This window comes from Mesoplodon densirostris, chromosome 6 (genome assembly GCF_025265405.1).
Source record: "Mesoplodon densirostris isolate mMesDen1 chromosome 6, mMesDen1 primary haplotype, whole genome shotgun sequence".
In the NCBI taxonomy this organism is placed as follows: domain Eukaryota; kingdom Metazoa; phylum Chordata; class Mammalia; order Artiodactyla; family Ziphiidae; genus Mesoplodon; species Mesoplodon densirostris.
This window is the reverse complement of record NC_082666.1, coordinates 75,148,081-75,291,832: the sequence shown is the minus strand read 5'-3', so window position 1 is coordinate 75,291,832 and position 143,752 is coordinate 75,148,081. Positions and strand designations below refer to the sequence as shown.

At 45.5% G+C, this 143,752-nt stretch overlaps 2 protein-coding genes across 2 annotated transcripts in view; both read left to right on the top strand.

Moving 5' to 3' along the window:
* The first annotated feature begins 23,478 nt into the window (after positions 1 to 23,478).
* On the top strand, positions 23,479 to 126,095 carry DMRT1 (doublesex and mab-3 related transcription factor 1). The gene is made up of 6 exons (XM_060100491.1): positions 23,479 to 23,817; positions 26,914 to 27,103; positions 63,680 to 63,963; positions 84,245 to 84,389; positions 124,406 to 124,558; positions 125,968 to 126,095. Exons 1-6 carry the CDS (start codon positions 23,479 to 23,481, stop codon positions 126,093 to 126,095), a joined length of 1,239 nt encoding a protein of 412 aa, XP_059956474.1.
* A 6,983-nt stretch (positions 126,096 to 133,078) lies between these two features.
* DMRT3 (doublesex and mab-3 related transcription factor 3) overlaps positions 133,079 to 143,752 on the top strand; it is a 13,597-nt gene continuing 2,923 nt past the window's right edge. The window contains exon 1 of the mRNA XM_060102079.1: positions 133,079 to 133,544. Within this exon, the coding sequence (XP_059958062.1) occupies positions 133,079 to 133,544 (466 nt within the window). The remainder of the gene's footprint in view (positions 133,545 to 143,752) is intronic.

The window sequence follows — 143,752 nt, the reverse complement described above, 5'->3', positions numbered from 1 at the left end:
TTGTGTTGTAAGGGCAGGTGTGTCTGTCTCCCCCTAGCGTGTGGTCCCTGGGGGCGCACTGTTTCTTCCCACCTGGAGTGCGATAAGCATAGTGCTAACTGAGGCAGAGTTTGTTCAGTGATATACTCATGTAATCCTCACAACCCTGGGAGTAGATACTATTATCTCTATTTCATAGATAAGGAAACTAAGGCGAGGAAAGGTTAAGTAACTTGTCCAAGGCCACCAAGGGAAGAAGTGGCAGGCAATCAGCTCCATGGCCTGTCTTTGCTATTCTATCAGCCACTCCGTGGACACTGAAGTGTCTTGTCCACTTCATTTGTGAAACTGGCCCTGTGTTGACCTGTGCTGGGGTTCGCACTGCCCTCCAGGCCCCCGTCCTCTGTTCCCCACTCCACTCTGTGCCTGGGATTCTGGCCTCTATGGACTTTCCTCTACATCTCTTCAGAGATGACATTGCCCCAGAGTAGCTTTCCCCAAACACCCTGTGCAACATAACACTGCTCCATTTTCTAGATTCTTCCCTCCTTTCGTTTTCTTCTTAACATGACTTCCTGAAATTATCTCATGTATGTAGTTTTATTGTCTCCTGCTGGCCTCCTCAGTAGAAGCTACCTCTTCTACCCTCTGCCTCCAGTTTGGGTGTGGTCAATGGAAAGCACTCCCACAAGCTGGGAGAGCAGGAGAAGGCCGAGGAGTATTTCTTCCCTCGGTTTTCGCCCTGTTGGGTGGAGGCGCTGGCTTTGGGTCTCTGCCAGGAGGCCCTCTCCAAAGCTGCAGCAAGGCTCTTTGGTTCCCAGGACCATTCCTCTCTGTGCCCCTTCAGGCCAAGGTGTCAATGGCTCCCTGCTGATGCCAGCCCTGCGGTGCTACACCATCCCATATTGGCTTCTCTTAACCCTCCTCACACGTCTGTAAACTGTCCTTTTCTTCAGTCCTCCATTCCCCACCTGAGGGTGCCATCCACTTCCTGTCAGTACCTTGACTAATTCAGCCGCCTCCGTCACCTCCTCCACCCACTGAAATTCTTCCCACCCTCAGAATCCACCATTCAGTCTTGTGAGTTAAGGTTTTATGTCTCCAGGTGTCCTTGTTAACAGGCAAATGCTAGGAACCCCAACCAATAATGATTGTTTATCAGACTGCTTCCCAGCCCTGACCTAGGATAAATAAGTTTTGAAGTGAGGAAGAGGAACAAGGGAGTTGGGAAGAGGAGGGGGAGAGATGGGGAGATGACATGGTCTCAAGGACAAGCTCTGCCCAGGTCCTAAGGACAAATTCAGAGAAGGCTGTCCACTGCAGTGGTTAAAGCCAGGCGCTGGAGGAGACGAAGATGGGTAGGAGTCACAGCTCTCTACTTAAAAGCTAGGAGACTTAACCTTCCAGAGCCCCTTTATTTATAAAAGGTGAGTAGTAGTAGTATATGCTTCATAAGGTTGTTATGAGGATAAGATGAATAATTCAAGGAAAACACTGCAGCATCAGCCAAGTGTTCTGTAAACATTAGCAGTTATGGACTCTATTACGGAAGCATTTGGTGTTCCCAGTGGTTTGTGAGGCTTGGCTGAAACCATTTACTTAGTGATTAGTGAGCTACAGGAAGTCCACTGAGGGGAGGTAAGTGCTGTCTGGAAAGCAGAGAGCTCTGAAGTCAGGAAGTCCTGGATTCAAATCTTGGTCTTGTCAATTCACAGTTACTTGACCTTGGGCAAGTTTTACTTAAACTTTCTGTGTCTCAGTTTCCTCATCCGTGAAATGGAGGCGATTATACCTACCTCACAGCGTTACTATTAGGGTTAAATGATAGCAGAATGACTATCACATGAGATACTCAATTTCGTTTTCCTCCTTTTAAAGCAAGATAATTTTGGAGATTTAAATATAGATGTCACCGAGAGAGAGAGAGAGAGAGAGAGAGAGAGAGAGAAATAGATTTGTTTTTGTTTTGTTTTTGGCTACACAGCTTGTGGGATCTTAGTTCCCCAACCAGGGATTGAACTCGGGCCCTCAGCAGTGAAAGCACAGAGTCATAACCACTGGACCCCTGGGTAATTCCAGGAGAAATAGATTTATTTTAAGGAAGTGGCTAAGGCAACTATGAGGGTTGGTGAGTCTGAAATCTGTAGGGCAGGCCAGCAGACTAGCACTTCCACAGGATTTCTTTTTTTTTTTTTAATTAATTAATTAATTAATTTTTATTTTTGGCTGTGTTGGGTCTTCGTTTCTGTGCGAGGGCTTTCTCTAGTTGCAGCGAGCGGAGGCCACTCTTCATTGTGGTGCGCAGGCCTCTCACTGTCGTGGCCTCTCTCGTTGCGGAGCAAAGGCTCCAGACGCACAGGCTCAGTCAGTAGTTGTGGCTCACAGGCCCAGTTGCTCCGCAGCATGTGGGATCTTCCCAGACCAGGGCTCGAACCCGTGTCCCCTGCATTGGCAGGCAGATTCTCAATCACTGCGCCACCAGGGAAGCCCCCACAGGATTTCTATGTTACAAACTTCAGGCAGAATGCCTTTTTTAAAATATTTATTTCTTTTTAATTAATTTTTTTGGCTGCGTTGGGTCTTTTTTGCTGTGCGTGGGCTTTCTCTAGCTGCGGCAAACATGAGCTACTCTTCGTTGCAGTGCGTGGGCTTCTTATTGTGGTGGCTTCTCTTGTTGCGGAGCATGGGCTCTAGGTATGTGGACTTCAGTAGCTGCAGCATGCGTGCTCAGTAGTTGCAGCACGTGGGCTCAGTAGTTGTGGTGCGCGGGCTTTAGGGCACATGGGCTTCAGTAGTTGTGGGACAGGGGCTCAGTAGTTGTGGCACACGGGCTTAGTTGCTCCGTGGCTTGTGGGATCTTCTCGGACCAGGGCTAGAACCCGTGTCCCCTGCATTGGCAGGCAGATTCTTAACCACTGCGCCACCAGGGGAGTCCCTTTAATATTTATTTAATTATTTTATTTATTTGGCTGTGCCGGGTCTCATTTGCAGCACCGGGAATCTTCAGTTGCAGCACACGGGCTCTAGTTCCCTTACCAGGGATTGAACCCTGGCCCCCTGCATTGGGACCATGGAGTCTTAACCACTGGACCACAAGGGAAGTCCCAGAATGCCTTCTGAGGGAAACCTGTTTGCTTTTATGGCCCTCAACTGACTGGGTGAGTCCCATCTACGTTAAGGAGAATAATCTCAAATTTACAATCAGTTGTGATTATAATTAATCCCAGCTACAAAATACTTTCATAGCAACATATAGGCTAGTGTTTGACCAAGCAACTGGGCACCGTAGGCTAGCCAAGTTGACACAAAATTAACCAGCACAATGACCATTTCAGTTCCATTCAGTACAAGCCTTTAAAGACCATAGGATGACATATCTCTATGGTATGTGTGTGTGTGTGTGTGTGTGTGTGTGTGTGTTTTCTCTGCTTCTCATTCAGATCATGAATTCTCAATAGGAGGAGAGATGAAAATTGGTCCTTGGGGGACAAAATTATTGTAGATATTACAATGGCCTGTGGCCCTCCAAAGTCAAAGCCTATCTGACGAAATCTTATCCCTTAGGATTTAATTTCTTTCATTAGGAAGAAATTAAATTAAATTATGTATTATACATTTCATATTATAGAATTTAACTTTATTTAGGCTTAATTAACTGGTTTAAATATATTAAAATATTTTTCTGAGGGGGTGACAATGAACAAAAAAGGTGAACACTGTTGTAGATCATTCTGCAGAACATGTTTAAACAACTCTAGCAAGGAAAGGAAGGGCATAAGAACAGTGCTTTTTTTTTTTTTTTTTTTTAGTTTCTGCTTTATAACAAAGTGAATCAGTCATACATATACATCTGTTCCCATATCCCTTCCCTCTTGCATCTCCCTCCCTCCCACCCTCCCTATCCTACCCCTCCAGGCGGTCACAGAGCACCGAGCTGATCTCCCTGTGCTATGTGGCTGCTTCCCACTAGCTATCTACCTTACGTTTGGTAGTGTATATATGTCCATGCCACTCTCTCACTTTGTCACAGCTTACCCTTACCCCTCCCCATATCCTCAAGAACGGTGCTTTTTGTTGCTGTTCCATCTTTAATTTTATGAGTGATAAGAGGAGTTCCTGTTCTTTGATTTAGCCAATCTTTAAAAAAATGTGGCCATTAAGTTGTAGTTACTCAATATTAAAAGTAATTTCCAGGGCTTCCCTGGTGGCGCAGTGGTTGAGAGTCCGCCTGCCAATGCAGGGGACACGGGTTCGTGCCCCGGTCCGGGAAGATCCCACATGCCGTGGAACGCCTGGGTCCGTGAGCCATGGCCGCTGAGCCTGCACGTCCGGAGCCTGTGCTCCGCAATGGGAGAGGCCACAGAAGTGAGAGGCCCGCATACCGCAAAAAAAAAAAAAAAAAAAAAAAAAAAAAAAAGTAATTTCCATAGAAATTTGTCCTGTTGTCAATAGCTGGGGCACTAAGGCAGCATTACTCAATATCTGACAGCAGAACCTGCACATTCCACAGCGGTGCCTTTGTTTACGTTGCACAGAAGAACCTTATTACAGGCCTGATGAAACAAGTTATATTTATGATGATGACTTACAGTTAAATCTACAGCCAGGACCTCTTCCTCCTGAGCCTCTGTCCTGTTCAAAACGCCATTTATTTTGAGAAACCACTGGTTATTTTTGGTTTTTTTACGGTACGCGGGCCTCTCACTGTTGTGGCCTCTCCCGTTGCGGAGCACAGGCTCCAGACGCGCAGGCTCAGCGGCCATGGCTCATGGGCTTCGCCGCTCCACGGTATGTGGGGTTTTCCCGGACCGGGGCACGAACCCGTGTCCCCTGCATCGGCAGGCAGACTCCCAATCACTGCGCCACCAGGGAAGCCCCCACTAGTTATTTCTGTTGAGTATCAGATGAGCTGCCAGGCTGCTGCCTAAAAGAGAAGTGCTTGTTTCTGGGGACCTTTCAAAGTTTCCTTTAAATGTGAGCTACTTAAACAACCAGAGCACAGCGTGCAGCTCCATCCCTCTTTAAACTGTGTGACTTGGGCAGGTAACTTGACAACTCAGAGACTTGGTTCCTTTATTGTTTCATATATACTTGTATATATGTATCTATATAGTGTTTATATAGTGTGTGTATATATAGTTGATATATAACATATTAGTTTCAGGTGTATAACATAATGATTTGATATTTCTATTTATAGCAATGTATATTCCTATATGTTGCAATATCAGTACAATAAGTCTAGTAACATCCATCACCAAACATATTCACACAATTTTTTTCTTGTGATGAAAACTTTTAAGATCTGTTCTCTTAGCAACTTTCAAATAAACAATACAGTATTGTTAACTATAGTCTCCATGCTGTACATTACCTCCCCATGACTTATTTATAGCTGGTAGCTTGTACTTTTTAACCCCCTTCCCCTCTTTTTCCCAGCCCGCCAACCCCTGCCTTTGGCATCCACGAGCTTGGGTTTTTTTGTTTGCTTGCCTGGTTGGTTAGTTTGGTATTTTGTTGTTGTTTAGATTCCACATAGAAGTGAGATCATGTGGTATTTGTCTTTCTCTGTCTGACGTATTTCACTTAGCATAATGTCCTCAAGATCCATCCACGTTGTTGCAGATAGCAAGGTTTCCTTCTTTTTTATGGCTTAATATTCCCCTGAATGTATGTACCACGTTTTCCTTATCCATTCATGTATTAATGGACACTCAGGTTGCTTCCATGGTTCCTTCATCTTGAAAGTGGAAATAATGATGCCAGCCTGCCCCACTCCAGGAAATAGTCAGTAAACAACAAAGTGCTACCAAATGTCAGGTCTTATCATGATGAAGCAAAAGCTCCAGTATTTTTTATAAATAGGTTTATTACTAATGAGAAGCTGCACACAAGCTGTTCCCTCCAGTTGTCTGTTCTTCTGCACACACTCAGCCTGACTACTTGGGCCCATCCTTCAGATCTCTGCAGAAAGTTACCTCCTCAGAGAAATCCTCCTTGATCCCCAGCCACATCAGCCCCTGGTTATCATCTGTCACAGCACCTTTCAATGCACTTCCATTTATAACACTCCTCACCATCTGTACATATACATTTATTTCTGTGATTATGTGTAAAATGTCTGTCTCCGCTCCTGGAACAGAAGTTGCTGAGAGCACGGTCTTCATCTGCCATGTTCACAGCCATCGCTCTAGTGTTCTGCACAGGGCCCGGCCCTCAGTGGGCATTCTACAAATATTTATTAAAAGTGAATAAACATGGCTATCCCTCTGAAGACTCTCTTTCTCAAAATTTGAAGAAAAAAATTGAAGGGAAAAGCTGGAGTTTATTTTCTCTTCCTCACTTTCCCCAAAGAACCCTTTTTTCTTAAAAAAAAAAAAAATAGAGGAAAGAGAGCTTAACTTGTATTCAGGCATTGTTAAATCTTCTTATCAAACCTTTAGAGACTTCATCAGTGGAAAAGTAATACTCAAGGAACTGCCCTCCATATAATAATTTGCAAAAGTTGGGGAAGGGTTGACAGAAGCCCCTCTCTTAAACTACAGTGACCTTGCACTTGGTGACCTGTCTCCTGACAACCCTATCCCTTACCCAGGGCAGGGTGTAGTTTTCCTGAATATCTCCCCTTGTTCGTGAGTCTTGCTGCTCCTCCTTTTCTTCCCTATTCCCTATTACAACTCCCCTGTCAGGCACTGATCCCTTAGGAGAATGAATTTGGCATCAGTTCAAAACTAAAATATGATACACAAATCCATTTTCATGGGATGATATGTTTTCCCTTGGGAATAGCGTGGACAATCACACAACCATTACCTATGATTAAGCCTTCAGTCTCTGTACAGTACTGTGTTGGGTATTGAGGAAAATGCAGAGGCTGATTAAAAACATGGTTCTTTTTTTGTGTGTGTGGTACACGGGCCTCTCACTGTTGTGGCCTCTTCCATTGCAGAGCACAGGCTCCGTATGCGCAGGCTCAGCAGCCATGGCTCACGGGCCCAGCCGCTCCGCAGCATGTGGGATCTTCCCGGACCGGGGCACGAACCCGTGTCCCCTGCATCGGCAGGCGGACTCTCAACCACTGCACCACCAGGGAAGCCCAAAAACATGGTTCTTGGCTGACTTCCACTTCCAAAAAATATGGCGGGATAGATACTTTGAACAACTTCCCACAACAAAAGACTTACAAATTCTGGATCAAAATAATATGAATGTCCTATAAATTAATAGGTGACAAGAAAATATGGGAAGTCCCCAAAGGTCAAAAAGAAGAAGCTAAAAAACTGAGGGGAAGAGAACAGACTCTGTAGGTGCCCTGGTGTGGGCTCCAGTGTATTTTAGAGGGTCTTGACTTTTAAGACCCTCACAGGGCCAGGAGACAAGACCTATGGCTCCCCCTAAAACTGAATTGGAATTGATACCCCAATACAAAGCTGGGGCTTTCAAAGGGATACACCTTGGATGAAAGAGTGGACTAGAAAATCACACACCTTGGCCAAGATGACAAGGAAGCTTGTCTGCCTGGGCCTTGGTTCTGGGTGCAGGGGTAGAGTGTGGGGAGGAGATCATCCATGAGAATTTGTAACCACAAGCCTGTCCTCACAGCGTTTCAGAGTTTACACTACCTGTGAGGGCTGGGAACCCCTCTGCAGAGTTATTCATATCAAAAGTGGTTCTGGGCTGGTAACACCCTTGGGGGTGTCCAGCAGAAGCAAAGGCAAACATTTCTGGAAGAACATATTCTCAACCCAGGTTGCCTTTCCCACAGAGAGAGCCCCACAAACCTTGAGCCCAGAAACCCAAATTCTAAAACACATGCAAAAACAAAACACGATTTCAGCCATCTTGGAGTTTACAATCATTTAGAAAGACAAGGCACACATTCAACAAAATATTATGCTGAGATCCATTTCACCATGGACTTTGCAGAGCTGTTGCTTCAGAATTTCTCAAAGGCAAAACTCTCAGATACCATAGAAGCTAGAGAAGAAAACTTTTGTATTGGCAAGATGTTTTCCATGCCCCTAAAAATCACTTAGAACTTGTAGATCCCACCGCTAGCTCCCAGCAAGCACCTGAGAACCAGGAGGCTTGTACTTGCACAATCAGACAAGGCTTGGTGGAATTCCAGAACCAGATGTTTAAGTATTGCCCACCATGGAGCGATTGAGTGTGGGCTCTCAACCAGACTACCAGGGTTACAACCACTGCTTTACCATTTCCCTTACCCACTCAGTGCCTCAGTTTCCCCATTTTAAAAACCATGAGAGTAACAGGGCTGACTTCACAGGTGTGATGTGAGGATTAAGTGAGATTCATTCATTTAAAGAATTTAGCCAAGTGCCTGGCACTGAGTGTTCAATTAATGTTAGCTATTATTATTCTCATTATAAACTGATTACCAAATCTAAATGATTTCTCATCAGATTATTTGAATAGATATTTCATCAAAGATGGTTAGGCATCATTAATAAACACATTAAGAGATGCTTAACGTCATTAGTCATAGGGAAATGCAAATTAAAATCACAATGAGATACACTTCACACCCACTAGTGTTGATTTAAAGGAAAGGCTTTTTTGTATTCCCTGGGCAATTCTGTCCCATTCCTTCTAACTGTTTACTTACCTTGCTTTTTTTTTTTAATAGACATGTAATTGACATATAACATTAGTTTCATGTATACAATGATCTAATATATGTATATATTGCAAAATAATCACATTAGGTCTAGTTAATATCCATCACCACACATGGTTACACACTTGTGTGTGTGTGTTTTATTGAAATGAAAAATTCCCTTAAGGTTTATTTCCTTCTTTTCCCACATACCTACACTGGGACGCACCAGCACTAGTACGTGTCACTCTGAATAGGTGATCATTTCCCTCGTGACCCTTCCTCCTTGCCTCCCACTCTCCCTGCCGTGACCATCTTCTCCAGTTAGAAAAGGGCCTTTCTAGCTGGTTCCTCTGTCCTTTGCTTCCTGGTTCTTGACTGTTTACCACATGCCAGGCATCTGTGTTGAGCTTTGGAGAGACAGTGGTGAACAAAACACGTGGGCTTTTGCAGGGCTTCGGTTAAGGTAAAAATTATAGAGAACCAAATTTGCAGGTAATAATGTTGGAGTTGGGCTTCCCTGGTGGCGCAGTGGTTGAGAGTCCGCCTGCCGATGCAGAAGAAACAGGTTCGTGCCCCGGTCTGGGAAGATCCCACATGCTGCGGAGCGGCTGGGCCCGTGAGCCATGGCCGCTGAGTCTGCGCGTCCGGAGCCTGTGCTCCGCAACGGGAGAGGCCACAACAGTGAGAGGCCCACATACCGCAAAAAATAAATAAATAAATAAATAAATAATGTTGGAGTTGAAGATCAGCAGGGGTTTTTTGTTTGTTTTTGCCGCCTTCTGGATTTCCCGATCACAACAGTGAAATCTCTTTCTCTCTCTGGGGTTGATTTGATCCTTTTCCAATTCTTCCTTCTTCAAGTTTCCTTCATTATCTCTTTTCCTTAGTTTCCCATTGGCTTCTTTCTTAGTTCTTAGTCTGATAAATTATATTCTAATTTCCTGCTTCTTACATCACCCACACCAGTCCAGATTTAAATACTGAAAAAAAATATGTGTGAAGGTGGTCAAAAGAGACAAACTTCCACTTAGAAAATAAATAAGTCCTGGGTATGTAATATACAGCATGGGGACTATAGTTAACAATACTGTATCGTATATTTGAAAGTTGCCAAGAGAGTAGATCTTGAAAGTTCTCATCACAAGAAAAAAAAATTGTGGCTATGAATGTTAGCTAGATTTATTATAGTGATCATTTTGCAATATACAATACATATAACAGATCATTATGTTGTACACCTGAAACTAATATAATGTTATTTGTTAATTATATCTCAAAAATTTTAAATTAAATTAGTTTTTAATTCCGAAGGAAAAAAATCATAGGCTAATCTACAGAATGAAAAAGTGGGCTAGGCTATGTCACTTTTAGTTCAGCTACAGAACCAGCAAGCTTGACGTCATTGATGGGACATAGGTTTGGATGCTTTAACCAACAAATTACCTGGCAGCAAGTAGAAAATATCTCCTTATTATGTTTAACAGAAAGGTGGTCACCTTTGTCCCGTCTGCAGTGAGAATTTAGAGCACGTACCAATGAGAACTTTTCAATCCATGAACAGGCCCTGGGCTGTGAGACAAAGGGATTCCGGCCACTGGAGGAGAGGGGACCTTTTGTGGAGCAACGTGTTCACGGTCCTAGCACAGTGCCTTCCCGCCCCAGTACACTGAGACTTGAACCTCTAGGAATGAAACACTGAGATACTGACTATGCAATATGCAAAACCACCTAAGTTGTTTGCAAAAGACTTTTTTTTTTCTTTTCCCCAAGCAAAGAGATAAATTTAGCCAAAACAAATTTAAAATACAATTGATGGGAGGGGGCAAGAGGGAGCCCTCTGGAGTGCTATAAATGGTCTGTATCTTGATCTGGATGGCAGTTATATGGATCTATACAAACTTAAAAAAATCACGGACGGGAGCGCTTAGGATTCTTGCACTTTCTATTTTTTATACTTCAATATAAACATTTAAAAATAGAGGTGGGGGCTTCCCTGGTGGCGCAGTGGTTGGGAGTCCGCCTGCCGATGCAGCGGGTGTGGGTTCGTGTCCCGGTCCGGGAGGTCCCGCGTGCTGCGGAGCGGCTGGGCCCCGTGAGCCATGGCCGCTGCGCCTGCGCGTCCGGAGCCTGTGCTCCGCAACTGGTGGGGCCACAGCAGTGAGAGGCCCGCGTACCGCAAAAAAAAAAAAAAAAAATAGAGGTGGGTGGTGGTGATGGTTGAACAACACTGTGAAGGTACTTAATGCCACTGAGCTGTACACTTAAAAACGGTTAAAATGGTCCATTTTATGTACATTTTACCACAATTAAAAATGCACATATTTACTTCAATGCAGCTCACCATAGTATCTTAAAGGATGATAATTAACCTTAGTGATAGCAAAGTTATCCTTGTAAGTAGCTGGAAAACCACCTCTCTGCTTGGAGAATTTGCCTTGGCTCTATGTTCATCTTTCCAAATTGCTTCCTTCCCGAGGAGTATAATCTCAAGTAGAAAATGGGGTGATATCTGTGAGTGTGGCTCCTGTCCGGGCCTCCTCGTGACCCTGACCGGACCCCACCCTCATACTCTCCCCTGCACGCATGAACTTCCAGGGTTGGGGAAGCTGAACAAAGGCCTCGGGTTCAAGGGGAGGGCAGGGTACAGAGCAGGGCGAAGAGGCAAGGGAGAAGCCCGCCAGTATCTCTGCTGTCTTTATATCTCTGGCTTCCCCTCACCTCTCCTCCCCCAGCCCGAGGCAAGAGTACAACTGTAGACTTTTAGATGGGAAAGAGACCCTAGGTCATCAAGTTCCACCTCCTTATTTTTATTCATTTTATTTTAATTTTTAATGAGACAAAGCACAGAGAGGTGAAGGGGCTTCTCTAAGGTCACACAGCAGGTTGGAGGCTGCGCCAGGACTAAAGTTGAGGCCCTTTGGTGCCCATTGCTGTACTAGAACTGCGCCTCGAATGCAGTTCTCTCTCTCTGCTGCTCGGGAGCCCCTCTATCCCTTCTTCCTCCTCTACCTCGCCTTCCCGCCAAGGCTTTTTTTTTTTTTTGCGGTACGCGGGCCTCTGGCCTCTCCCGTTGCGGAGCACAGGCTCCGGACGCGCAGGCCCAGCGGCCATGGCTCACGGGCCCAGCCGCTCTGCGGCATGTGGGATCTTCCCGGACCGGGGCACGAACCCGTGTCCCCTGCATCGGCAGGTGGACTCTCAACCACTGTGCCACCAGGGAAGCCCCCGCCAAGGCCTTTTTTTTTTTTTTTTTTTTTTGCAATACGCGGGCCTCTCACTGTTGCGGCCCCTCCCGTTGTGGAGCACAGGCTCTGGACGCGCAGGCTCCGCGGCCATGGCTCACGGGCCCAGCCGCTCCGCGGCATGTGGGATCTTCCCGGACCGGGGCACGAACCCGTGTCCCCTGCATCGGCAGGCGGACTCCCAACCACTGCGCCACCAGGGAAGCCCTTTTTTTTTTTTTTTTTGCGGTGCACGGGCCTCTCTCTGCTGTGGCCTCTACCGTTGCAGAGCACAGGCTCCGGACGCGCAGGCTCAGCAGCCATGGCTCACGGGCCCAGCCGCTCCGCGGCATGTGGGATCCTCCCAGACCGGGGCACGAACTTGTGTCCCTTGCACCAGCAGGCAGACTCTCAACAACTGTGCCACCAGGGAAGCCCAAGGCATTTTTTAAATAACAATTTTATTGAGCTATAGTTCACATATCAAAACATTTGCCCATTTAAAGTATAGAACGTTTTTGGTATACTGAGTTGTGCAGCTACAGCAATTTCAAAACAATTTCATCACCCCAAAAAGAAACCCTGTACCCAGTAGCAGCCATTCCCCATTTCCCCCCAATCCCCCAGCCCTAGGAAACCATCAGCCTAGATCTGCTTTTTCTGCATATTTCATATAAATGGAATCATACAATAGATGGTCCTTTGTGACTGGCTTCTTTCACTTAGCATAATGTTTTCAAGGCCCATCCATGTTCTAGCCCTAGAGATCACTGAGCTGTTCTGGTCACAGTAGGTGGAAAAAAGAGGCAGAAGGAAGGATGGGAAAGAGAATTTGGAGGGTCACAGCACAGCAGCACAACGAAATGAAGGTGAGAATCCCTCCCATGTACCACACATCCAGGCAGGCTGCATCTACTCATTACTTCATCTCATTTTAGCCTGGGAGCATCACTATCCCCAGTTCAGATGTGAAAACTGAAGAGGATTTCAGTAGCTTTTCCAAGGGAATGCAAGTCATAAGGGGCAGAACCAGACCATTGTCTTTCATTCCACCAGATTCCATCTGGAGCTGTCATATTCTGAAGGTGGGGATTTTATAACCATTGTGGTGGGTGACTTCTGGCCAATCTTTAAAAGGTGGTGGTCACTTTCTAAAGTCATTTAAAAAGTGCTCTTGGGCTTCCCTGGTGGTGCAGTGGTTGAGAGTCTGCCTGCCAATGCAGGGGACATGGGTTTGTGCCCTGGTCTGGGAAGATCCCACATGCCGCGGAGCGGCTGGGCCCGTGAGCCATGGCCGCTGAACCTGTGCGTCCGGAGCCTGTGCTCCGCAACGGGAGAGGCCACAACAGGGGGAGGCCCGCGTACCGCAGAAAAAAAAAAAAAAAAAAAAAAGTGCTCTTAAATCATTTCACTTCCTTATCCCCGAGCTTCCTCATTCAACACCCACACATTCCTCACTGCCGTGCTACCTGTAAGAGCAAAGGAAGAAAAAGACCTACATGTCCAGTAGAGGGGACTGGATAAAGTGTGGCACGTCAATGCCTTGGCTATGGCTGGAAAATAAACTATCAGGGGATAATTTCAAGATACATGCAGTGAACAAAAACCATGTACAGGAGAGTGTGTATGCTATGCTACCATTTGTCTGAAAAGTAGGTGTGTGGGGAGGGAGTGGAGAATAAACACACACACACACACACACACGTATTTGCCAGAAATCTCAAAAAATCATAAAACCTGGTTGCCTGTGTAGAGGGGAACTGCGTGACTGAGGCCAGTCGTGGGAAGAAACTTCCTTCTTCAGCTTTTTGAATCTTTTAACTTCTGAACCATGTAACCGTATTACCTATTCAAACACACATAAATATCTTAAAACCCACTCCTGCATTCAACAAGTATTAATGAGCCACTAGAGCATAGCACGTGGTAGTCTAGGTGCTGGAAATACAGCTATGAACAAGACCAAACAAAAAAATGGAAAAGGCTCTTGTAGATTCACACCCCCTTGTTTCTGAGTGTCTCAAGGACCAGCGCAAAGGCCAGCTTCTCTGACACCAGTCATAACTCCTTTGTGAGAAGGAATCTTCCTCTCCTCTGCTCTGATTATTTTCAGCATTTATAGTCTGAATCACACTTAACAATGAATTACCTGCCCCTTTGTTTTGCTTGCTGTTGCTTCAGGAGTGCTCAACGTAGATCACCCTAATTCAGTTGCTATCACCATTCACATAATTATCCAAGATAGTCCCGGAACCCGAGAAATATCCCACCTCTCTATTCCCATCACCCACTTGTTCCCACTGCCACTATCTGGGGGACAAGAGAAGAGCAACCCCACCTGTCTTAGCATGGTTAAGAAAATGAGCCTGGGTCTACCTCCTGCTGTTTTTTTTTTTTTTTTTTTCCAGATTGGGCAAATCACTTAACCTGGGTGTGTACCTCAAATTTCTCATCTATAAAGTGGGGAAATGACAGGACTATGTCAAGGGCAGTTGTGATAATTAAATGAATTAGTATAGAAAGCACTTCTAACAGTGTTAGGCACATAGAAAGCTCTGCGTGAATTTTGTTAAATGTTGCTATTATCTTGAGTCATTCCTTCCCCACCTGCCATCCCCTGCCCCTCAGGTTCAGCCAAACTTAACTCCTTCATTTCTGGAATACGTCATATACTTGCAAGCATCTGTACCTTTATCCTCAGGCTGGTCTGAAATACATGCTCTTGCCTTTCCTGCCTGCTTGGTAAGCCTGGGCTGTCCACATAACTCTCCTCTCCTCCCCAGGCTTAATACACTTCCAGCAAAACACTTTATTTACATAGCTGTCTCCCCTGGTAATCATGAGCTCTGCCAAGAGAGGGCCTATGTCACCTTCATTCTTTAACCCATCAGCCAGAGGGAGGGGGAGTCTGAAGGGGAAAGACAGGACCACAATTTAATTTATTTTTTAAATTAATTAATTAATTAATTGATTATATTTTGGCTCTGTTGGGTCTTTGTTGCTGCGCATGGGCTTTCTCTAGCTGTGGTGAGTGGGGGCTACCTTCGTTGCAGTGTGCAGGCTTCTCATTGCACGGGCTCTAGGCATGCAGGCTTCAGTAGTTGCAGCATGTGGGCTCAGTAGCTGTGGCTCGCGGGCTCTAGAGTGCAGGCTCAGTTGTGGTGCAGGGGCTTAGTTGCTCCGAGGCATGTGGGATCTTCCTGGAACAGGGCTCATACCCATGTGCCCTGCATTGGTAGGCGGATTCTTAACCACTGCACCACCAGGGTAGTCGGGACCACCATTTTAGAACAAGCCTGCCATTCACAAATGACCTTGGACATACCTCCAAGTGCATTATCCCATTCTGACATATTTTTGTTTAAAAAAAAATAAATACTGGGGGCCTCAAAAAAATGGAAGTCTACAGCAGGGATCCACATACTTTTTTTTAAAAATTGAAGTATAGTTGCTTTATAATATTGTGTTAGTTTCAGATGTACAGTAAAGTGAGTCAGCTGTACATATATATTTTTTTTCAGATTCTTTTCCACTAGAGTTTATCACAAGATATTATTTCCCTGTGCTATACAGAAAATCCTTGTGGTTTATTTTATATATAGTGGTGTATATCTGTTAATCCCATACTCCTAATTTATTCCTCCTCCCCCCCTTCCCCTTTGGTAACCATAAGTTTGTTTTCTACATACTTTTTAGGTAAAGGACCATATAGTAACTATTTTAGGCTGTGTGGGCCTTATGGCCTCTGTTGCAGCTCCTGAACTCTGCCCTTGTATCTCCAATGCAGCTACAAACAGTGCGTAAAGGACTGGTGTCTCCAGCCAAAGCGGCCAGGTAGGAATCAGGGGACTGTGAAGTCACAAACGGCGACTGAGCCAATTGTAGAAGATCAAACCCCTCGGGTTATTGCACTCAGTACACTCCGATTAATCACACACAATACTAAAGGGAAGAAAGGACTTCACGAACAGCTCCGAGGAGAGACGCAGGAAGGTAGGTGTCCTCCAGGCAGGCGGCAGGCACTGGTTCTGGACCTTGGATTCAGCAAGGATCGTGGGGCCGGCTCTCTCAGCAATCACATTCTGCTCTGCCAGCCCCCAGGGAAGCTTCCGACACCAGCAGAGTCTGGAGCACAGGGTGCGCTCCGAAGAGACCCCTCTCGAGCAAGTGCGCTCTGACCCCATCTCTGATGAGGTACAGTCCCTAGGGGGTAGCGGTTACACCCCAAGAACGTGCCTCACTGGCCAGGTGCACCGTCTGAACCCTAAGTCTTTCCACGGACCTTTCAAACCAACTTACCTACCTAATTTCACACTCAGTATCTTAAATTACAGATTCCAAGTCTTACATCAGACATTTAGAAACAACCAAGATGGGCGCCACGTTGGCCACTGTGACTCCGTCTTGCCTTTCCTATTTCTAACAAATCATACGTTCTATTATAAACTCTATGAGCACGAATCATAATATCACATCACAACAAGTGGGGGTAGATGTGCTCCAATAAAACTTCATTTATGGACACCGAAATTTGCATTTCATGAAAATTTCATATGTCACAAAAATTCTGCTTTTGACTTTTGATTCACTTTCAATCATGTAAAACCCATTCTTAGCTCACAGGCCATACAAAAACATATGGTCGGCTGAGTTTGACCTACAGGCCTGTAGCTGAAGGACTTCTGGTGCAAAGGGTTCCTCCTGCTTCTAAGAGGACTTGGGGAAATGGTGTTTCCAAGGACCCATAAAATTAGGGTAACCCTTTTTAGCAAGTAAAAGTACAAAACACCTAGTTAAATTTGAATTTCAGATAAACAAGGAATAATCTTTTTTTTTTTTTTTTTTTTTTTTTGCCGTACGCGGGCCTCTCACCGCTGTGGCCTCTCCCGCTGTGGAGCACAGGCTCTGGCTCTGGACGCGCAGACTCAGCGGCCATGGCTCACGGGCCCAGCCGCTCCGCGGCACGTGGGATCCTCCCGGACCAGGGCACGAACCCGTGTCCCCTGCATCGGCAGGCGGACTCCCAACCACTGTGCCACCAGGGAAGCCCAGGAATAATCTTTTTAAATGAATGTTCTATGTGTATTTTATCTGGCATTCCTACTTCAAAGAGCATAGTACAGTTGTCCCCGGGTATCCCCAGGGAACTGGTTCCAGGAGCCCCCGTGGATACCGACATCCCAGGATGCTCAAGTTCCTTACATAAAATGGTGCAGTCCAGTGAATACAGAGAGCCCTCCGAATATCTGGATGCCAAACCCACAGGTACAGGGGCCCGACTATACTTTCTAGGTGTAAGAATACCAATCTCACCCTCTACCCCCGCCCCCTCCAGCCTACGGAAGCCAGCCATAAGAGTACGCATATTCCCACCTGGCGATCCCTTTGAGCTCGCTGAATGCATGGGAGAGCGCAGACACTACGTCAATCACTGAGGAAGGGGGCGGGTTTTCTGGGTAGGAAATGGGGCTTGAAAGGGGGAAGGGAGGACTCCTTGCCCGGCCCAGGGCCCCTCCCACCGGTGCAAAAGGTCAGGATGGCGCCAGTCACGTGGGGCAAAACTACTGGCTGGCCGGAAAGGGGAGGCGCTGCGTAAGGATGGCGTCTACGGTGGTGGGGCAAGCCTGTCTGTGGGATGGGTGGGCCCCAGGCAAGCGCCGTTTTCCCTGAGGTATCTAGGAAGAGCAATAGGTGATTACACTTTGTAAGCCAGGGCGTGTAGATTCGTGGCACTCTGATTATTTCCTCGTTAGTTTCCCCAGCTTTTATTAGTGTTTGTAAATAATAATAAAAATACCCCAGCCTTGTCTCATTAAGGTTCCTGGAAGCAAAGAAGGGCTTCGTATTCCTCCTGAGCCCATGAAAGCAGGAGGAACGCTTCCACTAAGGACAGTGTAGGGCAGCAAGCAATGATGGGGATGGAGGAAATGGGCACCCCAGGGATGAACATTTAAGGACAGAATCAAGGCTGCATTAGTGTCCCCATAATGAGACAGTTCCAGTCCCCCCTTGGGAGATTTAATTCTAGTTTGTATCAGTTTATCACCCCTTCGTGATTTGGTTCATTATTCTGAAAGCTTGCTTCTTCCAGGAAGCTTCCCTCCCCACTCTCTTCTAAACTCTTGATGTCACTTTTTTTTTTTTTTTGAAGTACGCGGGCCTCCCACTGTTGTGGCCTCTCCCGCTGCGGAGCACAGGCTCCGGACACGCAGGCTCAGCGGCCATGGCTCACGGGCCCAGCTGCTCCACGGCATGTGGGATCTTCCCGGACCGGGGCACGAACCCGCGTCCCTTGCATCGGCAGGTGGACTCTCAACCACTGCGCCACCAGGGAAGCCCAATCATTGCATCTTTACAACACTTCTCAGGTTATTTACAATTTCCAGGTGAAGAAAGGGAGGCACAGAGAGGGTAAGTGACTTGCCCAGGGCACACAGCTGGTTAGTGACCAAGCTAGGACTCTATACAGGCAGCCTGACTGCAAGGCCTGCATTCCTTTATACCACACTTTCCAGGATTCTGACTGCCTTTGTGCGTCTGTGTGGATGTTGGTGGGAACTGGAATGCGTAGAGGAAGGCCGTCTTGTAATGCAGTTTCACTGCCGCAGCCTCAGGCACAGCCATCTTCCTGAACAACTAGGTCCCTGCCAGCATTATCTGCTTTCGGATTTCTCCCTCTCTGCCTATCCAAACTGTAGTTAGAATCAGCTACGAACAATGATCCAGTTATTTTCTGTGTGGCAGGCCTGGTTCTAGGCCTCTTACAAACAGCTCTGATGCCTATGATATTGTCATCTCACAAAGACGGAAGGCTCAGAGACGTTAAGCAGCTTGTTCAAATCCCACAGTGAATGGCACGCCTGCCACTTTCATTCTTCCAACACCTCAAGGACAAAAGCCTCCATCATTCTCCATTTGCCTGTAGGATAGAAGCCAAATTCCTCACTAGCAGGCAAGGTGCCATGCTATCTTTCCAACCTTATCTCCCACTGGGCTCCAGCTTGACTCCTCTGTTCCAGAAAGGCATGTCTGTGCCCTCTCCCCCAACTCACAACCTCACTCCCTGTACCCCCGCCATCCATCCTTTGTTCCCACGACTTAGAATGTCTTATTTTCTCTTTGTGCCTACTCAAGTCCTGTTCAGTCTTCCCTCTCACTGAGGGTCCTCCTATCATGAAATGCTTCAGGCCCTACGAGTCTCACTTCTCCCTGATTCCTGCTGTTCAGACCAGCCCCCGGGGGCCCAGATCGTTCATTCAGGCCAGCTGACTCTCGGCTGCACACTTGGCAGGCACCTGAGCTAAATATTTTGACTCTATAGTGTCTCGCTTCGTATATATAGTTAGAAGCCCCATAGGGAATTTTCCCCGTGACCTGTTGTACCAAGAACTGGGGCAAAAACTGCTTTGCATGGACAAAATACAAACTAGATGAAATTTTTTTTTTTTTTTTTTTTTTTTTTTTTTTTGCGGTAAGCAGGCCTCTCACTGTTGTGGCCTCTCCCGTTGCGGAGCACAGGCTCTGGACGCACAGGCTCAGTGGCCATGGCTCACGGGCCTAGCCGCTCCGCGGCATGTGGGGTCTTCCCGGACCGGGGTACGAACCTGTGTCCCCTGCATCGGCAGGCGGACTCTCAACCACTGCACCACCAGGGAAGCCCAAGATGAAATTTATCATTAGTGTTTTCTAGTATAGGTTCCCCTCCCTGTAAGTTATTCTAGTAGGTGGAAGGTTATATGTATATGTACCCTGCTTTCTCACTACTCTTAAAATTCCAAATATGTAAATAATAAAAATGACATACATATTACTGTGTGCTAGATACTTTTCTAAGCACATCATGAGTATTAACTAAGTTAGTTTTCCTAACAATCCTTTGAGGTGGTTATTATTATTACCCTCCTTTTACAGATGAACTGAGTCACAGAGAGGTTAAGAAACTTGCCTAAGATCATGTGGCTGGCATTCAAAGCCAGGCATTTAATTATGGTGCTATACTGCCTCACCAAGAAAATAATGTATTATTTATTTCTGGTGACAGTAATGCCTAAGTGTTTTTAAAAACTCAGATAATAAAGTATATATGCACCACAGAGCTATGGTAACTGGAAAGCAAAATACGTAATAATTTGTTGTGAAACCAGCTTGGGTTCCAATTCTAATGCTAAGAATGCCGGTGATCTGGGGTTGATCACAGGGCTGACACTGAGTCTGCTAGGCCCAAACTCAGATGTCATTTCTTACTACCCGGCTACAGGGGACGAAACAGGAGGGAGGACACCAGAACATGGGCCTGCTCCCAAACACACATACACACAAAGTATAAGGAGAAGGGCTTCCCTGGTGGCACAGTGGTTGAGAGTCCGCCTGCCGATGCAGAGGACGCGGGTTCGTGCCCCGGTCCGGGAAAATCCCACATGCCGCAGAGCGGCTGGGCCCGTGAGCCATGGCCGCTGAGCCTGCGCGTCCGGAGCCTGTGCTCCGCAACGGGAGAGGCCACAACAGTGTACCACACACACACACACACAAAGTATAAGGAGAAGATCACCCATAATCCTATAACTCATAGAGAATTAAATAACCTACTCAAGCAGATATTAATGCACAGTAGTTCCTATTTCAGAAATGGAACCACGTTGTACATCCTGAGTTTCTTTTTCTTTTAGTTCAAAATTTCAAGTAGCTTCACTGAGGTATAATATATAAACTATAAGATTCTCTTGTTTTAATCATACAAATAATTTTAGTAAATTTACAGAGTTTTGCAACCATTACCATGATCCAATTTTAGACCATTGCATCACCCCTCCCAAAGGTCCCTTAAGCACATTTGTACTTACTCTGTATTCCCACCCCAACCCTGGCAACTGCTGTTTTCTCTCTATATTAATTTGCCTATTCTGAACATTTCATATAAATGGGAACATAGAAAAGAATCTGGCTTCTTTTACTTAGTATAATGTTTTCAAGTTTCATCCTTACTGTAGCATGTGTCAGTACATCATCCCTTTAATGACTGAATAATATTCCATTTTATGAATATACCATTTTTGTTTATTCATTCAACCATCGCTTGTGCTTTTGGTGTCATATCAAAGAAGTCTTTGCCTAACCTTGCTGTGTTCTAGAACTGAACTCCCTTCCTCCTCCCTTATCAGTATGCCCTGAACATCTTTCTACCTCAGTAAATACAGATCTGCATCATCATCCTTCATGGCTTTGTTTTGGAAAGAAGGGAGGGAAGAAAGGAGACAATAGAGCCAAACTACTCAAAATATCCGGGACCACTCTGTTCACCCTGGAGGTCTTCCCACTTTCCTTTTGGATTGTCTCGTGTCTGGTACTTCCTCTGTGGTTTGTGAATAAAAACTTGGTTAGGCTATTAACTTCATTACAACATTTTATGTTTTAATATCTTGGTCACACAGATTCCTAGCCTCAAATTTTCTGTAGGCTTAAGTCCCTCCATCACAGATTCTAGTGAGGGGATGCTCATAAGAAACATGTGTTCCCCTGTAATTTGGGATTTGACAGCTGCTGCTTCTGGCATTGACTTCATTCTCTGAAACTGGACTTGGCTTTGGGAATGATGCAGATTTAGTTAATGTATTAAAATGTAAATATGGAAAAAGAAAAGTAAATAGTAGATAACAGCAATTGGTATGTGTGTTTTAATGAAAGTCTTATGGATATTCCTGAACAAAATAGTGGTTATCATTTAACAAGCTCCAGATTGAGATGAATCGTTGCATCCTGGCCTCTGTCCTAAGTAAAGCTTCGCTGGCTTGATGGGTAGGATATGAGGTACCGTGAAAAGCTAGAAGCTTCTTTAAGAAATAATTTTCAGACTGAGAACACTAATGGAGAAAATCCAGGCTGAGGGAAGAGCCTGTGAGAGGGGCCTCAGAATAAGAATGGGAAAGGCAGGTTAGGGGATTTTCAGTGCTGAAAATGCTAATCTGCTGAAAGAGAGGGTCAACGGGCAACCATTTTGTTGAGAAGCCAAGTGGGGTGGCCAGGATCCTTTGGGGACCTAACCCCTAGGGTTGGGGCCAAGAATTTGGAACCAGAGTACACTGGGGAAAAGCAAGGAGAGTGAGGGAGAGATGTGAGGGCGGCCCCCTTGGCTGGACAATGGCCATTGCAAGGTTAGGGACGTGGCACCGAGCAAAGAGGTTATGTAAAAGGTCAACAAAGAGGTCCTCCAAGCTGGTAAGTAACTATATGAGGCTGAGAAATGCAGAGGGAGATCATTCAAAGTCCTTTTAAGATGCAGCCTCGGGTCTTTAACTTTTGTTTTTCACAACAAAAACAACATGGAATGGAAACTATGTATGGAAAACGATACCAATCCACTGCAGGGGACAAGCTGCTGTGTGCATGGAATATGGAATATACTGGAAGACTAAGAGTCAGTGAGACCAGCTGGACGCTACTGCAGAGATTCAGATGTGAGAAGCGTTGGCCTTAGAGGCACACTTGGGTGTGTAGGAAGAGATGATCAGCAGGCCTTAGGGCTGGATTGGCCGTGCAAGTGCAAAGAGAGAAGACAAACATGGTTGGGGGTGGAGGTGCAGGGAAGGCTGTAAGAGGATTTGGGGTTTTGGAGGAATAATTAAAATGCACAGATCTGAAGTATGGAATGAATTCTGATAAATGTCTACATCCCACCCCCACCCCCACCCCCACCCCCACCCCCACCCCCACCCGAGGTTTTTAGAAGACCGAGTTTCCAGTGCCTGCAGGTCCTAAGCGAAGTTGCCTCAAAGGCAAGAAGCTGCGTGCCCCTGAAGTAAGAAGCAAGAAGGACTGGAACTCCAGATTTGAAAGTTATCTGGAGCCAGCGGGTGGAAATCTTGTGAGCAAACGAGCACAGGTGCAGGAAGAGGTAACTGGAGAACAGAAAGGCCCAGTGTGGGGCGCGCTTAACCCCGCACACTGAGGAGCTTATTTGCTGATATAAGCGCAGAGACTATTCTCAGGCCTTCCACCTCATACTTAATTCTCTTAAATGAGAAAGAAACCACTTTCTGGCGGGCTTCTTTCAAAGTCTGCCCTATCGAGCTTGGAAAATGGCGTCACTGGGGGGAAGGGAGCTGGAGGATCCCACAGGGTGGTCTGCCCCTCCTCCAAGCAGCCCTCACGACTACGATGCACAGCAACCTTCTTGAGCTGGGAAGCCCAGCTTCTTCCGTGCAGCGTGCTAGGGCGGCCCGGCCTGGACACCTCTGAGCGTACAGGGATCACACAATCCCCGAGCACCTCTGCTCCGGGTGTGCGCTTGCAGCGGCTCTGCAGCAGTGCCCTCGGTGTTTGCAGCCCGTGCAAGCTTGCACGCAGCGAGAGCTCGGTGCCTAGAATTGGGGGTTGGTGGGCGTGGCCGCGCTCCCTCGCGCCTTCTCCCGCCCAGGCAATCCCGGGAACTTTCTGAAAAGTATCCAAAAGTTCTGCGCCGCGCGCGCGCAAAAAGGGAAAGAAAAAAAAAACGGGCACAACCCCCCACCACTCTGGGCGTTGCGAGTCCCGACCTCGCCACTCCAGCTGCACCTCCGGCTACAGCGCGTACGCCTCCTGCGCCTCCTTCACGGGAGCCTTGCCGTCGGCTGGGTTCTTCCCTTGCAGCCACTAGAGAGTCCCTGCGCATCTCCTTGGGGCACCATGCCCAACGACGACGCACACAGCAAGCCTTCGCCACCGTCGGAGGCCCCGCACGCCCCTGGGGCACCACCGCAGGGCAAGGCCGGGGGCTTCAGCAAAGTGGTCGGGGCGCTGCTCGGGACCGCGGGCGGCGGGGGCAGCGGCGGCTCAGGCTCGGGGGCGTCGGGCGTGGGCGCCGCCGTGAGCAATAAGTCCCCGCGGCTGCCCAAGTGCGCGCGGTGCAGGAACCACGGCTACGCGTCGCCGCTCAAGGGCCACAAACGCTTCTGCATGTGGCGGGACTGCGAGTGCAAGAAATGCAACCTGATCGCAGAGAGACAGCGCGTGATGGCCGCGCAGGTGAGTGCGGGCGCCCTGGAACCGGGGTTCAGCCCGAACTTTTTGGGTAAAGCCCCTCGGACCAGGCGGACGCCATGCGGGGCGCGGGTTCGGGAAGAAGGCGGCGGTGCTTCCCGACAGCCGCGGCGCGCTCGGGGCCCGGGCTCCGAGCCACGTGCGGACTCCGCTCTCGGAGGGCCGGACTCCTCTCCGATCCCGCAGATGGAGCAGGGAGGTGCGGGTTTACTCTGCTCCGGCGGCTCCGGATCCTTGACCCCTCCCTCCAGCAGGAGTTGTGGGGTTCGCCTCCTCGTGGGTCTCGGCGGTCCCGAGGGTCCCGAGGATCCTCAGGATGTCTGATTTCCCTTTAAGAGCTGAGAGTTGCGGGGTTCGCACTGCTGGGGAAGGCTCCCCGGGATCTTCGACCCCGCTTCTGGCAGAGAGTTTCGCGGTTTGCGCCTTCGGGGGTCCCCGGGATCTCTGACCTCGCTCTCTGATCAGAGTTGGGGGGGGGGGTTGCCCCCTCGTGGTTCAGTGGGATCCCTGACTCCGCCTCGAGCAGGGAGGTGCGCTTATATTAGGGAGGGTGCCCGCCCTGGCTACTGGTTAGGGCGAAGCGGAGACCCAGCTGGCTGCTGCTTATCCGCAAAACGCGTCGAGAGGCTTTGTTTTTCTGGAAAAGGCGCTGTAACGGACGCCAGCGTGGCGTGGTCTTCGTTGTGCTCTTGACGCACTTTTCGTATTCGCCCCGGTGGATCCAGGTTGAGTGTCTCAGCCATTTTGAGCACTACGGAAATTTCATTAGCCTTTTAAAATTTGCTGTCTCCACCGAAGTTATTAAAGTACAAATTACTTTGAGTGTGTTTTAAAACACACCTAAGAATTTTTTAAAATCTACGCAGAGGAGTAGATGCAAGAGTTTGAGGTTTTGTCTACCGTTCATGGAGTGTGTTAGTTTTTAAAAGCGTCCTAAGCTGGGCAGTAATTTAGCACCTTCACGGAAATAGTTAGCGTCGTTGGTATCCTAAAATGATTTTAAGAAGAGAATAATATACATTCTTTCCCGTTAGAGGTTGTTTCATCCTTTTAAAACAGGTTATTTAAAATGAAAAGTTACCAAAGAAATGTTTACTGGGTGCTACTTTCGGTTAGGAATGGGTAAATACCCCCCATTGGAAATGATTTAGGTAAGATCCTTGAACAGGAGTGCACAAATGCTTAGAGATTATACTTTTTATGTACATCCAATTTTGAAATGGTTTAAACTAGATATATTTTGGCGTCACAGATTGCGAGTGCACTCATGGAAATATAGGTTGTTTTACTGAGTTTCTTTATAGACTTTTATCTTAATCTGTAATGAATGAAAAGAATACACTGAGTGTAGCATTAAAATGCATCACAATGAGTTTACTGAAAAAAAACTTACGGACATTTAAATTGTATTTGTAGGTAGAAAAGTTTTCTGAACATTTAGCTGTTGGCTTTAATATTTAGTATGGAGAGTATGCTTGGGAGGGGAATTGTCCTCAAAATGTAATAAAAATATATATCCAAGTAGGGCCATTAATTTTGAATAAGCTGTATTAGTAGGCATAGTAACTTGTTAAAAACAAAAGCAACTCAAGATTACTTTTATAGTATGAAACTTCACTATTTTCCACACCAGAAGGCTTGTGCTGTGCTGAATGAAATCCTTTAACATTCATGTAACAGGCATTTTTAGTCATTCTAAAATAGTTTGAAATTGATCTTAGATCTGACTCTAAAACAATTGCATTTTAAATCAATTGCCCCACCTTCCCCATTTAAATAACATTTCCTAAGAACGCTTGAAAGGTCTTTGTAAAAGTGTTTTAAGTTTATGGACTATGTACTACCCTGTATGTTTTGTGCATGCATGGGATTCGTGTAAACCAGGGTATAAGTTTGCATTGACGTACTTCACAAGTTCATGGGTATTCTTTTAAAAAATTTGTGGTCAAATCTTTAATATTCTGTTCCTAAACTTCTTGGTTAATAAGAGAAAATTCAAGAATTAAGCTTAATTATTTAATCTTAATTGATTATTCAAGGATATTTTTAAAGTTGAAGACTCCTCTTGTTATGAGTAAAATTACTTCCAAATTAATCATTTTTCTAAATTTGGACTACGGTATTCCTAAGACAATGTGTAAATTGTAGTTGTGTTTCTGGTTTACCATTTTGACGTCAACTTTTGGCTTGTATTTGGGCCTCTGAAGTACAGGTGCTTCCCTTTCTCATTTCATTATTACCAATGGTCAGTTTCAACAGAAAGTCTCCATTTTTGTTATTTGTAGTAAGCCATAATACAATTTATTTTCTTGACACCTCTTTTTTTCAACCTTAAACAATGTTATTTAAAAGAAGAGGGACCATGAGGAGTGTCTTAGGTATGCTGCGTCCTTTCCAGCCCCCACTTGCATCTCCTTCCCTCCTGCCTGAAATATGGCACGTGTCCTCTCCCTTTCTCTCCACCTCCAGCCTCTCTCTCCTGAGACTTCAGCGCCGTATTCCAGCCCCCTTTTCCCCATCACTTCTGTATGTGCTCCCTCCCCCACAGAGAACAGGATCCGTGTATGCCTGTCCTGTGGTGTTTACCACGTTTTGTCTTGAGTTGCAGTTGCATGTTTGCCTGTTTCCTGCTTCTCCTTTTAAGCAGTGAGTGCCTTGGGATCTAATCTAACCTTACTGTATCTTGCTGGTCGCTGTTCCCAGTACAGCAGCCTTGGACACATCTGTGGAAGGAAAGAGTGAGTGACCCCATTCTCCTTCCTTCCTAGTCTCTCAGTGCTGGCTTCTCACGTTGAATGCCTCTGCTGACTCCGCAGCTTCTCCTCATCCAGCCTTTCCCACTGCTCTACATACTCACTTGTTTAAGGGACATTTTTGGAGTGCTTTACTGTGGGCCAGGGACTCTGGATGGAAACCATTTCTCAGCTTTGGCTGCATCTCAGAGTTACCTGGGTAGCTTTAAAAAGCAAGGAGGGATTCTCAGGCCTCACCCTGGGGTGGGTGGGGCTTCTGTGGCTTTGGCAAAGCTGCACTGAGTGACTCTGGAGTGCTGGAGGGTGACCCACTGCCCTGTGCTTCCAGGTGGCCCTGAGACGGCAGCAGGCCCAGGAGGAGGAATTGGGCATCAGCTACCCCATCCCGCTGCCCAGAGCGGCCGAGCTGCTCGTCAAGAGGGAGAATGACGGCAGCACCCCATGCCTGATGACTGAGGGCAGCAGCCCCTCGCAGCCCCCGCCGGCCAGCACCCCGACCGCGACCGCGGCAGCGGCAGGTAAGCCTGTGGCTGGGATGGAGGGATGAAAGGCGTGGCCACAGAAACAGAGTCTCGGGAAGGTCCTGAGCCCCAGAGCACATTCAGAGCTTAGAGGTTTCTTAAAAGATCCTCCCTTCTGAAGGTCTGTTTTTGACGGCCTCACAAAGGAGGTGGGCCTGAATTCTAAAACCAGAAGTTTGACGGCTTCACTTTTCTGTTGGTTATTTGTCAAGGCTGAATCTGGGCAGAGTCAGAATCCCAGAATCCCAGAGACGTGAGAGTCCAGATTTCATCTCAGTCAGCCCCTTCCATTTGTGGGTCCTCTTGGTGGGAGCTAAAGATCCTTGTTTCCTAGAATGAAAGTCCATTTCTCTGGAAGGGACTGAAGTCCATTTGGGGAGAGTGTCTAAAAAAGCCAAATCCTATGTGTCAGCTATCAGTGGCTACTGGAATTGAGGCAAGGCGTGTCCATTGGCTTAAATTCTCTCCCAGGTACTAAGATTATACCAGGGGCTGCATGTATGCTGATTCATTTCATTTCATTCTTAGAAGAAGGAAGTACTAATCCTATTTTATACCATGGGAAAATTGAGGTATAAAAATTTTCAGTGACTGGCTACATCTGAAGAACTAGAAAGTATCTGAATTGGTTCATCTGTCTTCAAAACTCACTATGCTTACTGCACTGGGTCTCCAAATTACCTCAAGGATTATGGTATTCTAGAGCTGCACTTTCCAGTATGGAAATCCTTAGCCACATTTGGCTATTTAAGTTGATTACAGTGAAATAAAATTAAAATATTAATCGAAAGAAGATATACAAATGGTCAAAAGCCCAAGGAAAGATGCTTGATATCATTAGTCATTAGAGAAATGCAAATCAAAACTATAATGAGATATCACCTCACACCCATTAGGATGACTACTATCAAAAAAAAAAACAGACAATAACAATATTGGTGAGGGTGTGGAGAAATTGGTGAGGGTGTGGAGAAATTGGAACTTTTGTGCATGGTTGGTGGGAATGTAAAATGGTACAGCTGCTATGGAAAACAGTATGGTGGTTTCTCAAAAATTGAAAATAGAATTATCACATGATCCAGCCATTCCACTTCTGAGTACATACCCAAAAGAATTGAAAACAGCGTCTTAAAGAGATATTTGTATATCCATGTTCATAGCAGCATTATTCACAATGGCTAAAATGTGGAAGCAACTCAAGTGTCCACTGACAGATGAATGGTAAGCAAAATGTGGTAAAAAATTACTTAGCCTTGAAAAGGAGGGAAATTTTGACACATGCTACAGTGTGGATGAACCTTGAGGACATTATGCTAAGTGAAACAAGCCAGTCACAGAAACACAAATACTGTATGATTCCACTCATACTTAGAGTAGTCAAAATCAGAGAGACAGAAGGTAGAATGGTGATTGTCAGGGGCTGGGGGCAGGGGGGAATAGAGAGTTATTGTTTAATGAGTATAGGGTTTCAGTTTTACAAGAGGGAAAGTGCTATGGAGATGGATGGTGGTGATGGTTGCACAACATTACGAATGTAGTTCATGCCACTGAGCTGTGCACTTAAAGATGGTTAAGATGGTAAATTTCATGTTGTGTGTATTTTAAACACAATAAAACATAAAATTAAAAAATTTAGGGCTTCCCTGGTGGCGCAGTGGTTGAAAGTCCGCCTGCCGATGCAGGAGACACGGGTTCGTGCCCCGGTCCGGGAAGATCCCACATGCCGCGGAGCGGCTGGGCCCGTGAGCCGTGGCCGCTGAGCCTGCGCGTCCGGAGCCTGTGCTCCACAACGGGAGAGGCCACAGCGGTGAAAGGCCCGTGTACTGAAAAAAAAAATTAAACATTTAATTCCTCAGTTGCACTAACCGTATTTCAGGTGCTCAACAGGCACATATATAGCTAAGGCCTGCCATATTGGCAAGTGCGCATTTCCATTTCTCACAAAGTTCTATTTAATGGCACTGGTCTAGAATGCAGGGGCTCTAAGAAATCCACCAGACAAAGATCTGTGACATCCTTTTGGCAAATAAAGACATATATTTCATATTAAACACATGTGCCGAGGTTCACAGAATCTTTTGAGCTTTCTAAGCCTCCATGAAATGGAGCCTTGCAGTGCGGTTCCTCTTAAGTAAGCTTTTCATGAGTTACTCACTTTGCTGGGCTTAACCACCAGGCTAAAGTTGTCAGCTGCCTAGCTGTCATTTAACTAGCTGTGCAACTTTAGACAAGTCACTTTAGCTCTCTGGTCCTATTGTTTCCTCTTCTCAAAAATGAGGGATAAGGTCTTTGAGGCTTTTGAAGATTCTAGGAGCCTTGACCATTATAAAAAAGAAGGTTAGCGGGCACCAAAGAAGGCAGGTGAGAGATAGGCTTGTAATCTCTGCTGCAGGTCGGTGTGTCTGTGTATCTGTCCCTGTGTGTGTTACTGGGGCTACAGATTCTGTAGCTAACAAAGGGAATGGTATTATTTTCTTTTTTTTTTTTAGCTCAGTTGCTCATAATATATATTTACAGCAGTTTCTAAACTTTCCTTTTCTTAAGAAGGAAGGAGTATATCTGTCAGAAGCTGTGTGTAAGGTTAATTACCAAATACTACCAGGTCAGGGCAGACCTGGTGGATTCAGCTGGAGGGACTGATAGGGGATGTTCCAGAGGAGTAAAGAGGGGAGTAACTCATTTGATGTTCACACACATCTTATAAAGTAGGAATTATTATTCCTGTTTACAGATAAGGAAGCCAGTGGTAAGGAAACTGCCCCAGAATAAAGCTGAATTAAGCTGGGATTCAGCCTAGGTCTGTCTGGTCCCAAAGCCCATGAATTTCTTCACCTGCCTGTGAAGTGAGGCTGTGGGAATAGTTGCCGTGTTTCCTTGGAAAATGGACAGTTACAATTAGAGGTTATGGTTTAATCCTCAGAAGGGATTTAGGGCTGATGGGCAAATAGGAACACTGTTAGGGGCAGCGCCATTCTTGGCTGGCATGGCAGGTTGCAGCCACTGGTCTTCACGGGGAGAAATGCAGGGACAGGCCCGTGATGGATAAATGTCAATGCTGGTCATTTGGTAGGGAACCGCAGGTGAACTTGGTGTAGCCTGCTGTCCCGCATTGCACCTCAGTGGAAGGGGTGTCAGAGTTTGATAGCAGACCCCAAGATAGCGAAGCCTTAGAGAAGGATATCAGGCTAGATGGAGTTCAGAATGACAAAGAAGTTCTCACAGGGCATTTCGGAGTGGTGATAGGGAAAGTTACAAAGGGAAGCATGATAGAAAGTTCAGGGTCAAGGAGGATGTGACCAGATTCCCTTCTTTGCTTCTGGAGCTGATAGACCTTGGAGTCATTTTGGAGTCTTGAACCAACACTCCAAGGGAGCGGAGTGTGGAAGCCAGCAGTATGTGTCGCTCCTGTGCTCACGTATGGGCGGGGAGGCTCCACCTGCCCAAGAAAGATGGGCCAGCTCATCTTGGTGGGGCAGGAGCCTCATCCATCATCATTACTCAGGACTTCCACCAAAGCTCTTGAGTTGGGATCATTAACTTCCGGAGTGGGCTGGGACTTGAACACGAGAAAAACAGAAATGCCAGTAGAATTAAACTGTGTAATGTAAAGAGGGAGAAAAACAGAAAGGGCAGTGAAAGGGAGGGAGGGAGGGGGGAAGAGAAGGGGAGAGAGAGAGAAGCAGTGACAAGACAGATTGACTAAGGAGTGTTCCTCAGGGGCTTCCCAGGTGGCGCAGTGGTTGAGAGTCCGCCTGCCGATGCAGGGGACACGGGTTCGTGCCCCGGTCCAGGAAGATCCCACGTGCCGCGGAGCGGCTGGACCCGTGAGCCATGGCCACCGCGCCTGCGCGTCTGGAGCCGCCCGAGAGCCATGGCCGCCGCGCCTGCGCGTCCGGAGCCGCCCGTGAGCCATGACCGCTGCGCCTGCGCGTCCGGAGCCTGTGCTCCACAACGGGAGAGGCCACAACAGTGAGAGGCCCGCGTACCGCAAAAAAAAAAAAAAAGAGTATTGCTCACATTTTATGCAGCACAGTGGACCCAACTTCCTGCATAGTGTGCTGCTAACAAATATGTAGCTTGTATTAAATTTCCAGAGATAAGGATTTCTTTAAAATAAAATTGAACTTTATGCAGGTAAACGGTAAACATTTATAGAGTACAAAACATATTCAACGAATATATTCCAATCCCAACCTGTAGGGTCTTCTCTTTGTTATGCCAGGATTGATTACAAGCTGCATGTGCAAGCTTGTGTGTCTGTTTTATCGTTTTCATACGTGTGTCTGTGTATATATAATTTATATATTTAACATAACGGGAGTGTATTATTCCCACTCGTGTGTAATTTTTAATTTTTTCATTTAAAACTGAAATTTTTTAATGGCCTAGTGTTCCATTATATCGATGTGGAAGGCTTGGATTTGCAGTTACCTCGTGAGAGGTGAACGTTGTAGCAGTTGTCATGGGATCGTGCAGCCCACCCACTTGGCTTCCACGGGGGGCGGGTTGCTCACCTTCTCTTTCACATACCTGATGTGGAGTGTCTGCAAGGGCAGTGGTTTAGTGAAATCCAGCAGATGTTTATGGGCTTGAGGCTTCTTCGTTATCTCCTTTTGGCTCCTGAAAGTGCCAGAAGTGAGAGTGAGAAATGCCTGGGAATTATTGCTGAGCTCACTGGCTGAGTTCTAAGGCCACTGTGAAGGAACTTGGGTTTACCAAGCTGTTGTCTGATCTCTTGGAGAGCTGGTCCCTCTGAGTAGGATAACACCTTAGAAGAAAGTCTCTACGATCCTTAGCCAAAGATTGGCCAAGATGGATCGAAACACTGCCTGACGATTCCTCCCACCATGGGTATAAAATATTTTTGTTGTTATTTTCATCTCGGATTGAGGGTGTTACTGTGAAGGAACAACCTTTTGAAGAAATGCCCTATTCATTGCTGTCTCTTATACTGGCAGGATCAGATATGCTAACAGGTGCTCTATCGATTAGCAAATGGTTTCTTCCCAGCCATTTTGGGTCACCTCGAAAAAAGGGTGAGCACTTTCGGTTATAAATGACAGTGAATTAATAGCAACTTCAGCATTACTTCTGTGGTTTTACTTTTTAAATTTTAGCTTCCTAGATATATATTTTTTATTTTGAAAGTTATCAACTGACTTAAAAAATCTCACAGGCATTCCTCTTTGAAATTTGGGCTCCTCGTTTTATTTTTATATTCTGCTTTTCCTTCAGCCTCCTATGCAGCAAGTAGAATGCCATTTTATCCAGTGCTTGCGCTGAGGTCCGCATAGTTCTCTGCCTCTCCTTTTCTGTGCAGGGCTGTCAGATGAAGGGCTGCATTGTAGAGAATTCGGTTCTGCATACGTATCCTTTGTAAGTAAGGACCTGAATGTTCTCCTGGGGCCTCCCTTCTGGAGCACCCTGGGCTTCCACACACACTCACGTTCGCACTCCTCCACATCAAGCCGCCTCCTGCCATCTCAGGCCTCCCCCCAGCGCCCACGGCCTGCTTTCACTCACCTTTCCCCCGTTGGAAGGGTCAGCCAGGTCTGCATCTGATAATGGCGGGACCCCCTCCTTCACTTCTCTCCTTTAGCAGTAATTCCACTTCAGCACAGAGAGAGAGCTCATGCCGGTAGGGCACACACGCCATCCTGGTTATATGCCTTCGAAGGGCTTAAGTGCTTTACAAACATGCAGTGTGGTAGTTTGAAAATGGAATAATGTCCCCATGCAGTTTTTACCAGTAAGAAATGTGACTGAGGAGCTAACAATTGAATATGTTGAATTAAGTTTCTTAAAAATAAACTTTATTCATTGGAGAAGTTACAGATTTACAGCAAAATTGAGAGGAAGGTATGGAGATTTCCCATACACCCCTGCTCGCACACATGCACACCTCAACCATTATCAGCATCCCCCACCAGAGGTACATTTGTTACAATTGATGACCCACATGGACACAGCGTAATCACCCAGAGTCCATAGTTTACATTAGGGTTCACTGTTGGCGTTGTACATTCTGTGAGTTTAGAGAAATTAATGATGACGTGTGTCCATCATTATAGTAGCACACAGAGTAGTTTTGCTGCCCTAGCATCTTCTGTGGAGTTATTTAAATTTGGAATATTTCAGTTTTTATCTTTGCAGTTTTCCATGTTGTACAGAAAGAAGCGTTTTAAATGAAACACCAAAACATTTTATCCAGGTTAGTTTGAGAATTGATATTTGGAGGATTCTGGCTACTTACATGAGATGAGCTCCATTTGATTTTAGACAGAGCTCTCAATTTCAAGTAGAATAGAGGATGTGGAGATTAGGTTTAAAAAGGCCTTCAGATAAAAACATTCCCCAATTTTACGTTCAGAGTCAAAGAAATTTCCAGGATGTTTAACAAAACAAATCTCCTTAAACTGAAGCAAGAGTTGGAGGCTTGAATGAAAGGAAACGCTTAAGATTAATAGTACTGACCATTTTGATAGCTTAGTGTTTTAAATAGTGTCTCAGTCAATTTTATTTATTCCAAGGGAAGTCTCTGCTTATGTTTCAAATATAGCAGTTAACCGACCTGATAGAAATTCTCTGTAGACAGTATTTCTGTAAAGAAGTTAAAACAACAAAGTACATAGGAAGTAGCCTACTGGTCTACCTTGGCTAGAAAGGAAATTTGGAAAACATTCAGACCTACCAAAAAAGGTAAATACAGGGTTTAAAGTCACAAATTAGTTTTTTTTAATTGAAGTATAGTTGACTTACAATATATGTATGTATGTATGTATGTATGTATGTATGTATTTATTTATTTTGGCTGCTTTGGGCCTTCGTTGCTGTGCGTGGGCTTTCTACTTGTGGTGAGCGGGGGCTACTCTTCGTTGTGGTGCGCGGGCTTCTCATTGCAGTGGCTTCTCTTGTTGTGGAGCACAGGCTCTAGGCGCATGGGCTTCAGTAGTTGTGGCTCACAGGCTCCATAGCACAGGCTCAGTAGTTGTGGCGCATGGGCCCAGTTGCTCCGCGGCATGTGGGATCTTCCAGACCAGGACTTGAACCTGTGTCCCCTGCATTGGCAGGCGGTTTCCTAAGCACTGCACCACCAGGGAAGCCCTTGACTTACAATATTATTAATTTCAGGTGTACAACATGTTTTTATAGATTATACTCCATATAAAGTTATTACAAAATAATGGCTATATTTTCCTGTGCTGTACAATAACAAGTTAGTTTTATAACAGCATATGTAAAAGACAAAGAAACATTTGATTGGTTTACACTGCTGTCTGCTTTGTGAAAGTGTAATCTTAAGGGCAGGGTTTGCATTTTTTTTTTTTTTTTTTTTCTTTTTGTGGTATGCGGGCCTCTCACTGTTGTGGCCTCTCCCGTTGCGGAGCACAGGCTCCGGATGCGCAGGCTCCGGATGCGCAGGCCCAGCGGCCATGGCTCACGGGCCCAGCCGCTCCGCGGCATATGGGATCCTCCCAGACCGGGGCACGAACCCGTATCCCCTGCATCGGCAGGCGGACTCTCAACCACTGCGCCACCAGGGAGGCCCGGGTTTGCATTTTTTATTCATCATGTACTCATGTGCATAGTACAGTACCTGGCTTTGTAGCATGTGGTCAGTAAACCTTTGCTGAATAAATGAATAGTGATGGTTAAATTTGAAGTTGTGTTTTAAAACACTTGTTAGTGATCATGAACCCACTTGCAGATATCAGAGTAAAATCATTGATGTTCAATATGCATTTTTTGTGATATTTTAAAAATGTATCTGAATTTTTTAAATGACTAAAAATTCAAACGTAGTTTAACAGCCTAGGCTGAAATTCATATACTACACACTTCATCTACTTAAAGTGTACAATTCAGTGTTTTCTGGTAAATTCACAGAGCTGTGCCACCGTCCCTGGAATCTAGTTGTGGAACATTTTTATCTCCTCCTAGAAGAAACTCTGTACCATTAGTAGTCACCCTCCATCTGCTCCCACACTGGGGTCATAGGCGACCTCTTTAACTTAGCCTCAGGTTTGCAAGGTTTACCCCTGTTGTAGTATGTATTTATTAGTCCTTTCTTAAAACTAAATAATACTCCATTATATGGATAAATCATATTTTGGTTTTTTTCAGATGATGGACTTTTGGGTTACTTATGCTTTTTGGCTATTATGAGTAATGCTTCCATCACATTTTTGTACCAGTTTTTATATCAATATATGTTTTATTCTCTTGGGTATATATTAAAGAGTGGAATTGCTGAGTCATACAGTAACACTATGTTTAACCTTTTGAGGAACTGTCACAGTATTTTCCAAAGAGGCTGCGCTATTTTACTACATTCCCACCAGCAGTGTGTGAGGGCTCCAGAAGATTGCTACTGAAATTTTTTAGAATTAAAAGGTAAGGTGCCTTCATGCTGTGAAGTTTTTTAAAATTGAACAATAAGATGCCTTCATCCTGGCAAACACTAAAGATATAAAACCCAATCAGTGTCTCTTTGATGACCAGAAGTTTAGATCATGGAGGATTTTCTAGGTTTGCATTTTATTATCACTAGAAATATGATAATATTCAGTCTTTTAAAAATTTCCTCTTTTCCCTCATTATCACCTATACTTTGTAGTGAAAGGAATAGTGTTTGAGGAATTAAACCATAGAGGGACCTGGTGACAGATTTTCTTTGTTGTGTTTTTGGCCCATAGAAACATTGGTTTGTTTCTCAAGGGCTTAAGCAACTTTTTAGACCTTGGGTGACAAGCATTTCCTCAGAACAAGGGAGAAAGAATTCTCTTGCCCTAGAAACTTGGCAAGAATAATTTTTATCTTTGGATTTCTGAAAATGGAAAATCGCCGTCACTCCCGTGGAAAGTAGAAGAGAACACCCGCGAGCTGATGAGAATAGACAGCTGTTCTTCACGTTGCCAGTTGGAAGAGGGTAGTTCATAGACTGTCTCAGAATTTACTGCCATAGTTATTCATAGCATTGGAACACTTTTTTTTTTTTTTTTTTGCAGTACGCGGGCCTCTCACTGTTGTGGCCTCTCCCATTGCGGAGCACAGGCTCCGGACGCGCAGGCTCAGCGGCCATGGCTCACGGGCCCAGCCGCTCCGCGGCACGTGGGATCTTCCCGGACCGGGTCACGAACCCGTGTCCCCTGCATCGGCAGGCAGACTCTCAACCACTGCGCCACCAGGGAAGCCCTGGAAAACTTTTATAGGTGGTGGGTGACACTAGGTGTCATTGTAGTGCTGTACAGCCTTGTGTTTGCTGCCGCTGGAGACTTTTGCAATGTCAGAAGGCTCATGTGTGTCACCAGTTTCTCTTGCCTGCTGCACTGTGTGCCCCTGGAGTCCTTGACCCTTGGGTTCCTGGTTATCTGCTGGCTCAGGGATCCTGTCCATCGACGACCCCCTCAGCCACCCACTACTCTTTGAATCTCGTGGATGCCCTTCTGTCCTATCTGTTGTTTTATTAACTATCTTATTTTTAAAAGATTTTATTGTGGTAAAATATACCTAACATCAAATGGACCATGTTCACCGTTTTTCAGTGTACAGCTCAGTGGCATTAAGTACCTTCACAGTGTTGTGCAGCCATCACCACCATCCATCTCCGGGACTTGTTTCATCTTCCCAAACTGAAACACTGAACCCACTGAGTGAGAACTCCCCACTCTCTCCCTCTCATTAACTTTTGGCTAAGGACAGCCTCTTCTGCTAACCCGCCTTTCTTGGCCTTCGGAATCACCTGTAGACTCACACGAGATGATTCCTTTTACCTCGTCAACATCTGTTTTTTTCCTCTTACTTCTTCCCCCAGGCCCGCAATTTTTGCTTCATTGCTGACTTCTCTCTTTGTTCTATAGGCTAGTCGAATGTGTGCCTCTGGGGTAATGAGGACTCTGAAGTTGTTTAAAGGGCTGAGGTTAGTAGGGAAGGGGGCCCAGGGTAAGGCCAGCTGCCACCTGACGTGGGATACTGTGAATTCTGTACCTCTGCCAGGTGACCTGGACTCCGAGCCTAGGAGTGCTCTGTGTTGTGCCATGAAGCCAAGGGAGCGGCGTGAGGGTACCTCTGGGCCCCCTGGGGCTCTGGCTGCTCTCTCACTGGTTCTTGACTTGTCAGCGTTCCTTTTTTTTTTTTCCTTGGTCACAAGCCACTCTGTAAGTGCAGGTCTGAATTTCTGTCTCAGCCTCAAGGTGTCTTACTCTTCAACTTATAAAAAAACTCCCCTAAGAAAATTCACATAAATATTGTGCCCTGTTGCTGAACCAGATTACATTGCAAACCCAGTTTCATCTGGTCTCTTATGTCTGTTCGTAGACTTCACAATCACTAACCCAGTCTTAGTGTACGGTACCACTGAGCATGCATTTCAGAAAAAATGCACAAGAAACTCTTAAAGTAGACTATAAACAGCTGGTTTGTAGTCAGAAGAAGGTACTGATTCAGTATTCTAGTAATAGCACATTTTCTGATGTTTATTGCCAGTGAGAGTTCTCGGGTATTGCTTCAGCCACCCAGTGTCAGCTCCGTCCAGTGTATACTAACAGCTGAGTCTTCGGTATTGATCTCAGCACTTATAAAACTACTCCCTATTTTTACATCACCCTTTATCTCTGATCCTGAGGTTGGGGAGTTTATCTGAAATACAGTATATACATTAATTCAGGGAAGCAGATTGGATTCATCAAACACTAATAACTGTTTGCTGAACTGAGTTGAATTCATCTTTGCTGGTGAGTCTGCTGTCTGGGCCAGAGTCCCTCCCTCCCTTTTTCCCTTTCTTCTATCTGTGTTTCTATTTTATTTTTCATGTATTCAACAAATATTCGTTGTGTGACTGCACTGGGTCAGACCCTTTTCCAGGCATGAGGTATACAGCAGTGCCTAAAACGTCTGTCTCGTGGATCTTACATGTCCAACAGGGGAGGCAGTGGATAATCAGGTACACCAGTGAGTGAGCAAGATGCTTTCAGAAAGTGATGAGCACTGTGGAGACAGAGTGATAAGATACATGTTCTGGAGGGGTCGCGGCTGTTGACATGGTGGTTAGGGAAAGAGGGCCTCTCAAAGGAGATTAAATCCGAGCTAGTTCCAAGGGACAATGAACCATTTTAGTCAAGGTCTGGGGGAAGAGCCTTCCAGGCAGGAGGCGCAGCAAGGTGAGACAGTGCTTAGAGCAGGAAGCAGACCAGTGTGATCGGTGCTGTGAGCAAGGGTGACATCACTGGGGGCTGCGACTTGCTGCCTTGCAGGCCAGGGAAGGAGTTGGAATTTTATGGTGAGGGCGACGGGAAGTCATTGGAGTGTTGAAGCAGTGAATACTGTGATCTGATTTACTCTCTTCCAATGTCTCTGCTGCTGTGTGGAGTGTAGTTTCAAGGGGGAGCAAAGCAAAGACCATGCAGTTGCCCAGGCAGAGGGGTGCTGCTTGCACTGGGGTGGTGACAGTAGAGACGGAAAGAAATGGTAGGACAGGAGGTCGATTTTAAGGTTATTTTGGTAGATGGTGTCCACGGCACTTCCTTCAGAGAGCTGCTGCCACGGCATTGCCAGTGCCAGGTTACCATGGGGGCTTTACCAGTCTGAAAGGTAAAGCGCTGTACGTGGGTGCGGTCAGCAGAACAATGGCCCCCAGAGAGGGCTACACCCTGGCTCCTGGGGCCTGTGAAGGTGTTACCTTCGTGGCAAAAGGGACTTTGCAGATGTGATGAAGTCAGGGATCTGGAGGTGGGGAGGTGATCCTGGATTCCACGTGGGCCCATTCTAATGACCTGAATCCTTGGACGTGGAGAACCTTCCCCAGAGATGTCACAACAGAAGATGCTGGGAAGTTTCAAAGCTGGAAAAAGACTTGAGCGCTGTTGCTGGCTTCGAAGATGGAGGAAGGGGGTGCTGAGGCAAAGATTTCAGGAGTTCTCTAGAAGCTTGGAACAGCCCTCTGCCCAGTTAGCACCTTGATTTTAGCCTGGAGAGACCTGGGTCAGACGATGGGCCAACAAAACTGTAAGATAATAAATTTGCATTGTTTCAAGCTGCTAGATTTATGGCAATTTGTCATACAGCAATAGAAAACAAATATGGTTGATATAGTTTGTAATCCCCTTTTCCTTTGTTAGTGAGACAGAAATCTTTTAATACGTTAAAGGACCATTTATGTTTTTTCTGTGAGCCATCTGTGTGTGTCCTTTGCTCATTTTTTTATTGAATCCCCTCCCCCTATCTTGAAGTCCCTTATTTACTGTGGAGATTGGCCCTTTGTGATATGATCTGCAGTTTCCCCCCACTATTTGGTATTTCAAGCCAGGAGTCTAGCTGAGACTAGCTGGGGACAGACTGCAGAGGCCAGGAGCCCGAGGACTGGCCCTGGTCACTGTCCTCTGTGGACAGGCGGAGGAGCCTGTGGCTTGTCTGGTCCCCCACCAGCAGACCAGAGCCAAGTGGACCTGACATGTTCTTCACACTCTTCCAACCTCTGTCCTCATTCCAGTATAACCATGGGCAGAGCTCAGGTTAAGCTAATGGCCTCAGTGATTGAACCATTTCACACTCATGTCTGGTGCTGTGGTCTAGAAGTTCCAGTATTACTGTTTGGTGTATGATAAGCCAGCTGAGGAATGGGATACACTCTCCATTCAGATATTCTGGTTACCAGAGACTAACCTTATTCTCACCAGTGTTACATGAAATTATCGATAGAATGCACGTTACCCGTCAACCCTTTCAAAATGATTTTACTGCTTCTTTGGTTGATGTTGAACACGTTTGGGGTTGTGCTTCCGCCAGGGTGAGGGTTAGTTGTTAGCGATTTCCAGATTGGTGCCAGATTAGCTAACAGATCAGCCAGTCTTATTAGTGCCAAATTTCCCCCTGAGAGAATGGTACGTGACAATAGAAGCTTGATCAAAGGTCTTGAAGATCGAAGACACCTGGAAACAGTTTTTCTTTTATCTGGTTAACTTCATGCCCGGGGAGGAAGCTCCATGTCACTGAAAGAACCTAAGATCTAGAGTCCAAAGACCTGCCTGTTACTCATCACCTCTCCGATTTTGAGCAGTTCACTTAATTTCTGTGTGTCTGTTTCCTCATTTGTGAAATGGATAAAATAATATTGCCTGCTCAGTTTATCTTACAGAATCAGTGTGGTGCTCAACTAAGATTTTAACGTGAAAATTCTTTGTAAACCATGACGAAGTACAGAAACGTGCCATCAAACTCAAGTGTCAGATACTAAAATGAGGAGCAGAGGAATGAGTCTGGATATGATCTACCCTATAGCCATAAACTAGGTTTTTTTTGTTTCTTTCCTTTTTTTTTTTTTTTCACCTCAAAAATCAAGCTACCTGACATAAGAATTGTGTCTCTGGGTACGGAGTACATAACCCATCACAGTTCCCCTACCCCAGGCCACACTCCAGCAGCCAGGAATCTCCAAGACGCATCTTAACACTCACACATCAGAGTATGAGTAAGCTTTCCCCTTCTTTTCTTGGCCTTGCTTTTCTTTTTGCTTTATTAATTGTACTGACTTGTGTCTTTAGTGTTAGCCATCTCTTATCCTTTCTAAAGGGAGTAGGGAGTGTTGGATAATCACACAGATACCCAGGACTCCGAGATGAGGAAGTTACCTTCAGCAAAACAGGTAACACACTGTCTGTATCTTGTTGCCCCTCACAGTTCGGACAGAAGGCACACGATTTAGAGACCTTGGGCCCGGCGTGTTGGATGAAGAAGCAGGCGCGTCAGCCCAGACCTGGTCCGGGAGGGGAGGTGAGTCACAAGGACACAGTTCTAATACCTTCATATCGAATGCAGTGGATGGGGAAGGAATGAATGAGCAGGAGCAATGTGCATGGTGCAGAATTCCTCATTAGCGAGTTGGAGCGTGTCAGTGGCTGTCCCGTGTCATCCTACCCCAGAAGCTGCTGCCTCGTGGAGCCCCGGCCTCCACTGGGAGAGGCTGGTGGTCACCTCCCTTATCCCTCTCTCCCTCGGTTTTATCTGAGAGATGGAATTATTGAGTTACAGGGGAAGAGGAGGAAGAAGCAACATCAAAGAATTTCCTGGTGGCTTTTGAATAAGGGGCCTTATTGGCTTAGGGCTGTTAGCTTTGGGTGTGCTGTTTTCATCATGAAGCACCTGGGGTTTGTTTTTCTCCAAAAGACGTAGATAAACTAGAGAGAATCTAGGGGAAGGGCAACAAAAATGATGTATGGCCTGGAGAGAAGGAGAATAACAGTCTATAAATATGTGAAAGGTAATATACAAAGAGGGAGAGAGATTATTTACAGCAATGGAGCAGAGTTTGACAGGGAACAAAAGCTTGCATCTAGGAGCAGGGAGAATTGGGAAGAATTGAAGAAACAGAGCATATCGTAAGGGTGATGAAGCAAAGAAATGTAATTCTCACATTAGTTGGCGTTGCCAGGAGCTAGTGTGGCAGGAATAAGGGGTGCTTCTCAAACTGAGGATCCATGCACGATTGTGAATAATGTTCTCTAATTCCCGTGTGTGAAGGGAGAGAGTGGGCAGTGCTTTCTCCTTTGCCATCTGTGTGTGTAGCTTGTTTAATCCCCAGTTCTTTGGCATCTGTTTTCAGAGGAGGTAATGATTGCAGTACTGCTAGCTGTCATTTACTGAGTGTCTGCCTCGTGCCAGGTATTGCCTTAGCTGTTTTGTTATTTATATTCTCATTTAATCTCTACAACAACTCTGTAAAATAGGAACTATTTTCCCACTTACAAGGAAGCAGGTTTAATAACATGCTTAAGATCACACGTATTTTAAGTGGCAGAGTTGGGATTCCAACCCGAGTCTGTGACTCACAGCCCACGCTCATGCCCTGTATTGGGCTCCATGACTCTGGTCATGATAGTAAGTTGGGACCCACTAGGTAGCCAGGTTACTAAGCTAGGTGAGCAGTTTGTATCCAGTTTCAGAGGTAAGTAAAATAGTTGATGTCCAGAGTTCCTCTTTTGTTTCTTTCCTTGAGATAGATTTTCTCAGTATCAGTAAGTGCTATGTTATTAATATACTACATTTTGTCATTCTGTATTTTCAGTTATACCGTAGGCTTTAACCAGCTTCACAGTTACATAGTGATCTGTTGAATCTCTTGTAAGAAAGAAAATGTGGTAAGTCAGGCATTACCCTTGATCTTAAATGCTAGTTGTAGCGGGGTTTCCTTGGCAGGGTTGTGCCCTTCCCTTGGCTTTCTGACTCTGATATTTTATAGCGTCCAATGTATTGATGATGACTAAAAAACAAAACAAAATACACAGAATTAGCTACTCAGAGTCTAGGTGAAGTGCTAGGTGTCTGGGTTCTTCCTGTCATTGCAAGAAGACACCAGACCTGGACTGAGAAGACCTGGGTTTACTCGGGACTCCAGCTCCTACCGTGTTCCTCTGTGTTCAGGGCACCTTTCTAAGCCACAGCCAGCTCCCCCTTCTGGGTCTCAGCCTCGTAGAGTTATTATTGGTAGCCACTGAAAAGTCTATGTAAACTGCAGAATAAATGAGACATTACAGTGAAAAGTGAGCCTCATTTGCATTCACAGCTCTTTTCTTGGCTCCACTCCCCTTGGTTAAAATCTGGGACAGTTAGTGACAGTTAGGACTTTTCAGGAGGTTGACCTTATGCAAAGGGGGCAGTCTCAGATTGTTTTGGAGGGTGAAACAGAAAGTGTCAAGTGAGTTTCTACTAATTCCACAACTGTTGCCTCTCCCTTTTGCCCACGGTGCCATGGAATGGAGACCACACTGAGGTTCCTAGCCAGAGGTGGACAGTGTGGGATCCAAAATGTGGCTCAAGCCACTAGCATGTTTCGTTTGCACTCTTTGCCTCACCCATCCTAGTCCTTGTTCTCTGCAGCAAGCACCTTCCCTCCAGAGTTGTGTGCCTTCTGGAAATAAAGAGCTTTTTGCTCTCTGTGCCTGTGCTGTTCTCCCAGGAGTGGTCCCTAGTGAATTTCTCTCTGGAGTCATCCCTAGATTACTTTCACTGTAAACTGTAATGATTTTACCCTGGTCATATTTCTCCCAAGGTCTCCTATCTCACTTACTTGTAAGGCTACTCCTCCCCTCTCTTGTTCTCTTTGATCTTTTATAATTGGCTTAAAACTCTCCATATTTAATCTGCAGTGACTTTGTTTCTCCTCCCTATTTTTGTGTTTTCAGTCCCTGAGAATTTAATAATCTGTTGCTTATTATTTTCTTAGTTTTTCTTAGGGTGTCATATTTCCAGTTGCACCATTTAATTGTCTTTTCCCCGTGTCTACATATTTGTTTGATTTTAGCTAGTAATGCAAGTCTGCATGCTGTCTGTATGTTGACTTGCAGTAAATAAAGTCCTACACATTCTGGGGCGTTGGTTGGCTTCCTAGTTTCCGACTCAGCTAAACCTGAAGGCACCTCTGTATGGTAATGTCATGAAAAAATGACTGTTCCTACCTTGGAATTAAACAGTTGAGCACCCAGTTAATATAGAATGAATGAATGAATTTGTCGAGTTTTTGAGAGCTTTCCCTCACAAGTTGGCCTCCTAGGACAAATGGCTGTGACTGCTCAGCACGTATGAAAGAATAGCTCTGTCACCTGCTCCGTGGTTGACTCTTTGGTGAGTCCTTCCTGTGACAGCATCCGCAGTTATCTTTCCAGTAAGCTCAGTTCTTCAGCTCTGAAATCCTTTTAGTCACAGCACTGTAGTCTCTGCTCAGAAGGTCAACTTTACTACCACTTCTGGGCTGGGTCTAGTCCAGATATGACAGAGAACCCCCAGGTGAGTCTCCAGGCTCTGCCTATGTTGTTGTTTCCTTTCTGGGTGTGCGGAGTGGGGACAGACAACTTCATCTTAAAACTTGTGCGTTCGTGGGAGTATATGCTTTTTTGTTGGTGGTGTTCAGATAATTACTCTTTTTTTTTTTTTTCTTTTTTTTTGTGGTACGCGGGCCTCTCACTGTTGTGGCCTCTCCCGTTGTGGAGCACAGGCTCCGGACGCGCAGGCTCAGCGGCCATGGCTCACGGGCCCAGCCGCTCTGCGGCATGTGGGATCTGCGCCACCAGGGAAGCCCCCAGATAATTACTCTTGCTTTATTGTTGATTTAAAAAAAATCTTTATTCTCTGACTTGTCAGTCCAGTATTGTTTCTGTGATGGAAGAAACCTAGAGAAGCACGGGTGAGGCTGGCGGTTGATGCAGCCACAGATGATACCCAGTGCTGCCCACAGAGTTGGCCGGCTCCTTTGTCACAGATACAGGCCCCGTGTTTTAGAGTTTATGTAGTCCCCCCTCTGTGCCACAGGCTGTACCCACGCAGGGATTTCCTAGGTTCTGTGTTTACTTGGAGAATTGCCAAACAGTTCTTAATACCGGTGACCTTTCTGTGAAATGGAGTTTCTGAGAGCATGTTAGATTTCCAGAGACCCGATGGACAAAATCTTCATGACACAGGCCACTGGATGAGGAAAATAAAGATGCACACAATGCAGCTGTGATTGTAGTTGTAAGAAGTTGGCCACTCATATAGCTTCTGTCATGCTGTTTCTTAGTCACCATGATAACATTTTGGTTGACAGGCCCAGACTGACTCTTGGTAATCATTTCTTTCAGTTAAGATACAGCTTTCTTTGTGGTTAGGGTGTTGATTGATATGTAGATACAGATATATCTGTGTGTGTGTGTATGTATGTATATGCATGTGTGTCTTCATGTACATGTGTGTATCCCAAGTTGTCAGAGCCTTCAGGGCCTTGCACCTGTTGTTTCTGCCACTATCAAAAGCCACAGGTTTCTTGGGACTTCCCTGGTGGTCCAGTGGGTAAGGCTCTGCACATCCAGTGCAGGGGGCCTGGGTTTGATCCCTGGTCAGGGAACTAGATCCTGCAAGCATGCCACAACTAAGAAGAAGTCTGCATGCTGCAACCAAAAGATCCCATATGCTGCAACGAAGATCCTGTGTGCTGCAACTAAGACCCGGCGCAGCCAAAATAAATAAATAATCAATCAATCAATCAGTCCATCCATCTTTTTTTTAAAAAAGCCACAGGTTTCTGGCTCTAGCCCCCACCAGAAAGAAAGGGCATTGTTGCAGTTGAAGTCTAACTTGGGAGACCTTATGGGCAGCACTTTTTTCACATGCCTAGGCCTTGACTGCACAGAGGCTGGGAATTCGGGTTCTGGCCCTACATTGGGAGGCAGGAATCATCGCAAGTGTGACATTTTCTGCTCTGCCTTCCTGTCCCTGCGGTTAGTGACATGTTTGGTGGAGCAGTTAGCTATGAAGAGAAAACCAAGCTTGGAGGCGATCACCTCACCTGGTATGTAGTGAGTTGTGTACACACTTTGAGAACAGCACAACACGGTTGTTTTGGCAGCAGCTGGCAATGAGGCCACAGTTGCAGAGCTAAACCAGGACCCAGGGTTGGAGCGAGCTGCTTCAAGGATGAGTCAGAAGAGCCACAAGTTAGGGGCTTTGGGACAGTATGGTGTGCCTTTGGACCAAATCACAACTCACAGCCCCTGCCCTGCCTGACATCTCCCAATGGAAATGTCATCTCCTGTTCTGGTCTCTGTTGTTGGAGTCTGAGAACTGTCTTGACCTTGGTGTTTGATTCATCTCCACGCCAGCATGTGCATGGTTAGTAGTCATTTATATTCTTCTCCAGGAAATCATCAGTAGGAACAGATGTCTTTTAACTTAAGCTGTTCATTGGCCACATTTAAGCAGCTTCCTTTACCCTTAATGACACAGCTTGGTGGTGAAATATGAGGTCTCAGACGGGGTTCTGCTGCCAGTTGCACACACATCCTTAGATTTACCACCTGAACTTCTCCAGGTATCGAAACAAGGGATAACATTACTTCCTAGGCCTTCCCTGTTGTCGGATTTGGTGAAAACTGCTAGGTTTAATTCTCTGTCGTTTCCCCTACCTGACTTTGGTAAAAATGATGATTGAAAGGTTGGACAAGTGATTATTTTTAGAATCACCTTCTTTTCATTTCAGAGGAGCTTTACTCAAAAGGAAGGAAGGCAGAAGGGAAATCCAGATGGCACACGTGAAGGGTGTTACCCATTGAGGAGATTCTGGTGGGCGGTCTTGGGTGCAGTGGTAGTTAGTGACTACACAAAAGTGGGTTGGTTTCATTCCCAGCTTTTTGTGTGTGGACATTATAACAGCTTCGAGGCACATCTCCCACTCTCACACCTGAGTGGTGCAGCAGAGAAGACACAGAAATGCCAGAGGATGGCTAAGCATTTCGGCAATCTGCGTGTATAGCTAGCAATCCTCGGCCCCTCTCCTCTTTCCCTGCTAATGTTGAAAAGTGAGGTAAATGTAAGGGGACACTTTGGCCTATGTCACCCAATGTCAGTTCTAGAATTAGTACTTCCAATGCACCTGGAATCCCGAAATCTCATCTTAATAACTGATTTGAACACAGTTCCTCCTCCCACTCAAAAAACACTAAAAGTGGGAGCATATATATTGAATTTAAAACTTTTAAATTTTTGTAAGTTTTACTCTTTCTCTCTCTTCCCTCTCCTATCTCCACCTTCTCCCAGTAGCAGTCTTTAAAAAGCATGATGTAGTTAAACAGCCAGATCCAAGAAAAGGGAGGATAAAGGGCTCCAGATAATTCCCAGTTTGGGTTATCAGCCCTCACATAATGGAGAGTTGATTGTGCTTTATTTTCTTGTTATTTGAGGGGAGGGAAAACTCCATAGAGATGGGAAAGGTACATCTGGAGGAGATCTGAAATATTCCAGATTCGAGATAAGTTTGCCTGTAAACCGTTCTAATGTCGGCTTTGGAATATACCATGCAAAGTACTAAAGGCCAGTAAAGCTTCCTTCACAGATTTGGTAAGAGGGGGCAGTTAGCTGTAACAGTGTGCAGCCCTGGAGATCATAGACCAAGCTAGGAGAAATAATTATGCACGGTAATGGGCAATTACAGATAATGGCCTTTTGGGGGTGGCAGAAAATACATAGCCCCACAGTCTTGCCTGGAATGAACACTGAAGAACACATTAACTTTATAGCGAGCTAAAAGTGCAGCCCTGGAACTGCAGCACTCCCCCCGCCCCATATAAATAAAATCCCTGTCTCACTTAAGGGAAGCACTGTAGTAGCTACACTTATCAAAAGCCGAATTGAATACACGAGGAGGCGGGGATTTGCGGTTGGAAGGGAAGGTCAGCCCTTTTCCACCTGCTGGTTTTGTCTCACAAGTAGAGATGGCTCAGGGCTCAAGGCAGGTACACAAGCGAAGGGGTTGTTTGCTTTCCTGGCGCCAGGTTTGTGTTTGACGTTTAAAATAGCCTGTCACGGTTGCCTTGTGGGAGAAACAGATTGTTCCCGCATTTCCTGATTATGACTGTGGGGAGTGATATCACGCCGACTGCATTCAAGGCTACTGTCTGACCTCAGAGAAGGCCAGGAGCGGAGGATTCTGCTCCTTTCCAAGTTCAGTTGTACTCAGGAAGCCCTGCCAGGTGCAGCCCAGGCCTCCTGCGGTCCCTCAAAGATGAGCATTGGGAGCAAGGATACCTTTTTTGGGGGCAGATAATTTGGTGGCTCTCTTGCTTGATGGCAGAGAACGCTGTCACTGTGTCGTGAGTGTGATGACAACAGCGGCTAACACTTCTCGAACACTGACACCGTCAGAGCCTTTTTCGCCCTCTGTGGTGTAAGTAGCAGTCTTAACCCCATGTCATATATAGACTCTGGGGCAACGGAGACTTGAGTATTAACGGCTCCAAGGTCCCAGGGCTGTAGATTCCAGATCTGATCAAGAATTTGACCTGGGAGCCTGGGTTGGTGCTCTCAACCCGAGGCTCTGCTGCCTGGCCGCATTGTGTAGTGGTGAATGCCTGTTTTACTGAAAGAAATGTCCCTGGCTTAGGGGTAAACCAGGAGGCGTCCGGTTGGGCCTTTCCTGCTGACTGCTAACTAAGCAGCTCAGTGTGCCAGCTCAGGATGAGACGCTGACTCCAGTCGCTCTGAAATCCATCCTCCTGGAAAGAGAAGAGCCTGCGATATGGAGGTTCTCAAATTTCTGACCCTCTTAAAAAAAATTCTTCAGGACCTCAAAGAGCTTCTGTTTATGTGAATTACATCTATCAGTATTTATTGAATTAGAAACTAAAACTGAGAAATTAAGAATACATTTGTTGGGACTTCCCTGGCGGTCCAGTGGTTAAAACTCCATGCTCCCAATGCGGGGGCACAGGTTCCGTCCCTGGTCAGGGAACTAAGATCCCACATGCCGCGCGGTGAGGCCAAAAAAAAAAACGAATACATTTGTTAATTCCTTGAAAATAGTAAATCTATTATTTGTTAACCTAAGTAACATATTTTAATGAAAAATAACGATACTTTCCAAAACAAATTAGTGAGGGAGGGCGGCATTGTTTCACATTTTTACAAATATCTTTTATATGTCTGGCTTATTAATAGAACACAGCTGAGTTCCCATATGTACTTCATTCAGTCTGTTTTTTTTTTAAGTCTTTATTGAATCTGTTACAATATTGCTTCTGTTCTGTGTTTTGTTTTTTTTGTCATGAGGCATGTGGGATCCTTCTTAGCGCCCCGAACAGGGATCGAACCTGCACCCCCTGCATTGGAAGGCAGAGTCTTAACCACTGGACCGCCAGGGAAGTCCCCAGTCTGTTGTTTTGATTGAAATACATGAAAGACAGTTCAGCTTCACATAGATAAATAGTTGGAAAAGGAAGAGAAATGCTTGAAGAGTCTTTTGAGATCACTGTGACTATTCTTTGATACTAGACCAAAACTTGACAAGTGATAATTTCTTAAAGATTAGTTGCAGTGTGGATCTGAAGCCATGCTAATGAGTTTTTGGTACTCAGTTAAATTAAAATCCATCTTGCACTTTAAATGGATCTGTCAACCATGCATTATTTAGTAATGTCATGCATTGGTCATTTGGAAAATATTTGTTCACTGAATTGTGCAGATTTTCCAAATGTTGACATTTCATTATGAAATATCAGAGAATCCCACTCCTTAATGTCACTGCTGATTTTGTCAGAATGCTCTTTGAGTTTGGAAAGCTGTCAAGGTCATGATGGTGGATGTAAGTTTTCCAGAATTCTGGGTTTTACTCTAAAGCTCAACGTTTTGGCAATAAATACTTTCAGTTGTTTTCCTTGAAGTGATAGGCTCACTTTTTTCATTTTAAAGAAAATGTCTGCCAAATACCCAAGTCTCAGTAACTGTAGTTTGTCATCAGTCATTCTTTCAAGTAAATGGTGTTCCATTTAAAACAAAAAAAAAAGCAATGAGCCTGGCTCTTCATTCAAACATTTACACAAGCGCCTCCTCCAAGGAAAACATCAGCACAAAGCAGCAGAAGTGCTTTGTAAGTCCTTCCCACTTGGACACCATGATAATAAAATGCAGTCAAAGGTAGAGATTTAATCAATTTTTTTCCTGCTTTATCAAGGGCATCTTAAGCAAAATTGACATAAAAATTTAAAACTATTTTACTTCATAGCAGTAGGGAATACAGTGACTCTCAGTGCAGTTTGGTTGAACTGCCTTGATTCCTGCTAAGGAACCACGTTTTCCCCACCATTGCTTCTGCATCATCAGTGCAAGTGTCAACACAGAGAGAAAGGCCAATAGCAGCTTTACGTTATTGTGGAAATACTTTTGACCTCATGGACCCTTGAAGAGGCGGTGTGGGCACGGGGCCTCAACCACATTTTCGGAGCTGCTGCCATAGGGTATAGGAGTGGGAGTTCCTGGTGCTAAAACGCCAACCTCTGGTGGGTTTAAAGCAGTTGTCGCCCTGCTGGTGGAGTCACCCTGGCGGCTCTGAAGACTTCTGATGCCTGGGTCCCCAGCCAGAGGCTCTAATGTAAAGGGTCTGGGGGGTGGCCTGGTCCTGAGGGATTTTACCCTCCACGCTACCCCATGCAGCCCAGGGTGAGAGCTGCTGTTTTGGAGGCAGGTTCTGTTCCTGGGGGACCCAGTCCTTCTCAGCAGTTGGTTAAGGTACTGTTCTTGATGACTTGAAACATTTTATAGGACAAATACCCAACTGAAAACCAGGGGTATTAAATTGATCTGGGTATATAATCTTGGGTTGAACAAAAGCCATGTGAAATAATACCAGACATAATGTGGCTTTTTATCTCTTCACATTTACTTAAGGGTCTAGTCCTTCTCTTCAGATCACCATTGGGGACATGCAGAAGCAAAGACAAACATCGACAATCTTATTTTTCTTTTCTTTTCTTTTCTTTCTTTCTTTCTTTCTTTCTTTCTTTCTTTAAACATCTTTATTGGAGTATAATTGCTTTACAATGGTGTTAGTTTCTGCTTTATAACAAAGTGAATCAGTTATACATATACATATATCCCCGTATCCCCTCCCTCTTGCGTCTCCCTCCCTCCTACCCTCCCTATCCCACCCCTCTAGGTGGTCACAAAGCACTGAGCTGATCTCCCTGTGCTATGTGGCTGCTTCCCACTAGCTATCTATTTTACGTTTGGTAGTGTATATATGTTCATGCCTCTCTCACGCTTTGTCACAGCTTACCATTCCCCCTGCCCGTGTCCTCTAGTCCATTCTCTACGTGTCTGCATCTTTATTCCTGTCCTGCCCCTAGGTTCTTCAGAACAATTTTTTTTTTTTAGATTCCATATATATGTGTTAGCATATGGTATTTGTTTTTCTCTTTCTGACTTACTTCACTTTGTAGGACAGACTCTAGGTCCATCCACCTCACTACAAATAACTCAATTTCATTTCTTTTTATGGCTGAGTAATATTCCATTGTATGTATGTGCCATATCTTCTTTATCCATTCATCTGTCGATGGACGCTTAGGTTGCTTCCATGTCCTGGCTATTGTAAATAGAACTGCAGTGAACATTGTGGTACATGACTCTTTTTGAATTATGGTTTTCTCAGGGTATATGCCCAGTAGTGGAATTGCTGGGTCATATGGTAGTCCTATTTTTAGTTTTTTAAGGAACTTATATACTGTTCTCCATAGTGGCTGTATCAGTTTTACATTCCCACCAACAGTGCAACAGGGTTCCTTTTTCTCCACACCCTCTCCAGCATTTATTGTTTGTAGATTTAAAAAAAAGTTTTAACATGTTTATTGGAGTATAATTTCTTTACAGTGTGTTTGTAGATGTTTTGATGATGGCCATTCGAATTGGTGTGAGATGATATCTCATTGTAGTTTTGATTTGTATGTCTCTAATGATTAATGATGCTGAGCATTCTTGCATGTGTTTGTTGGTAATCTGTGTATCTTCTTTGGAGAAATGTCTATTTAGGTTTTCTGCCCATTTTTGGATTGGGTTGTTTGTTTTTTTTGATATTGAGCTGAATGAGCTGCTTGTAAGTTTTGGAGATTAATCCTTTGTCAGTTGCTTCATTTGCAAACATTTTCTCCCATTCTGAGGGTTGTCTTTTTGTCTTGTTTATGGTTTCCTTTGCTTTGCTAAAGCTTTTAAGTTTCATTAGGTCCCATTTGTTTATTTTTGTTTTGATTTCCATTTCTCTAAGAGGTGGGTCAAAAAGGATCTTGCTGTGATTAATGTCATAGAGTGTTCTGCCTATGTTTCCTTCTAAGAGTTTGATAGTGTCTGGCCTTACAGTAGGATCTTTAATCCATTTGGAGTTTATTTTTGTATATGGTCTTAGGGAGTGTTTTTTTTTTTTGTTTTTATTTTATTTTATTTTTTTTGCGGTATGCGGGCCTCTCACTGTTGTGGCCTCCCCCGTTGTGGAGCACAGGCTCCGGACGCGCAGGCTCCGGACGCGCAGGCTCAGCGGCCATGGCTCACGGGCCCAGCCGCTCCGCGGCATATGGGATCCTCCCAGACCGGGGCACGAACCCGTATCCCCTGCATCGGCAGGCGGACTCTCAACCACTTGCGCCACCAGGGAGGCCCTTAGGGAGTGTTTTAATTTCATTCTTTTACATGTAGCTGTCCAGTTTTCCCAGCACCACTTATTGAAGAGGCTGTCTTTTCTCCACTGTATATTCTTGCCTCCTTTATCAAAGATAAGGTGACCATATGTACGTGGGTTTATCTCTGGGCTTCCTATCCTGTTCCATTGATCTATATTTCTGTTTTTGTGCCAGTACCATACTGTCTTTGATTACTGTAGCTTTGTAGTATAGTCTGAACTCAGGGAGCCTGATTCCTCCAGCTCCTTTTTTCTTTCTCAAGATTGCTTTGGCTATTCGGGGTCTTTTGTGTTTCCATACAAATTGTGAAATTTTTTGTTCTAGTTCTGTGAAAAATGCCAGTGGTAGTTTGATAGGGATTGCATTGAATCTGTAGATTGCTTTGGGTAGTAGAGTCATTTTCACAATGTTGATTCTTCCAATCCAAGAACATGGTATTATCTCTCCATCTATTTGTATCATCTTTAATTTCTTTCATCAGTGTCTTATAATTTTCTGCATACAGGTCTTTTGTCTCCTTAGGTAGGTTTATTCCTAGATATTTTATTCTTTTTGTTGCAGTGGTAAATGGGAGTGTTTTCTTAATTTCGCTTTCAGATTTTTCATCATTAGTGTATAAGAATGCAAGAGATTTCTGTGCATTAATTTGATATCCTGCTACTTTACCAAATTCATTGATTAGCTCTAGTAGTTTTCTGGTAGCATCTTTAGGATTCTCTATGTATAGTAGTATCATGTCATCTGTAAACAGTGACAGCTTTACTTCTTCTTTTCCAATTTGGATTCCTTTTATTTCTTTTTATTCTCTGATTGCTGTGGCTAAAACTTCCAAAACTATGTTGAATAATAGTGGTGAGAGTGGGCAACCTTGTCTTATTCCTGATCTTAGTGGAAATGGTTTCAGTTTTTCACCATTGAGAACGATGTTGGCTGTGGGTTTGTCATATATGACCTGTATTATGTTGAGGAAAGTTCCCTCTATGCCTACTTTCTGGAGGTTTTTTATCATAAATGGGTGTTGAATTTTGTTGAAAGCTTTCTCTGCATCTATTGAGATGATCATATGGTTTTTCTCCTTCAATTTGTTAATATGGTGTGTCACATTGATTGATTTGCATATATAGAAGAATCCTTGCATTCCTGGGCTAAAGCCCACTTGATCATGGTGTATGATCCTTTTAATGTGCTGTGAGATTCTGTTTGCTAGTATTTTGTGGAGGATTTTTGCATCTATGTTCATCAGTGATATTGGCCTGCAGTTTTCTTTGTGACATCTTTGTCTGGTTTTGATATCTGGGTGATGGTGGCCTCATAGAATGAGTTTGGGAGTGTTCCTCCCTCTGCTATATTTTGGAAGAGTTTGAGAAGCATAGGTGTTAGCACTTCTCTAAATGTTTGATAGAATTTGCCTGTGAAGCCATCTGGTCCTGGGCTTTTGTTTGCTGGAAGATTTTTAATCACAGTTTCAATTTCAGTGCTTGTGATTGGTCTGTTCATATTTTCTATCCCTTCCTGGGTCAGTCTCGGAAGGTTGTGCATTTTTAAGGATTTGTTCATTTCTTTCAAGTTGTCCATTTTTATTGGCATATAGTTGCTTGTAATAATCTCTCATGATCTTTTGTATTTCTGCAGTGTCAGTTGTTACTCCTCCTTTTTCATTTCTAATTCTATTGATTTGAGTCTTCTCCCTTTTTTTCTTGATGAGTCTGGCTAATGGTTTATCAATTTTGTTTATCTTCTCAAAGAACCAGCTTTTAGTTTTATTGATCTTTGCTATTGTTTCCTTCATTTCTTTTTCATTTATTTCTGATCTGATCTTTATGATTTCTTTCCTTCTAACTTTGGGATTTTTTTGTTCTTCATTCTCTAATTGCTTTGGGTGTAAGTTTAGGTTGTTTATTTGAGATATTTCTTGTTTCTTAAGGTAGGATTGTATTGCTATAAACTTCCCTCTTAGAACTGCTTTTGCTGCATCCCATAGGTTTTGGGTCATCATGTTTTCATTGTCATTTGTTTCTAGGTACTTTTTGATTTCCTCTGTGATTTCTTCAGTGATCTCTTGGTTATTAAGTAGTGTATTGTTTAGCTTCCATGTGTTTGTATTTTTTACAGATCTTTTCCTGTAATTGATATCTAATCTCATAGCGTTGCGGTCAGAAAAGATACTTGATACGATTTCAGCTTTCTTAAATTTACCAAGGCTTGATTTGTGATCCAAGATATGATCTATCCTGGAGAATGTTGCGTGAGCACTTGAGGAGAATGTGTATTCTGTTTTTTTTTGGATGGAATGTCCTATAAATATCAATTAAGTCCATCTTGTTTAATGTATCATTTAAAGCTTGTGTTTCCTTATTTATTTTCCTTTTGGATGATCTGTCCATTGGTGAGAGTGGGGTGTTAAAGTCCCCTACTGTGATTGTGTTACTTTCGATTTCCCCTTTTATGGCCTTATGTATTGAGGTGCTCCTGTGTTGCATAAATATTTCCAATTGTTGTATCTTCTTCTTGGATTGATCCCTTGATCATTAAGTAATGTCCTTCTTTGTCTCTTGTAATAGTCTTTGTTTTAAAGTCTATTTTGTCAGATATGAGAATTGCCACTCCAACTTTGTCTTTTTTTTTTTTTTTTTTTTTGTGGTACGTGGGCCTCTCACTGTTGTGGCCTCTCCCGTTGCAGAGCACAGGCTCCAGACGCGCAGGCTCAGTGGCCATGGCTCACGGGCCCAGCCGCTCCGCGGCATGTGGGATCTTCCCAGACCGGGCACGAACCCACATTCCTGCATCGGAAGGCGGACTCTCAACCACTGCGCCACCGGGGAAGCCCTTTCTCCTCCTTTGTTTAAAAGTCTTCTACCAGGAAAACCTTCTCTGATCCCTTAAATTCTCCCTTGCTCTTCATCAACACAGAGAGAAAGCTCCTTTAGGGCAGGGTTAGTTAGGCTTTTGCTTATATTCTGGGCATTCCCTGCCCAGCACTTTGGGAGCTGCTGCACACAATAGATGTGCTTGTTACTCACTGAGCTTCTCAGTGGCCGCGGGGCAGCATGTTTCAAATCTCGGCAGCTCCCTTGGGAGGCCTGAATTGCTTTATTTTCTCCATCGTCCTGCATATCTCTTGCTTGTTCTCTTTGATCTGGTCATGCTCATCTCTCTCTCTTTCCCTCTGTTTCTCTCCCTCCCTCCCCCCCCACCTTTTGGTCTCCCCCAGATCCCTTTGCATCCCACACTGACTTTCACACACGTTTGAAACAAGCCTCTCTGGGTTTTAAAGGCCAACCTCAGGTTCACTTTGTTATGCAAAGCCTTCACCCTACAAAGAAAAGTGACCTTGACGCATTCCTCCAGGATCAAATTACATTAAAAAAATATTCCTTGGGAAAGAGGAGAAATGGGCTGTAACATATTCTCTGCCTTGTGGTTGAGAGTGGAGAGTGATGTTAATGAGCCAGCATCAGCAGAACTTGTGCTTTGAAGGCTGGACTTAATTTCGCCCTCCTGGCCACACAAGTTTTGTGTTTTCCCATAGCCTTAGTCAGTCTCTCCTTCTGTGTGTGTGTTTCAGAATCCCCCCTTACTGCTGGGCCTTGCAGCGTCAAGGAGTACGTCTTTGTCCCCCACAGTGCGGCAGGTTGCCTCGCACACATAGGCGCTCAGTAAGTTTAGTGCTCAGTGCTCTGAACATGAGTTGTTTCTCCGGAATCAGGGGAAGGTGGCAGCTGTGATGATGCCCCTCGTCCACCATCACGGTCGACACTTAGTGGTGTGAACAGTAGGCACGCTGTCGCCTCAGTCATCAGGCCTCTCCTGCGCTAGCTCTGTTTTAGCTCGGAAAACCCACCCAATCCCTTGGTCAGGATGGTGAGCTTTTCTTCTTGGAGTTGGACGAGTGCTCCAAGGGGCCAGGCATCAGCTCACAGACCGACTTTTCTCCCCATGTATCAGCGTCTCCCTTTGGGTTCTTTCCCTTGTAGGGGAAGAGTCCTGAGGCTGATTGCTCAGTTTTCCCTAAATCTAGGAAATATCAGGAGCTGATTAGTCTGGACATAGGGTTGCCCTGCAGTGAAGACTGCTTAAAAGCAGGGAGCTGAGGGCTTCCCTGGTGGCGCAGTGGTTGAGAGTCCGCCTGCCAATGCAGGGGACATAGGTTCGTGCCCTGGTCCAGGAAGATCCCGCATGCTGCGGAGCGGCTGGGCCCGTGAGCCATGGCTGCTGAGCCTGCGCGTCCGGAGCCTGTGCTCCGCAACGGGAGAGGCCACAACAGTGAGAGGCCCGCGTACCGCAAAAAAAAAAACAAAAAAAACAGGGAGCTGAGGAAGCCACCTTGTTCCAACTTGTTCCAGCGAGCAGCACCCCACTGTCTCCTCCAGATTCCATGACATGTCATCAAACAACATTGTCTTTTCTTAAGTCCTTAATTTTCCTTAAAAAAAAAAAAAGAATGGGGACAATGACTTGTACTTTTGCTGTACCTTCCTACCACTCAGCACAACATGTTAGTAGCTGGTGGGTAATTTTGAGATCTTGGACGTAGCAGTGCACAATTCTGCCTGCTTAACACTTAAAACTAGAAGCTAAGTAGGACAGGCACCATGCAAGGGATGGGGTTATGAAGAAAAATAAAACCCGGTACACATAAATCTACCACTTACTTGAGATCGCTGTGAATCATAAATTTTGGCTTCCTATGTGGTCTTTCATATAGAAAACTGTGGGGTTTGGTTTTGTCGTTGAAAAGGGAGTATGGCTTCAGGTTTGCACATAAAGGACACAAAGTGCAACAACTCTGGGGATCTTGACACCAGACAAGAGTGGGAGAAAAAACCTTCACATACCTTAAAATGAATGACTGGTTAACTACTATTAATATGCCATGGGCCCAGAGACCAGTATATAACACTGCAGGATCAATAAGGGTATTTATCATGTGTGGGTATTGATCTCTCAGGAAGGAGTGAATCATATTTCACGCTGCATATGTTAGTGCAAAAAAAAAAAAGTAGCAGAGGGATTGGGAAGCCTTATCAAAGAATGGGACGTGTTGAAGGTAAATAAATGTACAGAGCTACAAATCAGACCATTGCAATAAGAAGACATCGATTCTATAGGCAACGTCTCTGCAAACGTCTCTGTTGGATGATTGCTGCTGGTCATTTTTCCAGATAACATACTTCTCTGGGCACTGCTTCCTTTCTTAGCTGTTGAATCCAAACCTGCTGATCTTTCTTCCTTACAGCAGACATTAGGACTATTCCAGTCATAAGTAACAACACTTAAAACAGCTGGCTTCGTGCTTTCATTTGCATCTTGGCAGAGGACTTAGGGGTTGATAATTCCTGTTAAGGAGCAACCCCATTTTCCTGGAACAGTGCCACTGTACTTTCTCTTATTATGAATATCATTGTTAAGTCACCTTGACCAGTTTTTATTCTAGAAAAATAAAGAGTGAGATCCAGCTTAAGAATTTTCAGCAGACTCATTAAGGCGTTTGCTTTTCAGTATACTGCTCTGGTCTTTGTAGTTAGTCATACTGGCCTTGTGGTTTAAAGTACACACACACACATCCTATTTCAAATTTTGTATGCTTTATATATTTTGTGGCTTGTGAGTTGGAAATCTTTCAGGTTTATAGTCAGTTTATAGTGACACTTAGCGTGACTTACCAGCTCAGTGGTGAAGAGACTGTCTCCAGTTACTCTTTGGGGAATTCTGCTGTAGCAGAGGTTAGAGAGATGGCACATCCTGCTTGTATTCTTACTCTGGGCGAGAGCTACATGTTCCTTCTCAACCTGGAGAGAGTAAAGCATGATCACTCAGCAGTGGAGCAAGGACCTGAAAGGGGAGCTGGGCGGCCTCCCTGGTCCCTGGATGACAGGTGTTAGTGGTGTAACGTGGTTGTTTGAAGGGGGATTCCCAGAAAACCAGGCATGCCAGTAATTTTCATGCCGTTCCTTTTTCCCCTTTACTGCAGGCTCCCTGTGCGAGCTTACAGTTACCTCTTCTGGCCTGGAGAATTTAAAGAGCCTCTCCATTCTAGTCTATAGACCACGTACATATCTAGAAGAGACTGTTCTAGCCTAGTCTGTTCTTCTGCATCCTTATTCTAGATCCTTCTTTTGTGCTTGCATCAGACTGATTTTCCTAAAACATTTTTATGTTACTCCCTTGCTTTGAAAACTCATCGACTCCCTAGAGCTTGAGGGGCAACCAGAAGCCCTTGGCTGGGATTCACATGCAAGGCCTTGCACGGTTTGTCCCAAAAGTAAGTTTCCAGTCTCAGCATCCGCTGTGCCCTGACGTGACCTCTACACTCCAGCCAGGCTCATGTGGTCACTGTCCCTGGAACACGTCTTGTCCTTTTCCTCCTGCATTATCCTGTTGATATTCTTCTCCTCTCTCGATTGCCTTGCCACCCTCCTCGCCATCTCTGAATCACCTCCATCCTGCCTCACGTCTCCACTGCCTTTGCTGATGGTGACATCTGCCTGTACTGTTGTCGTGGCCACTGGATCATTACTTGTAGGAGTCTCGGTCTACACCTAATTTTCCCGAATAGATGGGACCCTCTTAAGAAGAAATGAAACATTTTGAATATTTCTTTGTGCCTTTTACAATGTCTAGAGCAAAGCTTCGGACAGTTGTTATATGATAAATAATGAAGTAATCAAATATAAGTACCAAAATAGACCTTCAGGGGATTTCCCTGGCGGTCCAGGCCTTCCAATGCAGGGGGTGCGGGTTCGATCCCTGGTTGGGGAGCTAAGATCCCATATGCCTCGAGGCCAATAAAACCCAAAACATTGGGCCTCCCTGGTGGCGCAAGTGGTTGAGAGTCCGCCTGCCGATGCAGGGGATACGGGTTCGTGCCCTGGTCTGGGAGGATCCCATATGCCGCGGAGCGGCTGGGCCCGTGAGCCATGGCCGCTGAGCCTGCGCATCCGGAGCCTGTGCTCCGCAACGGGGGAGGCCACAACAGTGAGAGGCCCGCGTATGGCAAAAAAAAAAAAAAAAACCCAAAACATTTAAAACAGGAGCAATACTGTAACAAATTCAATAAAGACTTTAAAAAAATGGTCCACATAAACAAAAAAATTTTTTTTAAATCAGCCCCACTAAACAAAAAAAACACCTTATGATCAAGAGTAAATGATTTCTGCATTACCTGCTCCTCTTGATAGTCCAGAAGCCTTATGAGGAATAGTATAGTTTGTCACTATACTAGCACTTGAAAGGGTGAATTAAGCTTCTGTGGTTAGAATAAATGAAGAAAGCCTGGGTGTGAGCCATGAAAATCAGAACCATCTGGCAGCAGTATACACACAGTACCCACAGCTTGTGATCCAAGCTCTGCAGTGATTTCTGTAGAAGCCCAACGTCTTTATTCAATGGAATTCATTTGTATGCTCTTACTTGGTAGCCAGTCAGGGCTGTCACAATAATGCAGTCAAGAGTCACATATTTTTAGGGATAATTTATAGAGCAGTTGCTTTGAATCTTTAAACTAGTGGTTCTCCATCTTTTGAGCACATTAGAACCTACTGAAGGCTTTGTTGTAACTCAGGTTGCTGGGCCAGCCCTCAGAGTTTCTGATTCAGTGGGTCTGGGGTGGGTCCGAGAATATCCATTGCTACAGATTCCCAGGTGATGCCAATGCCACTGATTCAAGGACCACACTACCCTCTGAGCACCACTGGATTAGACACATAATTTGATGGATGTTTATTTCAGCCTTGGGAAATTTCCACTTACTGGTAGCATGCACATAAAGGCTGGGAGGCATAAAGATGTTTTGAACATTGACCAGGAATTTTAATTTGGAGCTTTAAAATACGGTTTGGTGGTTTATAAAATAAGCATTTGGTAGTTCCACATGTCCCTGGAATGGGTGCCCTCTCCTAGTGCTTTTTTTTTTTTTTTTTTTTTTTTTTCTTTTTGCGGTATGCGGGCCTCTCACTGTTGTGGCCTCTCCCGTTGCGGAGCACAGGCTCCGGATGCGCAGGCCCAGCGGCCATGGCTCACGGGCCCAGCCGCTCCGCGGCATATGGGATCCTCCCAGATCGGGGCACGAACCCGTATCCCCTGCATCGGCAGGCGGACTCTCAACCACTGCGCCACCAGGGAGGCCCTCCTAGTGCTTTTTAAAATGTCACTTTTTGAGAGTGCTTAAACATTTAAAGAGTCTAAAATATTTAGGCATTTACTCATAAAGCTCAAATGATTTTTACTGTTTATTTAAATGCTAGTGTGAATCGAAACTTTTCCAACATATATCTTAATTTATTCTTAAAGGTCATTATAATTTGAAAGAGGGAATAAAATATGGGTAAGTAGAAAAGTGATCGCATTTTAATTAATTACAGTCATCTGTAGCAAAACAAATCCTTGCTTTGACCTGATGTAGCATTTTATTTGAGGTTTACTCTGAAATTTATTGAAGCCATGCTCTTGGTACTTTGAGGATTCTGACTGACAACATTTTGTTTCTGGGTAAACTGAGGCCTGATTAATGGTCCTGACTAAAGTTATGATGTAGAAATTCATGAACCTGTGTCCTGATCTGAGAATGCTCGTGTCTTTGGGTTTCTGTTTCATTCTTTGCCTCCTACTGTATTTTGTTTTCTTTATCAAGAAGCTTGCTTTTGAAGGGCAGGCCCTAGGGGTATCCAGTGTTTTTCAACTGCAGGGATGGGGATGAACGTCTACAATGCCTTCCTAAATGCCTATGAGATTGTATACGGATGTCCCACTAATGCTTATGACTGGGTGGTAAGAGTATGTCACTCATTCCTTTTCTGATTTAAATAACTATATAACTTATCATTTTTTGTGAAACTTGTATTGCTTTTGTAATCAGGTTAACATAAAGACATGACATTGAAAACAAAAGAGTTAGATACAGAAAACCATCTATTTTGCCACTACCTTGGTGTTTAAAATAAGAGATAGACCAGTGGGAAAGTTCAGGAGGAAAGAATTGCAGGTGCCTTCTCCTGACACAGGTAGAGGGATGGAATTGGAACTTTTCATCTTGTTAGCTGGGAAGAGGAGGAGAGAAGAAAGGAAAGAGATGTATAATAAGAGAGTGGCCCTGACAATGCATCGCCAAGAGCCTGAGGTGGACGGACTTGCTACCCTGTCAGAGAAAAGAGACTTCAGTGCTGACTATAAAATGAGGCTGTAGAAACACATTTTGTTGTAGATCTCTCCCAAACCTTCCAGAGCATGCACATGTAGTCATGCCTTCCCCACATTCAGTCAGAGGACACTTTCTGAGCACCTGCTCTGGGCCACGTGTTGCTAGTCCTGGGAATTTCTCTCCACAGGCTTCTCCCTGCCTACGTGTGTTCAGCCCTTCTCTGTGTTTTAAAAATGAAATAACAATATCTTATTACTCCCTGGAGCTTCTAGTTTTTCCTCGTATTTATTTTGATGACAGGCTACTTGAAAAAACACTGTTCATTGATCCCTTCTGCAAATATTTACCCCCAGGTGTCCCGCAGTGTGCTCAGCACGGGGGATGCACGGCAGCGCTGCTCACTGGGTCGTCCCTTCCGACCAGACAGAAGGCTGTTCACCATCAGAGAGAAGGCTCTTCACCGTATTCATCTGCTTCCTCATCGCTCACTTGCTCCTTTTTCTCTCGAAGGCTTCTGCTTCTCCAACACTGTGCTAAAACCACAGGGCCCTAAAGACCCAGCCCTCTATGGGTCTTTTCCAGAACTAATTTTGCTTGATCTCTTAGCCGGGTCGACACTGCAGCCTGCCCCTCTGCCTTCCCTGTCGAATTTGTCCTCTGTGGCCTTGCGTTCTCTCCTCCATTCTCCAGGGTTCTGGCCTTGGCGCTCTTTTCTCCTTTCAGAACATACTCTTCCGTAACAGCTCCCTCCTCTTCCCGGACGCGGCCAGCATCTCCCGGTGGTGACTCCTGGATCTCAGCTTCTAACCTCAACCTCTCTCATGAGCGCAGGTGTCGAGTTTCTCGGCCTGGCTCCTCTCCCCCATGTCCGTGCCCCTCTGGCCCCTTGGCGTGATGAAGCAGACTTACCACCTGCATCTCTGCTGCCACCCCAGGCCTCCTGCTCTTCCTCTTTGGCTTTTCCTGCGTCTCGTGTCCTGATGCCCCTCAGTCCTGCAGTTCTCTTGAGCTCATCTCCCCCCGTGTCTCTGGTATTTGCAGTCTGCTGAGTCTCTCCCTGACTGCTTCAGTGGCTGCCTGGTGGCTCTCCCTGCCTCTGGGCTCTCTTCCCTTTGCTTGTCTTAAGAATTGCCATCAGTTGAATCACTCCAAAGCACAGCTCTGATCCTCTGTGCTCCTTGCTCAGATATCCTCAGTGGTTCCCACCACAGCCTGGAAAGAGTTCAGAGAGCTGGCCTGAGGCTTCCCCTCGCCTGGCTGCAGCCCGCCTGTCAGACTGGCCCTCTTTTGCCCTTTTCACAATTCTTAACACGACAGCCCTGTCCATCACTCCCAAGGTCCCCTCCCACTTTCCTGCTTCCATCCCTTTGTCTTTGCTGCCCTGTTCTCAGTACTCTCTTTTTCTCATTTTCACCTATTTCCTGCTCCTCTTTTAAAGTACAACGCAGGTGCAGTTTTTTTCTATGACGGTCTCTGTAATTCCTTTCTAGGTTGCATGTCATCTTTCCAGCCTTTGAGTTTCCATAAAAGTTTATGGGTATTCCTGTATGAGCGTCCTTGTTATAATTTGTAATCCCGTCGTCCATCCTATACTGTAGACTCCCAGTGGGCAGGGGCAACCTGATACCTTGCAGCCATTTTAGGCACTTGGCCAACTCTTAGAACATTGTTTAATAAATGTCTATTGGAGAGATGACTTAGGAGTCCATTCAGTTGTTTATTGGCATTGACAGCTTAACATCTAGACCCTGGGTCGGCAAACTTCAGCCTGTGGATCACTTTGGCCCACTGCCTGTGTTTGTGAATAAAGTTTTATTGCAACACAACCACGCAGCAGCCTGTACATTCTGCAGAGGAATGGCCACAAAGCCTAAAATAGTTACTAACTGACCTTTTACAGAAGTTTGTCTCCCAGGGTCTATACCATTGTCCAGACTTCAGGATTCAGTATCAACGGTTAGAAGGAAGTGAAGGAAGCAGTGTTTTCTTAAACTCTTAGCCTCTTGCTTTGGCTCTCGGATATATCTGTGTGGACATACACATAGAAAGGGCACTAGGATTTTTTTATTACTTTATTTAAAGTGAAATACAGTTAATTTTGTTGTAAGACTGTTGCAGACAGCCAAGTTAACTAGATTTGATCTCTAATTTCTTGACATTAGGCTAGGAATGTCTAGGTAGAAGTTAGACCTGGTCAGGCTTTATGTGATTAAAATGGCCCCTGCCTAAAATGTTTTTGGTATTCTCAGTAAAAATAATCACCAAGGGTCTGCCAGCTGTACCGCCAGTTACGCCAGCCTTAGGAACCCTGCTGTATCCCGATCGCAGGAGCTGCAGCATGCTCAGGTGCCTTGGTCTAAAGCTCTGCGGATCTTGAGGAGGAAGGCCATACGTTGGCAAGGTTTAGAGGTAAAGTTCTGTAGGCCCCCATATTAATACCATGTTGTCTTTTTCTTTCTTTCTGTTTTTTCTTCGTAGAGGGCCGGGTGGTCATCCAGGATATTCCTGCTGTCACCAGCAGAGGGCATGTGGAGAACACACCTGACTTCGTTTCCGACTCCACCTACTACAGCAGCTTCTACCAGCCGTCTCTGTTCCCTTACTACAACAACCTGTACAACTACCCGCAGTACTCCATGGCCTTAGCCGCTGACTCCCCCTCCGGGGACATGGGAAACCCTCTCGGGGGCTCCCTTGTGAAGAACAGCCTTCGGAGCCTCCCAGCCCCTTATATGCCCGGTCAGACAGGAAACCAGTGGCAGGTAAGATGTTAGCAGGGAGTGAACTGGGTATGTGAAAACCACACACGTAAGCACACATGCACAGACGCGCACGCCCAACTCAGCACACATGGGTGCCATTATGCAAAACGTGTAGAAAGTTTTCACTCTACCCGTAACATCATTTAACCCCAGAGGTTGACTGCAAGGAGTTGTAGAGAAATATGGCTATATTTGTTTCTGTTTTCAAATTTTACCTTTCTCATCCTTCGATGTCATTTTGCATAAATACCCAGTTGGCCAGAATCAGCTTCACAAGTGGCTTATGTAAGAGGCCCCGTTTCCTCTAGCCTTATCCCCACTCTTTAGAGCAGCTTAGAAAATGCTGGTTGTGGCCTTCTGGGTGGCAGTAATCCCAGTGATGAATTTTGACCCTGGAAGGGAGATGTGTTCTGATCTGTATGTTTGCATGGAAGGAAGGTGAGAGAAGAACTAGGTCACTGCTGTGCTGGGCCAACTTGAGAGCATTTTCAGCTGGGAATGGAGGTCAGTCTTTCATGTGCTAAGTATGTGCTTCTGAAATAGTGTGCCATCAAGAGCTTTTACTATTTGGGATAAAACAAAGCATTTTGCATTATCAGGGAATGTTTATTCAGCACTGTTCTGCTTCCTCAGTTTTCACCATTTCTATCATGCCAATGTATCAGCAGCAGATTCAAGGCCTGGAAAGCAGTCACAGGCTGGATTACCATGTTGTGGGAATGTGCATGCATGAGCACTTAGACTCTGCTCCTCCAAGCCCCCCTCCGACTGTAAGACACCAATTTTGAGAGAACTGTTCTCATTTTGGATGCATTTACTGTGCTTGGGCTTTCCCAGCTAGGCTTTGATTCCAGCACAATGCAATGTATGTATGTGGGAGTTTAGGGTAATTGACCTTCTTATACTCACTGTTTAAAAATGTGCATTGACGTTTTCCTCAGAGCAGTTCTATTCCATTTTGCATTTGTAGATGTGGGGAAGTTGTTGATATTCACATCACCCCATTTTTGGGGCTCTCACACTAGCCTTAGGGATCTGACCTCCTAGGCATGTTAACGTGTCAGCTTTAATTCCCCAAGCTAATCATCTTCATAAGTTTTCTATGCGTTTTAATTTTAGAATCAGACTTTTTAAAAAGACGTTGGAACTGAGAGGTGATATGAGTGTAAAGGAAATGCGATGATTTATGGATCTTCCAGCTGGACCCCTACAGGCCTTTCAGAGTGCCAGTTGGATTTTATGATTTGGGGCAGGTTTTAGGTTGATTTCTGTTAGAGACTCTCCTCTAAGAAAGGAGAAAGAAGTATCTTATGGTTCTTAAAAACCAGCTCATCCTACAGACTCCCATGAGCCAGGGACTACTACTGGAGCATCCTGGTTTTCTGGCTACTTCCAGCCTTTAAGGAGAAATTAGGGAAGGTCTCTGAACCTGTTGGCTTATGAGGAAAAGGATGAGAAAGAAAATTCTTAAGTGTCTTATGAAAGAAAGAGAGCTCACGATCAGCTGCATCAGAAATCTTCTAAGTTAATTTACCCTCCCACTCTGTCAGGATCTTTCCAATGGTGTAAGATGGCTGACACACTAATGTTTGTTCTTAACTCCACCTGGGAGACCTGGGGAGGGTGTAGCAGAAGACTTGGATTTCCTTGGAGGTCTCTTGCCAAGGTCCACCCTCTGGGGGACCAGGGACAGCCAAGAGGAGACATTCTCTTGGGCAGCAGCGTTGCCTGGTTTTGGAGCGCTGCCACAGCCGCTGTGTACAAGGAGAGATGCCCCTAAGGGCAAGTTCTTATACCCCTGCTGCCAAGGGTGAGAGGAAAAATGTTACCCAAACTTTCTTAGTCATGTGGGGGGCCTGCAGTTTTGATGCTGTTGGTGCCTTCTCTAGAACCACCGCTTACTAGACTGGAGAAGGGGGCCCCTGGTTAGAGGCCCAGGAGAGAAGCCGAGGCCTCATTTAACATAAGAGTTTGTTTTCAAGGAGGTCTGGGCTCAGTCTATTTCCTAGCCAGTTTTCACCACTGGTAATATATGCCCATCTAACGGATTATTTTGCAGAAGTAGGTCCTTCTCTGCTACTGTGGTTGATGCCTGTTCCTCTTCGTCAGTAATAACACCCACCCTGATAATTACCATTTGTGGAGCAGTGAATCCTCCCCACAGCCCTGGGAGGCAGATGGTATTGTCCCCTTTTTACAGGTGAGGACATGGAGACTCACAGGGCACCACGGTCACATAGGCACCAAATGGAGAGCTGGAGTTTGAATCTATAGCTGTCTGGCTCCAAAGCGTGTTTCCCAGCACTGCCTGGTTAACACTGGGTCTGCAACAGACTCGGAGCTACAGAGACGGCCATCAGTTAAGTACGAATACTGACACCCTCTTTAGCTCTTTAGGGCTTGGAATTGCTACCTGTGTCCTTTGCTTTTTATTGGGGGTCTTCTTGGATCCCTCTTCTGATTGTCTCTCTTCACTTGTGGAGGTTAGAAAATAATCAGAAAGTTCTAGAACAGTGCTGAGGTATGGTCACTTCAGATAGTGGAGAACAGAGCCCCTGACACTTCCCTGAAATTCTCGGTCTTGGCCATTAGTGTTTAAAATATGCTGAATTCCTTGCAGTTTGGAAGTTGCTTTTGGAATCTGCGTACGGATTTTCTTCTTCTCTCTTTTTTTTAAATTTATTTTTTATTTTATTTATTTTTGGCTGCGTTGGGTCTTCGTTGCTGCGCGCGGACTTTCTCTAGTTGCGGCGGGTGGGGGCTACTCTTCATTGCGGTGCGCGGGCTTCTCATTGTGGTGTGCGGGCTTCTCATTGTGGTGCGCGGGCTTGTCTTTGTTGCGGAGCACAGGCTCTAGGCACGTGGGCTTAGTAGTTGTGGCACGTGGGCTCAGTAGTTGTGGCTCGCAGGCTCTAGAGCGCAGGCTCAGTAGTTGTGGCGCGTGGGCTTAGTTGCTCCGCGGCATGTGGGATCTTCCCGGACCAGGGCTTGAACCCGTGTCTCCCACATTGGCAGTCGGATTCTTAACGCCTGTGCCACCAGGGAAGCCCCCAGATTTTCTTTGAATGTGATTTCATAAAGCATATGTAGGCACCCCTGCACTGTGTGTGTAACATGAAAGGTGATCCAAACAATTGAGATAAGGCGGCTTGACCACATGGCCACTCCATCCCTTCTAAGTCTGACTCAATCTATTACCTAGCCAGTTTCACCATTGGTAATATATTCCCATCTAACAGATTATTTTGCAGACATTTTACAAGTCTGTGGATTAATCTTGTAACCAGACCTGGTACCGATCTTGATTTACAACCTTATAGTCACACCCACAAAAATTATTTCTCTTGGAAATAAACTCTAACGTTAAAAATAGAAGAGCCGGGCTTCCCTGGTGGCGCAGTGGTTGAGAGTCCGCCTGCCGATGCAGGGGACACGGGTTCGTGCCCCGATCCCGGAGGATCCCACATGCCGCGGAGCGGCTGGGCCCGCGAGCCATGGCCGCGGAGCCTGTGTGTCCGGAGCCTGTGCTCCGCGGCGGGAGAGGCCACAGCAGTGAGAGGCCCGCGTACAGCAAAAAAAAAAAAAAAAAAAATAGAAGAGCCAACATCCATATAAGCCATCATTTTGCAAAAGGACTGGTGAAAGTCAGTCCAGTGATGGTCAGTCAGTCCAGTGATGGTCAGAACCGAAATGGATCTTACAGAGGTCCCTTTCACCCCCATCCTGCTGCAGGGAAGACTGAGATCTGGAGCTGGGGGATCTGCTCAGCACCCACAGCACCCACAGCTAGTTGATGACAGAGCCTTGTCCAGAAACCAGGCCTGTAGATTTAGGGAAAGAGTACTGTGTGTTTTGAGACACATGGAGTCTGGTGCTTGGAGTTCTATATTCAATTCTAACTTGTGATTTAACTGTTGTGTAGCCTTGAGGAAAATACTTAACCCTCTGAAACTCAGTTGTTTTGTCTGTCAAGTGGGCATAGTACCACCTTCACAGAACTGTTGCATGAATATATAAGGCAGCATAATGACTGAAGTGTATGTGGAAGTTTCTATGTGTACCAACAAATGCTATACTGATATTAACTTCTTGTGAATTTATTTCATTAACCATTATTTTCTCTTGGCCCTACTCTTTTCTGAAATCTATTTAATTTTCAGCCTTTTGTTCATATGTATTTTAGTTAGCTACCTCCGATCCCCTTTGTAATAAGGTGGGGTATACATAATGCACATTTTTGTTATTGTTGAAAGACCATGACGTGTGAATATGGACAGAGTATGAATGTATACAGAATAATTTTTATCAGGGATGGGGAAGAATTTGATCTACTTAGGAAATTGAAAACTGGAAGCATAGACAAAGATTATGGCGTAAAATATGTTTATTAAGATGTGTGTTATAAAGAAGTATTAAATAGAAAACACCTACAAATAATACCTACAGCCAATGTTTAAGGGATAGGAACTGTACAGCTCACTTTTTCAACAAGTCACTATGGCAGAGGTACAGGGAACAGTGATCTGGGGCAGGGCCTCCCCCTGACCTTGCTATTCCTGTTGTTTCAGGAGGGCGCCCTGGCTCTGCTCTTCAGACAGTACCTTGCCCCCTTCTGGTGGAAGCCTCCTGGGGAGGGCAGGGGAGGGATCCTCTCTTGGTTGTAGCCATGCTTTCCTGTCTCCTTTTGGAAGGTGCCCCATAGCTGCACCTGGAGGGCACTGAGCTGGTCTCTCTCACTGGACCTTCCCCCCAACCCGGTCTGACCCCAGCTCTAGCTGAAGGGCCTGAATCTTAGGTAACATCTCCTCCATCTACTGTCTTGACTCTGTTGCTAGGACCTGACTTCCCTTCTAACTCTTCACCAGAGCGATAACTTTCATGTTATCCTCCTTCCCTTGCTGCTTTGGGTAACAGCATGTTTGGGGGGAGCAGCATGAAAAGTTTTCAGAACAAATAGCTCCTTTGTGATTCCTAGAAAAAACAGACTCTCGGGGCTTCCCTGGTGGCACAGTGGTTGAGAGTCCGCCTGCCGATGCAGGGGACACGGGTTCGTGCCCCCGTCCGGGAGGATCCCACATGCCGTGGAGCAGCTGGGCCCGTGAGCCATGGCCGCTGAGCCTGCGCGTCCAGAGCCTGTGCTCCGCAACGGGAGAGGCCACAACAGTGAGAGGCCCGCATACCGCAAAAAAAAAAAAAAAGAAAAAAAAAAGAAAATCGACTCTAGTGGAGATTGTCATAATTTTTTAAAGCCAGACTTCTTAGAGATTAGTGGGGAGGGTACTGAATTATTTACAAAAAGAAATCATTTATTGCAGAGTTGAGATTTCCTGTAAGTCTCCCTATAAAGTCATGCAAGCCACAGATAATTATTGAGCACCTACTAAGTACAAAACCTAGTTAAAAAAAATAAAAAGCTAGAGCAGTCAACTGGGCCAGCATCCCAGAATCCCAAGGCTCTTTCGTGTTGATGCCCTGCATGCATGCTGAGAGCTGCTTTAATTGCTTTGGGTCTGTCTCCAGCCTCTGGAGATTTGTGGCCCAATCATAGATTCCTGTCATGTTGTGAAACAGGAATAACATTTGTGACACTGGAACAAACTCACGATGAATGGCTGGTTCCACTGACCAGCAGCTCAATTTCACTTCTGCATTTAATTGCCTGCAAAAGCTGTTTATTGCCTGGTACACTCCTTCAAGGCAACATTACCTCTTAAATAAACATGTTGTACCAGGTTGACAAGGGAGAGGTACATATCAAGTGAGCAGAAATAAATATGGAAGGACTCCGAGCTGTATCTGGGATCTCCTTTCAGTCCCCCTGGTGGGCACCCCCTTGACTGGCTTTTCTGAAGCTTGTGCCACCAGAGGTGGAGACAACCCGTTCCAGCCACAGTTGGGGTGTGGTCACATGGCAGCAGAGGTGATTCCTTCCTTCTGGTCATTCTTTGGGGCTCAATCTGAAGTGTCTCAAGATATGGTGGCCCATTTATGATTATGCACCTCACTGGAATGCATTCGATTATTAAATAAACATGCATCCAGGTCCCACCAGGGGCTAGGGATCTACCACTGAACCAAATGGACAAAAATGCAAAAAGTAGGTCTTGGGGGAAGGCTGTTATCACCTGGTACATGAGAAGGAGGTTGGGGATCATCTAAGTGCCCTGGCTTTGAAACTGAGACACAGGCAGGCAGGAAGTCAGAATCTGACCTAGGCCTTGGAGCACAGAGAACGGCGCCCCTTGTGGGCATTACTGGGATGCGGCCCGTCAGGGCACTTGTAAACGCCGCCCCTCTTGACTGTGCTGCCTGCCCCCTGTTGTTCTCCATCCTGTACGAGCGGCCTGCGGGGGCCCTGGTTTTCACACTGCCTCCTCTTTTTTTTTTTTTTTTTTTTGTGATACGCGGGCCTCTCCCGTTGCGGAGCACAGGCTCCGGACGCGCAGGCTCAGCGGCCATGGCTCACGGGCCCAGCCGCTCCGTGGCATGTGGGATCTTCCCGGACCGGGGCACGAACCTGTGTCCCCTGCATCGGCAGGCAGACTCTCAACCACTGCGCCACCAGGGAAGCCCAACACTGGCTCCTCTTTTTATGAGCATGGTTCAGTCGAGCCTGTTAGCTCGAAGAGCTAAGAAGTGGCTTCTGGCGCGTGTGCAGTGTGGGCACAGCTGCAGCGCCTCCACGTCTGTGCCCTAGGGTCTCCCAGGAGGGTCCAGAGGTGGGGTGGGGGGATAGGAGGCCAAGGCTTAAACTGCACTCCCACTCCCAGGGACACAAATATAGTAGCCAACCATTAATTAGTTAAACCATTAATTTTTAGTATTTCTAAATTTAAAAAAAAACAGTATGTCAGGGAGGAGGTAGTAGAATGCAAAATCCACATCAATTTTCATGACGAAGTAGGGGACTTCAGATAAATTTTGTGCTCACCTCAGGCCAGTAAGCTGCACCACCAGGCCCCCGGGGTAATGTGCATCTGGTCACCTCAGACTACTGGGTGACGCTGGCCGAGAAAGAGCAAGTGACTCCCTGAGGACCTGGGGCCTTTTTTCTCTGGGTGAGGTGCTCTCTCTACAAACACTCAGGTGATCCACTAGGCTGCCCCTCCAATCCCATCGCCCTCTTTGTCGGCTGAATAAACTAGCCCTGGTTTCCCTTCTTAGAGCAAACTGGTTATTGGCCACTATTTGTTGGTGAGCAGACACTGACAGGCTTTTCCCTCTGGAAAGAAAAAGTTTTCAAGCATGTAGAAGAGGAATTTGTAAGGCTGCGTTCAGTTTAAAGCATGTAAAGGAATCTCTTTCCTCAGGAAAAGGAAATTAAATTAGATGTGGTATTTGCCTTGGGCTATTAAGGCTAGCCGCCCCCCCCAATTTGTTTTTTAAAAGGGAATTACAGAGACATACATTTCTGTTGATGTTGCTATAATGTGGTGTATTTATTTTGTATCTGTCTACTTTTGTGAGCTCTGTTAATGCTAATAATTTTATAGGTGCTTATTTTAGGGTTTCTAGATTAGATAGTCATTTCATAGAAAAATATTGATACTGACATTTTTCTTCCCCCTAAATACCTCCAAGTTCTAATTTATGTTCTTAGTGAATTATTCAGTTTAGATACCAGTGGTAGACAGCTGGTGTCATCTTGTTCCTTATTTTACTGGGAATGTGTTTTGCACTTCACTGTCCTGAATGCAGGCTGTTACCTGTGCTGGTTTACAGAGAAATGAGGAAAAAAAGGACAAGGGTTTTTTTCTTACAGCTGAATTATTCAATTCAAAAAATTGTTTTTATCGGGCCCGTCCCTTTCCAACACTTTTTTAATGAAACGAGGATTTTTTTTTTCCATAAATGCCCTTACTTGGCAATATAAAAAGTTGGCGACTCTGTTCCTGTCTCCTCTGCCTCCTTTTTAAAAAGTTATACTAGTCCGAAGACCAGAGAGAGTCTGCAAACCAAGGCACTGGCATTGTGTCACCATGACCACAGTGGGATTCTTTGGGGTCTTCAGTGTGCTGTCTTTAGCAGCTGTCTCAACCTCACTCTTTGCAGACAGGGTGTTGTGGTCTTTTCCTGTCTTTTAATCTCAGCCCTGTTAACGCCTTTATGCTAGTTCAGCATTTTGTGGGGCTCCCTCACATGCACCCCAAGTAGGTCCTGCTTTCTGAGACAGTGAGGACACAGGGATTGGGCTTCCCAGCTCAAAAGACCAGTCTTGGAGAATCTTCCATTTAAATGTGAAAGTCATTACAGACCACAGGAAGTTTAAAGCCAGTGAAGTGAAGGTGTCAGGCTTCCCAAAGTTTGGGGTGGCATTGCCTCTACTATAAACTTTCCCTTAAATCGCCTGTCAAGTCTTAGCCACATCTGCAATCTTCTCTTCTGAAACATAATTCCTCATTAGGTTCTTCTCATTTAAGAAGAAATAATAAACCCAGTTCTCTTGGGCCTTTACATCATATTCCTACACCTGCAGGAGACAAGCTTTGTTGGCCAGGCACCAGTGGGGCAGCAGTGGGCCTGGGCATCCTGGGAAGCCCCCGGAGCTTTGCAGCACAGGAATGCAGTCCTCTCTTTCTGTTTCTAAACGACCTCCTTGTTGACACGCACCGTCACAGAGGAATTGCTATTTTGTCACATTCTAGATGAGTACCAGCCATGGGCACCACAGGCATCATCTGGTTTTTATTACACCTTTCCTGGAAGGAATGGTTGTTTTCTTGCACAGATTATGAAAGTTGAACGATTTGCATGCTTTGATCCTGCAAGAGGGCTGTTGTTTGCAACAACTGGTGCCAGCGATAACAATATTCTTGGTGACTCTTGGTCTGGAACCAAAACTAAGGGAGGTGGTGGGTATTTTAGAAGCTGAACACAGATGGTGAGAGGTGGGGCTGAGGAATGCTCCTTCACTACAGCAGTGCACACAAGAGTCATTTTTGCAGAGTATTTTGGTTAAAATGTGCATTACAGAAGAAAATGGAACTGGCCTCTGGAAACCTGGGCACTGGCAGAGGCAGCTGACTCAGAGAGGATCTCGGGGAGGGGTTGGGCCCTGGCCCTCCTAAGGGATTCTCAGCCCAACTGAAGCAGTCCAGTAGCCTCCCAGGAAATCCAGATGGAGGGTAACCTCGGGTCTTAGCCCCCTTTGGGAGACTCCAGTGATTCCTGGGCCGTCCTGCAGGGTCATTTCTATTCTTACATGAGTTCGGTTTAATCTGGACTGAGTTGGGAAACCCTGGAAAGGGCTGGTCTACTCCAGGGACTACTCCATGATGCAGCTGAAGGCAGAAGGAAAGACATTATCAGTCTCTTGTGAGGTCGTTACACAATCCGATCTCTGACACAGTAGCACCAGGTTAGTAAATGATACAGTCCTTTGGGGATTCTGTAATCTGCTTGAAAATTAGATAATTAGGTCACAGTTTTTAAAAGCTTTCAGATTTGATTTAGTTAGGCTGCTGGCCAAAATCTTATCTATTTCCATTTGCCTTTTTAGTTTACTTTTTTTCCTAAGGAGATGTGAATATGATGTAAAATCAGTTGCTTTTCAGAATGCTTATGTGTGTGCATGAGTGAGTCTCAGATTTCTTGCGAGTCCATATTTGTGTGGCCTGGTAAGTGGCCCTCATTAGTTGGATAAAGACCGAAATCAAGGGAATGCATAATAGAGGCTGATTTGCCCTATATTTGGAGCTATGTTAGGAATATGGTAGTAGAAGAACAAAAAGAGTAGGGTTATGAAAAATGTCCATATTACAGAGTGAGCGTAAGAAACCCCTTCCTGTATTTATCATTCATACCTCGAGTGCTAGCTCTGTGCCTAGCCCTGTGCTAGACTGTCCCCTCCAGTGCCAGCTCACAGTGGGTGGGTGAGAGAAAGGACACATGTAATTCTCTGCTCGCTCCTGCGGTCAGAGTCTGGAGGTTCCCAGGGAGCTGTGGTGCTTGTGGAAGGTGAGCCCTGTGCAGTGCTGTGCCCAGGGACGAGGCGAGGCGGGGTGAGGACAAGTATTTTATCATTACTGTCGTTTAGCACTGCCGCTGCCTGGTGATAATTACAAGCAGGTTGACTTCGTGAGGTTTATGATTTTAGAAAGTTCTCTACTCCCTTACGGCCTGCACCTAGGACAGGTTGCTGTCAGCGCCTCTTCTTGGGAGACCCCTGATCCCGAGGGCATCTCCTTGAGATGTACAACCTCCTGGTGGGGGGAGTTGGTAAGAAGATTGAAGAACAGAGAAAAGGGGATGATTTCCTCGTTTCATTTTTCATTGCTTTTCACAAACACTCTTTTTGGCAGTTCTTAGCCAATACTGAGAGAAGGAGGGCAGACATAAAAATTCTATGTATTGGGTAGTGGTATGCAACCAAAAAGGGGAAGGAGCGTTTTCTCTGTCTCTGTCTCTGTCTGTCTCTGTCTGATGGTGTCAGTGTAGTTTCTTGAGGTGCTTTTTCAACTTATTTAAATGTGAAAAGTAGAAACAATTCAGACAATGGATTTTTCTTTCAAATATCAAACATTTATATACTTAAAATAATTTTTGAAGTATATAATGGACAGATTTTTCTGTCTCCCTCTCTATTACTAGGTCCCTGACATACCTGTAAAAGGGCTCAGAGTCATGTGGTAACAAACCCAAAAGAGGGGTCCTTGGGTGTGACCACCACCCTGCACTGAGGCCCACACAGCGGGAGACCCATAGGGGAGGGAGAGGTGCGACAGGACAGTTACTGGACAGCCTGGTGTTGGACCCTTCCTACCTGCTACTCCGCTCAGCCCTGAAACACGGCCGTGTCGGGGATTGGTATCCACTTCTGCGGGTGAGGAAACTGAGGCTCAGGGAGGTGAAGTAACCTGCCATATCACAGGCTGGCAAGTGGGGGCCTGGAGCTGGAACCCAGGTTTGCCTGGCTGACTACAGAGGGGGCACGTTTGCCCCCGTCTCTCTGCCCTCCTCATGGGGCAGCACACATTTCTTGGTTTTCCTGGTATGAAGCCCTGAGAGGTGTTACATAATGTTTTCTTACATCTTATGATATAAGATATTGTAAGATATGACATCTTACAAAATGTTTTCAGAGACTTGACATATTAGATAGGAGGAGAGTCCTAGTCCTGATAGTATTAACCACATTTAAGTCACACACCCATGCACTTCTGTGTGCTTTAAGGCAACAGATTTTTGGTCATTCTTGTGTCATTTGGTTACTTTTTTTCTTTTTGCGGTACACGGGCCTCTCACTATTGTGGCCTCTCCCATTGCGGAGCACAGGCTCCGGACGCGCAGGCTCAGCGGCCATGGCTCACGGGCCCAGCCGCTCCATGGCATGTGGGATCTTCCCGGACCGGGGCACGAACCTGTATCCCCTGCATCGGCAGGCGGACTCTCAACCAGTGCGCCACCAGGGAAGCCCCCATTTGGTTACTTTGAGGTGGGCTCTCCATCATGGTTTTGGAGTGGGAAGCACCTTTCCATGCTACTAACACACCGTGAATTGAGTGTGATGTGCCCGTCAACGGTCACCAGCCTGCATTCCAGTTTTTGATGCCAGTTTGGGTAAAGTACATGTGCGCATGTGCTTACACTTAGAAGGTGGCCCCAGACAGGCTCACCTTGCCCTCCAAGCTGTCTGTCATGTTCAGTACTCATAAGATACCCTTCACACTGCTGATTTATGCTAAAAGTATCCTAATGTTTCTGGCAGCTCATGTGTGACATGAATATAATCCATATTTCTTCGAGCGGCTAATCCAAGTGGCTTATTTCCTGATACTGCTGATAGGGCTATATCTCTTGGTGTCTCCGCCATTGAGATTCTGATGGTAACATATTGTTTGTGGGTCACTAGTTTTGTCTAAAACAGTAGGTTGGAACAGAGTAGCAAAGGTTAATTAAATTTGTCCATCAAGATGGGAACAAAAGTGGATGCCTCTGATACTTCTGGTTCTAAAATCAAAGTTCCTGAATGTGTGGTTGCAGGCATCTTTTCTTCTCATTTTCAGACCCCCAATTTGATCTTGGAACAGTGAAAACGTGAGGAGTTGTTAAAATCCAAAAGCAATGACTAGGTCTTTATAATAGGCAGGTGCCTTAATTTAAAATGGGAAAGGTGGCCTGGTTTAGTAGAGAGAAGCTTCTGAGGCTGACTTGCCTTGCATCCTGCCTTCTCTGCCTAATCCCTTGTGAGCTGAACCAGGGGTTTTGATGTCTTGGAGCAGGTTTTTCCTATGTTCATGATGATTACATTATGAGGACTCAAGTATCTACAGTTTCCTGTCCACCTCCCGCCTCCCCACCCCCCTTAGATGTGAGATGTGCAAGGTACATTTTCTCTGGAAAGTTACATTAAGAATGTCACCATTCCCGGGCTTCCCTGGTGGCGCAGTGGTTGAGAGTCCGTGTGCTGATGCAGGGGACACGGGTTCGTGCCCCGGTCCGGGAAGATCCCACGTGCTGCAGAGCGGCTGGGCCCGTGAGCCATGGCCGCTGAGCCTGCGCGTCCGGAGCCTGTGCTCCGCAATGGGAGAGGCCGCAACAGTGAGAGGCCCGCGTACAGCAAAAAAAAAAAAAAAAAAAAGTCACCATTCCCAAAGCTCCCTTCACCTTTCTGCAGAGGTGTAATGTCATGCTGTTAGAGACTTGCGCGCTAGAGTGGAGAGTACTATGTCTTGATAGTTATTAACCCAATTTTAAAAATACAAACCAGCTCTTTTCACCGAAGCTGTTTCCTGTTGGCTTTTACGTGAACGATGCTTGCATTTCTGCCTGGCTCTGTGTGACTTCAGTTGGGAAGTCAGTCACACAGTTGGGTTTGGTTTCAGATTTGTGAATGAGACAAATAGAAGTTTCTAACCTAGGAGCTAGAAAATCCTGTGTAAGTTTGTGGTTTGGGAAAAATAAGGAAGGCACTGGGCTAGTCCCAGAGGCTCTTTCCACATGAACTGCCCCCCTCTATTTTGTGAACCCTGAAAATGCATAAAACCCTCCCAGGTTCCAGGAAAAGGAACCATTTTCAGAGTTTGGCTTTTTCTTACTGTGTACCTATTTTTGAAGGTCCTTACTTCCCTTCACCTGATTCTTAGACCAATGTCTTTTAGACATTTTAGACCAAGACCCACAATAAGAAATATTTTACATTGTGATCCAGTATATTTTATACCTACACATAAACACAAAATTAAAGTTTCATAAAACAGCTCTTACCATATTGTATGCAGTGAATTCTCATATTTCTGTTTAACTCTCTTCAGTTTCATGTCCATACTGTTCTTAAAGATATATATATTTGCTGATTGCAGCCGCTGAATTACTTTGGGGCCCACTAAAGGGTCACAGTGCTGCGTATTGTAAAACACTGGCTAGAGGAGTAAGCTCTTCTGTCTGTGCCAGTGATGCCGATTGTGAGAACAACCAAGTGACAGAAGTTTTAGGAAGTTAGTTTGGGTTTTTTAAAATGTGGGGCTATTCGCATCTTTTTTTTTGTTTTTCGGTACGTGGGTCTCTCACTGTTGTGGCCTCTCCCGTTGCGGAGCACAGGCTCCAGACGCGCAGGCTCAGCGGCCATGGCTCACGGGCCCAGCCGCTCCGCGGCATGTGGGATCTTCCCGGACCGGGGCACGAGCCCGTGTCCCCTGCGTCGGCAGGCGGACTCTCAACCACTGCACCACCAGAGAAGCCCTCGCATCTTTTTTTTTTTTTAACATTTTATTTATTTGTTTTTGGCTGTGTTGGGTCTTAGTTGTGGCGCATGGGCTCCAGAGTGCATGGGCTCTGTCGTTTGTGGCACACGGACTCTCTAGTTGAGGTGCATGGGCTCAGTAGTTGAGGTGCGCGGGCTTGGTTGCCCAGTGGCATGTAGGATCTTAGTTCCCTGACCAGGGATGGAACCTGCATCCTCTGTCCTGGAAGGCAAATTCTTAACCACTGGACCACCAGGGAAGTCCCTATTTGCATCTTAATTGTTTTTTTTACTAAGGACAAGTGAAATGGGCCACTAATAAATGCAAGTGCAATCCTGGTATCATCTGCCGTTTCCATATTTTAAAGTTTATAAAGTGATGTGAATTCCTATATTATGCCTTCTCCAGGGTCTATGTTTTTTCCCATGGTTCATCTTACGGTGTATTTTATGTTTTAAAACTCTGCTCTGGTATTAGTCCAGCCTGGAATTGAGCTGCTTTTCTTCCACCCTTTTTGAAACGCTCACCCACACAAGTTTTGTTGTGCTTTCACTTATGTCACAGGTTCTGAAGCTCTGGGAAACATGGGCTTACAATTTTAAACATCTTAGGTGTATCATTTCTTAAATTGTTCGTCCTCTCTGCCATACTGCATGCACATCTTCCTTCTGTCTCCTTTTTCCCCCTCCCACCTCCTCTCTGAGGAGGAAGAGCACCTCTTGGATTTCTGGACAAACAGCTCCTATGTTCTCCAGCATCTAAGTGCTGACCCTCAAACACAGTTCTTTCCCCCATTGAAGGAGTCCCCTTGGCTCTTCAGGAATCCCTTCCAAGGGCCTGAGTCCTCACAGGCCAGTCTCCCTCTGTTTCCTTTTCTCTTCCTGGCTCTAGGGAAGGGAGTGGAAGGCATTCCATAATATAGCACCTAAGAGAAAGTAAGGTGGGCCCAGCGGAGGAAGCTAACTCCTAACGAAGTTAGGGGAGAGAAAATAACCTCCAGGGGAACAGAGGGACAGGGAAGGAAGAAGGGAGGGATGGATTGTAGCTGTAGGGAACCTGCTTGTGGCACATGGCTCAGCATTGGATCTGCTGATGTTTCAGTAATCTCTGAAACGTGTGTATAACAGCAATCATTAAAAATAACTCCTTCCAGCTGCGATGTGTGGAATCCCAGAGGATGAATGTGCCTATTTAAGGAGGGGGATGGGCACTTGCCTTTCAGGGAAAGCACCTTGCCCAGGTCTAAGGTCCGTGGACTAGGAGCATTCTCAGTGTGCGATCAGGTGAGCGTGAGAACAGGCATTCCATTCAAATAGTTTGAAAAGAAACTTCTTTTAAAACTAAAGAAATTCTTTAATAAGGAGTTTAAAAAAGTCAGCCCTAACCTCCACTCTTAAGCTCACCAGAAGACCTAGAATTCCACAGCATGCGAAGAGCCCTGCTTTGTTTTATAAAAAGGTTTCTGTTCTTAAAACCAAAGGTTTATCCCACATGTGGCTTTTGCAATTAAAAGCCTGTAAGTCACATGTCAGTGCCAGCGGGATCTTCACGCTGTTTGTTTAAATATCAGACTTTGCAATTAGGAATTTTAGCCTATACAGTCACTCTTCTTATGAAGACCATCCCCTTTCTTTGCCGACTCTTAATTCTGTGCAGCTGAGCCCCACTTGATATAAACGAGACCAGGACTTGGTTTTCAGGAATCTCTTTTAGCTGTTCCCCGGATGGAGTGTTCGGTTCAGTGTGAGACCAGACTCTTCCTATCTGAAGTGTTAATAGACCACCAGTGAGTAGTGTTTAGGAATTTTTCTTTAAAGGAAGTGGGGTCTAACATTTTTACATTCTGTTGGGATTTTATCATTATTATAAAAAAGGGTGACTGTGGTATATAAGAAGGAAACCTGTGGTTCAGATTCATTACGCTGTATGTTCTCAACAGTTTAATAAAATAAAACCCAAAGCTCGGGCTTCCCTGGTGGCGCAGTGGTTGAGAGTCCGCCTGCTGATGCAGGGGACACGGGTTCGTGCTCCGGTCCAGGAAGATCCCACGTGCCGCGGAGCGGCTGGGCCCGTGAGCCATGGCCGCTGAGCCTGCGCGTCCGGAGCCTGTGCTCTGCAACGGGAGAGGCCACAGCGGTGAGAGGCCCGCGTACCGCAAAAAAAAGAAAAAAAACCAAAACCCAAAGCTCTTAGGTTTTCCTCCAGGGTTAATACTGACACCGCGCACGTTCTCCGCCAGCCCAGTTCCCATCCGTAGGTCATACTCTGGTTCAGAGACTTGGGGTGGGTAATAAGGTATAAAACGTGTCTCTTGCTTGCCAGCTACCACATGCTAATAATAATAGTAACCGTAATGCACTGGAATCCTGGGCTTTTAGGTTTTACTTGGTTTGTTTAATTTAAAGGGATAAAAAATAAAATCTTGAGAAGAAGCAAGGCAGTATTGCATAAAGGAAAGAGAAGTTATATCCCTTCAGCAGAACTGAACAGTTCCTTCCATTTGTGAGCACCTTTTATCCTTCAGTAGAGCTTTGCTGTTTTAGCTGGAGGTGAGGAGCTGAGCACAAGCGGGTAGTTAGTATTCGGTTAGTTTAAAGCAGGTTTTCTCAAGCTTGGAGCCATCAGAATGTTGGGCTGGACAATTCTGTGTGGGGCTGCCCTGTGCATTGGAGGATGCTTAGCAGCGTCCCTGGTCTCTGTTCACCAGATGCCAGTAGCATCCCCCCCACACACCTAGTTGTGACAATTAAAAGTGTCTCCAGACCTTGCTAAATGTCCCCAGGGGACAAATTACCCCAAGCTGAGTACTACTGGTTTAAAGTATCATACAACAGGATATTTCAAAGGTTTCCTTATTTACCCGTTTTTGTCTCAGCCCAAAGTCGCAGGCTGTGATTTTTTTTTTTTAAGTTAGAAGGGAGTAAGAAGTTATCTAGAGTTTTAAATCGCATTTTTCCACGCCTCTTTCTGGACTTTCTGGGTGAATCACTATTCAGTTTTTTGTGTGTTTTTTTGCGGTACGCGGGCCTCTCACTGTTGTGGCCTCTCCCGTTGCGGAGCACAGGCTCCGGACGCGCAGGCTCAGTGGCCATGGCTCACGGGCCCAGCCGCTCCGCGGCACGTGGGATCCTCCCAGACCGGGACATGAACCCGTGTCCCCTCCATCGGCAGGCAGACTCTCAACCACTGCGCCACCAGGGAAGCCCACGATTCAGTTTTAACTTCATGTTTCAGAGGTTTACATGTGCACTTTGAAATGCATCAAACCGGCCTTCTTTCTTATTTCCAAGTTGTTGTGCGGATGGTTATTTGTAGATTATTCTTCCAGTTGGGAGCCGGTGAAGCGATTGGGGGCCTCATTAAATTCACATTTTAATAATCTCAGGTGGAGTCTGACCCTTTGTATCTTTTTCTTTTGCTGGAGGTCTTTTATAGCTCATTCATCTAAGGATTCATTAGAGAAATCGAAAGTCTGAGTTCAGTTAACTCAATATCTATTTCCAAATAATCCTTGTTATTTTTGATGCTTTCTGAAAACAGAAAAGGAATTAAGGAAAAACAAACATATACATAGATTTGAAATTGTGTTTATTTTCCGGTAAGCTTAAGTTGAAAGACAAAAAAGAACTCTACAGTTTATCTGAATCTCTTTTTAAATATTATATTGTACATATTGGGATTGGCAGCAGTTGACCAGTCTGTTTCTCAGACTTAACCTTTTGCATTTTTTTAGTTGATACTGGGGATTTCATACTTCTCCGGGTATGGAAAATATGTAGGTAATCCTAGAACACTAGTTCTTAATCTTGGTGTCACACTGGAATTACCTGGGGAGCTTTGACAAAACCCAGGGCCCAGGCCACATCCCAGAGCAGTGAAGTCTGATGCTCTAGGGGTGGAGCCCAGGCATCAGTGCTGGGTCCCCACCTCCCCGTATTCTAGTGAGAGTGAAGGTTGAGGAGCAGGGTGCATTTTTATAAATAAAGTTTTATTGGAACATAGCCATGTCCATTCATTTACTGATTTGTCTAGAGACCCTGCAGCTTGTAAAGCCTAAGAAAATTATTCTTTGGCCATTTACCAAAACATGTTTGCCAATTCCTACTCTAGACTCACAGTGAAAACTTTTAAAAAGAGGTTTTACATAAAATTCATAGTAAAAGAAAAAAATCCAGTATTTTGCAGAGCCTTGCAGGGTCAACCTGTCAGTTTTCTTGTACGTGGGAAAAACGGAGAAGCATTTTTCCTGAAGAACTGACTGGAAGATACTGTCAAGCTGAAAGGAGAAGGGCCCAACTCACCACCCAGAGCGGGGAGGCCCTTTGGGTTACATCACGGTGCTTTGTACTTAAAAGTCGACACTTAGCCCCTAGTTCAGCGTTCATTACTTAGACTGTGTGATTGACTTGACAGAGGTCTATAGAGGCAAAAATGGCTCTTGAATGCAAAGTGTGTCTGAGTTTGTTAGTCCTGCTGCAACCATGTTAGATGGCAGCAGACCCCTGAAGGAAATCCTTTAGCTCTGGGGAATCTCATATATAGAAAGAAAAATAATGAAAAAAATTTTAATGTTTTTTACATCATTTCCACCTTCCCTCAGTTCCGGTGGAAAGTTGATGGTTGTAAAACAGTTGTTCAAAAGAGGTTTTTTAGAAGGTCCTCCTTTGGTCATGGCCCTTAAAGGCTCCAAGTATGACACAAAGGATAATTTATTCTAGTCCCTTGAGCAGAATCAGCATCTCCTGATTGAGATGCTGATTGAGAGCATGTCACCCTGTGAGGTCCCCACCCCAGACTTGCTGAATCAGAGTCTACTTTTTAACAGGATCCCCTGGCTATTTGAATACACATTAAGAGAGCCCTGGGAAGCACTGGGCTAATTGATAACTGGGTCTGTGCAGTAAACTGACCATTGATCCTCACTTTAAATGATTTCACGGCTCCTTAATGGCTTCTGACTTGGGCTCACTCATTAAAGGCAGACGGTTTTTCCCCTTTGGCTATTTCCAAGTACAGCTTGCCTGCCCTCTTATTTAGTAAAGATTTATATAATGGTAGAAAATGAAAGTGGGGTGATTGAGTTAGAAGAGATAGCACTTTATATGCATCAGAAAAACAAACTAGAAAGGATAAAGGGAACTTGCCAGATAAACTTAACTTGTAAGGAAATAATCAAGTGGAATGGAGTCTTCTTTGCTTCTGCAAGAAGAAATAATCCACCCATTAGAACAGACATCTGCGCTGGGGAGCAGTTGGGAGGGTCAAAAATGAATCCCTTGAGCTTCTCAGATTAGCACAGAGAAATCAGGGAGTTAGGCCTTTCCACCAAGCAAAGCCATATTACTTAGGCCTATATCGCTTGGGAAATTGTCCAGAATTTAGATGTTCATAGTAAATCTTGAGGAAGCCCAGTACCTACTTTTATCCTGCCAGGCTCTGTCAAGTTACTACTATTTTCTTTATCAAGTAGTATTCTAAAGATTTGATTGAAAAACGTGATTTTGAAATTATGCCTTAATTCTTAAACAGAATTGGTTTATCCTTGAACATTCCCTTATGTTGACTTTTTAAATAAAGTTAATACCACCTGAATTTAGTTTTTTAAAGGCAGTATACGTACTTGAAGTCTAGCTGTTAGTTGAGCTGTTCTTGCTGTGAAGATCTATCTGATCATGTGTTCAGTGCTCACTGTCGTACCAGGGTCCGTGCAGGATTCAGAACAATTCTAATGTTCATGGAAGTGGCCAGGAAGAGCCAGGAAAGCAAGAGTGGGGACCCCTTTTAAGCCTGGAGTTTCCATCTCCTTAGCTTTGAATGAGAGGTCAGGAAGCTACGGGAACTGCTCCTTACCTAAAAGCTGCCTGATGGTCCCAAAGGCGGGGTCTGATTGCCAGAAAAAGGCATGACTGCCAAGTGTCAGCTGCCACTACTGTTGGAGAAGCAGCATGTGCCTCCCTTCTGCCTACCAGATCTCATTTTATGTCCTATTAGCAGAATCCAAATCACCTCCAGAAGCCTGGTGACAGGAGCATCTGGAAGAAGCAGATCCCAGACTTCCATTCCTTGCTACAGGGAAAAGCATAGGAGGGGGTGGGAATGGGCTCTGAGTGACAGACACGGCCTCGTGCTGACGACAACAGCTGACCCTCACACAAGGCTTGTGTGTTTTTTTTTAAATATTCTCTTGATGTGAACACTGTAAGGTAGCCAAGGTAAGATGCTCGTTTTGCCCAGGAGGAAACGTGAGGAAGTTAAATAACTTGCTCCTGGTCAAATGTGCTGGTCAGTGTTACAGGGGATTGTGTTGGCTCCTAAGCAGCGCTCTCTGGTCTTTACTGCCCTGTTCTCTTTTGTGCTTACTAGTCAAGCATCCTGCGACCAGATGGAATTAGAGGGGTACTTTAGAGGAGCCTCCAGCATCGAAAAGGCACCTCAGGCTGCACAGTTCTAGTATTTCTAGGGTCTGTGCACTGGAGGGGCATATTCATGGGTGAGGATACTTCCAACTTTAATAAGCTGTTCCCTTAATTTAAAGAATTAGGTAATTCTTATGATAGGCAACTTCGGTTTCAATATATTCCTTCTTTTTTCTTAAGCAGATGAAAAACTCGGAGAGCTGCCACGCAGTGAGTTCCCAGTACAGGATGCATTCTTACTACCCGCCTTCCTCCTACCTGGGCCAGAGCATGTCCCAGATCTTCACCTCTGAGGACAGCCTCTCTTACTCGGAAACCAAAGCGAGTGGTAGGTACCTGGTTACACAGCCTGGATTTGAAGTGGAGAGAGGCTACCTGCCCAGCACTGGGTCTCTGGTCCTCTCTAATAGCTTACCAAATAGCAGCTGTTGGAAAGGTTGTATAGTATCCTTTAAAGTATTCAGTTATGGAATGATTTTGCTTTGCTAGATTCTTAATATCATGTTTCTCTTTTCTGAACACCCGGAGTGATAAGAATAAGATAGAGACTACCATCAGAAGCCAAAAATGTATTTTCTGGAGGATCAACATGTAATATCAGGGGCCCTTTAAATGTGGTTCAAGTCCTGATATTTTTGGTGAAATGAATCTCTGTATATCGAAGAATCGTTTTCCAAAACTTTTCCAATTTAAAATTGAAGGTGTATTCGTCTTTTGTGGGAGGAAATAACATAATAAAACATTTTTGAATATAATAGGTCTCAGAGTTTATGCAGTAGCAATGCAAATAACTCTGATATAATGGCTTTAAAATAAAAAATGACTGTTTAATGAACCAGAGCACTTTGAAATACACAATTCCCCAACTTCAATTTTAACTTTCTCCCTAATGTTTACACTGTGATGATAGGCTGGTCTTTTATGGCTGCTGTGTTTCCAGGCCCTGTTTTTAAGTTCTTTGTATTTAAGCATCATCTTTTGATCTAGGAAAGTGAGAAGCATACACAGTTGAGGCAGTAAGTAGAAATCAGGGCAATAGTGAGTGAGTTGGTAGAGAAATCGACTACTAGAACTGACTCTACTAGACAAAAGAAGCTGGTTTTCTCAATAACGTGATTCTCTATAAAGAACTGGCTTCCTGGTGAAACAAGTGCTTAGAGAGTGAGAATCAGAACCATGCTTTGATTTCCAAATTCAGAACAGTGAAGTCTAAAAAAGCTTTATTTACCATACTAAAATAAAACAAAGGATTTTGTTAATATGGAATACATAGGTCGAGGGAACCTGACCAGTTTGAACTATAGAGAGACTGAAGTACACATTATTGACTGCACTTTGACCCATTAATAATCACTTTTTGTCAGGAGTGGACAAACACAATTCTTTATGTAAATATTCATACCGTATAATGTTTGCCCATGTGGTCCTTCTTTCATACTGCCTTTGATTCTATATATTTATGTGAATTATAAGCTCCTTAAGGACAGAGAACACATTTTATGTACCTTTTTAGCTGCTATGATGCCTATTTGTTTTTCATCAGCTGAGTGAATGAATGAAGGAGTGAATGAACAAAGGAATAAATGAGTCAGGTATGATTTTTAAGTAAGCTTGATCTATAAGAAAACGATCCCGAAAGGTCACAATCCTAACTCATCGTCTCATGGAGCCAGAGTTTAGGGATGGAGCAGTTAAAAAGACATTTGCTCATACAGAAAATTAGGACTGAAACTTACTTTCAGGAAGAAATTGCCTGAGCTCCTTGCTCTAGGAATAGTGGAATATTTTTAGAAGCATTGGCATTCTTGAGACAGAGGTGTAAATTCAGAGCAAGGCAGTACCACAAAAAGATAAGAGGAAATTTACTAGAGCAGACAGGAAGGAGTTTGGAGAGGAGCAATAGGCATTTGAATTTATGGCAGAAAAGGAAAAGGCTCAGAAGGAGAGAGGTTACAGTCCAGGAAAAAAAAAGACCAGCTGCCCCAGTGTCCATGGTGAGAGACTGGGTGAATAACACCTAGGATTTCCTAAAACTGTTCAGGTGATATGTACGTTTGAAAGAGTGTGTTTGAAAGTGTGGTGTGAGGAGACCTCAGGCTCAACCTTCTGATACTTCTCTAACTCACTTCAGACATGAGGGAGTGAGCTAGGAAGAAATATAGTGGAATCTCAGTAATATCTACTTTGGAATTGCCATGGAGAAGGAGAATATGGATTAATAGGAAATCCAAACCTTAGCTTATTTTTTAAAGAAATGCGGCTTTACGGCTTCCAAATATATGGTGTCTTGGGCTCCTACATTGCATGACATTTTTACAGAGCAGGTGGGAAGGGGTGGGGAAAGAGAAAGTTGGGGGTCAATAGGAACACCTCAGGATCATCTCCTGGGGCATTGGATCCTCATTTTTATTATCAACATCGACACAAGTGGGGGCCATTTAGACCCTCTGGTAAATGGGGCTGAGGCTAGTGGCAGGATGCGGGGAGGGGGATGGGGGCATCAGTATAGTCATTTGTGAGAAGGTGGTAGAGGCTGGCTGATAACCAGTTACATTTATCAGTTCTATCAAGTTTGAGTTGAGGTCCTTTGGTTGGTTGCATTAATAAATAAATTACAATTTGTAAATAGTATATCAGTTATTTTAGGTGGGGATTTGTAAGTAAGTTGAAAAACAGTTTTTTCCGTAGGTTTAATGTTTTTGTTAAAGTCTCATTTAAGTACAAATTTGTCTATTAAATTCATTTTTCTTCAGTTTCTTTAAAGATAAACCGTTCTTTACCATCCAAAGAAATGAGTCCAAGTTCAAGGTTTTCCTCTGGTTTTGCTGCAGATTGCAACATGAAAATAGAATGTAGAGGGAAAAAGGATTACAGGGAAAGTTTTCCTTTTGCTGTGTTGCTACTGTTTAATGTTTTTCTTTGTAAAAAGGCTAGGAGCCCTTCTCTCACTTTTTTTTTTATGTCTTGAAAAGTGTTAGGACATAGATCAGAGATGATGGGGCCTGGTTGTGTAAGACTTTGTGAGCCACTGCAAGCACGTTGGCTCTTACCTCAAGTAGGTGGGAAGCCACTGGAGGGTTTCCAGCAAAGGGGTGACATGTCTGCTTGTGGTTTTTTTTTTTTTTTTTTTTGCGGTACGCGGGCCTCTCACTGTTGTGGCCTCCCCCGTTGCGGAGCACAGGCTCCGGACGCGCAGGCTCAGCGGCCATGGCTCACGGGCCCAGCCGCTCCGCGGCATGTGGGATCCTCCCAGACCGGGGCACGAACCCGCATCCCCTGCATCGGCAGGCGGACTCTCAACCACTGCGCCACCAGGGAGGCCCGACTCCATCATTTTTGATCTGATCAAGTAGAAACATGGAGTTTCCACTTATTCAGGTAAAGAAGACCATGAGAAAAACAGGTTTGCAGGAATTGGGAGTTTAATTTTGCATGTGTTAAGCGTGAGATGTACGTGAGCCATCCAGGTGGATCGTCAAGTAGGAACTGGATGGACGGAGTCTGAAGTTGAGGGGCGATTTCCCTGCTGGAAATAGAAACTCGAGCTTTCAGTGCGTAGATGTCCTTTGAAGTTAATGTGGTGTCATCACCTGGAGAGGTGAGTATACACGGAGAAGAATAAAGGACCAAGGATTGAGCACTGAGGCCTTCTAATGTTGAGAAGTTTGGTAGATGAGGAGGACCAGCAGGGGAGAGTCAGGTAGGTACCTGCTCCTACCCATGAGGTAGGAAGAAAACTAAGGAAGGCAAGTAAAGAAAGCATTTCAATGAACTGAGCCAAATAATGCTGATAGGTCAGATGAGATGAGGACTGGAGTTGACCATGGGCTGTTGAAAGGTGGAAATGATCAGCGGCTTGATGAGTGGCCCTTGTCAGGGGGAGGTGGGGACCATACCCTGACTTCTCTCCATGTGGGAGAGAAGCACTGGGGCAGTGAGTGTAGGCAGCTCTTGAAGGGGTCTTGCTGTAAGGGGAGTAACGAAGTGGAGCAGTACCTGGAGGGGAGGGGGTGAGTTCAAGGAAGCTCCTTTCCTCTTCTTTAAAGAAGGGGGTTATTATAACAGGTTATTATAAAGATTAGCTGATGTGTGAACATAATTGTGTGGGAACATAATTGTCAGGACGATAGCATGTCTCTGAGTAAGTGAGGTGGGGTGGGATCCCCTAGGGCACCCCTTGTAGGGCAGTGGTCCCCAGAGTGGGGCTGTGCATGCTTTGTTACTGGTCTAAGAGGAGGTAAGCAAAGGGATTAAGAGTAAACAGCAATCTGACGGAGCAATTCTATGTTGAATCAATAAAAAAAATTGAGGCTTGTAATTTTTGTCTTTCACTTTCCTAGTAATTCATTTTTATATTGAAGTAAAACCCACGTGACATAAAATTAACCATTAACTGTTTTAAAGTGTACAATTCAGTGGCATTTTAGTAGGTCACAGTGTTGGGCAGCCATCACCTCTATCTAGTTCCAAGTCATTTCCATCACCCCACAAGGAAACCCCATACCCGTGAAGCAGTCACTTTCCATTCTCCCTTCCACCAGCCCCTGGTAACCACTAATCTGCTCTCTTGTTTCGATGGATTTGCCTATTGTAGATGTTTTGTGTAAATGGAATCATATAATATGTGGCCTTTTGGACTGTCTTCTTTCAGTTAGCATAATATTTTCAAGGTTCATACAAGTTGTAGCATGTAATCAGTACTTCGTGCCTTATTATAGCCTAATACGGTTGCATGTGTGGATATACATTTTGTTTATCTGTTCATTAGTTGATGGACATTTGGGTTCTTCCACCCTCTTTTGACATTGTTAATTGTACTACTATGAACATTAATGTACTAGTCTTTGTTTCAATACCTGTTTTTAGTTCTTCTGGGGTATACTTAGGAGTGGAATTGCTGGATCATATGGTAATTCTGTGTTTAACTTTTTGAAGAGCCTCCAAACTGTTACTCACAGTGGCTGTACCATTTTACATTCCACTACAGTGTATGAGCGTTCCAGTTTCTCTAGCCAACACTTGTTATTTTCCATTTTTTGGATTATGATTCTAGTAATTCATTTTTATTGTATTTTATAAAAGCATCAGACTGTGGTGGACTGGAAACTGAAAAAAAATTTAAACAGAACAGGCCCTTCCTTGCAGATAGTTTGAGAAACACTGACCTGGTGCCCAAGTGGAAGGCTGGTTTATGTGTGAGTGTGGCCAGGTCATCGTAACAGTTGCAGATTTTTCCGGAAGTGGTGGTAGGAGCATTCTGGAAATGATGCTTCCTCAACTTGGGATAAGGAGGCAGATTGCACAGCAACACCTCTGTGTCAGTAGATGCACACATGTCTACAGGTAGGTGGCATTTCATATCTGTAAATAGGCATTTTCTCTACAGGTGAATTCTTGAATAAGTTCTTGGAGTATATGTAGCTGGACAACACTTGCAAAGAGGTTTAGATTTAAAATGGTAAAGGTGAACATGCTTAGATCTTTTTGTCTATTTATAATGTTTTGTGATCTCAGTTTGAAAGTTAGAAATGGTGCATCCTGTTTCTTCTGGATCTTTGGCCGCTTCCAGTTCAGATAAGTGGCAGGCTCCTGTGCAAACTCACCCTTCCTTTACATTCAAACTCTGCTTTTTTTAGGAGACAGAAACACACATTTGGATGCTTATTACCTATCACGAGCTGTTTACGCATTAGTCATCTGACACACGTAGGATGTGAGCAGCTCTGAGGCCAGGTGCAGAGCGTTTACATTTTACCCAGAGGTCAGATGGCAAGGTCAGCAGAAGGGTCTCCCTGAGTTGAAGCCCTCATGTTCCTCTGTGATGTCTGGGCAGCTTGTAGAGGCCTCTGTGTTCCCAAATAGGATTTTATGAATGCATTCAGCATTGGCAATTTTGTAGGCTGATGAATCTAGAAGTGCCTGATTTCACTGATAGCATATGCTACCTTCCCCACAGTTGTCATGACTAAATGCAAAGTGGTTGAGCTTTCACCCACGGAATGGACTTGCTTAATGCTGGGCGTTAGAGTTGGATTTTAGCAAAAGATGATGAGGTCGAACCTCCCAGTTTTGCAGGTGAGAACAGTGAGGTTATGCTGCCTGTTGGAAGCACCCTCAGGTCTGCTCACTCATGATCCAGGACCCCAAAGCTGCCTTTAATGTGAGGTGATGTGATAGCTGTCCTGAGCAGCTGCGGGGCAGGGGTAGGAAAGGGGTAGCTCTGTGCTCAGCACCTGAATGGGAGCCACGACTGAGCAGCTGTAGCCTTGAGGGTTTCAGGCTCTTCTCTGGGAGCCTGAGTCTTCTCACTTGTTAAAGAAGTGGGAGGAGCTGGGCCCTGTCGAGCCCACACAGGTGTTGTGAGGATGAGCTCGCGTCCCGGGTGTAAACAAGCTCTTTAAATCACACATGCAACAAGGGAGGCAGGGTGATCTTCTTCCTTCCACCATTCCTTTCTGCAAGGGTTGTGTTGATGTTTCAGGCAGTTCTTCTTGTCAGGGAGAAAGCTCTTCTGGAAATGTTTTAGTCTTGCTCAGACAGGCGGGAGAGCAGGCCAAGGAATCTGAGGGCTGCTTCTGTTGTGTATGTTCTGCTTTGAATTGTATGGCAAGCCTGTAGGAGAGAAGAACATTGACCCCTTGCTTTCCCTGCTTTTTAAAGAAAGGTGAATGGGTTTTTATGCAACAGTTAGAAAATGTTGAGTTCAAGCTTTGGCGCTTTAGGAAATGACTTATCTTTTGCTGAATTTCAAAGAAAAGAGCATTTGGCTGGTAAACCTTTTTTTTTTTTTTTGCGGTACACGGGCCTCTCACTGTTGCGGCCTCTCCCATTGCGGAGCACAGTCTCCGGACGCACAGGCTCAGTGGCCATGGCTCACGGGCCCAGCCGCTCCGCGGCATGTGGGATCTTCCCAGACCGGGGCACGAACCCGTGTCCCCTGCATTGGCTGGTGGACTCTTAACCACTGCGCCACCAGGGAAGCCCTATGTGACCTTTTTATTCTCAGCTTTAGCTTTGAACAGAGAGGTAAGTGCACCATTCATTGGCAGTGACTGTGGAGGCCGATGCTTGCAAAAGAATGGACCCCCCAGGAGGGAAGATCTGGCTCAGATCCCCAGCTCTGGGCTGGATTGTAAGATACTTGTTTAATCTCTTAGAGCTTTAGATCCCTCACCTGGAAGGTTGAAAAAGGTAATAAGAGCTTTATCTATTTTTATATATGGCTCAAAAAAATTATGTGAAAGCATGGCAGCAGCTATCAACTCCCTTAATCTCACGTGAAGACCCATCACCATGTCTTATATATCTTTTGATTTCACCAAGTGCCTGGCACTGGGCCGTACAAGTGAAAGTGATCACAGTCATCAAGGAGGCTGTGTTTTTAGCCCTACAGGGACCCTGCTTGAAATGAACCATATGTGTATTGTGATTCTTGAAATTGGCTAGACATGATGGTCTGCTGAGTGAGGAACATGAAGCACACTAAGTTTAAGCATATAATAAACATGGAGAAATGGCAGCTTTGAAGACTTATTTTTAATATATCACATATACAATATGTTTCAAGAGAAACAACCAGGGAAGAGGAATATATAAGGACACCAGCACGTCCCTTTATACCTAAAGAATAGTATAGAAGGCAAGCTGAAATGCCGTTGGATGAGGACACACAGGCTTCTGTCTTCAAACTTTTTTTCTCCCTCCACGAAAAGAGAGAGAGCTGATGGGGCTCTAATATGTCCTCTGTGTAACATGCTGCCTTTTGACAAGGCCACCATCAGTCTAGAAATAGCAGGCACTTCCCAGGGCCTACCTGAAGGATGTCAGACTCACTCATGGAAGGAAGAAGTTCACTCACTGCAGCACTTCAGCAAGAATTACCAGGGTGTGTTCTCACACGTGAAGGGCGGGGATCTCATTCATTCGTCTCTGTCGTCTTCCAGGTGCCTAGCATGACACCATGTTCTCAGGGGACTCCTGGGATGTTTCATGGTTTCTTGTATGAATAAGAAACTGGCCTCTGGATTCTTTCTGCTGGTGCCTCCCTGGCCCAGAGTTAGGCATTCTGATAAAGCACTTGATGAAATAAATTGGTCATGGAAAAACGTGGGGTGCAAACCCCAGGCAGCAACGTATCCTGGATTTATATCATGTAGAATCTTCCCTTTGAAAAGCTCGAATTTTAAAGACTTAAATCTTTGCCTATGACAGGTTTTTTTGTTTGTTTGTTTGTTTGTTTTGCGGTACGCAGGCCTCTCACCATTGTGGCCTCTCCCATTGCGGAGCATAGGCTCCGGACGCACAGGCTCAGCGGCCATGGCTCACGGGCCCAGCCGCTCCGTGGCACGTGGGATCTTCCTGGACCGGGGCACGAACCCGTGTCCCCTGCATCGGCAAGCGGACTCCCAACCACTGCGCCACCAGGGAAGCCCTATGATGGGTTTTTGATTGATAACACAGCCCTGCATGAGAAGTCAGGAGAAGCTTGATCACTGTTCTCGCTAAGAGAGCCTGGGTGGAGTTGCAGGCAGGATGCCGTGTCATCTCTGAGCCTGTTTCTAGAGTTGAGGAAGAGGAGCCAGTGTAGGAGCTCAGGTCTCTGAACTGCTTCCCTGGTGTTCCTTCTGCTGGTAAATCCTGTGGTTTCTTCTTCCCTCCCTTTCCTTTTCCTTTTCTCACAAACACGTACTTCGCACAGTGTGTAAGACAATGCCCTGTGCGTATTGTGGGGATAGCTCATTTAAGTCTTGTAATCATAGTATTATCTGCATTTTGCACATGAGGACACTGAGGCATGGAGACAATGCCTGTGAAGTAGAGAAGAGAAGGGGGTCCTCATTTCCACATGGCAGGTGGAAAAGCTGAGAACACAGTGATGACTTAGCTGGTCAAAAAACCCCAAAAGCAGGGCCTCCCTGGTGGCGCAAGTGGTTGAGAGTCCGCCTGCCGATGCAGGGGATACGGGTTCGTGCCCCGGTCTGGGGGGATCCCATGTGCCACGGAGCGGCTGGGCCCGTGGGCCATGGCCGCTGAGCCTGCGCGTCCGGAGCCTGCGCGTCCGGAGCCTGTGCTCCGCAACGGGGGAGGCCACAACAGTGAGAGGCCCGCATACCGCAAAAGGAAAAAAAAAAAAAAAAAAAAACCCAAAAGCAGCCTTAAAAAATCCACAGGGTATCAGGTGTGGTATTTACATTATACTATTCCCCAAGCTAAATGTAAACTTTAAAACACGTTTATGACTTGATTGACATGGTGAAGTCACTGTTTAATTTTGTGGTGATATCTGAATTTTCTTTTTATTTAACAGGAGGGAGTAAAGTGCAAGTGTAATATTTGACAAAGGCAGACACTGCAAAATTAAATGACTAGTTATTAGCTTTGAAATTAAAAGTGCAAATCGAAATGAAACCACTTTTTGAAAGTTTTTTTTTCCCTCCATAGACATGGTTGTTATTTTAAAATTAGTGTCAATAAAAGGCCTATTGAATTTCCCCAGATGATTTTTGAGAGAGACAGTATTTTACATTCTACCTAGTCTGTCAGTGGCTTATCATGAGGTTGCTTTTACATCTTTAACTTGTTCTTGAAAGACAGGGCACCTTTGCCGGCGTTTTCCTTTGGGCTAAAGATTGCAGTCAGGAGGGGACACGGAAAGGGCAGAGCTCTGGAAAGCACACTTTTAGGAACTCCCAAGTGCCCTGACACAACCAGGTTGAACACAGTGACTAGACACTGCTGGCCCGTGTTTTCGGGGCTAATTTTATCTTGATGGGATGCAGGTGTGACGTTAGGCCCCCTACCCACCTGCTCAGTGGAGGAAACCCCATCTATTGTGGACACATGATACACCATCAAGTTTGCTTATTCTGTTACTCATTCCGTGACCCCTTGTCTTTAAAAACCCTGAAGAGGCAGCAGCCACATGGGCATGAACTTGGATGGACAGCGGCCGCTCTGGGCAGAGCGTCCAACATGATCACGCGTGAGATTTCCTCGCTTGATTCTGACTTGAGCCCACAGGGCCTCGGCGGTTTTTCTCAGGCGCGGTGTGGAGTAACTCCGGAGTTTATGTTCCCTCCTTGGTCCCTCAGAGGCCCGGCCCAGGCCAAGTACAACTTGAATAACCTTCAGGAAAGCTGTGCTGTCCTTCCGTCTGCCGCTGTCTTTGAAAATTGCCTTCAGAGTTAGTGAGCGGGAACAGTTAAGATTTACAAACAAGGATGAAGCTTGTCATGCATCTTTCACCATCCATCATCCAGGTGCCGTGCCTGGGCGGTGAAGTGTTCTTCATAAAAACCAGCTCAGTGTGAAATACACCTCGCTGCAGTGTTTACTGCTCTGAAGCTCGTCGCGGCCCTTTATAGTAAATCCAGATTGCGATGTGACATTACAGTATATCATTGCCCGGCGCAGCGGGGTTTACACTGAGAATGAGTGCAGTGCACACCAGATGAGGTGTCCAAACTGAGTTATGTCAGAATTTGGCTGTTATATGGGGATAGCTTTTGTTTTCCGAGCACTGAAAGTTAGCTTTTTATGTATTTATATTTATATATAGGCCTATACTTCCCATCTTGCACATATACATGGGTATACAATATATGCTGGGGTCAGGTTCCAACTGGGCTTCTGTGTAAAGAATGGTGGCCAGCTTTTATGTCCCTTCCAACTGCTGTTCAGATGGAAAATTGGCATCAACGGAATCTTTTGGGGGAACTAGAGTAGGTGGTTATTTCATCATAGAAGGTGGGTTTGATTTTGCTGTGTGTAAAGTGGTCATATTTACCATTCTTTCTTACAAAAAAAAGGGCCCCTCTTTCCTGGGATTACTGTGGTACTGGAATGATCCCTTGGCAGGAGGGCAAAGAGAAGAAACCCTACAGGCTGTCCTCACCTGCTCTCGAGCACCTGGCCTGTTGAGCTGAATACATGCACTTGGGGGGAGGGCTCAAAAGTCAGTTGCTTATTTATTATTTTTTTAGTGGGTGTCAAAAGCCTAGTGCTGCCTCTGTTATCTTGAAAGATGCTGCTTCTAAGAGAAGATTGATGGTGTTTTAGCTTAAATCGGCAAAAAAAAGAATACACTGAGTTTATTGCGTGATCAGGTTTATTTACATTCAGCCTAAAAGTGCCGATATTAAAAATGAGCTCCATTAAACAAATAATATTCAGAGATAACAACAGGCCCTGCAATCCCATGATCATCTTCTTAACACACATATTTTTAAATTCTCTTTTCAGTGTAGCAGGGTTGTTTGTGGTCTTCACACATTTGGCACTGCACAGAATCCAGGATCTGTCCCCCGTTTACACCAAGTCTAGGGTAGGGGTTCCCCCCACTTTAGATGCAGAGGTGAATATAGCCTTCCCGCCAGTGCCCTCAGCATCTTCTTACTGGAGATTGACTAACCGTGCCACGTCTGAGCTTTCGGAAGTGGCACAGGACACTGTTGCAGGTGTGCGGTGCTGGCCTCGGTGGGTGGGACAGGGGCCAGAAGCCTCCCATTGGCCGTGGTGCCCGAGGAGGGAGAATAGCCATTAGTCAGCCCAATGCGATCACTTCGTTAGTGTTGTAAGATCAACACAGGATGACCAGTTAAAGTTAAATGTCACATAAACCCACAAACGTTATTTTAATGTTTAATAAGCATGTTCACAGTATTTTATTATATTACAAATTATTTGTTTCTGAAATATAAATTTAATTCAGCACCTTGTATTTTTATTTGCTAAATCTGGCAACCCCGGGCTTCATCCAAGTCCTCTCTGAACCACCATTTTCGGGCACTGGGGTAGAAGGCGGAAATGAACAGTGGATGGAGGAGAGCAGTACTTTCACTAAGCATATTCGGCAGTTTAAGAGTTGCTTCATTTATATCTCTACAAACATAGTACAAGAGGCAGTGCTGATCTTGCTTGGAATGGTTTCCTGTTCTGGTTGAAGCTATTCATGGGTTTCTCTGTGAAAAATTTCTGGATTATAGTTTCTCCTTGCACATGTTAACTGTATTGTGTCTTCCTCTGTTTAGGTAATTTGCAGGTGCAGACATTTCTTTTATCATATATTATAGGTTAGCTCCATTAATACAACAGCATCTAAAAGTTAACCCACTGTTGCTCAGACTCAAAATGGAAACTTACAGTTTTCGTGCGTTTGGTTCAGTCGTTCCATTGTAGCTTCACCAGGCATTACAGTGACTCCTGAAGCTCTTGGGCAAGACCAGCTCCTCAGTCTCTTTCCTGAAGCCTCCCCACCCCCTACCAGGATAGGAACTGATGGCTCAGTCAATAAACAAGCAATAAATTCATTGGGTGCCAATTATGTGTCTGTGGCCCTAGCACTATGCCCAGGAGAGGAAGCATGGCAGAGAACATGCTGCAGTGATCCCTGAATGTTAGCAGATCTTAGGGACACAAGCCCTTCCCTTCCCGCCACAGAAGAACAGCCTGGCCTCTAAGCCTCTGCAGGGTGTGTGAGGGAGTAGCCATGTGCCCCACTGTCTTGCTCGTATTTCAGCCTTGGTTGAAGTCTCCGCCATAAACCTAAGGGAGAGCTTCCATCTCCAGTTAGAGAAGTCAGGATCACAGCCAGAGTCTGGGAAGAGGTGTTCCAAATATGCAGCCCTTGTCAGGCGTGTTTCCCCTTTGTTACTCTGTGGCTATAGAGGTGGGATGGCCTTGGTTTGTTTGTTCATAACAACTTTATTGATATATAATTCACATACCATAAAGTTCACCACTTTTAAAGTATGCGGTGCAGTGGTCTTCAGTATGTGGACTAAGTTGTGCAACCATTATCACTGTCTAGTTCCAGAATATTTCCATCATCCCCCAGTGAATCCCCATATGTAGTCATTCCTCATTTCCACCTCCCTCTCAGCCCCTGGAAACTACTATTCTACTTGCTGTCTCTATGGATTTGCCTGTTTCTGGACATTTCATATGAATGGAATCATATGATATGTAGCCTTTTTACATGTGACTTCTTTCACTTAGCATAATGTTTTCGAGGTTCATTCAAACTGAGGCTTGGAACAGGGCTTCATTCTTTTTGATGGCCAAATAAGATTTCATTATATGAAAAGGCTTGGTTTATTTTGAGTTCAAAAACTATCGCAGGGGCCAGCAAAACTATTAAGATTAAAACCCTAAGATTCTCAAGGGGAAATATGGATTTATCACATTTTATTACGTCTTCAATACATGAATGTCTGTAACAAGTAGAACCTACTATATGAAATGAAATGACACCTATAGCTGTGGTGCCGAGGCTTCCCACATTCAGCAAGCCAGGGTGTGTGATTTTCCTGTTTTATGCTAATACTATTTACATTAGTTTGCCAGGGCTTCCATAACAACATAGCACAGGCTGGGAGGCTTAAGAAACAGAAATTCACAGTTCTGGGGTTTAGAAGTCTGAGATCAGGGTGTTGTCAGGTTTGGTTTCCAGTGAGACCCCTTTTTCTTTGGCCTTTCCTCTGTGTGGTAAGAATACTAGTCCTACCAGGCTTGGACCCTACCCTTAAGACCTCATATAACCTCATTTATCTCCCTAAAGGCACTGTCTCTAAATACAGTCACATTGGAGGCTAGGGCTTCAACTTATTAATTAGGGGTGGGGCGGGGTATAACAGTTCAGTTCGTAACACTGTTGAAGAGTTTAGCGTCTCTGTATGTCTCCTCTTCTTGCTGAGGTTCTTGGGAAGTAGGAGAAGGATGCTGAGGTTGGTCGGGTGGGCCAGTGTGTATAGAATGAATGGAGTATCTTGCCTGGTCTTACTGCCAACTGTCTGGCGTTTGCTGCCCGTTCACTCACCTCCCAAGCTCTCCGACGCTCCGAGCCCAGCCTGTGGCAGGCCCTCATCTGCAGGCTGGGTCCCCAAAGCACGGAGGTTTTTAGAGATGGAAAACCCCATGGTCAGGCGCACACCGCTCACCCGGACCACTTCTTTTCCAGATTGTTGCCTTTCTTTTTCTCATCCCCACTCCCCCCACCTCCCCCAAATTTGGATTCTTCTTTTTCTCTCTCTCTCTGAGTTTGGGGGAAGATTTTCCAATTTCTTGCCATCTTTGCCCTTGAAGTGCTCCATGTAACCATAAACAATTAAACCCTGATGTACTGCTACAAATTAGAATCTTTGCCACTTTTCCTGGCAAATAAAGCAGGTAAGAATTAGGGCCTTCCCCCACAGGGAAATGAATGAGAAAGCAGTGCGTTGTTTCCCAATGTTACTGTGAACTAATGCAAAGGTTACTTCACGGTAGACTTATGGTTAGCCTTCATGAGCTAGCTCATGTCCCTTACAGATCAACCAAATAGGAAAAATAATCTCTTACTTTGAAGCACTTTGACATACGTCATCTTGTTTAATTCCAACAACAGTCTTATTAGGTAACGAGCCTTTTTCCTCCTGACACCAATTCTGACACCAATTGGGTGTCCTACAATTCAGTTTTAATACTGACTGTCCAAATTTAGCCCAGACCCCATGGGTTAAGGGCTCAGTCTCCCAAGACTGCCCGCATTTCAGATGCCAGCCATAAATGGGGTGATCAGGTTACCCACATTTTTGCCTGGCCCATTACAAATTTGGGAGTTCCCACAACCTCTCCTCAGGTTTGATAATTCACTAGAATGACTCACAGAACTCAGGAAAGCACTTGACTTACTATTACTATTACGGGTTTATTATAAAGGAATAGCCCAATGGCAAGGGATGCATAAGGCAGGGTATGGTGAGAGGGTGGAGAGCTTCCAAGTCGTCTTCAGGGACCCCGCCCTCCTGGCACCTTGATGTGCTCACCAGCCCGGAAGCTCTGAGAACCCCAATTGCTAACGGGTTTTTAGGGAGGTTTCATTACCAGGTATGACTGATTAAATCATTGGCAGTTGGTGATTAGCTCACTCTCCAGCCCTTCCCTCTCCCTGGAGGTTGGGGGTAAGGCTGGAAGTTCCAAGCTTCTAATCAGGGCTGGGTCTTTCTGGTGCTCAGCCCCTACCCTGCGTCTGTGACTAGCCCCCATCCCGAAACCATCCAGCCTGCCAAGAGTCACCTGCTTAGAACAAAGAGGCTCCTGTCATCCTTCTCACTCAGGAAATTCCAAGGGTTTTAGGAGCTCTGTGCCAGGAACAGGGACAAAGTCCAGCTATCTGTCTGTGATACCACAGGTTGGTAGAGCAGAAATCCCTGACCCTATTTGAGGGAAAAGGAAATCGCTGAATAGAGAGAACAGGTGGCAGCTGGGAGTGGAGCTGGATGGTCTTCTCTCTCTGGGACACTCTCCAACCTCAGACTGTCACACGGTATTGAAACCCTTGTCTTCAGCCTGCTGCCTTAGACCTGCACCATCTAGTACAGGAGCGACTGGGCACATAGGGCTATTCATGTTTAATTAAAATTAAAGATCCAGTTCCTCTGTTAAACTGGCCACATTTCAAGCACTCAGTAGCCATGTGGGGCTGGTGACTACCATACTGGGTAGAGCAGAAGTAGAACATTTCCATCCTCAGGCAGTTCTGTTGGACAGCACTGTCTTGGACAGTTAGGTGAAGGCTATTTTGTTGTGGACGTTTCGAGTGATAGGGTGGGTAGCACAGTGTTTAAACCTGAGACATAGGAGTACCTCAAGCTCAACAGACACCACTTTAAAAGTCTTTTGTGGGTGCATCAGCCCTTCTTCAAATGGCCTGTCAGGCTGAGGAGGACTCACTGACTTGGACTGATTGAACACTGGCAAGTGTTAAGTCGATCTTTGGGTCTAACTGTGGTGCACACTTTTTTTTTTTTTTTTTTTTTTTTTTTTACTAGCAGATGGAAGTGAGTAAACTAGAACCTGGTTGGTCTCAGTCCAAGAATGATAGTACTTGCCCAGGGTGGAAAACTTATCTTATGGTCATGGGGCAGCATGTCAGTCTTGGGCACTTGCTAATGACTGCTTACATCAAAACCAAGAGGGAAAAGTGGCATTGATCCCTCTTCAGGTATAGGATTTGCAGATATTTTCCCCATTCTTTGGGTTGCGTTTTCGCTCTGTGCCTCGTGTGCTCCGATGAACAAATTTTTAATTGTGATGAAGTCCAGTTAGTATATTTTTTCTTCCGTCATCTGTGCTTTTGGTGTCATATCTAAGAAATCATTGCCAAATCCAGTGTCATGAAGCTTTTTCCCTGTATTTTCTTCTAAGAGTTTTATAGTTTTCCCTCTAACATTGAAGGCTTTGATCTGCTTTGAGTTCATTTTTATATGTGGTGTAAGGTAAGGGTCCAACTTCGTTCTTTTGCATGTGGATATCCAGTTTTCCCAACACCATGTATTGAAAAGGCTGCCCTTTCCCCATTGAATAGTCTTGGCACCAGAAGGGGAAAATGGTGGAAGAGTCAAAGTTTGACACTTGCCTGTGGCTTTTTTCTGTGATCATCAGAGAACACTAGACATTGAATATTGAATCTGTAGCACAAGCCTACAGTTGGCAGTTGATCCACCTGGATCTCTGTGGTGAGTAGATTTCCTAGGGTTGTTTCTTACTTTGTTTACTTGTCTCTCCCTCCTATTTCAGCTGTATCTTTTTCTACTCCTTACAGTTCTGAGATAAAGGAGAATAGGATAACAAGGGAAGGGAATCCTTCCACAGTCCAGATCATAGTAGGTAGAGCTGTGAGGGCAGAAGTGCACATAAAAGACTGGCTGATTTTCCATTTTTCTGATTGGAAGTACTAGAGTTTTTCTAATAGAAAGGGACAAATGTTAATTTTTAAAATACTCCGTTTTTAAGGGTCCTCTGAAGCTGCTTATCCATGAGAGATGGCAGAACCTCTTTGGGTGAGCCCCAGTGGCAAAGCCATGAAATACTTCCGTGTCCTGTAGGAATATTCCAAACGCAACATGTCTAGAGCTGAGAGCAGACAAGCAGAGACGGTGGATAAGGATGCCTGGCTGGCTGGCTGCAACCCAAAGTTGTCAATCACCCCTTAACGTTTACAGAAGCGAAAAGTCAATGTGTAGTTGTTTTAATTTGACACACTCTTGGGTTGAGAGAGTGTAATCGCTGGAGGGGACAGTTAAGTGGCTGTGCTCCTTGTCAGCTCGTCTGGGTCTGACTCCTGTGCTGAGCCCTTTTCTGATGAGTAATGAATTGGGTTAAATACCGGCGTAATTGCTTGCTTCCGCATACCGGTCCAGTGATGCCTTGTACTACATTTCTCTTGGCACTTGCCTGAGGCTGTTAGGGTTTATGCTGCAGAGGGTCCGTCCGTTCATTTTCATGAATCAGTGTCGGTTTTTGAAAAGCAGTTGTTACAGCGCTAAGTGGACTGTAATAAATTGCACCCCCTCCAGACCCACTGGAGTAAATCAGAACTGCTTATATCCATGCAAGTGGTCTTTTGAGTGTAAACGACTTTTTGTTGACTTATCAAACTGAATGTTTGAATGAGCAAATGATTTGCTCATTTTTTTTTAATCCTGTGAATTACACTTTGCTTCTGTTAAACCAGAGAGGAAACTCTGTGTATAGTTAGGTAGGAAAAGTGTCTCTCCACACAGTAAGTGACGTTATTCCAAAGTCATTTTCAGGGCTGGAGACACTTTATTGCAGGAAGTAAACCAACTCTGGGTGTCAACCTTGTCTCCAACCGCTACTTAAAATGTGCCAGAAATGCACTGAGCTCTGAAAAGAGCATGGTTTCTTGCCCAAGAAGTTTCCAAGCAAAGAAACTAACTCTGGGGACGTGTATTTCTCTCTTATGTACTTCGGCTGCTGAGAGGACACTGTGGACATGGCTGTATTCATTCCTTTTGCGAGTTAAAGTGACCAGGGGTCTGAGCCTCCATGCTTGGCAGGCAGACGTTACAGAGTGTGACTGTGGTGGCTCTATTATTGTGAAATCTGTTTCACATTCAGTGCTAGTTGGAAGAAATATCTCATGATTTTCTTTTTTTCTTTTTTCCTTTGGTTGGGCCATTGTCTTCTTCCACTTACTTTCCCATGGGGCTTGCCAGGGCACCTTAATGATGTCTCAGTGACACACTAATAACCTTTTATTTGTATTATACTTTTTCCTTATGCTTAACACATACAAAACTTGCCATTTTAACCACCCCTAAGTGTAGGATTCAGTGGCAGTAATGACATTTACAGTGCCGTGCAGCCGCCTGAGGTTTCTCTAGGGTTGAAGGCAGTCGCTGGTCTAGGAGATGGTGGAGTGGCAGGGTTGCCAAGCCCAGGGTGCCCTTCTAACCCGCCCACCCCTTCACTCACCATTGCCTCACCCACAGCATTCTAGGGCTACCTCCAAGGTACCAGTGACACCCCATTCATCCCTTATGTATCTTCTCCCCAAAGAATCCTCTTTGTTTACATGATGCCTGGATCCTGACCTCACCCCTGCCCATCTTCTGTGTGACCTGGATAGTTCAGCGTCTTCCTTTCCAAAGTGACCCTGGTGCCCAGCCCTCTCTGCTCCAGGGACCACTCACCAGGCCACTGAGGACCTCTTTTTAACTGTCTGCCCGTTCTCTTGAGCTTACTCCCAAGTGGAACAATATTCCAGAAATAATCTTAACTCCCTGCCTGGTCCCCACAATGTCCCTCATTCATCAAGTCTTCTTCTTTAATCAGCCAGCTCTAAACTCCTCTATCACCATGTTTTCCAAAATAAATGGCAAGAACAGGGTGATTTTTCCCTGGTCCTGCTATTTTGAAATTTGAATCTTCTCCACAAATACTGAGAAGAGTTACTTCTATTTTCTGTTGCATATTCTTTCTCCTCATTCATTCTCTGACCTTTACTTTTTTCTTTACTGGCACTCAGAGGACACCACAACTGCCTGAAGAGGGCTTTGCATTATGCTCTGTGTAACTCCTAGTTCAGTGCTTCATACAGGGTTATTGTTATTATTTTTACAAAAAACAATATAAGCTCATTGGGGAAAGATCAAATAAGATAGAAATATATTAAAACCAGAAGTTTCACAGTAAAGTTTTATAATTTCTTTCATATAGATATTACACATTTTGTATTCCTTCCCTCCCCAGTGTATGTTATGCTGATATACATTAATACCTACAAGAATGGTTATTACATTTCTGTCAAATGCCTCTTTTGGCATCTATCAAAATAACCATGTGGTTTTCTCTTTTTAATGTAGTAAGGCACATTAATGGATTTCCTAATGTCGAACCATCCTTATATCCCTGGAATAAATCTTACTTGGTCATGAGGCATTATCTTTTTAATACATTTCAGGATTCAGTTTACCTGTATTTATTTAGGACTTTTGTATTTATACTCTTAAGTGAGTTTGGCCTTTTTTCCTATTTCGTGGTATCTTTATCATGTTTTTTGTCTCATGGTTATAAGCTCATAGGATGAAACAGAAGTTGTTCATCTTTATTCTCTGAAGAAGTTTAAATGACATAGGAATAATTATATCTTTGTGTTTGAATGAAATTACTCATAAAACCATCCAGGCTTGGGTCTTTTTCAAAATGGGGAATGTCTTGATTAACTCTTCTCTTTCTTTTATGGTAATCTATTGGTATCTAATGAACTCTTTTCCTCACTTAATGTTGGCAGTTTTCTTTCTTTGGAGAGAACTATACATTTCACTTTTATTTTCAAACAGTGATATAAAATTGCTATAACTGTGGTTGGAACACTATACCTGTGGTTATATCCACTTTCTCATGTTTAATGCTTTTCTCTCTGTATGCTTATTTTCTGTGTTCATTGTTAGATTTTCCCAAAGGTTGGTTTGTTTTATTGGTCATTTCATATCGCCATCATATGAGTTTGTTTGTTCATGTATAGATTTTTTTTTTTCTTTTTGCAGTACGTGGGCCTCTCACTGTTGTGGCCTCTCCTGTTGCGGAGCACAGGCTCTGGACGCGCAGGCTCAGCGACCATGGCTCACGGGCCCAGCCGCTCCGCAGCATGTGGGATCTTCCCGGACTGGGGCACGAACCCATGTCCCCTGCATCGGCAGGCGGACTCTCAACCACTGTGCCACCGGGGAAGCCCTGCACATGCCTCTTTTGAGAAAAAACAATTTGATAAATAACATGGTAAAATAATATTGATTTTATATCTTAGTCCTCAGTATTTGAATTTTAAAAGGACATCAGTTTTTATTCTGAAGAAATGAATCTTTAATGGTGGAATTTCAGATATTTTGGTCCTTGGGTGGCAGGCATATTTTAGGGACAGGATCTCTTTTCCCCTGATTCTCAAATCACTCTTTTGTAAATAACCACCTCTTTTGTATACATGGAACCAAGTCTGCTTCAAGCACCTTGGTTGTTACTGAAGTGCTTTAAATTTGGCTTTATTCCAAATACCATATTTGTGACCGTCTTATAATATCACACACTTATAATAACATGGTATGTGTCACAAAACGTCACTATTTTATAATGTTTCAAACATAGACATTATGGTGTATTTTTATTCTAGTTGTCAGTTGTTTTCTTTGGAAGGTGTGTGACTACTTATTAACAAGATAATTTAGTAAACTAGTGGCCTAATGTACACACCTGAAAATGACTAACTTAACCTAAGGAATTGTCCTCTGATAGATAAAGACCTGCTGTATTAAAACAAATTGGGAATAATAATGATACCCACTGCACATTTTATCAGTGAGTTAGATCTTTTGCAAAGTAGAATTTTCAAAAATCAAAATAGTTTAATTAGTTTATATGAACAATATAACTACTGTAGTTAATGTGTGTTTTTTCTTTCATTCTAGTTTGCAGTCAGCCATTTCATACTTCCATCAAGATGAAACTTGCTATACAGCTGTCTTTTGTACTTTGTTCATCTAAAAAGTACTCTAAGTCAGAGATTTAAAAGAGAGTGGACAAAAATAACTTTGGAAAACTGTTTTTTAAGAACATGATTCTGAATGTACAGTTAAAATAACTTTTTTTTTTCTTAACTGGATAGAACATTGCTGTTTTCGTTTTCTCTGTAATTCCTGACAAGGTTTATTTTTTGAACACACATGCATATTTTTCCACCAGTTGTAATCTTGGTGTGTGAACTGTGCTATGGCCTACTCTTCCCTTATCTCACTTATTTTAACAATTACATCAAGAGCTAAACTCTTAATATATGTCATTTCAGACTTTTTGCTATGAGGATATCTGTTTTTGTAGAAATACATAGTTTGCTTGACTTTTTAGCGTAAAGGGGGTCATCATAGTGAACAGATTGTTGTTCAAATCTACTTTTTTCAATCAACAGTTGGTCTTAAAGACCTTTCATGTTGGTGCATTAGATCTACTTTATTCTTTTTAACTGGCACGTACTATTTCAAAGTTTGGAAGGATCATAGTTTATTGGTTAATTTCCTTCTTTATCGACAATCATGTTGTTTTAAATGCTGCAGTCTCCTTGTACACAGGTGCTGGTGTTTTTCTGGGGAGATGCTAGGAAGGGACATTTCAAAGAAGCCTGCATTTTAGATTGTGTTAAATACTGCCAAATTACCCCCAAGACTGGCTGCACTGGTTTACGTTCCTGGCAGCAGTGCATGAAAGTACCACTTTCTCCCAAACCTCTGCTAGTGTGATATTTGAACATATACATTGTTGTCTATCTGGTGGGTGGACAGTGGAGTCCAGTGGGTCTTATTTCCATCAGGAAGCCAGAGTACCTCTTGAGAGGCCTTGCAGTAAGGGAGGTACCCTCAGCCAGCATCTGGACAGTGCCTGAGATGCCTAGTGGCTGGACCATTTCGTCCACCACTTCTCCCTCCTCTCCCCACAAACTGAGTACAAGAGCAGGTCACACGGGTTGCAAGACAAGCCCCTCCAGTGTAGTCCATCCTCCCTAACAGCTAACTTGTGCTGAATCCCAGTCAGTCAGTCTCCCTATAAAAACACCAGCTCATATGCACAAGCAGAGGTGCTTGGAAAGACTAGCAGTTTTCATCTCTTGTAGCTGAGTTCTCCTTACTAGAGGATCTAGTCTTGGAGAAAACAGACCAAAGAACAGGAGAAGGCAATTCTGCCTGCTTTCTTGTTGACACAGCGTGGGGGACAGTTATATTTCCACTGCTGTCTCCTTTGTAAGAAAAGTTGAAGATGTGTCCTCTCTCTGTAATAGGCGTATGTCCAGGTCTGCGAGGTCATATTGGGCAATAGTTCGGATTCACACAAAAAAGCAGTGATTGACACTCTTCTAAGGACTGGATTCATAGACTGAGCCAATCGAGATATCAAATAAATTATAGTGTTAGGAAATTCATTGTGAAAAGTTAGCCAATGATCAGATTTCAGCCAAGTCTCCCAACAAAGTCAGCGATTGATTGTGAGGCAGAGGCTGTCACATGGCACCGGAAGCTCCTCTTCTGTATCAGCACAGAGACGGAGGAGGTGAACCTCCTGTTCAGTGGCTGAATCCCAGTGACTGGGAAAATCTTAGTACATTATTGACAGAGAAAATGTTAATGTCTCCACTAGGGAAGAAAGGTCTCCATATCTTCAGGAGTGATCACTTGATACTGAACTAGTTCTGTTTTGTACTTGATTAATTCTGACTTTAAGTAGGCACTTAAACCTTTAGAGCTTAAAAGAAATGGAGATTTCAGAAGTCGTTAACACAAAGAATTTTAGTTCTGAGAGAGCAGTTTGAAGCCCCTGAGCTCAACCCCCTCATTTTATAGATGTGGAAACTGAGGCCCCAAACATGACTCGCCCAAGGGACAGTATAGTGTTACAAATTCCGTAGAATCCAGGAGTGTATTTCTGTACTGCTAACCATCCCGATGCTCTGGCTTTAGATTTGAGCCTGAACTGGACTGTGTTAGCTTTGCTGATGGATAGGTTTTCCCGCTGGTGGCCCCGGTCAGGCCCTGTGGTGTTTCTGTTAGATGTGTCAGGAGCCCTTGATACTGCTGACCGGGAGGTGCTGGAGCTTGCTGGGGTGACTGGTTCATTTTTCACTGTCTCTATCCTGCCTTCATGGAAGGTCATAGGAGGTGGAATTGGGTAATTACTTATCTACTCTGAAAACTCTCCTGTATGGATCGGCCCAGAATTCAGCCCTCTTGTGCCCCTTTGTGCTTAGTGAGCGGGAGGCCTATGGGACGGATCCACCTTGGAGCCCACCTACACCCTGCTGTCCTTCCTCCAGGTGTGCACTTTGCTGAGCTCGTCATCATTATCTTAAATCAGATGAAGGGAAAAGTAACACTTTTATATTAGTAGGGGTCTTCTGTGCCCCTTTCTTCTCCTCTCCTCAGGCCAATGTAACTTGGGAAAAATAAGACCCCCTTTCTTAAAAAAACGTTTATTTATTTATTTATTTGGCCACGTCGGGTCTTAGTTGCAGCACATGGGATCTTCATTGCGACATTGGGATCTTTAGTTGCGGCATGTGGGATCTTTAGTTGCAGCATGCGGGATCTTGAGTTGCAGCATGAGGGATCTGGTTCTCTGACCAGGGACCGAACCTGGTCCCCCTGCCTTGGGAGCATGGAGTCTTAGCCACTGGACCACCAAGGAAGTCCCTAAGACCCCCCCCCCTTTTTTTTTTAAGAAGATGTTGGGAGTAGGAGTTTATTTATTAATTTAATTTATTTTTGCTGTGTTGGGTCTTTGTTTCTGTGCGAGGGCTTTCTCTAGTTGTGGCAAGCGGGGGCCACTCTTCATCGCGGTGCGCGGGCCTCTCACTATCGCGACCTCTCTTGCTGTGGAGCACAAGCTCCAGACGCGCAGGCTCAGTAGTTGTGGCTCACGGGCCTAGTTGCTCCGCGGCATGTGGGATCCTCCCAGACCAGGGCTTGAACCCGTGTCCCCTGCATTAGCAGGCAGATTCTCAACCACTGCGCCACTAGGGAAGCCCTCTAAAACCCCTTTTCTTGATATCACTCTTTTTGGTATCTGGGTATCTGGTTGCTCTCAAATTCCCAGATCCTATGGTTCTGTTTCCGACTCTCCTACCAGAGGCCTGGGGGTCTTGGTAGAAGTCAGCATCCCCCCACGGCCCCTGGCATCCTCCCTGCTGGCCCAGGAGGGAGGCCCTCCTCTGTGCTCTGCTGTTTCGGGGCTCAGAAGGCTCTGCTGGCCCTCCTCTGTGCTCTGCTGTTTCGGGGCTCAGAAGGCTCTGCAACAGGGGGTCGCCTTTGAAGAGGCTGCAGGATTCTCCCAAGTGTCTCCTACTTTACTTTCTGAAACACCTGATAGGCAGCAGATGGATACCTTTCCCCAGCCCTTCACTCCACCGAATTACATGTTGGGTCCCTGAAATCTCTTCTGCTTGGAAAGTAGATTGAAAAGATGTGGGAGTTGGGACCCCCTGGGTAGCTGCTTTCCTGGATTCATTTTGAAAAGGCAAACCTGCAGCTCAGGTGATGCTTGGGCTTCAAAGCTGTCTTTTTCAGCAAAATCATGGCTTTCTGGAGGGGAGCTTGGGCAGCAACTTTGTGAATATGAAGAAGAGGAGGGCTCATGGCAGAGGGCTCCCCGGGTCGTGTCAGCAGAGTAGGCTGCGTGAGAAATCACACCGGCAAACCCATCGTAATGTACTGCGGCCTTGTGGTGGACAGTCCCAGGTTCAAGTCCGGAGTACAGACTCTGGCTCTGACTCTCAGCACTTGTGTGACCTTGGATGTTAATCACCCTCTCTGAGCCTCAAGTTTTTAAATCTGCCAAATGAGGATATTAATGCCCACCTCCCCAAAGGGTTTTTGTGGAGATGATAAGTACTATGCCTGGAACATGATAGGGGCTCAGTGAATGATAGCGATGATTATTAATAATTATGCTAATAAATAATGTGGGCTGAACCTCATTTCACAGGCCTGCTTACCTAAGTCAGCACTTAGCAGCTCCTGCTGGGGCCGATAGTCCATCCTTCCTAAGGAGTCCTGTTTCATTGCCCCAGGGTCTGCCAGCCTGCACTCAATAAAGAAAGCAGTTCACTCCTACAGTGCAGGAGCAGAGAGCGGTGCTCCCCGCGGTGGCCTGTTTTCTTTGATTTCCTTTTATCCTTGCTTTCTGTCTTTTATATCACTTTTTATTACTATGAAAACAATACATGTTTGTTAAAGCAAATTAAAACCTGTGATATCTGATAGTCTGTTTTTTCACAAAAGGTTCTAAGGACTTTTTAAATAAATGGATGACCTTGGTTTAGCACTATAAAAAATTTCCCCCTTAACTACCAACCACATTCATTAGCTAATGCTAATGTTTGTGTCTTTTCTTTTTCTCACAATCTTATCTGGTTCAGTGTTACAAATAGCAATATTTCCTAACGAAGATAATTAGAAGTTCATTTTATTCTGTGCTCTGACACATACAATCCTGGAGCCTCATGAAGCACTAGAAAACATGAGACTTATTGTTAGCCGAAAATAACTGCCTTATAATGTCAGTTCTTTAAATATCAGTCGTTTTCTGGTGAGCCACAGGACTACATTCTAATTAAGCTCCTGGAAAGCAAGTGGAGGGGAAGCTGATTATCAGCTTGAGATTCTTGTACTGGTAGATACTTTGAAAGGCTGTGACACCATTCTAGGGTGGGGATGCAGACCAGGCTGAGGCCGGAACCTTACTCAGCAAGGATGCGTCTTTTCCATAAATTATGGAAACCTGACATAGTAAAAGTAAAACTCTAGGATCCACCACTTAATAGCAGTACCTTCTGTATACTGAGTGATATAGGCAACACTTTAGAAATTTGCTCTGCCCCAAAAGGTGACATCTCTGCAATGTCTAGAAGCCACCACTTTGAAATGAGGATACCAACAGGAGGTTAGAGCTCGAAGCCTGAGTTCACCTCCTGAGTGAAGTAGTTTAACCGGATGCCTTTCATCAAGAGTAAACTCTTGAGAGAGTAAGCAGTAAACTGAGAGAATAGAACTGTGTCTGGAGGGGTTGGGGGGAGGGGGGAGGTGTCATTTGGCAGAGAGGAGACCAGGGGAGAGGATCAGGGAGCACCGGATACCTAAGAGCAGAAAAGAAGTGCACAGAGGTGAGGGAGGCGCAAAGGGTCAGGTAAAAGGGTAACTGAGAAACAATTCACCTTCCTCCTGATTTTGCTTCAGATGGTGCCTGGTGTACCTGTGAAGTACTTACTGCTCCTTTATTATGGAAAGGGAAAAGCAGAGGAGGGAATAGTGTTGACTGAATATATTTTAGTTGTAATGACTACAGCCCTTAACATTATTGTTTTCCATTAACGAATGTCCAGAATTGAGGTTTATAGTGTTCAGTTATTGCCCACAGTCACATCACCAGTAAGAATCTGCTCCCAGGTGTCTCTGATTACAGGTGTCCCTGGTTTTTTCCTTATGAGAAGAGACTTGTTTTATTCATGGCTGTATTCTCTTCATCTACAATAGTGCTGGGCACAGAGCAGATGCTCAAGACATACTCCATGTATTAAGTAACCAATTAGCACCACACTGCCTTCTTTAATGCATAAGAAGAGTGTTAAGACATAAAGAGGGGGCTTCCCTGGTGGCGCAGTGGTTGAGAGTCCGCCTGCCGATGCAGGGGACGCGGGTTCATGCCCCGGTCCAGGAAGCTCCCACATGCCGCGGAGCGGCTGGGCCCGTGAGCCATGGCCACTGAGCCTGCGCGTCCGGAGCCTGTGCTCCGCAACAGGAGAGGCCACAACAGTGAGAGGCCCGCATACCGAAAAAAAAAAAAGACATAAAGAGGACCAGCAGTAGTCATTGTGTTCCTGGGTATTCAGCTCCCTAAGAGGTCTCTTCCAACACCTTGAATATGAAATAAAGCATGTTCTGAAATTGATGCTTTAAAAATTACGGTGTAATCAAAAGGCCAGGCAGCACATAAACTTGACAGTTTATGTAATTTAAATAATGTTTCTGATCCCCAGGAAGCTTGCAGATAACTGTGGAAAGCATTTCCACATGTCAATTTGTCAGTTTTGAGATGAGCTGGTACCTTCTGAAATGAGCAGGTTCCTTGAGCTTGAAGGAGCAGAGGTCGCCATTTGGTACTTGATTGCTCTTTGCTCTAAGCTTTGAGGGGGGCCAATAATGCTGCGAGTGCCGGGCTTTCGCTCTTGTTTTCAAATTAAAGATTTAATTACAGTCTTCACTGAAGATGAACCAAGTGTGAAAATACCTGATCTACTTGGAGTGTGGGATCGAGGAGGAGTGTGTGGGTTGGAATCAGTGCCTGAGCTCTTAACTACTTTCAACAGTAGCGCTAAGGGTGCAATCAATTATGTTGTGGCCAAATGCTGGCCTGTTGGTTAGTCAGAGTCAGTGAAATTTATATTCTCCTTTATCATTTTTTTAAAGCTGAAAGGTTTTTTTCTTAGTAGTTACTCTGATAGACTACAGACTTAAATCTGCAAGACTTCAAAGGTTTGAAAGGTACGCATCTTTGAAATTTGTGGAGACTTGGCTTTGTAGATCAGTACGTGGTCATGTTGTATTAATGTTTCAGGTGTGCTTGAGAAGGATGTGGATTGGCTCGCTCTTGGGGCCAGAGTTCTATGTCGGTCTGTAGAATCAACCTTATTTATTGTATTGTCACATCTTCCGTCAGTCAGTCATCAACCAGTCAACAGTAATGAAAGCAATCTATGCAAAATCTGTCCACTGACACCATATTACCTATTTTTTTTTTTTGCGGTACGCGGGCCTCTCACTGCTGTGGCCTCTCCCGTTGCGGAGCACAGGCTCCGGACGCGCAGGCTCAGTGGCCATGGCTCACGGGCCCAGCCGCTCCGCGGCATGTGGCATCCTCCCGGACCAGGGCACGAACCCGCGTCCCCTGCATCGGCAGGCGGACTCTCAACCACTGTGCCACCAGGGAAGCCCTACCTATTTTTTTTTAAGGTCGCAGTTTTATAAGCTTCTTTTGTTCTGGAGGGAAAAAAATGTCTGTATACTGTTCAGTCTTCCAGCTTCTGTCCTTCTGGTATTTCTCTTAGTGTCCAGAGTGAAGTTACATCCATCCAAGGACTGGGTTTAAGGATAGATTCATGAGGTCACATTAACTTGCCATCACTGAACAATGATCTCTTTTTGCATAAATGAATTTTCCAAACAACTCATAATTTCTCCTGTGATTGCCAAAGTTCTCTGCCTCCCAGTCTCTGATGACAGACATTTACAAAATGGATTCTCCTCTTTCTCGCCTTCAGGATGCTGAACCTTTCTTGAGGGTTCAGGTTCATTGTCACAGAGATCTATCTTTGTACTCTCAGCTCTTCAGAAGTCTCCATAGGTGTTTATTTAGAAAGAAACATCTTGTTAAAGACATGCTTCTGGAAGAATAACTAACTGGCCATACTGGGATAAATTAAGATGAAGTAGAAAAGACTGGACAGGGCAACCAGATGCTAGCAGATGAGGGTAACTGGAAGGGAGGGAGATGCAGGAGGGCTCTGTGCAGTTCAAGAGAGCGGGACAGAGCAGTGGCTTAGGTTGGGGGATGGGTCCGAGAGAGCCTGAGCTGCAGGTGATGTGGGCATGCTCAGGACCCAAGAGAGGAGAAGATGGTGGGTTCAGTTCTAAACAGGTGAGGTTCCATTGCAGGAAACTCATCCAGGTGGAGATGTTCAGCCAATATTTAATATACAGAAGTGGTTCTCAGTGAGAAATTGGGGCAAGAGATAGGAATTGTGAAGTCATTTGCAAGGAGGTGATGTTTAAAGCTTATGTGGATGGGAGGACCAAGTGGAGTAGTTTGGAGAGTCTGTGTCTAGGGTTGGTGTTGGGGAAGGATGGTCCAGGAGGGCAGAAAGCCTGGAGGGCAGCTGAGGGGGATGCAGGGGAGAGGACATGTTAGGTGTCAGTGCTCCTGAGCAAAGAGGGAAAGACTGCAACAGGCCATTGGCTTTGGGGACCAGCAGGCTATGGGTGACCTTGAGAAAGCTTTTCTGGGAGTGAAACAGCTACCAGTTTGCCAGGCATAACCCAGTGAGTAGTGGGCAGTGGGCCAGTTCTTCAGTTAAGTTTGGTGATGATAAAACAGAGACTGGGTGGTAGGTCAGGGTTGGGGAAGAGAGGATGTAGTGCAGGAAAGGATTAGTGTAAAAGGATCAAAAGACAAAATCCCACACTTCACACGCCTTAGGATGGCTATTATTAAAAAACAAACAAACAATCAAACAAAAACCCCAGAAAATAACCAGTGTTGCTGAAGATGTGGAGAATCAGAGCCCTTGTACATTGCTGGTGGGAATGTAAAATGGTGCCCCTGCTGTGGAGAACTGTATGGTGGTTCCTCAAAAACTTAAAAATAGAATTAACATATGATCCAGCAATTCCACTTCTGGGTATACACACAAAAAAAGTGAAAAGAGGGACTTGAACAGATATTTGAACACCAGTGTTTATAACCAGCATTATCCACAAGAGCCAAAAGGCAGACACATCCATATGTCCACTGATAAATGCCTGAGTAAACAAAATGTGGGCTGTACTTAGAATGCAATGTTATTCAGCCTGAAGAAGGAGGGAAATTTTGCCACATGCTGCAACATGGATGAACCTTGGAGACATTATGCTAAGTGTAATAAACCAGTCACAGAAAGACAAATACTGTATGGTTCCACTTATATGAGGTACCTAGAGTAGTCAGATTCATAGAACCAGAAAGTAAAAGGGAGGTTACCAGGGGCCGGGCAGAGGGAATGGGGGGAGTTATTGTTTAATAGGTGCAGAGTTTCAGTTTGGAAAGGTGACAAAGTTCCGGAGATGGTTGGGTAGTTACGGTTGCAGAACATCGTGAATACATTTAATACTGCTGAACTGTACACTTCAAAGTGGTTAAAATGGTAAATTTTACATTATGTGTATTTTACCACAATAAAAATTTCCTTAAGCAGAAAACAAAATCCTGAAAGGAGACCAATTTTTTTGACCATTGGGAGGGAGAATTAAATGAAAGTTGTCTTATACTTTGATAAGTACCTGCCAGCGTTGGTTTCCTTCATTTAGTTCAGAGCTGAGCTTGGTTGACCAGCCCCAGCAGGTCCTGCCCAGAAGCTTCTCGCCCAAAGAGAACGTGGGTTGTTCTGAGAAGTCCCTGAAAAAAGGCTACAGTTAAGTTTAGTTTCAGACAGGATGTAGATGGGGGGAAGAAGGAAAATCTTTTCTTGAAAGCAAACTAAAATACTTGTCAAGACGTGAGGTCTTCTCTCCTGAAACAATTAAAAAATATCATAAACCCCTGGAGGGGGGAGGGCACAATCACATTCCCTGAATGCCTTATATCACCCACAGATTAAACCTCTTTAGCATTGAAGTCCTTTCTTGGGATCTAGTTGAACAGAAGGCATTTTAAACAAATAGAAAAATGTTTTCAGAAAGACATATATGATTTGTTTTTTTAGCAGTTGGGGTCTTATGCAAAGTGTGTAAATACTCTTTCGGAAAAACATAGTTTGTGCTACTTTCTTGTTTCTCTTCACCCTTAACATGGACCGTTCCAAAAGAACATATTCTTGAGCCTGTAATCTGAACTATCTTACCCACCCATGATGGCTGTGTTGTAATTAGGAGGTAAAACAACCTGTGTGACTGAGTAAGCATGTATTCTCCTGTCTGGAAATGCCTGGAATTTTCTATCCTGATTGATTTCATCTGGTGTATGTTATTTAAATGTGTCCTGGTGTTTGCTTTCTTCTGTACCCGAGAAAAATACTAATAATTACTCATTTTAAATTTCCTGTAACCCTAGTTAGAAAGAAAGAGAAGGAAAAGTTGGCATAGTATTAGTAGCCAATACTGATGGAGTTTTGCACTTGTTTTTTTTTTTTTTTTTTTGAAGAAGAAGGCATCATCTCCTGACAGTAAAGATAAAATAATTTACTGGACACAGTCTTCTATCCTGCTACTAGCATATCATTTGGGGCACAGTATTTCTTTTCAAATTATAAGCTGCAACTTTTACACAAGTTCTACTTGTGAAATGGCTTGTGAACTTTCTCTTTTATTCATTTCATTGCAAAGTATCTGAATTTTTTTTAACATCTTTATCGGAGTATAACTGATTTACAATGGTGTGTTAGTTTCTGCTTTATAACAAAGTGAATCAGCTATACATATATATATGTCCCCATATCTCTTCCCTCTTGCGTCTCCTTCCCTCCCACCCTCCCTATCTCACCCCTCTAGGTGGTCACAAAGCACTGAGCTGATTTCCCTTTGCTATGCGGCTGCTTCCCACTAGCTATCTACCTTAACGTTTGGTAGTGTATATATGTCTCTGCCACTCTCTCACTTTGTCCCAGCTTACCCTTCCCCCTCCCTGTACCCTCAAGTCCATGCTCTAGTAGGTCTGCCTCTTTATTCCTGTCCTGCCCCTAGGTTCTTCAGAACCATTTTTTTTTAAGATTCCATATATATGTGTTAGCATACGGTATTTGTTTTTCTCTTTCTGACTTACTTCACTCTGTAGGACAGACTCTAGGTCCATCCACCTCACTACCAATAACTCAATTTCGTTTCTTTTTATGGCTGAGTAATATTCCATTGTATATATGTGCCACATCTTCTTTATCCATTCATCTGTCGATGGACGCTTAGGTTGCTTCCATGAAAGAGTTCCTCAAAGCCATACGGCTGAAGCTGCACATCTTACATATTTTGTTAAACAGCATGTTTTATCAGAGATGATGTAATTAATTCCACAGTGAAAGGCTGACTGCAGTCTGGTGGATTAGCCGGAAACCGAGCTCATTTCGGGCCCCAGGTGAGAAAGCAGCTGCATTCCCTTTCCTCGTGCCTGGCTCTCCTGGCAGTGGTGTTGACTCCAAAACTTTAATCTTTTTTCTTAGTCTTAACAAGAGTCCCATGAAGGTGGAGATTTTCATCATACATTACCCTTTAAGGTTGAAGCATCTGTGATTCTTTCCTCTCAGTGTGAAGGAAACTCTCAGCAAAGCTACTTTAAAAATGTCTCTTGTTGCAAAATATCTGGACAGAGCCAACCTAGTTTCTAGGCTGGCGAATGCCGCGGCCTGCTTTGCGGGTTTGATTTCTTTTGTATCTGAGAAAACCGCTTTCCCAGAATCAAATGGGAACTCTCTTCCAGAGGTGACTTGTGGAGCCTCTTGTTAGCCTGGTCTGCCTTGGTTTCTGAGATGATCACACACCTGTTTAAACTCTGTTTTCAAATGCAGTTGCACCTGTGACCACCCAGCCGTGGTACCATATGTGGTTTGCGTTGCAGAGTCCCCAAGGAACGTGGTCCTGCGGGCTTGTCCAGAGCCAGGCTCTGTGGCTGAGATCACGCCTCAGGGTGTGTTTGATGTGGCTTTTCTCCTTGTGTCGGTGCCCAGGGTCCTTCCAATAAATACAGACAAAATTAGACAAAGCCTTTGCACTTTAAAATCCTCTAAAGTGGTTTTAGACTTGAGACTCTCTTTGCCAGTATGTGGGTTAGCCCTGTTTTGTGGTGGCAGCATGTCTTGTGAAGACCACATTCCATGGTCTTTCTCACTCCCCTGTCCCTGATTAAGCACCTGCTGGGTGCACGGCACTGCGCCAGGTAGTGTACAGTAGATGTTCTTGGCTGAATTTCAGTTTACCGGGTGTTAGTGTTTTATATAATGGACTTTCTGTTTCTTTCTCGAGGAGGTTCCCCTTGCTCTGCTCCTGCTCTTGGTTCAGCCAAGTCCCTTTCCCCTGTGGCCCGGCCTCAGGTAATGTCATGTGTACCTGAAGTCCCAGGAAGACACAATATAACAGGCTTGGGTTTCAGTTCAGAATTCATCTTTACTTTTAGCCTTCTGGCGTGTAAAGAAGCACAAATAAAGTAAAAGTCACCTTTCTCTGAACGTTGAAATTGAAACTTGTCTGAAAACATTCAGGGACGTTTGAGCTGTGTTGACACTAATTCTTTTTTTTTTTTTCTTTCCCAACCAGTGTTTAATAAAAGTCTTACTAATTTCTTGGTCCTGTCTTAGGCAGTGGAGGACAGAGGCTAAATCACACTCCTTCCTTAGGGAAGTGCACAGACTCAGGCCAGGGGAGAGGAGTCTTCACGTTTACAAATGGTTTTGTCATTTATTATCTCTTCCATCCTCTGAGCAACTTTATGAAATACATCATTATTACCTCCTTTTACAGTGAAAGAAATTGATGCTCAGAGGTGTTTACTGAGGTGCCATGTCTTGACGGCAGAGCTCATGGTCTTTCCACACTTGTTCTCAGGTGGCCACTGTTGGGAACTGGGCTCAGCCTGGCCTAACAGACCCTCCAGAATGAGCAGAGCTGGGCCCGGAAGCAGGACCCCCTCAGCCTTCCTGCCCTTGTCAGTACACGTATGTGGTGGGAAAATGGTCTGCCTCTTCAGAGAGGAGAAGCTGGACCAGAGATGACAAGCACTCAAGAAAGACTAAGCAGGACAGGATGGGTATAGATGGGGGCAGCTGAGGGGAGTGATGCTAGGAAAAGAGCTCAATTCGGACCACATCCAGTGCTGCAGTGCTGCGTCTGTGGGACACACATGTGGGTGACCAGATGGTACAGCTGTGTACAATGGTAGTGTGGGCTTTTCAGATGCATCGGGCTTAATGGGGCCCCAAAGCTTTGTGTAGAACCATCCTAAGTGCTGTACTGTGTCCCCATTGTACAGATGAGGAGATGGAGGCACGGAGAGGGTAAGGTACTTGCCCAGGGTCTTCGGATAGTAAGAGATGGTCTTCTGGCAAAACCCACACACCTCACCCTAGCCCTGCTTTGTTGCCTTGTGACTGAAGGTCAGCTTCTGGTACCCCAGCAAGCCTTATCCCATCAGGGCTCCAGGTACCCAAAAGTTGTCGATTAGGAGCAATGAGACCCCTACTTCTTTGGGGACATTGAAGCCTGTACCTAGTACTTCCCAGAGTTTTCAACTTTTAGGACAAACTTAGGCTCAAAAGGAAGATTCTTCCTGCTTTCAAATACTGCTGCCTGAAGGAATGTTTGGCTTGATCATTGGATAACAACACTATTTTTGGTCTAGTATGTCCAGAGGTATTCTGCTGCTTCATTTTGATTGGACACCCCTTCTCAAAAAATGAAAAAGGCAGAGCTTATGTAACGAGGGACCTGTTGTCCAAATGAGGACCAGGTCGTTTGCCTCCTGGATTTGACACTCTGGCTGTCATGTAGGCCCCAAGGGAAGTAAAATGTGTATCCCTGGTTCCTGGCTCTCTCAAGGCACATTATGTGTGGCCTGGAGGGAACAGATCTTGTACTAAATACTGATTGGATTCTGGCACCTTCAAAAGCAAGGATCTTCTAATGTGAAGACACGGAAGTTGAAGACAAAGGAAGTAAGGAAACTACTATGTACTCAATGATCATCACAGTGACCTGTTGTTAGCCTCATTTTACAGAGGAGGAAACTGGTGTTTAAGTTCATTGCCCAGGTAGTTGAGGGGATTTCTTCAAAGTCGGTGTTGTGGTTATTTCAGTGATGAGGAAGATAGAGCAGAATTAGTCAGTGTGAGGATTTATCTCAGAATGTTGTCATGAAAGCGAAGAAAAGGCCACACTAGGTTTAGGTTTTGATGCTGAGTATATTTTGGTTAAAACACAGTGAATTAGAGGATCTTTGAATCTTTGCATTGTGTGTATCACCCAGTGCTGCCTTCATGGATGAGACACGTCAGCTGAGCCAGTCATAATGAATGACCCGTCACATACGCACTTGCTCATTTCAGAAGGAGTGTAAGAAGAAATATCAGTGAGAAAAGGCTCCACGACTCATGGTGCCACTTTGGGCGTGAGGGAACAGCCAGGAACATCACCACTGCCAGTGGACAAGAGGGTTCTGGGGAGGTGAGGATTGACGACATGCTCAGGGTGTGAGTCTTTCCCAGGGTAGGGCCGCTGGCACAGATACATCACTTATTCACATGCTTGCTTTGAGACTCGAGTAGTTTTGGTGACCCGCCCCCACCCCCCATGGAATAAACAGGGAGTGTGGGATCCCAGCAGCTGCCCTGCCGTGGTCCAGAAGAATCTGTCATGGAGGGTGGGAGTGGGGGGAAGAGGAGGAATGCCTGCACCCGAGATAATCCTGCCTGAGTCCCAGGTGAGGTGGAAGGCTGAATGGGGTCCCTTCTCTTTTCCCTTTTTGTGTGCATTCTTCCCTTCGTGTATCCGTTGAACTCTGTAGGTGGTAAGGTGGTAGGTGGGGTGCACTTATCCCCTCGTTCCTTGAGCAGTAGGGTAGCCAGTCTGCAGTTCCAGCAGGGCCAGCCTGTGAGTCCCGGTCCTCACACTCTCTCCCGGGGGCTGCCAAAGGAAGCTTGATAGGCTGCTGTTTGTTTTGAGAATTAAGAAGTTGAGTGTTATCTTGTGTTGTATCCGTGTTACACATGAAATTTAGAGAGAATGAGGCAGTGTTGATAATGGTTAAATATGTGCTCTCTGTTATCAGTTCACCTTGTTTGTAAGATGGCTTCTCCTAGAGCTTGCCAAGGCTGTAGCAGCAGCATCGAGGAGGAAGCACCGAACGTGCGCCTCATTCCATCCACAGGAGCTCTCCTTGATGATGGCTTGGCCACTTCTCCCTACACTGTGCACAGGGCAGAGCTGGCCCCTCTCAAAACTGGTGTTAGAGTTTAGACTGACAATTAAGATAATGTTTTCAGGGAAAGCATGATCCTAACCAGACTCTCTCTCTAGCCACTACTCTTTGATGACACACAGGTGGAAAAAAAACACATTTAATCGTTTCAAAGATTATTATATTTTTGGTAAATTTATAGTAAATGGGGGCGATTAATAAAGGGCTATTTTATTCTCAGCTTGTGGTTTCTAATTACATCAGTTACAGCTTAGCCTTCCTCTTCACTAGCGTGCAGGCATGGACTGGAAAAGAATGAGCTAATCCTTGATAGATCAGGTGGAATAAAGATCTCCATTCATATCTTTACCTTTTATCCCTTCTTCTGAGTGCCAAGAATGAATGCTGTTTGAAAGTACAAGCTGAAGCTGCCAAGCTTCGGACAGCTAAGATAATCCTAGTTATTTTAAATGTTAGTGAGAAGGGTAGCAGTTCTACTCTGGAAAAGAGTCCTATTGTGAAACATCAAATATCTGCTAAGTGGTATTGATTGGACATGATTTTATTTCCAAACACTATGGTTATCATGAAGCGGAAGAATTCATTGTTTAAGACATTTTCATCAGCTTTTCATCAGACTCCTAGGCTTGCAAACTGGAGGAAACCAAAGAGACCTGTCAGTGTCTAGGTGAAGAGTTGCTAACAGTTGAAGAATGCCACTTGCATTTTTTATTTTTAAAATGGTTTCTTAGTGGGAGCTTAATAGTATTTAACATCTAGAGGAAGAACAATTTTTTTCTCAAGCACGAATATCCTGTTTCTCACATCACTAGAAGAGAATTGTTCGTTCCGGTCCACTGACTCCCAACAGATCATTCAAGTTAAAAGTCAGGGGTCTTTGCAGTGTCAAAAGATTTAGCAGTTAGATTGGGTTTTGTTTTGTTTTTTAGAGAGGTGGGTTTTGGGGGGGGTGCAGTCTATAATATTTTCCGAAAAGAATATTGGTTGGTGGTTAGATGGCATCACTGAAATCATCTTTTTTTCCCCCCGCAGTGTTGGTAAGAGTGATTATGTGTAAGGTTTTTTTGTTTGTTTTAAAATAATAATAAAAGAAAGACCATTTAGCTGCTGTAGACAAATAGGCTAATAGAGAGAAAACAGATACAGGGTTTGCTGGTTCAAACCAGGGTCAGCCTCAGAGGTTTACCCACTTTTTCCTTTTTTTTTTTTTTTTTTTTTTTCATTTTCTTACTTTTAAATCTCTACTTCGTTCTCCAGAAGTCATTTCTTCCATTTCTGTAAATGCTGGGAGCCTAGTGATGATTACAGGGTAGCATAATCCTGAATTGTCTGTTGCCTGTGAAAGCTTCCTGTCCCCTGTCCCCACACCCCACCCCCAGCGCCAGAGCAAAGCACTCACGTCTTCCTTCATGCAAAGAGTGGTGTGTTGAGCATCGCCCGGCCAGTTATTCTTTCTTTCTTTGGGTTTATTCCCCAGAGTGGAATTACCAGGTCAGAGGGTATGAACAGTTTTACGGTTCTTATTACATGTCACTAGGCTGCTGTCCAGAAAGATTGAACCAATTTCGAGTGCTACCAACAGCATCTCTTTCCCCACAGTCCCGTGGACAGTAGGCATTAGCATTTTTACAAAATAATGAAGAGGAACCTTTTGAGTTGAAATTAGCCCTTCTGCAGGGCTCATTAGAATCAACACGCAAAAAAAGAGAATTTTGGCTTTTTAATTTTTAATTGGTATAAAATGATTTAAAATGATCGGTTGTTAATTCTTCCCCCCAGTTAAGTTTAATGAAGCTGCATTTAAATGAAGAGGGTACCTCCATCTTTAAGGATGATAGTAAAATAAATTTTGGACATGAGTCACTAAGATAAACACTAAATCTTTGATGCAGATGACCTTTTATGAGGTGCTACACAAAATGAGTTAAACAGATACTGTCCCTAACTTCAACATTCAGAGACAATGCTAAGCCTTTAACAGAAGTGAAATGGACATGGATTTAAATTTTGAGTGGAGAAAAGCTTTAAAAACTACAGGTATTTTGCAAAACAGGTTGAGTTCATTTATTTGGATCTTCTCTGGAGTGCAGTCATGCATTAAGTATGCTTGGAGCCTCCCTAGTCTATGGAGGTGACACACTCTGCACATCTTCACACCCTCAGGTCAGAGGAATATTTTCCAAGAAAGTATCCACAAGGCAAGTGAGAGCAAAAGGGGGGCTCTCCCCAAATCCTTTCTTTTGCAGAATTCCCTCCCCTTCCTTTTTCAGTCACGAGTTGGGCCGAATGGGGGAGTCAGGGTGTTTGTGGCTGGGGTGGGAGCATCCCTAGGTCAGCTGTTAACTGTAGGCAGAAGCTCAGGACATGTCTGGAGAACGCTTGCCTATTCCTTTATAGCCTCTGCATTAAGTTGACAAGGGTCAGTTATTTTACCTCCTCAAACTAACACAGAGATTAGGACGGTTCAGTGGCCAGTGACTAAATGTGACACCCAAGGGTGGGGATGGTGCAGGGGTGAGAACAAGCCAGGAGGTGGGGCTGACCAATGTTGCACTGCCCTTGGCAGCTTCCACAGGGCCTCCTTCGTAAAACGGGAGAATAATTCTCTCAGTGAATGGTTTGAGGGTTAAATTTACATACTCATTAAAGTAGGTGACATACAAGAAGTAGTCAGTAAATGTTCACTCCCTTCTCCATCTCTTCTGTACAGAGAACCTTCTGTCACTGGCTTGAGGTGGGGATGCGGGTGGGCCGATTAATTCACAGACGCTGGTTGGCCCTTAGTTGGCTCTCCAGATCCTTGTATAGTCACAAGATGTCAGAGCAAGGTCTGCTGTCTGTGTAGATACAACATCCTTGGGCATGTAACACAATTCATAAATTATCTTGGATTTGCAGGGAAATTTAAATCTATATAACAGTTCAAATTTAGTAAGAAGCCTTAATGAACAGTGAGAAAATTAAAGCTTCAGGTTTCCTAGGTTCAAATTAGTACTCTTTTTGTTTAACTTAGTAAATATAAACAAATACTACCAATATCAAAAGTAAATTGTGGGCTTCCCTGGTGGCGCAGTGGTTGGGAGTCCGCCTGCCGATGCAGGAGACATGAGTTCATGTCCCGGTCTGGGAAGATCCCACGTGCCGCAGAGCGGCTGGGCCCGTGCGTGAGCCATGGCCGCTGGGCCTGCACGTCCAGAGCCTGTGCTCCGCAACGGGAGAGGCCGCAACAGTGAGAGGCCCGCGTACCGCAAAAAAAAAAAAAAAAAAAAAAGTAAATTGCTTGTCGGGAAATTATCCACACTGTTTTTCAAATTTATTAACTTACTAAGTTTTCAGAACATTCCTTTCCTAACTGGATATTGAGGTAGCTATCCCAGACTATCCATCTGTCTGTCTGTCTGTCCATATGTCACATTAGAAGACGGGGCTTTCTCAGATAATTTGGTCCAGTGGAGTGGTTAAAGATCCGCTTCTTAAGTCCCAGCTCTGTTCTTTTATTTCTGTGTGGTTCCACTAGCTTCAGCAAACCTCGAAACCCATAACAAGCGTAAATAGTGTTCTCTTGTAAAAAGGTCTCTTTTCAGCATGGTAATATACCTTATTAAATTCCAAACATAATAAGTATTGATGGCAAACACATCAGGACCCAGTACAGCTTCTACTATGATTTAGTTCTCTACAAATGACTTCAGCACTCAGCTCCCAGTGCATTTTGCTAATTACATCATAGATTTCCCTATTGATGAACACAAGCTGAATTAACACAGGAGCACTAATGTACCCTTTCACCATTATTGTTGTACAAGAAGCCGTGGCAGATGCTGGCAGTTAGTTACACAAACATTAGTATTAACGATTGGCCATTTGGAATTGGTGACAAACTACTGCCCTGCGGAATCCTGAGGCTGAAACCAATCAGGAAGTTAATGAGGAGAGAAATTACCACTGCAGCTTCCCCTTAATTACATTCACACTAGGCAGGAAGGGAGTTCTGGGGGTGGATCTAAACTCAGCTAAGGTTAAGAAGGTCAGAGACCCTTTTGCTTAAATTTTGTATCTACTGTGGCTTGTAAGGTTGCAAAAATGGTTCAACACATTATTACTTTTGCATCCTTCATATTTAATGTCAGATTCCTAGTGGAGTTTCATGTTTATAGGTTTGCTGTTAAAACCTTTTCCTGACTTCTGTTTTAGTGTTGTATAATTCAGTTTCTTTTAATTTTTGGGGTTTTTTTAAGTTTCCTTCCCATTTACTGCTCTTGACGTTTTAAAAGTTATGTATGCTTTTTAAAAGGTATGTACACCTTTCCCCAAGTGTTTGTTTCCCTCTATCCAAGAGAACTAACAGGAAAGTTGATAAGCTATCGCTTTCATTTGCTAGCTACTGAGAAACTAGGGTTACCTGTCAAATGGTGGAAATACATGGGTGGGGTCTTGCTTGGGGTAATTTGTCAGATGGATCATTTGACAAGACTCATTCTATTAGCATCGTTTACATAAAGGGGAGGGGCTCAGTGAAGGGTGGAAATAGTGTCCCCAAAGAGGGGGGAGAAGGCTGTTTTTTGTTTTTAATGAACATAAAATTGAAACTCTGCTACTTAACTTGCCTCTTCAATTAAATAGATAATACTGTGCAGAAATACTATTTTTTATTCTAAAGAAGCACTGGGGATTTTAATGAGTGTCTATGAAAACACTTTCAACTCCGAATAGAAATTGCAGAGCGCCTTTTTCTTTGTTGGAACCTAATTGCACGGTGAATGTAGAAAGACTAGGCACTTTTAACGCACTCTTCTCCCTCTGTCTCTCCCCACTTCCCAGTATTCTCGCCACCCAGCAGTCAAGATTCTGGCTTGGTTTCCCTCTCCAGCAGCTCTTCTGTTAGTAACGAGAGCTCAAAGAGAGTGCTCCAATGTGAATCTGCCTCGGAGCCCAGCAGTTTTGCGGTCACTCCCATCATCGAGGACGAGGACGGTGACGACGACGAATAATCGGGCACCCCGATGCCTTTGGCCATTCACCTGGAGTGGCAGGTTTATTCCGTTTATACACAGGGTTTGTTGTTAACATTTTGCCTTAACTCACGCCAACTTAACTGTTGAGAAGATGTTTGGTTTATACTCCTTAGAGCTTAGCCCAGAGGCTAGAACACATTTGGAATAGTTTAGTATCTGTGTCTACCGTATGCACCAATTAAGTGCTTTGCTCACGGAGTTAAATATTAAATAGTAGTGTCCCTCATTTTTTTATGACACTGGTTTACATGTAGTTTTCAAGAAATACAATAATTCACTCAAGTAAAGCAGTACATTTGCACCTAAATGTGTCAATTACTTCCAGTTTTAAAATGAAATCTTAGGTGCCTTAGATATATTTTTGAATTTTAGTATTTTAATAAAAGTGCTAAACTATAAATTTAGCCACGTTCCTGACTGGTGAGAAGAAAATAATAGAGTTAGTGATTATTTTAGAAATCTGCAGAAGGTTAAATAGAAATAGTGTGTGTGTTTGTGTTGCTGTTAGAAAAGCCTAGCCCCGACCCCATCCCCTCAAATCCAAAATGTGACTGAAATAGTCAGAAGAAAAAATTAATGACTTTAAGAATTGCTACCTTTTCTAAAGGGTAGTTTGAAAACAATACAATTTAAAGTAACCCTAGTAATGCAGAGTTCCTGAGTGTTGTTTCTAGAAAAATATAAGAGTTTATGATGCACATTCTACTATTTAAAAAAATGGATGCAATCTAGATTATTTTGTAACCTTAGGTTGTAATCTGATTTGAAGATAAGTACATCTTTAAAAGCTACTATAGATTTCTGAGTTCATTTTTTTGTTAAAAGTTGCTAGTGGTGTACTCCTTATGTAACAGAAGCCATCCTGAAATGAAACTAGTCTAAAAAAAATTCATTGTTCTGTATAGTTGCGGCTGTACCTGAAATAAAAATGTTATTGATGACTGAATTTTCTTGTGTGTATATTTGATGAGCGGTATTAAACAGGAAAAAAGAAATTACTTGTATTTTCTTCGCTCTGTGCTTTGAAAACATCTATTTGATTTCACCCCCATCTGTTGTAATCAATAACCTGACCATCTTGTTTTTTATTAAATGCACTTACTCTTAATTTCATCCACCAGTGGTTTTAGAGAGAATAATGTGGAGTTACCTATATAGGTTTGACATTATAAATCACTTCTTGGGGCTGAATCGTATAGCGGTATCGATTGATCCTGATATATCACAGAAATTTACTGTCACTTCTGTTTTCAATTAAAGATACAATCAGTCAGATAATGACTTAATTGGATTTTACAGAAGATTGAGTTTTATTGCCCAGTGCTTTACGAGTTTAGTTAAGGAAGATCATTTTATCACACTTGTCAGGCTGCTGCTACTGCAGCCGTGTGCCCTTCGGGGCAGCTGTAGCTGTAGGTATTGTGACGGCGACGCCAGAGGCTGCCGGGCGCGCCGGAAAGGACTGGGCCGCAGACTCGCCACCTTCAAGGCGTTAATGGTGGCTTTTTGGAGATGAAGATTCCTTGCTCACCTGCGCACTCGCTTCCCACTGCCCAGGCCCCCTTTACTTCTTTGAATAATCCTGGCTTCTGCGGATCCAGGAGTCTTACGGTTCCTACTGTTCCAAGATGACCCCAACACACTAATTTTGCCGGGTGTGTTTTATGGAGAAGCTCGGCACGCCCCTTCAACGGGTGTGTGTGTGTATGCCCTCTCCCAGCACAGCTCCCTTCAGTGCCCCTGCGTTTCTGGAAAGCCAGGCGGAGCCCGGAAAAGCGCGCGTGTGCGCTCTCCGAACCCTGACCGAGCACCCCCTGGGGCCCTGGTGCGCCCGGACTCCAGTTTCGAAGGCCCTGCGCCTCCCGGCCTCCTACTGTGGCCCGGAGCTCCACTCTGGGCCGTCGGAGCCCTGGGAACCAGGCTTGTTTAGTGGGCCTCCTACGCCCCGAGGGTCCACTCCTTCTGACGCCGAGTTTGGTTCTGAATTCGGGCGCCCGCTGCGCGGGGACTCTTATCGAAGATTCTGCCCAAGAAGGGCTACTCCCAGCGCGAGGACACAGACCCCAGGACCGCAACGGGCCCAGGCGGAGTTGAGGGAAGCTTCGGCTGCTTCTCTCTTCTCCGCCGAATGGCCCCGTAAAACAGGGACCTGCGGCCTTCCTCCCGCGCCTGGTGGGGTGGAGTGGCCCTGCGACACTCAAGTTTCCTCCTGGAGACTTATTCTTGAATGCTAGGGAGGAGAGCGCCAGGCAGGCCAGGCCCAAGCGGACTGCGTAAGGAACTTAAAATTCTGAACACAAGGAAGAGCACAGACAGTAAGTCTTGTCTGCTGAATGTTAACACCCGCGTTTGAGGGGCTATCGGTTTCTCAGCTCTGCGCCTTTGAACGGACACCTGTAACAAGGCCGCGTCCCCCTGCGGGCGGCACCCGCAATGTGTGCGATGTGGAGTGCGCACCACGTGTGTGCACGTGTGGGCGTGTCGGGCGCCCAGTGCTCGTCTCTTGCGGGCGCCATGGCTCCGGCGCCGAGAAACCGAGGCAGGCTCGCCGGGCCTTCTCCCGGACTCCGGGCAAGCTTCCGGCACGCGACGTGGAGCAGTGGGCAGACGAAGAGCGTGCCTTTCCCCAAGACCGCCTGCGACTCCCGCAGTGGCTGTAGGTGAGGGCGAGTTTTCCCCCCTTCCAGCGGACGCGGCTCCCGGGACCTGCGCCCACTCGGGTGTCCCCTTCACCCCACTAGTGTGCTGCAGACCCCGCGCTGCGTAACTAGGGTCTCGAGGAAAGCCGCCATTGGGGCCCAGGGCGCTCTTGGTGACACTCGCTTCCCCCCAGAGCTCACGCACGGAACCGCCATTCCGGGCAGGGGCGGGAGCCGGCACTGCAGTCTCCCGGGCACCTCGTGGAAATTAAACTCCCGCCCACGTGTAGAAATCGAGCTTTCCCCCCACCCTCGCTTCACGGGAACCGCAGTGCTGAACTGGCTTCACGTGCACACATAGACTGCACCGCATCTGACGCTTGGCACCAAGTGGTGGTAAAAGCGCTTTACAGAACGCGCTTCGTGTCACAAAGAAATACAGAGGGCAGTCCGTGGAAGGCAAGGGATTTTCCTCGGCTCCCGGACTTGGCCCTGTCCGCCCCGCCGCTTGGGGTCGCCACTGCCTGCCTGCGCGCCGCCGCCGCCCCTTTGGGAGGTTTGCTTCGGCAACTTGCACGGGGCGTCGTCCTCCTTTCTCCCTCCGCGCATAGGCACGCGGAGGAGGCCTGAGACCTGTGCTGCGCGGCGGACGCCCGTAAGCTCAGTCGCCACTCTTGATTCTCACCTTTAGAAAACGCCTTTCCTCTCTACCCCTCAAGGAAACCCGAACGGCCTTTAGTCAGCCAGTTGTTCGTTGAGTACCTTCCCCCACCCTCCGCAAAAGAGCCTGCAAACTTTTCAGCAGCTCTAAGCTGCGGCCCGGACAGCTGGGGAGGGTCCTGGGCGAAGGGGCGGGGCGAGCGGGGGCTTGGGGGCGGGGCGTATAGTGGGCGTGGCCTAGGGCTCCGGAAGTCGCCCTGCCCGGGAGGCTCCGGCTTGGGCGTAGTGAACTGAGTCTTGGCCTGGCTCCCCGGGGTGGGGTGCTTTAGAGTGCCCGCGCAGCGCCTCGGCGTTGCTGCGTCACTGTCCTGCCGGTCTGGTCTCGGTACGAGGAGTTCGCACCCAACTTTCCCTGGGGTGTGGGCAGCGCTGGCCGTTTCCCGCCTTCATTCCCGGGCCCGTCGAATGGAGAAGGGACTTCTTCCGTGGAAGTCCTCACCCCCGCCCACATTCTCCCCAGCAGAGCTTTTTTCCGGGACTGCAGGGGAGCGGGGAGGCGGAAGAGAGTTCCGGAAAGGGGGCTTGTCCTGGGGAACTGCGCCAGCGCCCCCAGAGCAAACACTTTGGGGAACAGAAACTGTCTTGTTTCTTGAATGTTTCTTGAATGTTTCTCTAAATTACCAGAAATTATTTTCTCGGCCTTTTTTGGTTTTTAAAGTCACAGGGGAAAGATTACGTTAAAACTGTTTTAAAGGCAGCGCTGCTCTCATTTCATCTTGGAGGGTACATGTTTTACTTTTTCCTTTGGCACCGAAGGTAGACGGGGTCTGCAGGCTGCCCAGGCGACCGTCTTCTAAAACCGTGTAGGGACCTGACCGCCGCCTCCAGTCCCCCATGCCCGGCGGGGTGTGCGCGACTCGGCCCAGGAAGCCCCGGGCGCTTGCGGCCCCGCGGCCCTGGCCTAGTGGGAGCGCTCCGAGGGCGCCCTTTCCCAGTCCCTCCCTTCGAAAGCGCTGGGCGGAGGTCGCCGCCCAGGGGGCCCCTCAGATGTTGCAGTGCGGGAGCGACACCCGTACTGCCACAGTAAAGGATGGGGGCGGGCGCGACCTTGTGTCTAGTCTAGGTCTGAGTAATCTGCACCCGTGGGAGTGCCTACCTCCAGGGTGAGCTGTTGCTGGTCTCGAGAGTTCTAGAATACGAACGACCGAGCTGCCGCGTCTGTAGGGGGCCGCCGGGGTTGAAGATCGTTTTAGGTCCCATTTGCTCCGAAAAGCCTCGGCCCCGATGCCAAAATGGTGTGGGGACGTGACCGTCCGGGATATTCCTTCACACCAAATGTGTCCCCCGGCCGCCAGACGCAGGTTCAGTGACTCCCCGGTCGCAAGGTCTGTACCCTCTGTCCTGAGCCCCAGAGGGCGGCTTCGGGGATGCCATGGGGGTGCACACGAGTCTCTCCCAAGTGTGGAAGACAAGGGCATGATTGTCACCCAAAAAAGTCGATTCCTGGTGGCCCCAGCGCCTCACTAGACATTTGTTCCCCCCTTTCGATGTGAAGCTGGCCAATGAGTGATGTCGAAGAGGCACGGACAGGGTAAGAGCTGAAAAATTCATGCGTGGGGAGAGGAAGCTCGTTTTCCTGCTTTAAAAGGGCTTTCTAAAAAATAAGTAAAATAAAAGGGCTTTCTGCATGCCCCGGCCTCCAGTGTCACCGTGGTCGCGTTTTAAACAGCAGAATAGGAACCTTGACCTCCTCTCCATGAGAATCCAACAAAGCAGAAAATTTCCTGACGTATTATACATCCGGGACAATATGAAATTGTCCTTTTGATTAAGTGTTGATTGTGGTCATGAGCAGCGTCCAGTCAGGACATCTTCGGTTTCTCAGCACCGGCACCTGCACTCCGGCTTACACGTACATACATATATATATTGTGTGTGCGTCGAGAGAAAGAGAACCACACATGCACACTATCTTTCACCCTTTCGCTGTTAATACCTATCACAATTCTATCCAGTTAATTGTGGTTTGAACACACACGTGCACATACAGACACACACACCCCACCCAGAGCAGAACGAGAGAGTGGATCCGGTCTAGTGAGGTTACACTTACTTGTAATCCTCCCCCCCTCCCTTTCCAGTTTCTTTGATGATTTTTCCCATAAGTGTACAAGCCGCTGGGACTTAGTAGAAGCAGGCTGCTCCTCCTAAATGTGATTCGGACCATATGCTTTCTACATTCATCCCCGCTCCTGCTTTTCTTCTCCGCACTAACTGCTAACACGTTATAGTCACCTTGAAATTTCCTCTGCTATTTTCCAATTAAAAGCTTAATAGCCCTGGAAACGGAGTTCATGTGGTGAAGTTTACCATAGCCCCTTGTTCTGAAAGGCTTTCTGCTGGGATCCCATTATGTGCTTGAATAAACCCTTTCTGCAAACAGAAATGGGACTCTGGGTTGTCAGGTGTTGGGTTACAATAGACTTTGAGGCAGGGGACATTTTACCAACATAAATACAAACCTGTCCCTATAGGGAGATGTTGTCAAATACTGGGTTATGGAAAACATTCCCATCAAATATGAGAAAAGGATTATTGCGCTATATCAAATGAGTATTTAGATCTCAGCCTCCAATGTGCACTGGAGTGAAACGGGGCCCCGGGACCAAATAATGCAAGACTGCTTGAGTGGCAAAGGGATAGGGTGGCTAGGTGACTGAGGGAGGAGAGTGGGTCGCCTTGGTAGTGGAAATATCCCCCAAACCTGGTGCAGAGCTCTGCTGCTTTCCTTTAAAAAAAAATTCTTTACTCCCAAGTTCCTTATACTGCCTGGTTTCCCTGACCATTTGGAGAAAATCGGGAGAAATTTGGCTTTGAAAAAAGTCTGTGGTCCCTGCATTCCCAAGAGACCTGGAGATTTCAGCGTGAAAGTTCCCAGATTCAGTGTCTTTCTAGGCCCTCTACGTCTCTCCTTAAGTGAAGTGACTCGCTGTCAACTGCCCACTTCAGGGCCTCTGGCCCGTGGGGCTGCAGTTTGGAGAGTTTATGAAGTTCCTCCCAGTTGTAGTGTTTTTAAGGCTTGTTTTCTTCGTGAAGTTTGGGAGGAGTGATCCATGAGGCGGTGGGTTAGGGGCAAGACTAAGGAGTCTGTTCCCGAAGCAGCTTTGGAGGCAGGCCTCCCAGGGTTAGCCCTCTCGGGCTAGGGTTTCCTTCTCGCGCCCTACTAGGTCCGCAGGTCTGAAACGGGGGAGGTGGGGGCAATCAAGGGCTTCAAGGGAAACACACACAAGCAGGTTCCCTTTTTAACCTGCTCCCCTCCCGGAATCACCCTTCTAAGCGGAGGGTTGGCTGCTAGAACGCCTGGTGCTACTTGAATTCACAGCAAACACAGTGGGACGTTTTCGGGTTGCTTGTTTGCTTCCAGGGCAGTGCAGAGAAAAGCTGAGAGGATAAGGGCAGCTGTGCCGCCAAACGGTTGGCCATTGCAGCAAACTCGTCTACGCTCCGGTTTCGCATTCGATTCGCCCAGACCGCCAAGAGCTGAGTTCAGAGTGCGCTGCCTGGAGCTTGCCGACAGACGGCTCGGGGACTGCATTCTACCCCCTTCGCACTGAGCCATTGTGCTACCCTGCGTCGCTGTAACCACCTGCTTTTTATTTTTGTTTTCTTGCATTGCGGGAGGGACTCCGTGCATTTGTGGTGGTGGTCTGCCTTAGGCCAAATCGGTACTCTTAGGGGACTAGAAACACGCAAATAACTGTTTCAGCAAAGTTTTATTTTGTCATCTTGTACAAGGGCTCTCCCCCACCCCTACCCAAAGACACTGGGAGTGTGTGTGGCCCCATCCCTTTCCATAACTAGATTGCTGAGTCCGTGGGCATTTGAATTGGGGGACGCGAGACCTCCGTTTAATCGGTCAAATGCCGTTTGGGCACGAGGAGATCATATGCGGTAACTTTGGGGGCGCTAGCGTGGTTCCTGCGTCCGCTCTCTGAAAGTTTATAGACCCAGTACTTAAGCAAATCCCCCATAAGAGCGGTTCCCGGCTTTTCAGGACAGAGACTTTTTAAAATTAAAACGTGGGGAGACGGTAGAGAAATAAACTCTGCACCAGAGAGAGAGGACAGTTTTTTCCTTTGAAATACCCTGTAAAATGGGTCGTCATCCTTGGGCCAGCAGGTTTTCAAAATCATTTATTTTCTTCTGCAGCAGCAAAAGAAAAAAAATGTTGCAAAAGGAAATAAAGAAAGCCAACATTTCTCGAACCAATTCCAATGCCCTGCCCCCAACTCCTCCCATCAGTGGCCGCGGGGCCTGGCTCCCCCCAACTTAAAACCCTCTCGGCTCACTCCGGGAACCGAGTGCACCCGCAAGGCTCTGGTAGGCTCCAGTTCTCGCGGAGCCGTGTTTCTGTGGCCAAGTGTGGAAATGAAAGCGGCCTTGGGCTCGGTACCGCCCAGTCAGGCCTGGAGGGAGGGGAAGAGAGCGAAGGGCACCTCCACCCTCACCCGCGCTGGTCCTGCCTTCCCCGCCCCGCGTGCACCGCCGCGTCCCGGAGCGCCGCAGTCCCGCCCGCCGCGGGCAGGGGAAGCGCAGAGAGCTGGGAGGAGGGGGCCTTGAGCGCCCCCGTGAGAGTGGCCCGACGGCGGATGGCAAGGAAGGTGAAGTGCAGGGACTCGAAGGGCCCGAGCGGAAAGGAAGGAGGCAGGCGTGGAGTCGGGTTGGGAGTGCAAGGACCTGGACCTCGAGGGTGGGGGTGGCGGTGGGAGGGAGGAGGAGTTGGGGGAGGGCGGTGGAGAAAGTGCCGGGCCCGGCCTGCGCGCGCGGGAGCTGTAGACGAGCTGGCTCAGACCATAATCAGAGTTCTCGCCGGCTCCTGGCAGCCGCCGCAGCGCCTCAGCGAGGGAGGACGTGCCGGCCAAAGCAGCGGCAGGCGGAGACGCGACCGGCGTGAGATTGGTGGAGCGCCAGTCGGGAAGCTGAGGCTGTGAGCGCCGCAGGAGCCGTAAACACGGCTGCAGCCCCTCCGGCCACCCCGGAGCGCACGCGGCCGCGGGGACTGCTGGACCAAAGACTGCGCCGCCCGGAGGCCGCCCCTGAGCGGGCCTCCCAACCCGTCGTCCAGCGCTCCCTGACTCGCTCCCGCCGCCAGCCCGCCAGCTCTTCCGGGAGCCCGGGGCATGAACGGCTACGGCTCTCCCTACCTGTACATGGGCGGCCCGGTGTCGCAGCCGCCGCGGGCGCCCTTGCAGCGCACGCCCAAGTGCGCGCGCTGCCGCAACCACGGCGTGCTGTCCTGGCTCAAGGGCCACAAACGCTACTGCCGCTTCAAAGACTGCACCTGTGAGAAGTGCATCCTTATCATCGAGCGGCAGCGGGTCATGGCGGCGCAGGTGGCACTGCGCAGGCAGCAGGCCAACGAGAGCCTCGAGAGCCTCATCCCCGACTCGCTGCGCGCCCTGCCGGGACCCCCGCCGCCGGGAGACGCCACCTCTGCCCCGCCGCCGCCGACCTCGCAGCCGTCTCAGCCACTGCCGCCGCCGCCGCCGCCGCCGCGCCCCGCTGTGGAGTTGGCTGCTGCCGCCGCGCTGCGCTGGGCCGCGGAGCCCCAGCCTGGGGCGCTGCAGGCGCAGCTCGCCAAGCCAGGTAAGAGCAGCTGCGGTGCTGGGCCGGGCCCCGCGCGTGGGCGAAAACACTTCTAAGCGGCTACTGCTGCTTTGGCTGGGAGGCTCGGAGGCGAGATTTTGGGAAGATGGCCCGGCCCGGCCCGGCCTTCCGCCCCAACTCCAGCCGAGCCGGTCCTTACTCTCTCGGCAGAAGCGACCTTCGGTCTGGACCCGGCGAGGTAGGAGGTGAACCCAGGCGCCCACAGGAAAGGCGCCTCGGGCTCGCCAAGTGCCTTCCCCAGGTTAAAGGGGAACGGGTAAATAAAGAGGTCGAGACAGGACCAAATTAAAATCCGCGCGGGCACACACCACCGTGAGGCCGGGCTTTCTTGCCGCGGGCTTTAGAGGGTCTCGCATTTGGAGGTTGGGATGGGTAGGTGCAAGGAAGGAGCCAAGGCCCAAGGCTTGGATGACTCTGGGTGTTTTTCTCGGCCTCCGGGGAATTTGAGCGAACCCGAAGCCTTTCAAGTAGCCTACTGTGGCCTCCAGCCTCTTGCAGTCTGTTGAAAGAAGCCCTATTTAGAAGCAGTAGTAAACAAGGGCCAGAGAGGCCCCCAAACCGATAGCGGGGGCTCAGAATCTAGTGCGCCCAGAGTCAACCAACTCCTTTTGCAGAATTGCTCAGGTCCTTTAACACCATTCCGCAGGCAGCCGTCAGCAGTCTCCGTGATTTTAAAGAAACAGAAACAAAACGACCTACAGTGAGGAAGGCCAGCCCTGGAGAGTCCTTTCCCCAGTTCTAGGTGGGCCTGGGCCTCCTCCTGTCCTCTCCTCTCCCCTCTCCTCCTCTGCTGTGCTTTAGAGAGCATGGGTCTGCCCTGAGCCCTGGAGGTGGGCAGATTCCTCCCCTCACCTTTCCATCCGGTTCCCTCCTTCAGGCCTCCAAAGCCTTGCAAACCCCAGTGGAGCCTTTCCTCCTGGAGAATGTCTAGTTTACCATCCTGCCCAGCCCAAGGGCTCCTTTGATTTTAAGCTCGTAGAATTCTGTGGACAGGTGTTTGGTCTTTCCTTTTCATTGGGGCAGATGTACAAAGGAAAAAAACCCATCTTCTCTGGGAGGGGCTTGAGGGGTATGCTGGAATTCAGAGATGGAAGGCTCTGTAAGGCCCAAAGCCCTCCCTGTGGGCGGAACTAATGGTGGAGCTTCTGCCTACCCCCAGTCTCCCCCCACCCCGAAAAAGACTGTACCTCTGGCTCTTGAAGAGAGGCTTTCAGCAGCACTGCACTGCTGTGTGGAGCCAGGGAAACATTTGGGGTGAGTTGGTAGGCAGCCTGGCAGGTGCAGTCCTGCTGCCCTGTTGCTCAATTATGCTCTCCAGACCTGAAGCTCTGAGAACATCTTATGGGAAGAGCAGAACTGGGTATTTTAAGGACAGAAGTGAGTTTACTGAACATGGATTTTGTGGATGTTTAATCCCAGGTAGAATATAAGCATTTCCCTGAGTAATGTCCGCCCACTCCCAGTTGACTCTCTTTTGTCCGTGTGATCTCTTCATATTTATAGGTTTGCCACAGAGGAATAGGAGGGGGGCAGGGAAAGAACATTCTTTTTGTTTTTCTCCTTTAAGTCAGAGCAGGTAACTAGGAGAGTTTTGTCTCAGTTCTCCATGCCAGTAACTTTTCTTAACTTTTCCATTTCCAGTTTCTCTGTCTCCATTTCCCCCAACACTAGGTCAGGAGTTTTGAGTGTGTGACAGTGGTATAGCATCTTGCAGTGGCCACCTGCTCAGCAGCACCCGTGGTAATAGTGCTTTGGGTTCTGGGGTCCCTGTCCAAGAGGGGATTCTTTTCACATTGTGTGCTGTTCTAACCATTCTTTGGGATAGCCAGAGTTCACGGTCTCTAATTTAGAGTCACAAAACCAAAATAACCCTGGGAGGCGGGGAGTGAGGGGCAGGCAGAAAGGCCAAACAGCAGCCTCAGTAGCAGAAGGATACATGCTTGGGGAGAATAGGAGAGGGAGACTGCAACTGGGCAAACCAGACCTGGTGCTCTCTCTTTTACTCAGAACTAAGTATTCTGGGATGACCTGAGCCTTTCAAAATGAAAAGAAGTAATTGCAAAGGAGAATAGGATTTACCACTAGAAAAGGTCAGAGTGATGGCTTTGGGGGCCTAAGCTATCAGGGATCAAATGCTCAGGTCCTAATGCATACCTTGCACATTTATTTATGTAACTTTTGTTTTCTTCTTTCAATTGGTTCGACCCCATAATTCCATTCAACACCAACAAAAAGCGAGTCACCAATCCGATGATGGTGAGAGAGGGCAGGAAAGGAATAGATAATTGTTTTCCATTAGGAAGGCAAGTATACAAGTGGATCGGTTCTATGCAATGCTTTGTACAGAGAAAGCCCATTTGGGTTTTATGTTAGGGAAAGCCGCCTGAATGGGACTGTATGTATTTTTCCTTTTTTGGCAGTTGTTCTTATGATGTATTTGTACGTAACATACCATGCATATTGAGAAGCTTGTCAGATAATGATCCTGGGTAAGTAGCTCACTATGTAGAGAAGTAAATGAAGCTCTGTTTGAATGGTAGTAAGTTACATGTACAGTAAGTTCAGAGACCATTAGGAATGTCTAAATATCGCCTGGTGATTTATGGAGGTTTGTTTCTCTGTGATTTCAGTGTCAAAAACATGGTTGGTCTCTTTAGTACATAGCTGTGGAGACATTTGCTTTTTTTTTGTTGGCTCCAAATGCAAGTGCACAAACACACAGAGTCTTTGCCCCTCTCCAGAAATCCTTGTGAAAAGTACACGCCCTAGAGGAGGGAATGTTTGCTGGGCACCGCTGGAGAAAAAAACACCCAGTTCAGGGAGCAACATTAATACCAAGACTCAGTTTTGTAGGTGGAAGAAATTTCTTTCCCAAATTCTGCTTCTGATTCTTTAAAGGAACAGGGATTGTTTTATCTAACGGTGTATCATGTTTAACATCCCTTTTAATGTGGAGGTGGTTGTGAGGAGAATTTTCATATTCTTAGGTTATTACTTGTAGCAATGGATTAAAGCTTTTTTTTTTTTTCGTTTTGGGTGTACATTTCCCCTGCTCCTAGATTATCATCTACGACTGGCCTGGAATTATTAGATTTTGATGGAGCCCCAAATTCTAGTCTAAGCTCCTTTAAATCTATCCTATTGATGCGTTTCTCTTTCATTTCCTCTTCACTCCCCCCTCCTTCCCGTCAGGAAAATACCTTGGGAAGCTCGAACACCTTTCTGCTCTTAGAGTATCTGAGTCAGCAGCCTCAACCAGCCAAGCCAGCCTTTCAGGGCCTGGGCTGTAGAGCTGAGGAAAGTTAGGGGTCACGACCAAGGTGAGAGGCTGAAGTTACATTCCTCTGTTTGGCTCCCTCCCCCACACCCTACTCTTCCTCCAGGAGAGTGGCCTGGGTCTCCTCAGGCTGCCAGAGGAAAGGGCTGTGGCTACAGATTCTTCCTAGGTTTACATCTGCCATCAAAATAAATAACATAAACAAGTTGTTAAAAAATTTCTTAAAGGAAAAGAAATCTAAAACATCGTATTTGATTAGGAGTAAGAGAGCAGGATTAACTAGGAAAGTAGGGTCTCCTTTCTTGTTTATTTCCCCTGAAATGGAGAGAACAAGAGACCTATAGGAAGGGAAGTTGGGAGATTTTGGAAAACTGCCTTTATTTGATTTTACCTCCTGTCCGGCACCTCCTAGCATCTTTATGCTTGCTCCGGGCTTTTCAGCTAAAGCTTGATTAGGTCCTGTCTGGTCAGCTTCCTAGTTTTAAATTTTACTTTAATTTTTTAAAAAAGAGACACGCACCTGGTTGGATGAGTGTTGCCAGAACACTGGTCCAGGCCAGGATGGGAAATTCTCTGCGATTAGAGGCTGAAGGAAAGGAAAAGTGGGAGAGACCTCAGAGTCACTCTGAGGGTGAAGGGTAGTTACGAATTTAAAACAGGGTCTGGGTATTTCAGACGCTTTGATTTGGGCCGAGGGGCCTGACTCAGAGTTGCATTTTAAAAAGCAAAAACCAACCAAACGAAAAGGAAGAAGCGAGACCGTACTGATCTCCTCCTAAACCTTACCCACGGCTGGCTCTGGAGGGCGGACGCAGGGCTGCTCACAGCTCCGGGCTTTTCCCACCGGCGCCCGGTGAGTTGCCGAGTTACCGACCGGCTCCTTGGGCCCCGGCGCAGCCGAGAGCGCAGCGAGTGGAAGTGCGGGGCGGCGGCTCAGGGACCCCGGGCCGGGTCAGGGATGGATGGGACGCCGGGAGAGGCCCATGCGGTGGCAGCAGCGCGCTCGCGGCTCCCCTGCGGCCTCCCTGGACCACTGTCCCCTTGCACCCAATCCAAGCGGCGCCCGCCGCTGCGGCGGCTCGTTCCACTCGCGCTCAGCCCCGCGGGCTGGGTTAGACCCCGCCTGTTCGGTTGGTTGTCCGATTTAGCAAAAAACCTGCAAATAAACACACAAAAAAGGGATATCAAATATTGTATGGGGCACACGTGTACTGAAACATTGTGATTTTTTGCTAAGCTGGGCATCCTGCTATTTTATCTGGCAACCCTAGGCCTCCGGGGCGGGCCCAGCCCTAAAGTCCTCGGGGGCGCCCCTCGGGGTGGGCGTAGCTCTGGCGGGTCTCCCAGTCTCTTTCTCCGTGTGGAGCCCAAGCTGCCCCCCGGCCGGCTCGGAGAGGCGCTGGTGTCCATCTTGTGGATCTGAGCACAAGGGTGGACAGGAAAACGGGAGCGTTTTCCACGTCTAGGAACCACAGAGTTCCACTGCCATCCGGGACAGAACCTCCCCCCACCTAACACACCCCTCTGGGTTATAAATCTGGCGGGATAGCCGTGCTCGTGCACTCGATTTACACAACCAACTCTTCTTCTCCCTGATGGATGAACTCCCGGGTTTAAAAGATTACAGTAATCACAGGAGGACAGTGTAAATCGAATCTGATAGCAATAACTTTCGGGGAAGGTCAGGCTCAAGTGAAATGTTACCACGCAACCGGCATTTTGTTTGCAAAATACAATCACAGAGCATTGATGAGAGATTCTTTGCTGCAGCCAGTCAGCACTTTCAGCTAACAGCTTTACAGAGGGAAAGGGAGCAAATCTTCATAAATCAACGTCCCTGGAGGAGTTGGAGCCCCTTTCTGGAAATGGTGGACTTCTTCCTGACGGGAAGGCAGGCAGAACCCAGTGAAAACCTACGTGCCTGCCTCTCCTTCCCCTTTCTTTGCCTCTTCCGTTTCTCCAGCTTTCCTCCTTTCTTTAGCTTTTTAACCTGTTGCGGCCCCTCAGCCATTGGTCACTCGGGTCCCTGGACCCCCATGTCTAGTGTGATGTGACTGGTGGCACAGTGGGCCTTGCACTGGGGTTTACATGGGCGCTGGTGGCAGAGGTTGGGGCCTGAGTGGTGGAACACTGGTCATCACGGGGCCCATCACCTTGTGATCCTGTCACATCACTCCCAAGAGTCCCCCATGGCTTTAGTGAGTCACTGCAAACTACTGTTCTCTGGGGAAACTAAAACATAACTAGGTGGTGGGGTTTTTTTTTTTTTTGTATTTTATTATACAGTTAAACAGCTATAAAAAATAAGTACAATCAACTACTGAATAACAATATTATGGAAAACTTAACATTCAGAACATCAGTTTTCTACCGAATCTCTCATCTTTTTTGATTGCAGTGACTGGGCAGACTTAAATCTTACAAAGCTGGGATCAGTGTTCTGCTTGTTTCCCCCGCTAAGTATCACTTGTTTAGTTCAGTAGATGTTCCACTCATAGTCTTTATATGTGAATGTTTACGGCAACATTCCCTCCCACGAATACAGCAGTCTGCCCAGCTGCTGGCCTTTGGGTTACTTGCTGTGTTTCAATATAAAATACAACTCACTGCACAGATAATTTGGAATTTTTGCAAAATATTCTTTAGTAAATTGTAAGCCTCTCAGTAGCCAAGAGGCAAATGCTTTGATCATCTCTGTGTAATCTTACCTAGCACAGTGCATGGGCACATAGTGAAAGATTTAATGATATTCGTTAAATAGGTGGATGAATAAGTAGCCAGTTGCATTTTTATAACTACCAAACACACTTGTAGATTTATAGGTAATTTCCCTCCTGCTTCTTGAAAAGTGTTCCTTTCAGAGTCAAGAAAGAGGTCAAAACTAAATTTTTGCAGGACTTAACAAAGTCCACAGTTGCAATCCACACTTCCTTAAGTCTAGCCCTTTCTATATCAATGTCCGCCAAAATATTGGTCCCCAGGAATCATCTTGATTTCTTCATATGTTATTAAGCCAGTGTCATTAATGATTTAAAAAAAGCAAACATGACTATGTATTTTTAGTTTTCACAAGGTCCCACCCCCCAGCCCCCGGAAGAAAAGGAAAGATTTTAGACTGACGTTCATGCCCTGCTGTGTGTTGGGTTTTCACCCATTCACTTTTTTATGATTCAGCATTTCTAGTGCAAGATAAGGATAACAGAAAATGTAAAAAGCGTGTCTCCTGTTTGAATTCTGACTGGGCAGGGGTCTTTTCTGGAAGCCCCATCCAGCTGGGGCTCTTCCTGGCCATTGCTATAAGATTTGTGTACTTTGAAAACGACCCATCAGGGAACAGTTATTGAGAGGTATGTCCCCAAAGCTCAAGTGAACAGATGAGGGCGTGACAGTCCATGTTTCAAAATGCGTGACATGATTTCAAAGGGAAAAAAAAAAGTCCGGTGACTTTTGCACTAGGAAGCAGCGCTCCCTATGCCAATGCTTTCGTGTTTTTATTCTGGATGTATGCTATATTTTATTTTCATAGATAGAAAGAATGGATAAGACCCCCACACCTAAGTGAGGAAGATACTCATCTTCATGTCACGAGCAGAATGTTTTGCATATGTGGCAGGCTTCCTCAAAATCTTTCAAATAAATACTTAGGACTTTTTTTTTTTTAAACTGCATTTTCATATGAAAAAAATCCACTGAAGAAAGTTAAAATTTGCAAACTGTAATTTTAGATTGGAAGTCACTTTTCTGTGGGTGTTCATTCTCTCTCCTTAAAGTCTTGTAGCTATCTTATGGCATAGATAATATTGTGAAGTTGGAGCATTGTTTTCCATAGAAAAAGTGTCCTTCTCAATGGAGTACCTACTTTTTCAAGAAAAAAAAATCTTACCCTTGTGAAGAGTTTATTTCAGGGATGGCTGTGAGTGTTTCTACATCATGAAAAATATGCAATTGAAGAGTGAACATTTAGTAAGATTTAAAAAATATCTAGATGTTTAGCTTTAAAAATAGAAGATTATATCACTTTCAGTAACTGGTTTGTAATATCAGATGAGAGTGATTTCTTTCTACTTTTAGTCCAGTAGTTTTTGGCTTTTGGCACCTATATACTAGGAGTAAAAATATTATCAATTGAAATATATTCTTACTCTTTAATGTTCTAGGAATTAGGGTGTCAGTTTCAAGAAGAAAGAGGTTGAAACATTTGGGGAGTAGTTCCTTTTTCATCTTGCTACTTGGCAGTTTCACAGTTCTATATCTGGAAAGGCCTTTGTGTTTTAAACCAACAGGAACAATTTGTAAAGTTCATTTAGGGAAAAATCTACAGATGTAAAGAAACACCTGTTATTAAATTACGCTTTACCACTGGGCCCAAAACTCACCCTCTATAATTACTTGTGAAAGTCTGTATTTATGACAGTAATTTACAATACTTCTAGTTTAGGCACAACAATACAACCAGTACTTGACACCATAAATTTGCAGGGCTGGTATGTTCTGACCTTTAGAAATTATCGGTGGGTAAGGAGTTATTCTTGGTACAAGGTGAGAGGCTAGTCTTCCCTTGCCCGGTTCTGAATCCCCAACAGCCTTGGATGTTGTCTGGGTTTCTGCTTACCCGGCACCCCTTAGCAGGACGTTATGCATTGCCCAGGTGTGTGGACACCATGGGTGTGTCCCACTCACTGCTTCATTCAATGACTCCTGTCTCCCCTTTGAGTACAGTATAAACAGTGCTGAACTCAGTTGGTTGGAATGTTCTGAATTTGTAGATTTGATTCCTGTGACATCCGGTTAGATTTTCTCACTTTTTGGCCATAGCCTGCCCACCCCTTTGGAGAGGCTGATCAGCCCAGAAATCTGCAGAGAGAAAGTGTGGATGAATCAGCACAATCCACCACACTCTTTGAGAAGTCACCAGAAGCTCTTGCTGCACTGGGGATGTCACAGTGGCAGGTGCAAAGGGTAGCACAAGAAAATATGAAAGAGGCCTCATGCAGTCTAGGGATTCACAATTGGTAAACAAGCTGCCAATCATAGAGGATTCTACTGTGGCCTGTTCTGCAGATCAGGAAAATAGGTTCAAATGTTAAATTTTGTATTGTCTGATTTATAGTCCTGCCGTCCAATATCCAGTTGATTGGGACAGTATGTCCTTTACCATCTTAAAAAAAATACTAGATTTTCATAATGGTAGATATGTCAGATTAGCCAGAACATCATTTCTTAGTTCCCTTTTGGCTAAACTTCTGCCCTTTGAATCACTTTCTTCTGGCGTCTAAAGCATTCTGTGGAAGACTAAGCTTGGTAATAGAGCTCAAAGCATTTTTCCCAAATGTCTTCGGTGTTTGCAGCTCATCCAGAGTGGGGAAAAGTTACCTTTTAAAATGGGAAGGTATTTTTAGGTTCACACATTTCTTTTAAAAATATCACAATCAGAACTTTTTAGCTGTATTTACATACCTTTTTGTTTCCTAGAAGAACCAGTTGTTCCTTGCTTTAAAAAAAAAGCCAACAACCCACCATCCCCTGTATTGCTGTGACACTGTGTATCATATTTCTTTCACTTTTTCATTGTGGTAAAATATACGTAACGTAAAATTTACTATTTTAACCTTTTTTAGGGACACAATATAGTGGCTTTAAGTATTTTCACAATGTGGTGTGGCCATCACCACTTTCCATTTTCAGAACTTTTTCATCATCCCTAACTGAAACTCAGTACCCATTAGACAGTAAGTCCCCCTTACCCCCTGCCCTAGCCCCTGGTAACACCATTTTACTTTCTGTCACTATGAGTTTGCCTGTTCTAGGTACGTTATATAAGTGGAATCACAGAATATTTGTCCTTTTGTGTCTGCCTTATTTCACTTAGCGTGATTCATCCACATTGTAGCATGTGTGAGAATTTCATTCCTTTTTGAGGCTGAATAATATTCCATTATATGAATGGACCACATGTTGTTTATCCATTCATCCATCTTTGATGGACACTTTGATGTCCATCTTTGATGGACACTTGGTTGCTTCCACTCTCTGGCTCTTGTGGATAATGCTGCTATGAACATTCGTGTTCCATGTGTGCATATTTGCTGCTTAGCAAATTCTGCCTGGTTGTGTTTGCTTTCCCCCTTGCACATGTGTCTTATTTCCCCAACTTGGTATTAAATTCCACAGGTTAGGGACCAGTCTTATACATCCTGGTACTTTCCACCCTTTATTCTGTTTTCCTCAGTGTCTTGCAGGTTACAGCAATACAAGTACTTGATAATGACAATAATAGATAATGAAAGCTAAAGAAATAAGAAAACTGTTTAGAGGAGCACAGTATTTAAAACATTATTTTATGTCCATATTTTCCCCAGGAGAGTATTTGACTTGTTTTCCCAAGCTCCACTGAGCAGGGGCCAAGATCCAATTGTGTGTTGAGTTCAGTGCTGAGTTAACATACTGTCACTGTCCACTTATTGTCAAGTGTTTAACGATAGAGTAACACCAAGAGGTAGGCGTGGGGTCCTGAGTCAGGAAAATGTAGGCAGGTCTAGCTGATTAGAATATGAAGGTATGGAAGCTTTTTTGTTGCTGTTTTTCTCATTGGGATCAAGGACAAATACCACATTAACCCAGGGGGTGAAAACTGGGATTCCAGTTTTCTGTGCATATCCCAGAGTTGTTACAGAAAGCAAAAATGGCTTCATGTGTGTGGGCTGCAAATGATCCCCACATGGACACTTGATATTTTGTACTGGAAAAAGAAGCAGTGTACATAAAATGCAAATTTAGGACAACTATGAATTTCTATCAGATTTATAAGTGAAAGTTTCACTGATATAGTTTAAGAATGTCTTTAAGTATTTATTTATGCCTAGGATATATTTATTGCTTTGTGAAGAATCAAAGTTTTGTTTTTCAATTA

What these genes read in the sequence shown, in the direction of transcription:
- DMRT1 (XM_060100491.1), top strand. Translation starts at nt 23,479, where the DNA reads ATGCCCAACGACGACGCACACAGCAAGCCTTCGCCACCGTCGGAGGCC. An exon ending in AGCGCGTGATGGCCGCGCAG is followed by an intron (nt 23,818 to 26,913) that starts GTGAGTGCGGGC and finishes CTGTGCTTCCAG; the next exon opens with GTGGCCCTGAGACGGCAGCA. An exon ending in CATCATCGAGGACGAGGACG is followed by an intron (nt 124,559 to 125,967) that starts GTGACGACGACG and finishes CACACTTGTCAG; the next exon opens with GCTGCTGCTACTGCAGCCGT.